At 43.7% G+C, this 144179-nt stretch overlaps 6 protein-coding genes across 8 annotated transcripts; 1 reads left to right on the forward strand and 5 right to left on the reverse strand.

The window, feature by feature from the left end:
• Positions 1-1759: 1759 nt before the first annotated feature.
• On the reverse strand, positions 1760-14646 carry LOC139407067 (serine/threonine-protein kinase LATS1-like). Its single transcript, XM_071150405.1, has 8 exons — positions 14468-14646; positions 13471-13956; positions 10957-11107; positions 9158-10653; positions 4712-5294; positions 4387-4572; positions 4105-4211; positions 1760-4015 (listed from the first exon to the last, which is right to left on the reverse strand). Exons 2-8 carry the CDS (start codon positions 13822-13824, stop codon positions 3479-3481), a joined length of 3414 nt encoding a protein of 1137 aa, XP_071006506.1. The 5' UTR covers positions 13825-13956; positions 14468-14646; the 3' UTR covers positions 1760-3478.
• Positions 14647-14895: 249 nt separating this feature from the next.
• Positions 14896-21255, reverse strand: LOC139407068 (nucleoporin Nup43-like). Of its 2 annotated transcripts, XR_011634058.1 has the most exons (9): positions 21021-21255; positions 18419-18541; positions 17703-17780; positions 17408-17570; positions 17059-17194; positions 16419-16570; positions 16209-16325; positions 15678-16025; positions 14896-15274 (listed from the first exon to the last, which is right to left on the reverse strand). XR_011634058.1 is itself a non-coding variant. In XM_071150406.1 (8 exons), the coding sequence occupies exons 1-8, from the start codon at positions 21138-21140 to the stop codon at positions 15796-15798; spliced, it is 1119 nt and encodes a 372-aa protein (XP_071006507.1). In that variant the 5' UTR covers positions 21141-21255; the 3' UTR covers positions 14896-15795. The 2 variants fall into 2 exon arrangements, 1 of the variants encoding a protein (XP_071006507.1); XM_071150406.1 differs by having other exon boundaries at positions 14896-16025.
• Positions 21256-21293: 38 nt separating this feature from the next.
• LOC139407071 (protein-L-isoaspartate(D-aspartate) O-methyltransferase) lies at positions 21294-29539 on the forward strand. Of its 2 annotated transcripts, none has more exons than XM_071150409.1 (8): positions 21294-21668; positions 26291-26395; positions 26500-26531; positions 26714-26818; positions 26973-27093; positions 27430-27515; positions 27914-28130; positions 28624-29539. In XM_071150409.1, exons 1-7 carry the CDS (start codon positions 21494-21496, stop codon positions 28091-28093), a joined length of 804 nt encoding a protein of 267 aa, XP_071006510.1. In that variant the 5' UTR covers positions 21294-21493; the 3' UTR covers positions 28094-28130; positions 28624-29539. The 2 variants fall into 2 exon arrangements, with proteins under 2 accessions (XP_071006510.1, XP_071006509.1); XM_071150408.1 differs by having other exon boundaries at positions 21297-21668; positions 27914-28083.
• Positions 29527-37156, reverse strand: LOC139407070 (low density lipoprotein receptor-related protein 11). Its single transcript, XM_071150407.1, has 9 exons — positions 36329-37156; positions 35729-35886; positions 35119-35260; positions 34201-34326; positions 32465-32716; positions 31536-31706; positions 31333-31392; positions 31111-31227; positions 29527-30996 (listed from the first exon to the last, which is right to left on the reverse strand). Exons 1-9 carry the CDS (start codon positions 36924-36926, stop codon positions 30842-30844), a joined length of 1779 nt encoding a protein of 592 aa, XP_071006508.1. The 5' UTR covers positions 36927-37156; the 3' UTR covers positions 29527-30841.
• A 371-nt stretch (positions 37157-37527) lies between these two features.
• Positions 37528-100742, reverse strand: LOC139407072 (mitogen-activated protein kinase kinase kinase 5-like). Its single transcript, XM_071150410.1, has 30 exons — positions 99658-100742; positions 80907-81046; positions 78318-78341; positions 74653-74846; positions 73616-73784; positions 72962-73068; positions 68323-68493; positions 67557-67669; positions 66448-66607; positions 63922-64075; positions 63615-63722; positions 63353-63405; positions 62551-62646; positions 62166-62247; positions 61527-61660; positions 60330-60457; positions 59223-59359; positions 58562-58667; positions 55985-56142; positions 52371-52548; positions 52172-52192; positions 51772-51949; positions 51231-51399; positions 50817-51008; positions 49931-50036; positions 46573-46816; positions 46147-46259; positions 40218-40330; positions 39854-39930; positions 37528-39725 (listed from the first exon to the last, which is right to left on the reverse strand). Exons 1-30 carry the CDS (start codon positions 100070-100072, stop codon positions 39665-39667), a joined length of 4101 nt encoding a protein of 1366 aa, XP_071006511.1. The 5' UTR covers positions 100073-100742; the 3' UTR covers positions 37528-39664.
• A 7003-nt stretch (positions 100743-107745) lies between these two features.
• On the reverse strand, positions 107746-110449 carry LOC139407073 (CCN family member 2-like). Its single transcript, XM_071150412.1, has 5 exons — positions 110124-110449; positions 109645-109861; positions 109272-109526; positions 108949-109160; positions 107746-108825 (listed from the first exon to the last, which is right to left on the reverse strand). Exons 1-5 carry the CDS (start codon positions 110181-110183, stop codon positions 108529-108531), a joined length of 1041 nt encoding a protein of 346 aa, XP_071006513.1. The 5' UTR covers positions 110184-110449; the 3' UTR covers positions 107746-108528.
• Between the last annotated feature and the right edge of the window lie 33730 nt (positions 110450-144179).

Below are 144179 nucleotides of genomic sequence, written 5' to 3' on the forward strand. Positions count from 1 at the left end.
AAGCAACACTGATTGACAATAAATTTCACATGCTGTTGTGCAAATGGAATAGACAACAGGTGGAAATTATAGGAAATTAGCAAGACACCCCCAATAAAGGAGTGGTTCTGCAGGTGGTGACCACAGAACACTACTCAGTTCCTATGCTTCCTGGCTGATGTTTTGGTCACTTTTGAATGCTGGCGGTGCTTTCACTCTAGTGGTAGCATGAGACGGAGTCTACAACCCACACAAGTGGCACAGGTAGTGCAGCTCATCCAGGATGGCACATCAATGCGAGCTGTGGCAAGAAGGTTTGCTGTGTCTGTCAGCGTAGTATCCAGAGCATGGAGTCGCTACCAGGAGACAGGCCAGTACATCAGGAGACGTGGAGGAGGCCGTAGGAGGGCAACAACCCAGCAACAGGACCGCTACCTCTGCTTTTGTGCAAGGAGGAGCAGGAGGAGCACTGCCAGAGCCCTGCAAAATGACCTCCAGCAGGCCACAAAGGTGCATGTGTCTGCTCAAACGGTCAGAAACAGACTCCATGAGGGTGGTATGAGGGCCCGACGTCCACAGGTGGGGGTTGTGCTTACAGCCCAACACCGTGCAGGACGTTTGGCATTTGCCAGAGAACACCAAGATTGGCAAATTCGCCACTGGCGCCCTGTGCTCTTCACAGATGAAAGCAGGTTCACACTGAGCACATGTGACAGACGTGACATAGTCTGGAGACGCCGTGGAAAACGTTCTGCTGCCTGCAACATCCTCCAGCATGACCGGTTTGGCGGTGGGTCAGTCATGGTGTGGGGTGGCATTTCTTTGGGGGCCGCACAGCCCTCCATGTGCTCGCCAGAGGTAGCCCCTTGTGAGACCATATGCTGGTGCGGTTGGCCCTGGGTTCCTCCTAATGCAAGACAATGCTAGACCTCATGTGGCTGGAGTGTGTCAGCAGTTCCTGCAAGAGGAAGGCATTGATGCTATGGACTGGCCCGCCCGTTCCCCAGACCTGAATCCAATTGAGCACATCTGGGACATCATGTCTCGCTCCATCCACCAACGCCACGTTGCACCACAGACTGTCCAGGAGTTGGCGGATGCTTTAGTCTAGGTCTGGGAGGAGATCCCTCAGGAGACCATCCGCCACCTCATCAGGAGCATGCCCAGGCGTTGTAGGGAGGTCATACAGGCACGTGGAGGCCACACACACTACTGAGCCTCATTTTGACTCAAAGTTGGATCAGCCTGTGGTGTGTGACTTTCCATTGATCATTTTTGTGTGATTTTGTTGTCAGCACATTCAACTATGTAAAGAAAAAAGTATTTAATAAGAATATTTCATTCATTCAGATCTAGGATGTGTTATTTTATTGTTTCCTTTATTTTTTTGAGCAGTGTATTTTCCCTGACATCCAAAAATACTCATTACATTTTGAATGTTTAGCAGGACAGGAAAATATTCTAATGTACACGCTTATCAAGAGAACGTCCCTGGTCATCTCTACTGCCTCTGATCTGGCAGACTCACTGAACACATGCTTCCTTTTAGATTATGTCTGAGTGTCAGAGCGTGCTCCTGGCTGTCCGTAAATTTAAAAAACAATAAAATGGTGCCATCTGGTATGCTTAAAATCAGACATTTGAAATGATTTATACTTTTACTTTTAATACCTAAGTATATTTGAGCAATTACATTTAGTTTTGATCCTTAATATTTAAAACCAAATACTTTTGATTTTTACTCAAGTAGGATTGTACCGAGTGACTTTCACTTGACTCATTTTCTATTAAGTTATCTTTACTTTTACTCAAGTATGACCATTTGGTACTTTTCCCAACACTGTTCAGTGACTGATTTAGACCCGGGATACCAGGTGTGGCCAATTATCACATCGAGCACAAAACCAGCAGGCTCCAGACCTCATAGGGTAAGAGTTGAATACCCCTGGAGAGTACTATAGAGCAGCCTGTATTGGATAGTTCCAGATGTGAAAGGCCAAGAAAATGGAATTTGTGGAAGTGCTTTACATTCTTTATTCATTAGCCCTTCTCCCAATCCCCCTCCCAAAACATTTACACCATAAATCTAATTATGTAATCTTTACATGATTTCAACAAAAACAGTGCATATTACAACTACATACAAATCTTTCCAAGTCACTAATAAAGGCAAAATATGGGATAGGGGAGGTGACCCATCTATCCACTATGAGCTACTAAAGACTGCCAATTTATAATTCCTTTTTCAGTATGGTATCAGTCCTTCATGAACAGGTTCGACGTGTCAGTGAGCTCATACATACACAGCATAGTGCTTGGTTGAGACACTATGTCAGAAGTGATGAAGGCAGATGCTACTGTGGACGTGAATGAGAGAGAAGAAAATGCCCTGTACATAGCATAACAGAGCCTGTCGGCCCCAGTCATGCCATCTCTTCATTTACTTTAGTTTCATTATATAAAAAGGTACCTTTCAGATTGGCCTTTTTCAGAAACAAGGAAACAAAATAGACAGTGGAATGATCACTACCAATTATTACAGGAAAGAGATTTGAATAATGCGGGAATAATGCGGAGGGCCTGCCCTAATGAATATCAACTAACCAATCAAATAGATAGAGAAAATATTTACATCAAATGTGTACAACAATTTATAAATAAATGTTATGTATAAATTAGAAAAATACACAAATCCCTAGTTCAATCAACTAAGTCTGGTTTAAAATGCCCCTCTATACAGTATTTGGTGAAAGAGCAGAAGATCAAAGGCACAGCAATGAAAAATTCAAGATGTACGTATCCCTGCAAATTCTACCAGAGTGATATCACTAATATATCCCCATTGCAATAGACCTATTAAAATATAAATTAAGACAATTGTCAAAAAATAAAGTTAAAAAAATAAATCCCATACTTATAAGTATCAACTAGCATCACCAGTTTGTAGTATCCTTAATAAAGGAAGGCTTAAAACAGGGTTTGTAAGTCTTCGAAGAGCACCCTGATATTTTTGCTTTCAATTCCTTGGTCTGTTCAATGTCAGACAGCATATAAAGCTTACCCTGTACAACTCCATGAATACACCTGTAGTGTGAAAGACTAAACCCTCCTCCTACAGACTGTAGTGTAGAGAGACTATTCTGTAGTGTAGTTATGTGTACCATGTATCTGTTCTGTATGGTACAATTATATCTGGTCCTAATTGTTCCGCAGAAGAAGGGGCTGAGAACACAGTCTTGTACAGCTAACCATTCAAAATTAGATTTTCCCTAACCTTAACCCTAGCACCTAACCCTTAATGTAGTTCTAACCCTAATTCTAACCTTAACCCTAAACCCCATAGAAATAGCATTTGACTTCTGGTCCCCACAAGAACAGTTAAACACGTACACACACATCATATACCAAACTCCTGACCCGCTCTCTGACAAACCAGCAACCTGTTTCAAAGACATTATGTACCAATAAACTAGCAGAACAAAGATGTTCATAGAAGATACTACACATAGACCAAATCACGGCCCTGTGCCCCCCTGCGGCTCTCTTCCTGTTCTCCCTCCTCCTGTGCCGGGGCCTCAGTGTCTGCCTCGTCCCCATCAGATCCCTCCTCATACTCTATGCCAATGGGCTTGGGACAGCTGTAGGGGTGGCCGTTGTCGTCAAAGAAGCGGCGGAAGGTGAACTCGTAGAAGGCGTGCTCGGGGTGCTTGCCGTTCTTGAACCACCCATTAAGGGTGTCATTGTGTTTGCCCTCGGCTTCGTTATCTCTGCTCCACAGCTTGTCTGGGTCCACCGGGTCAAAGTTGGAGGTGTCTGTGCAGTGAGCGATGGTGGGTACGTAGGGGGCCGGCTGCATCTGCCGCAGGTCACTAGAGAAGTCGATGGTCTTGAAGAAGGGCTGCACCTTGATCTCGTCGGCGCCGTTCTTGCCGAGGCGATCCTCGGGGCCGCGGCATAGTTTAATGATGAGGTCCGATGCCTCGGGGCTCAGCTTGGCTTGAGGGGGGATGTGCAGGGTGGTCTGCCAGTTTATCACCTGCGTACGAGACAGAACCAGAGCATTTAATAGAGCGCAGAGGACAACACCTGACAAGCCAGGCCAACATTTTTAACTGTTTGATTTACCTTGAGCTGGGTTTCCAGGGGTGTAGTTGTTAAGAAAGGAGGCTGCCCAACCACCATTTCATACAGAATGACACCAACACTCCACCAATCACACAGTTGGGTGTATCCTTGAACAGAGAGTTAACACAGTCACATGTTAGAGACAATAACATGGCGTACAAGAGAAAAATAACCTTTCACACATTACGCTTAAAATGTCACTTCTACACTAGTAATTCAAACATCACCAATTATATTTCCAACTCCCCACAGCAGATTCAACTCTCTCTTACACAGGCTTACCTGTTCTGAGCAGCACCTCTGGAGCAATGTAGTTGGGTGTCCCCACCAGGGAGTGGGCCAGGCAGCGCTGGTGTTGCCTCGCCTTCCTCCTCTCCAGGGGCTTGAGCCGGTCTGCGCAGCGACAGTTAGCTGGGTCCTGCTCCCATTCCTTACTGAAGTCCATGCTGTCCTGCCGAACATGGTCTCCTACGGAGAGACACACGACACAAAGATTAGCTTGGCTTTACTGACAATGAAGAGAGGGAGAACAGTGTTACCCCAAAGGCCAAAACATCCTCTTGGATTGAAGCAGCAACAAGCATCTTAAGGGATGGATCATACTAACCACTCTGGTAGTACTTTGAGTCGTGCGTCCAACGGAAGCCGGTGCAAAGCCCAAAGTCGGTGAGCTTGATGTGTCCGTCACGGTCTATGAGGATGTTGTCTGGCTTGATGTCGCGGTGGATGAAGCCCATCTTGTGCACGCTCTCCACGGCGCAGGTGAGCTCAGCGATGTAGAACTGAGCCAAGTCCTCTTTGAAAAGGCCCAGCCTGATCAGCAGACTCATCATGTCACCCCCGGGGATGTAGTCCATCACAAAGTACAGGTTGTCCTTGTCCTGGAAGGAGTAGTAGAGCCGCACCACCCACTCATTATCAGCCTCAGCCAGGATGTCTCGCTCTGCCTTGACGTGGGCCACCTGGTTCCTGAGGAGAACGTCCTTCTTGCGCAGCGTCTTCATGGCGTACAGGGCTCCCGTGTCCTCCTTCCGGGCTAGACACACCTCTCCAAAGGCTCCGATGCCCAGGGTCTTGATCCTCTTGAACATGGACTTGTCCATCTTGGCCCGCTTCAGTCGGATGTAGTTGGACTCTTTCTGAGACAGCATCATGCGCATCTGCTCCTGGGCATCCCCTGACAACCCAACCTAAATAGCAAAAGATGACAATTTATATTCAGGCCCGTCATGGAGATGGTTTATTTAAGAGAGCACCACAGAATATTCACTAGGCACATAAAATAAAACAACCAAGATGCATTAGCAAAGCAATTAATTCAAACTGGTAGGATGCAGGCCAAGGTAAGGTAACACAAAATAGTAACCATTAAAACATTGGAGAACACAGGTTAAAAAAAACAAAAAGATACACCATATGACCAAAGGTATGTGGACACCTGCTTGTTGAACATCTCATTCCAAAATCATGGGCAATGATATAGAGTCGGTCCCCCCTTTGCTTCTATACCAGCCTCCGCTCTTCTGGTAAGGCTTTCCACTAGATGTTGGAACATTGCTGCTTCCATTCAGCCACAAGAGCCTTAGTGAGGTCAGGCACTGATATTGGGCGATTAGGCCTGGCTCGCAGTCGGCGTTCCAATTTATCCCAAAGGTGTCAAGGCTCTGTGCAGGCCAGTCAAGTTCTTCCACACCGATCTCAACAAACTATTTCTGTATGGACCTCGCTTTGTGCACAGGGGCATTATCATGTTGAAACAGGAAAGGACCTTCCCCAAACTGTTGCCACTAAGTTGGAAGCACAGAATTGTCTAAATGTCATTGTATGCTGTAGTGTTAAGATGTCCCTTCACTGGAACTAAGAGGCCTAGCTCGAACCACAAAAAACAGCCCCAGACCAATATTCCTCCTCCACCAAACTTTACAGTTGGCACTATGCATTCGGGCAAGTAGCGTTCTCTTGGCATCTGCCAAACCCAGATTAGTCCGTTGGACTGCCAGATGGTGAAGCATGATTCATGACCCCAGAGAACGCGTTTCCACTGCTCCAGAGTCCAATGGCGGTGAGCTGTACACTACTCCAGCCGACGCTTGGGAATGCACATGGTGCACATCTTAGGCTTTTGTACGGCTGCTCGGCCATGAAAACCCATTTCATGGACAGATGATTTGTATGCGCTTCAGCACTCGGCGGTCCTGTTCTGTAAGCTTGTGTGGCCTACCACTTTGCGGCTGAGCTGTTGTTGCTCCTAGATGTTTCACTTACAGTTGACCAGGGCATCTCTAGCAGGGCAGAAATTTGACAAACTGACTTGTTGGAAAGGTGGCATCCTATGACAGTATCATGTTGAAAGTCACTGAGCTCTTCAGTAAGGCTATTCTACAGCCAGTGTTTGTCTATAGAGATTGCCTGGCTGTGTGCTCGATTTTATACACCTGTCAGTAACGGATGTGGCTGAAATAACCGAATCCACTCATTTGAAGTGGTGTCCACATACTTTTGTGTATATAGCAGACGTTCTCAATAAGGCTGGTATTCTTGGCAAGCAAGGTGTTAATATATGCTGCAGTGGAGCACTATCATGGAAGTGGATGGACAGGCATGCCTCTCCCTACGGAGTTGGTGTGTCGCTGTCAGTCAGCAGAGGGCTTCATGCTGTTCAATTAAAAAAAGGTAAATCTTTCAACAGCGGCTTACTTGGTCACTGATCTGTGTGGACTATTCAGGTCACGGCATTGATAGATGATACTTTAACCTTCTACACCAGCTGTTAGTGACAGCAAGTAGAGAACAGGAGAGAAAGAGAGAGCGAAGCAGACAGAAAGAATAGAACATTAAAAAACTATTAACATACAGCTTGAACAGGAAAGAAATAGTAAGAAAGAGAGAAATATTGAAAACTAGGACTGCGTGAGGACATTCGAAATCCATGTGTGTATATTTTGGCTTTTCAGTTGATAATGTATTACCCTGTATTCCTGTGAATTGGACCAAATTCCCTCCCAGCTGCAGTCAGAGCAGGAGCACCCCTCCGCGTCCAGACTGCAAATGAATCGCACATGCGGGAATCCGCCGCTGGCTGATCCCGCCCTGGCTTACATTCAGGGCGGGATGTAAATGTAAAATGTTCTTTGTCTAAAATAAATCACTGCACCAAAATAAATCACTGCATTTGACTCACACAGCCTCAGTCACTTACTCACCTTGTCCACTGCATCTCTGTGACATAAGCTAAACATCTAGCTGGCTAGCTCATAATGTCTCAGTCTAAACTGTACACTAAAAAATACAGAAAGGAGTGGGAATCAAACCCTGAATTCAAAGGCTGGCTGAACACGTTTATTGGAGATGATACACGGGCATACTGCCTGTATTGTAAGGCTGATTTCTACACCATTTCTACACCATTTCTACAACTTAGTGATGTAAAAAGGCATGACAACTCAAAAACATACTCAAAAGGCAAAGCCTTATAACAACAGTTCCACCCAAAACAATGATGAGTCCACGGATGTAAGTGTTTCTAAGTACCTGGGGGTTGTGATAAGGTACTTTAGTGACACCAAGCAGACAATTGTTTCAACTTTTCTGGGGCTTGTTGAGTTGGAGGGAGGAGATGCCAAATCTATAGCCCGTGCTGTTGTGGCTTTCCTCGAGAAGCGTTGTCTTAAAAAAGAGAAACTCCTGGGGATAGGGACTGACAATGCCTCTGTTATGACGGGGATTAACAATGGGGTCCATAAAGTGATGGAGGAGGAGTAAAGCCTCAAATATCTGGTTCTTATTCACTGTGTGTGCCACTCTCTGCAGCTTGCTCATTTGTAGTTCTAAACATATTTAGGGTGTTTTTTACTCACTTTTTGTCTCTTCCACAACTTTTTCTTCTCTGAACTTCTCTGAAGAAGTAGCGCTTTCCTTTCTGGGTGTCGAGACTAGCGTACTGTTTTGTTTGGTGCGTGCGACCTGGCGCTCGCTCCACTTTCATTTTTATCCGCTATTGAACACAGTTTATTCTGTCTTAAATTTGATCGATTATTCGATCGTTTCGTTTCAAAATTATTGATCGTTTCAAAATACCTAAAGTTGGATTAGGAAAGTTGTTTGAAATGTTTGGACCAAGTTTACAGGTAACCTTTTAGATCATTTGTAGTCATGTTGGGCGAGTTGGAACCGGTGTTTTTCCTGAATCAAACGCGCCAAATAAATGGACATTTTGGGGATATAACGACAGAGTTTATCGAACAAAAGGACCATTTGTGATGTTTATGGGACATTTTGTAGTGCCAACAGAAGATCTTCAAAGGTAAGTCATGAATTATATCGTTATTTCTGAGTTTTGTGTCGCGCCTGGCGGGTTGAAATATGATTGTCATGTGTTTGTATGGTGGGATGCTGTCGTCAGATAATAGCATGGTTTGCTGTAAAGCCTTTTTGAAATCTGACACGGTGGCTGGATTAACAAGAAATTAAGCTGTATTTTGGTGTATTGCACTAGTGATTTTATGAAAGTTAAATATTTCTAATAATTTATTTTGAATTTCGTGCTCTGCAATTTCACAGGATGTTGTCAATGTTCCGCTAGCGGAGTGGTTGAAAAACAAGTTTTATTGACTCCAACCTAAGTGTAAGTAAACTTCCGACTTCAACTGTAAATGGTAACAAAATAACTTTTGTCAGTGTGGTGTGTGTGTAACCTTTATTTAACTTTGTCAATTCAGTTAAGAACAAACACTTATTTACAATGACGACCGCACCCGGACAATGCTGTACCAATTGTGCGCTGCCCTATGGGACTCCCAATCATGGCCAGATGTGATACAGCCTGGATTCGAACCAGGGACTGTAGTGACGCCTCTTGCACTGAGATGCAGTGCCTTAGACCGCTGCGTCCGTGTGTGTGTGTGTTAACTGTACTAGAATGCTTAAAAGGCCGCAATTTTTTTGTATTATATAGGTATAGTTTTTTTTGGTCAAAGAAAATATTGGATATTGGTATTGGTCAAAAATGTAATAACAGTGCATCACTAATTATAAGTAGTGCCTGTGGACTCACCCTCTGCATCTCACTCTCCAGCTGCTTCTTCCTATGGATCCTCATTTGGTGGTTCTTCAGGACGTTCTCAACGTGCTGCTCCATGAAGAACTTGAAGGCCTGGGGAGAGTAGAGTGACACTCTGGGGTCTCCTCGCCGCTCCTCGTCTTTGTTGTTCCGGCGCATAGGCACCGGAGATGTGGTGATCTGTTTATTCTCCTTCTCTGTTCCCATGGCAGCAGAGTATGGGCCCTCTGGCTTGTCATTAGAGCTGCTGCTACACTCCTCTTCCTCTGCAGCCTCCTCTCTCCCAGTACTGGGCTTGGGCCCTGGGTCATAGGCAGGGCAGGGTGCAGCAGGCTGTTGGAGAAGGTGTTTGGGGTACGGGGGTGGAGGACCCTGGTAACTGGGCACCTCTGCTACTGTAATGGGTACATGGGGCATGGGCGCTGCTGGTAGAGGCTCCTGGTAGGTAGTGGGAGATGGAGAGGGTGGGGGATGGTGCATCCAGGGTGGGTGTGTGGGGGCCACAGCAGTGTGTAGTTCAGGCTTCTGCACACGCATACTCTTAACGGGCCTCAGGATGGGGGCCTGGGTGATGGCTGTCACTGTGGTGGCAGAGGGTTGGGAGCTGGCTGGGTGGCCCTGCCTGTTGCTCATCTGGTGGCTGTTGAAGGAGTTGGATCGAACAGGGATGCTGTGCTGCTGCCATGAAGGGGACATGTCCTGGTTGCTGCTACCTGGGGAGGACTGGGGCTGGCCGAGGGGGGCTTGGGTCCAGGACTGAGGCCCACCTATGTTGTACATGTCAAGATTGTACATGTCAAGATTGTGACTGTTCCGGTTAGGCACCATCATGGACTGGGGGAGGTTACCATCGTTGATGTAGGATGGGGACGAGGCAGGACCTCCGGCCTGCATCTGCTGAGCGGTGGGGCTTTGTCTGCTGCTCTGGTTCACTGGGTAAGGGGGAGGGGGTTGTCTGCTACTACCACTCTGGTGTCCCATGTAGTCTGGTTGAGGGGAGCCGTTCTGAGACCAGCCGGATGGGAAGCTGAACTTGTTCCCCCCAGAGCTCTGCATGATGATGGGCTGACGGCCCATGGGCACTGGGCTGATACCCCTCTGGTTCTGGGGGGCTGAGTAGCCATCGGGCCAGGCTCCTTGGGGAACGGGAGAGATCCGGGGCACCAGGTAATCCATGTTGCCAGAGAAGCGCTTGGTGGAGGGGTTACTGTCCCAGGAGGGTGGAGGCGGGGTTCCACCCCTATTTGGGGGAGGGGTGACACTGCGCACCTGAGGGGGTAGGGGAGGGTTGACCCGTTGGTTGTTGCCAGGGTGGCCCTGTGGGAAGGCTGGGGGAGGGCCTCGTCCTGCCAGGTCACCCTGGGGTCCAGGGCTGTCTGAACGGTACACCATCCCCTCCACCCTCATGTGGCCATGTCTCTGAACCAGGGACTCCTTGGAATCCTTCCAGCTCTGCCTCCTCAGCACAGGCTGCTGGATATGAGAGGAACCTGCAACGATGGAAAGAAAAACTACAGTTAAAAAGCAGCATATAGAGAAGAATCGTTGTGTTTGCAGTAGATGTTACAGCTATATCAAAAGAGAGCAAACCCTTGCCTTGTACAGCATTCTCAATTCAAACACACTCCCTTCTCCCAAAGCAGTTGTTCAACAGAATCTTGTTCCCTCAACAACAATCTATTGCATCTCCAGCGACAAATAGTCTAGCCCTAGATTCTGCAACAACAGTAGCCAAGTTCCTGTGAACAACCCTGGAAAAAGGAGAGGTTCGGTCACAAAGGACAGACACCTACCGGGGGCTTTCATGCCTGCATTGACGGGGCGTGCGGCGATATCCACCATCTGCTCCCTCACAGGGTCCTGGTAGCTCATCTTACTAATGTACTCTATGGCTGCCTCCACGCTGCGACTGTTGGTCTGCATCAGAGCACGGATCACCATTTCCTGCACACAATACATTTACTAGCTATTAATACCTGAAACAAAAGGGTTGCTCAAGGTACTGTTAGACAAACATCAGATCAAGTTAACAGGAACTACACAACAACTGTCAAATACAATGTAAATCATACATGCATTTTTTGTGCACATTTTTTTTTAAAGAACCAGACATCCCAGTAGCTTTTTAAATGACATACTGTTTCATTGAAAATATTTTATACTCCGCTTCAGTGCTGAATACAGGAGTCCTCTGACTGACGAGTTGAAAACATCTTTAGCATTAGGGCAATTCCACAGTAACAGAATCACTCAGATGTCACTTTTATGCCAATTACCAAACAAAAAAATATTGATTGCAAAGTTAAACCATACAACTCTATGAACTATACAGAAATGCATAACTATGAATGTCATTCTCTTCATGGTGATGTATGCCGAATAGGTAAAAAGGTAGAAACATTTAATTTCCTCCTTATTCTACACTGGCAATTATTAGAATGAGCGCCGCACAGCACAGTACAGTACAGTAAATTACTCGTGTGCACTACTATACAGTACTGTATTGTACTGACCTATACTCTACTGTACTAACGTTATGCTGTCCAAACTTGTGAAACAGACGTCTAGGATTGGCTCTGATTTGGACTGACTTTTCATCATCTATGGACGTCCGGTGATGGTTGATGCTCAGTGGGCTGGTTACTAGGTATTTAATGATTCACAGATACACATAGGTCCCGATTTAAATGTTTATAAGTGCATAGGTCCGCGGACCCCAAACTGATCCAAATGTAGCATACGTCGGTCAGAAAATCTATTCAGACTTTACAAATCGGCGGTTAACTATTTTTTGGGCCTCATACTAAATTCTTTCTACCTTCCGAAAATACCAAACTTTTTTGACAACTGATGCTTCCTCTCCTTCAGTGTCGAACTGCATGTAACGGTGTTGACAGCCATTGATCAACTACAAGATATTTTGCAAACCTCCACAGTCAATATCAGTAGCCTAGTCAAACTGCGTGCTGACCAACGCGAGGTAGGCTGCCTGTTCCTGAACTTGCACATCTGTGCGGCACAAATGGCTTGCGTGACATTAGGCTTTATTAGTTGAGTGACAACCTATGTAATTTGCAAAATTATTGTTGTTATCTATGCGCTGTTGAAAAATGGTGCTTTACCGGACGGAAAGTAAGCTACCGGGGACAACTCATCTAACTATACCTGCGGAACAGGGCTTGCAATATTTTATTTTGATTGTTCAGGTTCCCCATCAGCAATCGTTTTGGTAGTTTTGCTTTAAACAATCAGTTTATATATATCGCCTTCAGAAAGTATTTTGTTACGTTTCAGCCTTATTCTAAAATTGATTTACATTTTTTTATAATCTTCAGCAATATACACACACAATACCCCATTATGACAGAGAAAACAGGTTTTTAGAAATGGTTGCAAATGTATTAAAAATTAAAAAACAGAAATACCTTATTTACATAAGTATTCAGAGAATTTGCTTTGAGACTCAAAATTGAGCTCAGGTGGATCCGGTTTCCACTGACTGGGGCAAAGGTTCACCTTCCAACCTTGACAACGACCCTAAGCAAACAGCCAAGACAACGCAGGAGTGGCTTCGAGACAAGTCTCTGGATGTCCTTCAGTGGCCCAGCCAGAGCCATGAACCCGATTGAACATCTCTGGAGAGACCTGAAAATGGCTGTGCAGCAACGCTCCCCATCCAACCTGACAGAGCTTGAGAGGATCTGCAGAGAAGAATGGGAGAAACTCCCCAAATACAGGTGTGCCAAGCTTGTAGCGTCATACCCCAAAAGACTCAAGGCTGTAATCGCTGCATATGGTGCTTCAACAAAGTACTGTCTGAAAACTTGTGTAAATGTTATTTCAGTTTTTATTTATCTGCAAAAATGTATTTAAAAAAAGTTTTCCCTTTGTCATTATGGGGTTTTGCGTGTTGATTTGATGAGGGACAAAACGATTGAATCAAATTTTAGAATAAGGCTGTATAATGTAACAAAATATGGAAAAAGTCAAGGGGTCTGAATACTTCCAGAATGCACTGTACATGAATGCAGGGTAAAGAGACTAGGCATCAGAACATATCATAATAATAAGAGTAAAATAAAGAACAGAGTAGCAGCAGCAAATGATAAGTGTAAAAGTGTGTGTGTGTCGGTATGAGTGTGTGGGCGAATGTAGTGTATGCGAATGTGTTTTGTGTGGGAGTGTCAATCATGTGCGTGTAGTGTGTCAATCTAAATCTAGTGTCGAAATCATGTGACTCATGTCCACACCTTCGCTAGATACCTAGCTGAAGCACTGTTTCCACTTTCACATTATTTTCTCCATACCTCATCAAAGCCAGCAGACAGCAGCTCCAGCAACATCTGTTTGTTAACCTCTGCAGTCCGTCCAGAAGAGTTGGGCTCATTGGCATAAGGCATCAGGGACTTGCGAATCTCCTGCAAGGCTTTGTGGTAGGGGTTTCTGGGGTTGCTGCAGCGCCCTTGTTGCCTGGGGTCTTCAGGCGCCACTATAACAGCACCCCCCATGTCCACCTTAGGGGGGTCAGAAGGCCGGGACATGTTCCGGAGACTCTCCCGAATTTCCTGCAGCATCTGGTGGCTGTTAACACTGTAGTTGCTAGCAGGGAAAGTCTTTGGTCGCATCTGTCGATATCCTTCGGGTTTCTCCCCTCTCTTCATGGAAGAACATGTAGGTTGACAGCCAAAGGGGGACAACAGGGTAGCACACAGCAGTGAGTCACTGTGAGGGTATCAGGGGCCAGGAAGAGCTTCAAGACTCGATTCACTTCACATCTGCATCCTGCTGAATACCTGGGGATGATAAAACACAGCAAATGGGAATTAATTAAATCTCCCAGATATGAGCAGTGAAATGATCCAACAGATTCTGTCAATTAATATATTCAGACAATTTATTATGGAAGATAGCTACAAAACTAAACTATTAATTATAAGCTATAACTTAAGTTACAACCCATCAACTAAACTAACGTTAGTTAGCAAACGTGACCATGAAAACAAATGGTGCTGGTAGCTAAGTTAGCCGTTACCAAATATTGTAGTTAAAAGTACCGACTGTAGGATGTTATGTAATAAACACATGTAATCCAGCCAGCAACAAAGCTAAAATGTAATGATGAATCAAATGCTACGTATTTAGTTAGCATACAGTTACTGACTCAACTTCAGTTAAATAGCTAATCAGCTAGCCATCTACCAAAGCCAACTGCTGCTGGTTGTCCACGGCCTGTTCGCGTCGCAAAGCAACCACTAGCCAAGTTTGCTAGCATGCTAGCTAACAGGTTGTTGTCAATTAACTTACCTTCAGAAGCATTCTTATTTTAATCAAATCTCCAGACTTCAAATCAAAAAGAAAGTGCGATGAAATGAGTTAATCTAGTGATTTAGACGAAGTTTGAAAGTGAATAGTTTTACAGCTACTCCGTGTCCCAACTGTGGCTTGAATATTCCTGTCTTGACAGACAACTTTCCCGGATGTGTAGGTTGTTTTTCCCATCGTCCCCTGCGATAGCACCTTTCACCCCCCCCACTTTTACTGTTGATACTTAAGTACTCATAAACATAAAACAAATACAATATATACATACAAAATGAAAACAAATGGATGTCAAAAGTTTATATTCTATAAAATGTTATAATTAGACCTAAATGCGGTCCATATTATGGTTGTGTCATACTGTGTATATATCGTCTTATGATGTGATGCATAATTGGATAAGTGATAACATATTTATGCAAAGGCATTTTATTTCAAAACACAGGAGTTAAATTGCATGAATACAACCAGTATGACTTCCCCAAAAATCAAGTGCTTTATCTGTGATTGGTTTTGAGCATAATTTAGAGTGTAAACTACATTTCTGTGGTAATCCAAGATCTCTCTGTATGCTTTTAATTTCTTAAACCTCCCTCAGGAATATCAAAAACAATCATACAATTTACTAAATACTTTCACCTGATGAAGGTGATCTAATCCTCAAGAGCAAGACCTTTTACTGGGAAAATATTTCAACAATCAGATTAGGTAAATAATTGCCTGAAGATAACGACCCTACGCACTGAGGTCTGAACACAATCATGGTTACATTAAGACAGTGAGAAAACGTACCTCAATGCAGGGATGGGACATGCCACTGTACTCCAAATGTTACATTTATCCACACTGCTCCATCGAGAAGATTGAAATTCTGCTCATGCCCTTTTTGTCCTCATGCTAGGTAACAGTAGCCACCGCAGCCAATTTTGGAATGTTGTGTCAGCCAATCAGCTCCTTTGTTGTTCAACGCAATGTGCTATTCCATAATGGCTGATATGGCTGCTAGCTAACATGAAGACGAAAAATGAATTTTTCCGCAAAAACTAGCAGTATATAAATCTTCTTGGAGTAGTGTGGATAAAGGTACAATTTGGAGTGCAGTGGCATGTCCCATCCCTGCATTGAGGTATGTTTTCCGAACCCATATCTCGCGCCGGCTCCAAGTGTCTTAATGTAACTATGATTGCGTTACGACCTCAGTGCATCTCAGGGTAAATAAGCGGAATGGTAGGGTCAGCATTTTCTGGCAAGATAAAGTCCAGCCAGCCCGTCAAATAATGTGAACAGCTGAACTGCATTTTTTAAATTTATTTTTAAATTGGGACATGTCTGTTGACATAAATAGCCTCTCCGTCCGTTCCACACACCAAGCATTGTCCCAGTACATCCAGACTGTTCACAGACAGCATTTGGCTAGGCAGCATGTGAGTGGTCTCAAGGTGTCCCTTACTAGAGTCCCCAGTGAGCCAGGCATTGATGAGGGACTGGTTCCCACCTGCTGGGGCTATTGCGCTGCGAGAAATTATGCTTGTGTTCCCTCCACCTGGTGAATAAATAAATAAATAAATAAATAAATCACAATTCTGATTGTGAACTACTGGTGTTACAGTAATGTAATCCTGCTAAATAAAAAAAAAACAGGTGGATATATCAAATACTTCCCATTTGGTAGTAATCACAACAGTCCTGCTCTGTGAGCCTTGAAAACATATTTCTGATGACTTGCCTTGTAAGAAGGATGGTGTGTCTGTATTTGAAGAAGTCTCCCAATGCAACAGTGATCCATCCTCTGAGCATGAGAATAGGTGGCCTGGGTTTGATGGATGAAAATGGACCTCCCACACTGTGAGCACAACAAAAACATAAGTTAAAACCCTTAAACTGAAGATCGACTTGCTGTTTTAGTGAATTAACTACTTCCATAAATATGTCTTACTTTCAGAAGTGTGTGCCTCCATAAGTGAAATGGGCATGTTGCCTTGTCTCACGTCCCAGATACAGAGCATGCCATCCCGCCCCCCTGTGGCCACAATGTGTTGTTGGTTGGGGTGCCTGTCCACACAATGCAGTGGGACTCTGTCTCCAGTTCTAGAAGCCCCCCCCCCCAAAAAAAGACAAAAACAACACTTAAAGATGCACTATGCAGAAAGCACTCTGTCATCTCTTGGTTGCTAAATGCCTGATTGTTATTTTAATTTCAGTTTACGTAACAAAATAAGCAAGTATAGTGTAGAGAATCATTGTACCTTCTAAACCACTGATACATTTTCCATAAACAAAAATATTGTATTTTCAGCTGTTTGAAGCTGGTGTACAAAACCGAAAGTAAAAGCAAAACTGAAACTCAAGAACATGGAAGCATAGAAATTGCACACATAGAACAGATCTACCGCTTCTTAGACTTGCTTTTAATTAATAACTGGTCTAAAACACATTTTATGTGAATATTTGGTTGGGTAGCCCAAAAAGATACATATGGCAGCTTTTTAAAAAAACAACAAAGGACATTACACAATTAAGTTGTTGCACCAGAAAAACTGATTTACTTCAGCTCCTCAAATATGTAATCATCTTACAATGAAAGAATCTGCGATGGTTCATTGCCTGGTTGCCTGAAGTCCCATAGTTTGAGCTGGCCAATAGAATTGACGGTAAGGATCTCTGTAGTCCTCAGGAAAGTCACAGCATGGATTGCGCTACTGTCAGCCTTTTCTGACAGGAATGAAAAATACTATGTCAGTATCATCTTGGCTAAAGGGTGAGATTTCACTTGAAGTTACAGCTGACTTTTGGAAATGGATATGAAGGCTATGTCATTGCAAATTCAAAATGCAACCTTTAAGAAAATAATGTCCATTGCCAGGAGAGCATACAATTATATACACTCTTATTAGCACATAAGGACCTATTGTTTCCTCCTCAGACCTATGGTGCGCAGCACTCCTTCCTGGTCCGCTCTGAAGAGCATGATCCTTCCATCTTCCCCAACTGTGACAATCTCAGGGCTGTTACACACAACTCCAGTACATGGGGCGTTGTTGCAGGGATAATGATGTGCTCTTTCCCACAGTTGAGAAACAGACAATGTCTGTAGAGAAGAGAAAATAGATGCTATTGAAAACAAGGTCCTACACAAGCTAACTTGACATTTGTAATTGATGTATCCATGATTGTTGGTATATCTTCATTATGACTATGTCTTGTGAAGTAACATCCATACCTGGCTGTTGTGGTGATGCCGAAAGATAGTCACCGCTCCAGTTGATGACGCTGTTACTATTCTGTCTTGATCCAGAAACTAAAAGGAGTGTAAGATTGACATTGAATTATGCAGTGGTGTAAATTACTTAAGTAAAAATACTTTAAAGTACTACTTAAGTAGTTTTTTGGGTATCTGTACTTTACTATTTATGTTTTTGCCAACTTTTACTTCACCACATTCCTAAATAAAATGATGTACCTTTTATTCAATACCTTTTCCCTGACACCCAAAAGTACTCGTTACATTTTGACAGGGAAATGGTCCAATTCACACACTTATTAAAAGAACATCCATGGTCATCATTACTGCCTCTGATCTGGCAGACTCATTAAATACAAATGCTTTGTTTGGAGTGGGGACAATAATTTGCCATCTAGTTTGCATAATAAGCCATTTGAAATGGTTTATACTTTTACTGTTGATACTTAAGTACATTTTAGCAATTCCATTTACTTTTGATACTTAAGTATACTTAAAACCAAATACTTTTACTCAAGTAGTATTTCACTGGGTGACTTTCACTTGGGTCATTTTTTATTAAGGCATCTTTACTTTTACTCAAGTATGACAATTGAGTAATTTTCCACCACTGCAATTATGACATAATTATATTGAAAATCAGGACCAGTACAATAATATCTAATATTTTTACACCTAATAGTATATTAACTTACTTGAAGGTCCAGAACATCCCCATTATGTTTGTATTCACATAATAATTGAGGGTCCCCCTCAAATTCATCGTCCATACTGGAGACCCCATTCTCTCCGATGGACCAAATTGAAATGCTGTTGTCCTGAAAAAAATAGATTTTGCTAGAGGTATGCAATCAGACAGAAATGTTCAAGAGCTGAGTGATGGTAAGTTACACTAGCTATTAGTGCTTAATTTGAGCTGAATAGGATCCACACCTCTCAGATTTGACTTTGTTTGTTCCGGCACCTATTTGCCCAGATCCGGTATCTCTCGCTGCATGATTTTTTAATTATTTCACTGTTTGCACTTTAAACATTCAAATAAAAGCGATCAGCATTAAATCAAGTTGCCCCCTCGTTATTTCTCCCGCTCCTCAGAAAGACCATCATGAAAAAGTGCGGTGATCCTTCTATTCTGCCACACTGATTCCAGACCTGCTCTCTTACTTGTACATAGAGGTTATGGGGAGGGCCAGTGGGGTAAGTAACTGATCTTGACACAGGTCTTGGTAGTGGTGGTCAGATAGTGAAGAAGTCCCTACGTAATCACCTCACGTAGCCTAGTCGTCTCCCTACTAAATTTGAATCGTGGGAACACCAAATAAAAAGTTGATAAGAAAAGGCAATCGAGTTTGACATTCTTCAAGTCCAAAAATCCAGAGAAATATGGTGAATCGAAACAAGAACGAGCCAGAGAACTGTCAGTGCCGGAAGAAAGGAGTGAGGGGCAAACTGTTCCTGATGGCAATACTAATCCCGCCAGTTCAGCATTACCACCGGCACCTCCACTAGCTAGTAGGCCTACTAGCGAGTCAGGGAGAAGGAGACGGTGCATCCACTGACGAAGTGCTTGGAGCAGTTGCAATTTGCGGTTCAAGAACAAGCAAACGCATAACCCCTTGCTTGTCATACAAAATTCAAGTTGGACTGTACAACAAACAAAAAGGTAGGGAGCTTGGGTCTAGAAATGACTGGAGGGATTACACTAGCAAAATAGTTGGTGGAATGTACAGTAAATTAACATCCTATGCATCAGACATAAAACAAACAGAGCCCTCCGGAAAAAAAGGTTTTTGAACATGTCTGAACAAAGGCGCATTTGGTGGCAGCCTTGTAAAGAAGACTAAAGAGGACACCCAGGTTAACACTCAAAATGAAATGTTTAAAAAAAAGACACTACAGCCAGTCTTCAGAACAGCCTTAAGAGGCTAAACATCACAGCCACATGCCCCCTCACGGCTTTGAGCAATAAGTTGACTCTCAGGAGTTAAATAGACTTGACATGGGGCTCCCGAGTGCCGCAGCGATCTAAGGCACCACATCTCAGTGCTTGAGGCGTCACTATAGACACCCTGGTTTGATTCCAGGCTGTATCACAACCGACTGTGATTTGGAGTCCTATAGGACGGTGCATAATAGGCCCATTGTCATTTGGGTTTGGCCGGTGTAGGAAGTCACTGTAAATAAGAATTTGTTCTTAACTGACTTGCCTAGTTAAATAAAGTAAAAATAAAAAATAAATGTAAAACATGGGGAGTCATTGTGGGAGGTTTCAAAAACTAAGGCAGTCCATTATTATGTCCTTTACCTTCATAGCACAGAACAAGTTTCATCTGAATATGTGCTTCATATTATCATAGGCAGGAGGCCTATATATTCTCATATGTGTGTTCTGCTGTAGCTTACATTTATGTATTTTATGAAGTTATATTGCAATATTTGTTCTACAGCTACATTGATGTCTTGAAAATGATATGAAATTCGGATCTTGTAAGCCCCACAGCGGAGTATACACTACCGTTCAAAAGTTTGGGGTCACTTAGAAATGTCATTGTTTTTGAAAGAAAAGCACATTTGTTGTCCATTAAAATAACATCAAATTGATCAGAAATACAGTGTAGACATTGTTAATGTTGTAAATTACTATTGTAGCTGGAAACGGCAGATTTTTTTATGGAATATCTACATAGGCGTACAGAGGCCCATTATCAGCAACCATCATTCCTGTGTTCCAATGGCACGTTGTGTTAGCTAATCCTAGTTTATCATTTTAAAAGACGAATTGATCACCAGAAAACCCTTTTGCAATTATGTTAGCACAGATGAACTGTTGTTCTGTTGTGACCCCAAACTTTTGAACGGTAGTGTATGTGCATATGGCAGGTGTACTGCAGTAACGTAAAAATATGTTGCTGAACATTGATGTCTAGAAAATTAGGCTATAAGAAATTCCGACTTGTGTAGCTAAGCCCCGCTGCAATACTCAAGTATGTGGGCACACTGCAGTGACTTCTAAAATGCTTTGAATAAATGAGCACCTTGGAGTGCTGTCCGTTTCACCACCATCGATAGTAGGTTACTACGTTGTGTTTGACACTTTTTCTCAGTGTTCCGGTAACGTTACCTCACTGAGCCACCCGGATAACAACACTCTCGCGCTCACTATGTGTTCCGGGACATCACGATTTACAAATTAAGCACTGTTAGCTAGCAACGTCAGTTAAGTGAAAGGTTTATTATTATTGACAGAATAATAAAGTAACGTTGTGTTGACATTAGCTAGCTAACTAGCAAACCCACCTCGTTGTCCCAAGACCCAGTAGCAAATATGTCTGGTTGCTGTAAAGACGAAGATGAGACCGGTCTCCATCTCGTTTTGCTGATTTTCTTTGACACGTACTTAGCATTGATTCCCTCCATCAGAATAATCTTAAACGTAGCTAATTTATATTTCTGATATACATGTAAACGTATAATTAAGTCCCCTCTACATGCATTTCCCACAATACCACCAAATCTCCTACGGTGGCTCAATGAGGACAAACTAAACGTCAAACGCAATGTGATTACGTCACTAATTCACGAACGTGTTAAGGTCTCGCGCCCCTCCTAGTGGGTGAACGCGGAAGATAGATTCTTGCTCTGGCAATCAAATCTGAGTGGTCAAAAACCCCACATTAAAGATGAAATCTCCGATTAGCTAATTTATATGCAACCATCATTTATTCAGGGACTAGCTACATGGAAAAAGCTGCAAGCTGCAAAGTAAAAGTATGTCGCGTGACGTGTCCCCTCCGTCTGTTTTGGAGGTTGTCAGTTTCATAGGCAAAGGAGTTGGCGCAGGCGCGGCACTGACAGCCGCTGTCTACCTGCTCCGCAGAGTGTGTTTAATAATGGCCTGGAAATCTGGAGGAGCCAACCACGCAGAGCTTGTAAACAACCTACGCAGTAAGTTTAATCATTATGTAATGTGGATAATTAAGGATTTTGGTTTAGATATCTAATGCGTAATAGAGAAATGCTGCTTTCGCCAAAGCATGGTGACCACCGTCAGGCTAGGCTATTAAACATTGCACACTGTTTTCCTCTGTAGTCACGCTAATATCTGGCTGATGTTTGCAAATCTGCACCTGCTACCACAGAGTGCTAGCTTGCAAGTTGACAATTTCATCGACACAGTAGTGGCTTTATTAGGTGCAAAGGCTAAGTATATCCTTAGGTATTTTATGTGCGTCATATTGTGCTTTGCACCAACCTTGTTTAGCTACAGTCGCTAAATAGCTATCAGCCACAGCTGTTGTTAAGAAACATAGCTAGTTAATTTGCTAGCTAGCCAGTTCATATGATTGCCATGCGGCATATCATGCGGAATACCGAAGCCGTTTGTTAGTTAGCAAACCTACTAATTACATGCATTGGAAGTTCGATTGAGTTGATCTCTGTTTTTTACTTCAAAAACAAAAGTGTGGTCCAATAGTGTGTGATTGCGGTCCGCAATTCGGGGCATTACTGTGTGGTGATATATGATTTGTCGCCTCGGATGGTTTGTTTATATAGTAGGTTAGGCCTAGCTACAATGTCTGTGGCATCAGCAGTATCATATCACCTGCATCTGAAGGAACGCCACTACCAAATCATAATATCATTGGTTCCTGCATGAAGGCCTCCTCCCCCCATAGGAGCGCCACAATACTTTTGCGCTAATATTCTATAAGTGGAGCAGGAAGTCAAGCAGTAGAACATTTGAGGTGCCGGTACTCAGTTCTGGTGAGCTCCTGCCCAAGTCAAGGACTGATTACGGCCACAACCTGTACTGGAGTGCTCCCGCCTGCATACCGGAGTCCTAGCTTAAATCTGGACTGATACAAGTATAAAGAGGGGTTCCTGCAGATGCAAGAAAGCCCACAAGCAAGAACGCCCAGAATTGCGGGACACAATTGCACTCTTCTCATCTGGTTAGCTAAAAAGCTGTAACCTGTGGGTGGGGTATCCATGCCTAGCATGTTGATCCACTGTATTGACTGTACCTAAGTTACTGTAGGATAGGGAATGCCATCCTTTGGAGAGGCATGATCCAACCTTGTTGTTGTTATTAAAGCAGGCTACTTACTGGTCACACTCAGCATTCATAGGTAGCTGAGCAATATTTAATCAAATTTGCAGTCACACCTGACACACCACTGTGGTGGTTAGCCCTGCTAAGATTGTGTGTCTCTTATGTGTGTGCGCCATAGAGTAAGAAGTGGCAGGTGACATGAGAAAGATGAAGAAAGAAAGATGTCAGCTTCTTGCTCCATTTTCCTTCCTGAATTTGTAGATTTAGATGGATCTAATAGATCTCTTAAATTCACCAATTTGCTAGGCAGATACATTTGGTCATGTAGTGCATGTGGACACCTGCTTGTTGAAAATCTCATTTCAAAATCATGGGCATTAGTATGGAGTTGGTTCCCCATTTGCTGTTATAAAAGCCTCCACTCTTCTGGGAAGGCTTTCCACTTGATGTTGGAACATTGCTGTGGGGGCTTGCTTCCATTCAGCTACGAGCATTAGTGCGGTCAGGCACTAGGCCTGGCCTAGCTCGCAGGCAGCGCTCCAATTCATCCCAAAGGTGTTCAATGGGGTTAGTCTAGAATGTCATTGTATGCTGTAGCGTTAAGGTTTCCCTTCACTGGAACTAAGGGGCCTAGCCTGAACCATGAAAAACAGCCCCAGACCATTATTCCTCCACAAAACTTTACATTAGGCAATAGGCACTATGCATTGGGGCAGGTCGTGTTCTCCTGGCATCCGCCAAACCCAGATTTGTCAGTTGGACTAACAGATAGTGAAGCGTGATTCATCACTCCAGAGAACTAACTTTCACTGCTCCAGAGTCCAATGGCGGCAAGCTTGACACCACTTCAGCCGATGCATGGTATTGCTTATGGTGATCTTAGGCTTGTGTGAGGCTGCTCGGCCATGGAAACCATTTTCAGGAAGCTCCTGACGAACAGTCCTTGTGCTTGCTGATGTTGCTTCCAGAGGCAGCTTGGAACTCGTAGTGAGTGTTGTAACCAAGGATAGACTATTGCTACACGCTTCAGCTCTCGGCGGTCCCGTTCTGTGAGTTTGTGAGGCCTACCACTTCGCAGCTGAGCCGTTGTTGCTCCTAGACGTTTCCACTTCACAATAACAGCACTTACAGTTGACTGGGGCAGCTCTAGCAGAGCAGAAATTTTACAAACTGACATCCTATGACTGTTTCACATTGAAAGTCACTAAGCTCTTCAGAAAGGCCATTCTACTGCCAATGTGTGTCTATGGGGATTGAATGGCTGTGTTCGATTTTATACACCAGTCAGCAACTGGGGTGGCTGAAATAGCCAAATCCACTAATTTGAGTGGTGTCCACATACTTTTGTACATATAGTGCATTTTTTGTAACGAAACTAAAAATATATCCTGAAGACTTGGTGCAGACTGCAGTGAGGCTTTTTGGCTTGCTTATATCAGTGTCCAACATGATTTGGCCAGCAGGCCAAGTTGGCTATTTTTACACGGTCAGTGTTCAGAAAAGCACTGCAGCAGACACTTTGGTACAAGGGCGGGTCTGAGCGTTTTGCCAAAAGCCCTTTGGCCTTGATTGTGCTTTGCTCACTTTTAAATTGTAAATTGCATAGCTTTATTCATTGTGATACTGTACACTACAAGGACATAGGCCTATTTTATGTTGAGAATGTCTTCTGCATGAGAAGAGATTAAGGCCAGCTTTTAAGATGCGCAAGCAGGTACAACACTGCATCCAGGGAAACAAAAACATTGGGTAAAATGTGATGCTGAAGTGGATTAATAATTCATCCACCAAAGTTGAGTTCTGGGTGAATTTTAGCAACATCCATCCTCCCCCGTTGTCATGTGCTTTCTGATCCATTTAGGCATACTCACCAACTGCATATCAGAAATTAGCCTAAACCAGATTTAAATGGGTCAAACTCAAGATGCATGCTAATTCCTTTATAGTTGTTTTTTGCATGCTCCTTAGGCCAGGCTTTTCTCTGTGAGCTTAAAGCTGATTATCACACACACTGGGTTCAGAACATCAAGTTATTTAAAGCCACTATATGTAACGTTTTGGGCGACGCAACCAAATTCACATAGAAATGTGTGTTATAGACCGGTCATTCTTATTGAAAGCAAGTGTAAGAAGCGGTAGATCTGTTCTATGTGTGCTATTTCTATGTTTTCCGGTCTTAACTTTTGGTTTTGTCTTACTTTTGGTTTTGTACACCAGCTTCAAACAGCTGAAAATACAATAATTTTGCTTATGGAAAATATATATCACTGCTATTTAGATGGTACAATGCTTCTCTACACTATACTTGCTTTTGTCACATAAACTGAAATTAGGAAAACGGCGGAGCAATTTCTGCATAATGCATCTTCAAGAGTTGGTCTCTCAAGTGCAATGTCTTTCAAAAACATTAAATATATCCTTCTAGCCTTCTAGCCTATTGTGTACATATAACTGCATATGAACTGTTCCATCTGAAGCTGTTGGGAATGCAGGTGTAATGTCCTGTGCATTCGGAAAGTATTCAGACCCCTTGACCTTTTCCACATTTTGTCAGGTTACAGCCTTATTCTAAAATGGATTCAATTTTTTTCCCCTTATAAATCTACACACAATAACCCATAATGACAAAGCAAAAACAGGTTTTTATACATTTCAGCAAATGTATTAAAAATTGGAAACTGATATCACATTTACATAAGTATTCAGACACTTTACTCAGTACTTTGTTGAAGCAACTTTGGCAGGGATTACAGCCTCTAGTCTTTTTGGGTATGACGCTACAAGCTTGGGCCACCAGTATTTGGGGAGTTTCTCCCATTCTAATCTGCAGATCCTCTCAAGCTCTGTCAGGTTGGATGGGGTGCGCCGCTGCACAGCTATTTTCTGGTCTCTCCAGAGATCTTCGATCGGGTTCAAGTCCGGGCTCTGGCTGGCCCACTCAAGGACATTCAGAGACTTGTCCCGAAGCCACTCCTGCGTTGTCTTGGCTGTGTGCTTAGGGTTGTTGTCCTGTTGGAAGGTGAACCTTCACCCCAGTCAGTGGAAACAGGATGCACCGGAGCTCAATTTCGAGACTCCTAGCAAAGGGTTTGAATACTTATGTAAATAAGGTATTTCTGTTTTTTTGTTTTTATAAATCTGCAAAAATGTCTAAACCTGTTTTCGCTTTGTCGTTATGGGGTATTGTTTGTAGACTGAGAATGTTTTTTGTTTTAATCCATTTTAGAATAAGGCTGTAATTGAACAAAATCTGGAAAAATTCAAGGGGTCTAAATACTTTCCTTAAGCACTGGAAATTGGTGACCACTCAGCAATATAGTTGTTAGGTTGGGGCCCAGGGTCTCGGGGAGAAATAAGAGCAGTAGCACCGGCTGTCGCTGGCACTTCCTACTGTCAGTGGAGACTCCTGCGGAGGAATTACTTTACTCTGAAGACACTGCAGTGTTTGTGAATATGTTACTCTCCACAAATCCACTGTACCGTTAAACACCGCCTGTCTTCCTTTGTCCCTTAGAAAATGGGATCATCAAGTCGGACAAGGTCTATGAAGTCATGTTGGCCACAGACCGAGGCCATTTCTCCAGATGCAACCCTTACATGGACTCCCCACAGGCAATAGGTGTGCTTATTTATTGTAGTACAATAAAGTATTGTAGTGCAAATTCTATACACCAGCCATTGATGAATGTTAGACGCTAACAATCACTTTCTTTGACCCCAAAGGCTATCAAGCAACCATCAGTGCACCACACATGGTAGGCCTAGCTATGCCTTTTAGTATTTGTTTAAATTGTTGCATATCTTATAAATTTATTATAACTATCAAACATTGATCGCCTTGCTCCTATAATGTATACCAACTGAGCACGTACCAGAGGTTTGCAAGTACAATGCTGACAGGTGGTGATGCAGTTGTATGTTGATCTCTCTCTACCAGCATGCCTATGCCTTGGAGCTTCTGTACGATCAGCTGTATGACGGGGCCAAAGCTCTGGATGTGGGGTCTGGCAGCGGAATCCTCTCCGCGTGCTTTGCACGAATGGTGAGCTATATTATGATGACGGGTTAACACATAACATAGGTTCTGTGTTTTGGTGGTAGGGTTGGGGTACATTTTTCTATTTCAGGTTTTTGGGTTCTGTGTAATGTTCGATGGCATAGACTTGTATACCTCCCTAATGTATTGTCTTTAACAGGTAGGTCCCAAAGGGAAGGTGATAGGAATTGACCATATCAAGGAACTGGTAGATGATTCTATAACCAATGTAAAGAAAGATGACCCCGGCTTGATAACATCAGGTAGAATAAAACTTATCGGTAAGTCTGAAAAGCAGCAAAGCAAGATGGATTTTTTCCTAATTCAATTTGGTGACTTGTATTATTGGGTTATGCAAAGGTATTATACAAAATATACAGTTCAAATATAAGCTTAAAATACAGTTGCTGACGCGATGACTGTTAAGTAAGGAAACATGGGTGCGGCACTGTCTGCTGTACTGCAGTCAACCAACATCAGAGTCAGAGGCCAGAGATGAGGTTGAGGTGGCATCGCACAGCTCTGATGTGTGCCTTCACGCTCTGCGTCTCAGTGCTTGACGGGTATAAGGCTGGCAGCGTGTGAGTGACAGCTGCTGCCTGTTTGTTGCCTTACAGTGGGAGACGGGCGGATGGGCCATCCAGAGGAGGCGCCTTACGATGCCATCCACGTGGGCGCGGCAGCACCCAACGTGCCACAAGCAGTAAGTTTCCAAACCACAGAAAAACGCAAATGAAGGCATCAAAGGGGACCCAGTTAATAGGAGTCCCATCGCCGCAATCCACCATCCTCTGTAGGAATGCTGTGGTCAGAGACGAGATAAAAACCAACACGGACTCTAACTCTGTTAGTAACAGCAGGCTTTGTTCGGTCTCAGGAAATATGTTAGAGCTCTGTGCTGTGTAATTTTGTCAAACAGTACCCTGGTCTATTCGGGTGTAACTACACTGTTGCATATTTTGCTACTCGGCTAGCCATTGCATTGTTAATGTAAACATCTCTTCTTCGAAGACTTCTCTGATGGGGTGGAAAACTGTGAATGTTTGGACCTTGGGGCAGGTTATCTGGTTCTGACCCAGTGAGTGTCCTCTCCTCCCTCAGCTCCTTGATCAGCTGAAGCCAGGCGGCAGGCTGATTCTGCCCGTGGGGCCGGCCGGAGGGAACCAGATGCTGGAGCAGTACGACAAACTGGAGGACGGCAGCACCAAGATGAAGCCCCTGATGGGGGTGATTTACGTGCCTTTAACAGACAAAGAGAAGCAGTGGTCCAGGTGGAAGTGACTTCCTACTCCCTCTCTCCTTCACACAGTGGGCAAAGGTGAAATGGTGTGGCCTGGAGCAGATGATGGATCCCAAGGGGCTGTGTTTGCGGCTTGTCATCATTAGTTGCTTCTTCCATACCATGTCAACTGGCTGCACGTTTTCTTCGTTTTAATCCCGTAAACTAGTATGATATTTTAGATCTGTTCAGCTAAACAAGAGTGCAGTGACACAAACAATCAAGTGTGGATTCTGTTTGGTATTACAAGAATGGATATGTTTAAAATGTTTGATGGTTGGCATTTGGCTGTGGTATTTCTGGCATGAGAGCTTATCAATTTGAATCATCCTTGTTTCTCGAGGGGAAGTCTACAAGAGACGTTTATCCTCATTTGGATTTTGCACGTGGTGTGGGGCTTTCTACAACAGTTTGTGCATGGGAGTGTCTAACTGACCTTCAGGGGCATGACAAGAGGGAGTTCTGATTTTGACACAGTGTATTTCCTCTTTTTATGTCCATCGCTTAACGTGTTGCCTCTTATTTCTCACAGGGATGAACTTTGAGGCGACAAACTGTCCATATACCACATTTTCAATGTGAGCCTGGAGGAGACTACTTTGGGTTCCAACAACAGCCATTGGATTTCTTTCAATACATTTTCTTTATCACGCTGAGGAATAACCCCTGAGGTTGGGAAAAAGACTGTTAGAGAATGAACAGAAGAAAGTGTCGGGGTTAGTCTTTTTTTCAGGCCTGCATTTTTTTTGGGGGGGGGGGGGTTGTGAATTTTTCCTTTTGATTAGCTGTAGGATTTTGAGTTTAAAATTATTATTATTTTTCTACATTTTGGTTACATCCGTGAGTTGCAATCAACCATTTCAACAATAATGCATTTCAGCTCCATCAAAGCTGAGTGTGAAGAGGTTGCCAGACTGTTCTGATAAGGAAAGCCTGAGTTGATGAGATTATTCACCCACTTGCTACTGATTTGCATCTGAAGACCTGACTAGATATCTGTACTGCTCTGCTAACATATCAGTCGCCCCCCCCCCCCCACCACACACACAGTATTTAAACAGGCACACGCAGGTTGCACAAATGGCTAATCTATCCCACATCCAGTTGTTTGACATGCAGCACATGGCACTAAAGGAAGGACTATTACATCTAGATTTACTCGTACTGTTGGATACAGGCAAAAGCCAAACCACAACACTCTACAACAAGAGTGGAGCACATCCACATGGTTTCAATGACAACATTGTGTGCAGGCTTTACTGATGACCGACACTAAATGAAATAGCCGGTGCTTTGCCAAAATAAGCCTAAATGCAAAGAAAATGAATGTCTGTAGTTTTTTTTTAAACATGGAATTAAAAAGCACATTTATTTTGGATGGTCCATGGCTTTCACAATTTCTGGAATGGCAAAAATGAAAATAAAGAGATGCTTATGTTTTTGTCCCACTCTGTGCCGTGGAGTATTTATTGTTTTTGCCGTTGAAGACGGCACCTACTGCCATTTGTCCTTACCACTCTAAAAACCTCTAGTAGAGCAGGAAGAATCCACGTTGTATATTCTGATTGCATTACCACTCAAAATACTCTGAACACTTTATCACAGAATTCCAAAAGACACATTGATCAAGAGTTAACTTTACTATTTCACACACACTATGCATACGGGCGTTTGAGCTACGTCACCATTTTAAAACTACGTAGCTAGACGACACAGAAAAGCAACCTACCACATTGCAATATCAGACGGCCTAGAATGCTTGATATGGGTGTTTCTGGAATTACTTGCTGTTATAACAAAATAATGATTTTCAGTAATGATTGTAGTTTAGGAATTTACAATACGTTACATAGTTTGCTACCCCCATATTTCAAATGAGTCTGGTATAAAATAAAACTCTAGGCCAAGCCTAATAGATATACACAACAGTGCCACTCAGTGGCAGAAGTATTACGTAAGGGATAAAGTACTATATCTCCCAACGAAAATATACATCCACAATTCATGAAATGAAAGCGGGTGAAAGAGCAATAATGAAAGAGCAGACGAGCATCATTTTTCACGCCAAGCGACTACACAAAAGTGGCAAACATTTCTTCCCTGTTAAAAGGTGGGTTTGATTTAGCTCAACCGTGACCCTGGAGTGCTGGGTCGGGCTTGCACCTTTGGGACCATTCCAATGGGACAATTTTAAAGAGTGATCTCTGCCTACCTAGCATGGCGAGTTAGATAAATCAAGTGCACCTAAAGGTGTACACTGTCATGATATAGAACGTTTGATAGGCTGTTAATCATGAAGAGTCCTCCTGGCTAACAAGTTGACTGACAGTTTTGTTGTTTCTGCCTGAGGGGCTTTTAGTACGGAGGGTGCATCCAAAAGAAATAGAAGTGCCATGCACAGACTTTTTGAGAGGTGGGTTTTCAAACTTTAAAAAAAAGGCACCCAAAAAATAAGATTCTGCCACTGCGGTCACAGATTCATTGAGCAATTATGACCTTGATTATTTAGTTACATAGAAGCAATAGATGGTCATATCTTAATGGCTAATTCAATGACACATATTTAATGCGAATTTAAAGACGACTTGCGGGCAGTGGGTTCAGAACAACTGCAACAAAAACCATGTATATCAACAACTAAAGATAAACGTTTGTTTTGTTTACAAAAGGGCACTTCAGAGACTGGAAGGGCAAAGGGGCATGTGCTCTGCACAGGTAGAGCCTTATCTGTGCATGTGCCTGCTATGCTGCTACAGGTACATGCCGTTGATGAGATAATCAGACTCCTCTGTGGTGAGGGGGCGAGCCTTCTTCAGCTTGTGGTGGACCAACCGCAGACGACAGCCAATCATGAGCAGCAACAGAGCCGTGATGATCAGTCCCAGAACCAACGGCAGGATCGCACCTGCAGGGGAAAAGAGAGAGATAAAGGGACTGTCATATACTATCTTGAATTCTCCATGTATAACCTAATATTACAGAGTTATTGTAACTAAGTTGGTAAGGATGTTGAACAGACCTGACTCAGGCCCTGGGTGTCCTCCCACTGCTGAGTGTGGTTTGGATATTGGGAACATGTCACTCTCTGCTTGTAGTTTGGTCTCTGGCCACTTCATGGTCACTTTAGGGGTCTCTACTGTAAATGTTAATACACTGGTTAAGACTGAGACAGGTGAGAGATTGTATTCAGCTGATTAATTATCATGTGCAGGAGTAATAATTATAAAACAATGGAATTTACCTGACTCTGTGTGTTTGGTGGTGGGGGGAGGTGCCACGGTCATTTGCTTGATAGCAGTACCTGAATTATTTGTTTCCATTATTAATTTGCATAATTGTCTTCCTACATTATGTACACCTCATTCAATATGTAATGAGAATGCACATCAGAATCCAGATAATTCTAAAAAACAAAGAAAATGTAGTCTCCTAGAATAATCCTACCTGTTTTTTCTATACATTCATTGACACAGTCTGTCTGCTGCAGGAAGTTGTTATGGTTGCCCTTGCAGCCTCCGTAGATGAAGTGCTTGCACTCTTCAGCTACAGGGTCATAGAACCAGCGTGGGAAGATGCCTTTACATGGCCCCACAGCAGGGGGAGCTGCACAGGGCTCTGCTGGGACAAAGAGAGAACAGAGAAAGTGAGAGATTTGGTCAGGTGGGACAGAGAGAACGTAGAGAGCAAGAGAGAGATGTGTTCAGGTGGGACAGAGAGAGAGAGATTTCGTCAGCTGCGACAGGGGGACAGAGCAAAGAGAGGGAGGGAGTGATTTGGTCAGGTGTGACAGAGAGAAGGAACGAGAGATTTGGTCAGGTGGTCTCAGTCTTTGATAAGTTAACATTGGAAGTACCCCGCCTCATCTGTCTCAGGCTAGCCTAACTCAGGGATCAGGTGGCGGGGGACAGAGGAGTGCTTTGTTCCAACGCTGAGGGGAGACATGGCGATAAATGGCCCCTGTGAGGCTCACTCCCGTCCCAGGACTGCACTCCAATCTCAGCCCTGCTCGTCTCACAGTGTGCCGCTGCGGGCCTTATTCTGCCTCGCTCCACAGTTCCAGATCAGCTCTATGGCTCAATGGCTGCCTTCAGGGGTTCAATCTGTCTCTCTCTGTGCTTACTAGCTAACACACAAAGGCCTTCCGCTCTCTGCTAGCACATACAAAACTCTGGCCAACCAGAAAAATGTTGCAGCTACCAAATGGATTGAATTACTTCACAGCTGACCAAAACCTTTAATCTATAGTTGGTTTTTGTCTACAGGTTTTTGTCCAAAGCTGTTAATATGGTGTTTTGATTCATGTGCATTAAATTGCCTACTGGCTTATAGCTAGGTAGTAACAAAGCTAGGTAATAGTTACACAATGACAGTACCTTGACTGACAGGGCTCTCCTGTTCACTGTGACTTGGCTGTGGCAGGACTGGGGGCACAGCTTTGCTCCTCTCACGAGACTGTGGGGTCTGTGGGTCTTGTGGAGCTTGTGGTGGAGGTGGTCTTGCCTCCTCCATGGTCTTCTTGGGCCCACCCTGGGCCATGGAGTGGTCCTCAGTCTCCTCTGGCTGGGCTACAGGCCTGTGTGGGCTGGCACCTGCAGGGTGGGTCACCGACTTCCTGTTCCCATCAACTGTAGAGAGGAAAGAAATGACAGGGCATGGTTATCCTGGGCTCTCGGACACAATTTACTGCAGCCCTCCTTGCTCTGATATTCCAGACTGAACTGCATGCATACAACTCCATCCTTGTACACTCAAGTATAAAACTACAATTCATCCTAGTACACTCTAGTCTAAAACTACACTCCATCATGGTACAGTAAAGTCTAAAACTACACTCCATCCTAGTACAATAAAGTCTAAAACTACACTCCATCCTAGTACAATAAAGTCTAAAACTACACTCCATCCTGGTACAATAAAGTCTAAAACTACACTCCATCCTGGTACAATAAAGTCTAAAACTGCACTCCATCCTAGTACAATAAAGTCTGAAACTACACTCCACCCTGGTACAATAGTCTGAAACTACACTCCACCCTAGTACAATAAAGTCTAAAACTACACTCCATCCTGGTACAATAAAGTCTAAAACTACACTCCATCCTGGTACAATAAAGTCTAAAACTACACTCCATCCTGGTACAATAGTCTGAAACTACACTCCACCCTAGTACAATAAAGTCTAAAACTACACTCCATCCTAGTACAATAAAGTCTAAAACTACACTCCATCCTGGTACAATAGTCTAAAACTACACTCCATCCTGGTACAGTAAAGTCTAAAACTACACTCCATCCTAGTACAATAAAGTCTAAAACTACACTCCATCCTAGTACAATAAAGTCTAAAACTACACTCCATCCTAGTACAATAAAGTCTAAAACTACACTCCATCCTAGTACAATAAAGTCTAAAACTGCACTCCATCCTGGTACAATAAAGTCTAAAACTACATTCCATCCTAGTACAATAAAGTCTAAAACTACACTCCATCCTGGTACAATAAAGTCTAAAACTACACTCCATCCTGGTATGATAAAGTCTAAAACTACACTCCATCCTAGTACAATAAAGTCTAAAACTACACTCCATCCTGGTACAATAAAGTCTAAAACTACACTCCATCCTGGTACAATAAAGTCTAAAACTACACTCCATCCTGGTACAATAAAGTCTAAAACTACACTCCATCCTGGTACAATAAAGTCTAAAACTACACTCCATCCTAGTATAATAAAGTCTAAAACTACACTCCATCCCGGTACAATAAAGTCTAAAACTACACTCCATCCTGGTACAATAAAGTCTAAAACTACACTCCATCCTGGTACAATAAAGTCTAAAACTACACTCCATCCCGGTACAATAAAGTCTAAAACTACACTCCATCCTGGTACAATAAAGTCTAAAACTACACCCCACCCTGGTACAATAAAGTCCACACAGGAAACCTACAGCCCTCTATGTTGTTATTATTATTCTGTTATTCTATTACAATATGATCATCCTTTTATTTATTTAACCTTTATTTTGACAGGAAAGCCAACAATTACCAGGAGCTACTGCCTCCCTGTGGCTGACAGCATGAGGAGGACAGATTGAGTGACTTACAGCTCTGGCAGAAATCCTCGTCTGAGCGGTCTGGACACTGCTGCTTCCCATCGCAGGCGTAGGTGATGTCAATACAGCAGCCGTCGTCACACATGAACTGGTAGCGGGAGCAGCTACCTGTACACACTGGGGGAGAGGCGACACAAACACCTCTGTTTTACTCTCTAATGACACTGTAGTTCAGTGTAGTTCAGTGTCACAAATGGGTGATGAAGCGCTACTATTGGCCACCACCACCACCACCACGGCACCCAATGACAGTCCCCAGGTATACTTGGCAGCCTTCCTACAGTATGGATGCTGTGTTAAACTGCTGTTCTGTGTAATAGGTCACTCATCTTATGTTTGTTGGAATTCGGGATTGGACAGGAGAAATGTATAATAGTAGTACATTATGTTGCTGTAATATTCATCACTTATAGGTTTAGAAAAGGACCTTCATAGTCCAGGTACATAAACAATCCCCACCCTCTTCCTTCCTTTGTTACTCTAGATGGGGCTAGACTAGGATAATTTAAGGCATACTATATCTCATCCATCTCTATGCAGTGAATAGATTAACATGCCTGATCATCTGAATGGCTATTAGGCAGCCAGCCATTTGACTAGGGCAGTACTGCTTAATTGATTGGAGCACTAAATCCCAGGCTCTGTTTCATTATGCGATGGATTCAATCCTTGGAAGCATGGATTCAATTGCAGCGAAAAGGTCATTGCCTGTAATGCATTGGTCTAGAGTGTAAAATGTCTTATATGAGGAACAGGACCACAGAGAAGCACAAATAAATTTGACCACAACAACACAATATTGTTAATAATGTTAGTCACAGAATAGCGAGAAAATAGGCAAGATCCAGTAATTAATTATCATTCATGAACATGAGGAGGCACATCTGGCTGGTTTGAAGTGTTTTTCACCTTCAGCTTGGCGTTCTGGAGCCAGCACAGTCACAGTGACATTGTCGGTGCTCTTCTGTCCCGCGATGTCGGTGACAGTCATCTGGAAGGTATAGACACCCTCCTGTAGACCACTGATCTTCAGTAACCCTGGATGGGTCACCTGCAGGTGAGCAGAAATAACATTTCAGAGAAAATAACACGGAAGAAAACTGCACTGAGAAATTATGCCATGGACAAAGCCAAAGCCTTCATTGAAAGAGTCAAGAGGGGTTCCTTCTAAATACCCACGACTGGTATATCACATCAACTGCTCAGTGGCGTCACAGGGAGAGAGAGGGTAGCCTACAATAGGGCTCTTGTCCTTTCGGCAGGTTGGGTGACAATAGCCTTTTATTTGTGTCTGTGCAGCAGGGCATTGTGTGGCTCCGGCCGCACCATACAAACCGCCACGTTGACTTCAGCATATACCTCGTTCTATGTATGACATTATAGCAACAAGACAACTGTGAGTCCCAGATCTGCTAAAGCAAATGCCATTCCACAGTGTTTTGACACTCGACAATACTCACAGAGGAACGAACCTAAAAGCAGAAACAAAGTTTAAATGCGGAAGAGTGACACCAGTTACCTTCATGTTGATGTCTTGGTCGCCCTTCACCAGGGCCCATTCGTAACGAGTGACTCCGTGGTCGTCCACACTGTCCCGGCCGTCCACTACGGCCCAGTCAGTGGGCAGCTGGATGACCACATCCTGGCCGGCATCACTCCGGGGCGGCTCGTCCATGTCTGAAAACAACCCAGAGCAGAGCTAACCCACTGGGCTCAGATGTCAGTTCAACGTCTAGTTTTGATTTACATTTACATTTAGTTGAGTTGTCAGCTAACCTGTATTAAATGTGAAATCAACATATTTCACCATGCCATTGGATTTATTTTCAAAGTTGGGTGAAACTTGTCAAGCACACCTGGACTCACGGTTTTACATTAAATCTAAATTTAGAAGCAGGGGGCAAATAGCAAATGATTAACCCAAGCTAAACACCAGACTGATAATTGTTAGAGGCGGTGGAACAGAATTACCAGCAACCATTTACTATGTATGCATGCTTTATCAAAAGCAATAGCAACACATTATATAATTTTGTGATTTAGACAAACACTTGCATGTATGTATATTGTATGTTATAACTGTAATCCCATATAAATCAAAGCAGGTGCAGAACCTCACCTGGCGTGCCATCTTCAAAACTAGGTTTATCCTCAGGTCTCCTGATTTTGTTCCCATCTACATTGCCACTGGAAGAGGTGACGTGCCCTGTTGTATTGTGAGCCCGGCTGTAGGTGCTGAACCCTGTCTGTGCTGCGAACGAACAGACGTTTTTATTTCTATAACTGCAGTTGAGCAAATAGCAGTTGAGGCCGTCGTCCGACTGTCTCATGTCCTCTTGGACCACCGCCACCGTGCAGTGGGGGTCTGCGCAGCAGGCATGGAGACAGTCTTTCCAACTGTACACCTGGTCAGGAGCCGAGAGAAAGGTGGCCCCCTGCTCTATGGAGGCCCTCGCTCGGATGATATGTTCCTCCACGGCGTTGAAGTCACCCAGGCAGACGTCAACCACCTCCTCTTCCTCCCTGCTATACGTCTGGTCCTGTTGGAGCTGCTTGCGGAATTCTCCTAAGAGCTCTTCCACCCCTGATATTTTAGATTTCAAGTCCGATATTTTAGAGGACCGGGTGTGAATGCTAGTCACCATACAAAACAGCAGCATACACGCAATAAGTCGATGCTGAGCCAAAGCCATTATGTTTACGCAGTTAGACGGCATCCTTCCCGGCTATTTTCTGACGCAGGAGGAGGCACTTCTTTATTTTCAACACCAGAAACCTATAACGCAAAATATAAATACTGTCTCATATCCAATAATCTCGAGTCGCCGGTGAACACTTTTGCTTGTTTCTTTTTGCGATGCTAAAGGCCTTTTGTCGGTATCATGATGGCACTGCTTGGAGGTAGCACCCAACATCCACATCCAGCCACAGTGATTGGAGGCGCACTGAAATCATTGACGTCACGGATGATGTTTTATATTGAGACTCTTCGGGATCTATGATATCCGGAATCATTGGGGCGTCCCTACGCAAATTATGTTGAAATGTACTATGGTTAATAAAGGTTTATGGTTACCTTATGGTATAAAGTTAGGGTTGGGGTTCAGGGTATGGACGTTCCAAGTATGCCGGATAGTACAGCCCGTTTCCCGCAGCGCGCCTGTCGGTTTTGGTTTTATGCAACTCCCTGTATGTCTGCAAGTTTAAGAACTGTAGATTTTCTGAATATTATTAGGGTACTAGACCTGCATTTTGAAATCATAGGCCAATGGAAAATGATTTGTGTTCAGTTGTGTGAATATAATGTCCATAATAAACATGATTTCAGTTTACACTTTATTTCACAGTTAAGATTAAGACGATGTTTTGTGTTACACAACAATATGTTATTGCACAAATAATGCAATCAATCTATCATGAATATGAAAACAAAACGGACATATTTGAGCAAAACTTCATTTGTGTATTTCTGACAGAAATATTTTAAATAAAAGAGGTTGATGGGACAACAATATGACCATCTTGTTTTCGTTTCTGATTTGAAATCAAACATATACATTTGATTGAAAGAATTAGCATTTTTTAAAGGGGCAATCTGCAGTTGCTATATACATTTTTGGACTTGTGAATGAATGATATGTACCTATTGATTCTTGAAGAATATAGCTTATAAATGCCAGGGGCAGGGAGGCCACTTTGTTATCCTTTCAACTGTTGATTGCCGCTTTAAAGATCATATAATATACAAATGAAGGCAGGCTAAAACTATAATTCCCCAAATATACAACAAAAATACATCTTCAATATAGTAAAATATTAATTGGGTCATCTGTTTTTTCCGATCAAATATCATACAAAATCTGACATGTGGAAGTATAATGTGTAGGTTAGATCATTTTGTTCCATCGCCAGTATCGATAATATCTATAAATTACCCAACTCAACTTTGTGTTGCACATTAGATAGGACATCTAGGTTTTTGTAAATTGTTTAACTAAAAATAGTAATTTACTGTCATAATATTTGCTATATATTTACATAATTTCCCCTAAAATCACACCCCAAAAAATTCTTAAAATTACATAAATGTTAAATAATTACTTGAACAAATTAAGTCAAGAGTTTTGATGATTCAAAGCCGTCACAGACAGTTAAACAAAAAGGTACACAAGGGCATGCATGCAGTGATGGCCTTGAGAGTAGACAATATGCATAAAAACGCATTTAAATAAAGTAGTGATAAGAAGCCACTGACAATAACAATGTTGTTTATCAACACATAATGTACAGCAGCTCAAACACATCAGTTAACATTGTATTTTATCTCTCAGGCTTGGTTTAGAAAATGGTCAGTCTCATGTGTTGTTAACAAATGATAGTAAGGAGATAATTCTACAACCAAATAACATTTACATTTGAAACACACTCTCAGATATTTATAGGTAATGTTCCACTGTTTGTCCTGTGAATCTTGGAGCACCAGCTTAACATGTCATAACTGTTGAACATTATAAAACCAATGGTGCATATTTACACTGAACAAAAGTATAAACAAATGTTCTCATGAGCTGAAATAAAAGATCACAGAAATGTTCAATACGGACTAAAAGCTAATTTCTCTCAAATCACAATTTGACAGCTGTGGCATATCAAGAAGCTGGTAACCACAGCATGATCATTACATAGGTGTACCTTGTGCCAGGGACAAGAAAAGGCCTCTCTAAAATGTGCAGTTCTGTCACACAACACAATGCCACAGATGTCTCAAGTTTTGAGGGTGCGTGCAATTGGCATGCTGACTGCAGCCATGTCCACCAGAGCTGTTGGTAGAGAATTGAATGTTCATTTCTCTACCATAAGCCACCTCCAATGTTGTTTTAAAAAATGTAGCAGCACGTCCAACCGCAGACCATGTGTGTGGCGTCGTGTGGGCGAGCAGTTTGCTAATGTCAACTTTGCGAACAGAGTGCCCCATGGTGGCGGTGGCATTATGGTATGGGCAGGCATAAACTATGGACAACGAACACAATTGCATTTTATCGATTGGCAATTTGAATGCACAAAAATAGAGCAATAGATTTGGGCCTAATGAATTTATTTCAATTGACTGATTTCCTCATACGAACTATAACTCAGTCAAATCTTTGAAATGGTTGCATGTTGCGTTTATATTTTTACATGAAAAAGTAACTGCGTTTGAAAATAATAATTCCCAAAATACAATTCCATAACCCAACAAGGTCTCTCTAACACACACAATATTCCATAGGTCTCTCTCACACAATAATGGCAATACTCCACACATGATCAACTACACTGGATTCTTGGTCTAATAAATACTGAGATTAAAGTGCAGTGGTAAAAGTTGAGGAGAACACTCAGTTGTTGTTGTTGTTGTTGTTGCTGTGGTAAAGTTCCTGTACTGTAGCAGTGGCTAATGGCACACGAAGGCTCCTCACGCAGGCTTCTCTCTGTAGTCTGTGATGGCCTTCCATAGCTTACACAGGATCCCACCTCTGAGGAGGAAAACATGAGAAAGATAAAGACAGACTATTATCACAACGTACGATATTAGTGTTTCAATCAGGTCGTTGACATGGCTGGCTATTTGACAGTGTAGGAGAGAATACCGTATGTTGTATACCTTAATCTCAAACTCTTCAGGTCGTCTCTCGTCACATAGTGGAGAAGGTCATCTAATGTGTAATCCTCGGTCAGAATCTACAAAATGGGTCAAATCATTGGTACATGAAAGAGATGAAGCTCGTGGCCAATAGATGGTGCTCAACCGTGTATCTGTTATTAAGGCTTTACACATACAGTCTGCATATAGCCTTCGGTGCAATAATCTGTCAAACATCAATCAAGCCATTTGTTTTAACAGCTTTACAGCAATGCACATAGTTTACTGTAGTATAGTGGGAGAGAATTACGTGGGTGTGAGTTTGTTTACATAATGTGCCCATTTAAAACAGACGTGGCTGGGGGAGAGCTGCCTCAGGACCTACCCTGTCCATGGAGTCATCGTCAGCACCTTGGAGTTTCAGCCACTTGATCAGCTTTGGGTCACCATGGCTCATAGTGGACTTGCTCCTTTGGCTCACTGATAATGTAGGCATATCTGTCAACAACAACAGTACATGTCCAACTATTAAAAGGGGCCATCTGCAGTTGCTACATACATTTCAAAATGTATAATGAATGATATGTACCCATTTCATCTTAACTTACAAATGCCTCATAAGCTTAGTTCAACTGTCGCACTCCATCATAACCCAAAATAAAAGGTTGTTTCACTCCAATGTTTGTAAACAAATTGAATGTAAACAAACACTGTATAGCCTCAAAACATGGTTAAACTATAATATTTATATTTCTTGGATGATCAGTCCTTGCATCCATAGCTCTGTCTATGAATTTGAAAGTGGTTACATTTCTCCAGCCTTTAACCACAACAGTTGTGGGGATGTCACTTTTTTATTGTTTCTACTGCAGATTGCCCCTTTAACAACAACCATGCATCATCCATATAACTAATAATATTAGACATAGCAAAGAATATGCATGGTCTATTTCCTGATGCATCTGTTGTACAAATATTTCCATTAGTCCTTTAAAAATATGTATTTTTAATGCTCTTGTGCATAGTGTATGTAGTGTATGTTGGGCAGTGGTGGAAAAAGTACTCAATTGTCATACTTGAGTAAAAGTAAAGATACCTTAATAGAAAATGACTCAAGAGGGTCTCCTGAGTGGCGCAGTGGTCTAAGGGAGACCCATGGGGTGGTGCACAATTGGCCCAGCGTCGTCCTGGTTAGGGAAGGGTTTGGCCAGCAGGAATGTCCTTGTCCCATCGCGCACAAGCCTCTCCTGTGGGCCAGGCGCAGTGCACGCTGGCAAGGTCGCCAGGTGTACAGTGTTTCCTCCGACACATTGGTGCGGCTGGCTTCCGGGTTAAGTGGGCATTGTGTCAAGAAGCAGTGCGGCTTGGTTGGGTTGTGTTTTGGAGGACGCACGGCTCTCGACCTTCCTGAGTCCGTACGGGAGTTGCAGCGATGAGACAAGACTGTAACTACCAATTGTGTACCATGAAAAAAGGGTAAACAGGGGTAAAAAAATTGGAAAATGACTTAAGTGAAAGTCACCCAGTAAAATACTGAAAGTATTTGGTTTTAAATATATTTATGTATCAAAATTAAATGGAATTGCTAATTAAGTATCAAAAGTAAAAGTATACTTTAAGCAAACCAGACAGCACAATTTTCTTTTTTTTATTGATGGATAGCCAGAGGCACACTCCAACACTCAAGACATCATTTACAAACGAAGTGTCACACCCTGACCTTAGAGATCCTTTTTATGTCTCTATTTTGGTTTGGTCAGGGCGTTGGGGTGGGCATTCTATGTTTTGTGTTCTATGTTTTCTATTTCTGTGTGTTTGGCCGGGTGAGGTTCTCAATCAGAGGCAGCTATCTATCGTTGTCTCTGATTGAGAACCATACTTAGGTAGCCTTTTCCCACCTGTGTTTTGTGTGTAGTTGTTTTCTGTTTTTGTGTCTGCACCAGACAAAACTGTTTTGGTCGTTCTCGTTATTCAGTGTTCAGTTCTATTAAAATATCATGAAACAGCCGTTACACGAAGCATTTGTGTTTAATGAGTCTGCCAGATCAGAACTCCTCTTTTACGCTACTGCGACTCTCTGTTCATCATATATGCATAGTCACTTTAGCCATATTTACATGTACATATTACCTCAATGAGCCCGACTAACCGGTGTCTGTATAAAGCCTCGCTACTGTTATTTTTCACTGTCTATTTACTGTTGATTTTATTTCTTTACTTACCTATTGTTCACCTAATAACTTTTTTTGCATTATTGGTTAGAGCCTGTAAGTAAGCATTTCACTGTAAGGTTGTATTCGGCGCACGTGACAAATAAACTTTGATTTGATTTGAGTAGGGATGACCATGGATGTTCTCTTGATAAGTGAGTGAATTGGACCATTTTCCTGTCCTGTTAGTACTTTTGGGTGTCAGGGTAAATGTATGGAGTAAAAATTACATAATTTTCTTTAGGAATGTAGTGAAATAAAGATGTAATTAAGTTGTCAAAAAAATAAATAGTAAAGTTGCAAACCGTAGTCTGCCTTTTTTATGTTGGTTTTGGAGCAGTGGCTTCTTCCTTGCTGAGCGGCCTTTCAGGTTATGTCGATATAGGACTTGTTTTACTGTGAATATAGATACTTTTGTACCGGTTTCCTCCAGCATCTTCACAAGGTCCTTTGCTGTTGTTCTGGGATTGATTTGCACTTTTCGCACCAAAGTACGTCATGTTTAGGAGACAGAACGCATCTCCTTTCTTAACGGTATGGCGGCTGTCTGGTCCCATGGCGTTTATACTTGCGTACTATTGTTTGTACAGATGAACGTGATACCTTCAGGCACTTGGAAATTGCTCCCAAGGATGAACCAGATTTGTGGAGGTCAACAATTTTTTTTCTGAGGTCTGGCCGTTTTCTTTTGATTTTCCCATGATGTCAAACAAAGAGGCACGGAGTTTGAAGGTAGGCCTTGAAATACCACCACAGGTACACCTCCAATTGACTCAAATTATGTCAATTAGCCCATCAGAAGCTTGTAAAGCCATTACATAATTTTCCAAGCTGGCACAGTCAACTATGTGTATGTAAACTTCTGACCCACTGGAATTGTGATACAGTGAATTATAAGTGAAATAATCTGTCTGTAAACAATTGTCGGAAAAATTACTTGTGTCATGCACAAAGTAGATGTCCTAACCAACTTGCCAAAACTGTAGTTTGTTAACAACAAATGTGTGGAGTGGTATGTAAACTTTCGACTTCAACTTTAAGTCCTTTACACCACTGATGTTGGAATGTGTGTAGTGGATGTTGGGAGGTGTGTAGTGGATGTTGGGAGGTGTGTAGTGGATGTTGGGAGGTGTGTAGTGGATGTTGGGAGGTGTGTAGTGGATGTTGGAAGGTGTGTAGTGGATGTTGGAATGTGTGTAGTGGATGTTGGGAGGTGTGTAGTGGATGTTGGGAGGTGTGTAGTGGATGTTGGGAGGTGTGTAGTGGATGTTGGGAGGTGTGTAGTGGATGTTGGGAGGTGTGTAGTGGATGTTGGGAGGTGTGTAGTGGATGTTGGGAGGTGTGTAGTGGATGTTGGGAGGTGTGTAGTGGATGTTGGGAGGTGTGCAGTGTATGTTGGGAGGTGTGTAGTGGATGTTGGGAGGTGTGTAGTGGATGTTGGGAGGTGTGTAGTGGATGTTGGGAGGTGTGTAGTGGATGTTGGGAGGTGTGCAGTGTATGTTGGGAGGTGTGTAGTGGATGTTGGGAGGTGTGTAGTGGATGTTGGGAGGTGTGTAGTGGATGTTGGGAGGTGTGTAGTGGATGTTGGGAGGTGTGTAGTGGATGTTGGGAGGTGTGTAGTGGATGTTGGGAGGTGTGTAGTGGATGTTGGGAGGTGTGTAGTGGATGTTGGGAGGTGTGTAGTGGATGTTGGGAGGTGTGTAGTGGATGTTGGGAGGTGTGTAGTGGATGTTGGGTGCTGTGTAGTGGATGTTGGGTGCTGTGTGGTGTTTGTTGGGTGCTGTGTAGTGGATGTTGGGAGGTGTGTAGTGGATGTTGGGAGGTGTGTGGTGTTTGTTGTGAGGTGTGCGGTGTATGTTGGGAGGTGTGCAGTGTATGTTGGGAGGTGTGCAGTGTATGTTGGGAGGTGTGCAGTGTATGTTGGGAGATGTGCAGTGTATGTTGGGAGGTGTGTAGTGGATGTTGGGTGCTGTGTAGTGGATGTTGGGTGCTGTGTAGTGGATGTTGGGTGCTGTGTGGTGTTTGTTGGGTGCTGTGTAGTGGATGTTGGGAGGTGTGTAGTGGATGTTGGGAGGTGTGTGGTGTTTGTTGTGAGGTGTGCGGTGTATGTTGGGAGGTGTGCAGTGTATGTTGGGAGGTGTGCAGTGTATGTTGGGAGGTGTGCAGTGTATGTTGGGAGGTGTGCAGTGTATGTTGGGAGATGTGCAGTGTATGTTGGGAGGTATGTAGTGGATGTTGGGAGGTGTGCAGTGGATGTTGGGAGGTGTGTAGTGGATGTCGGGAGGTGTGTGGTGTTTGTTGGGTGCTGTGTAGTGTATGTTGGGAGGTATGTAGTGGATGTTGGGATGTGTGTAGTGTTTGTTGGGTGCTGTGTAGTGTATGTTGGGAGCTGTGTAGTGTACAGTGCCTTGCGAAAGTATTCGGCCCCCTTGAACTTTGCAACCTTTTGCCACATTTCAGGCTTTAAACATAAAGATATAAAACTGTATTTTTTTGTGAAGAATCAACAACAAATGGGACACAATCATGAAGTGGAACGACATTTATTGGATATTTCAAACTTTTTTAACAAATCAAAAACTGAAAAATTGGGCATGCAAAATTATTCAGCCCCTTTACTTTCAGTGCAGCAAACTCTCTCCAGAAGTTCAGTGAGGATCTCTGAATGATCCAATGTTGACCTAAATGACTAATGAGGATAAATACAATCCACCTGTGTGTAATCAAGTCTCCGTATAAATGCACCTGCACTGTGATAGTCTCAGAGGTCCGTTAAAAGCGCAGAGAGCATCATGAAGAACAAGGAACACACCAGGCAGGTCCGAGATACTGTTGTGAAGAAGTTTAAAGCCGGATTTGGATACAAAAAGATTTCCCAAGCTTTAAACATCCCAAGGAGCACTGTGCAAGCGATAATATTGAAATGGAAGGAGTATCAGACCACTGCAAATCTACCAAGACCTGGCCGTCCCTCTAAACTTTCAGCTCATACAAGGAGAAGACTGATCAGAGATGCAGCCAAGAGGCCCATGATCACTCTGGATGAACTGCAGAGATCTACAGCTGAGGTGGGAGACTCTGTCCATAGGACAACAATCAGTCGTATATTGCACAAATCTGGCCTTTATGGAAGAGTGGCAAGAAGAAAGCCATTTCTTAAAGATATCCATAAAAAGTGTTGTTTAAAGTTTGCCAGAAGCCACCTGGGAGACACACCAAACATGTGGAAGAAGGTGCTCTGGTCAGATGAAACCAAAATTGAACTTTTTGGCAACAATGCAAAACGTTATGCTTGGCGTAAAAGCAACACAGCTGAACACACCATCCCCACTGTCAAACATGGTGGTGGCAGCATCATGGTTTGGGCCTGCTTTTCTTCAGCAGGGACAGGGAAGATGGTTAAACTTGATGGGAAGATGGATGGAGCCAAATACAGGACCATTCTGGAAGAAAACCTGTTGGAGTCTGCAAAAGACCTGAGACTGGGACGGAGATTTGTCTTCCAACAAGACAATGATCCAAAACATAAAGCAAAATCTACAATGGAATGGTTCAAAAATAAACATATCCAGGTGTTAGAATGGCCAAGTCAAAGTCCAGACCTGAATCCAATCGAGAATCTGTGGAAAGAACTGAAAACTGCTGTTCACAAATGCTCTCCATCCAACCTCACTGAGCTCGAGCTGTTTTGCAAGGAGGAATGGGAAAAAATGTCAGTCTCTCGATGTGCAAAACTGATAGAGACATACCCCAAGCGACTTACAGCTGTAATCGCAGCAAAAGGTGGCGCTACAAAGTATTAACTTAAGGGGGCTGAATAATTTTGCACGCCCAATGTTTCAGTTTTTGATTTGTTAAAAAAGTTTGAAATATCCAATAAATGTCGTTCCACTTCATGATTGTGTCCCACTTGTTGTTGATTCTTCACAAAAAAATACAGTTTTATATCTTTATGTTTGAAGCCTGAAATGTGGCAAAAGGTCGCAAAGTTCAAGGGGGCCGCATACTTTCGCAAGGCACTGTATGTTGGGAGCTGTGTAGTGTATGTTGGGAGCTGTGTAGTGTATGTTGGAAGGTGTGTAGTATATGTTGAGATGTGCTCACAGATAGGCTCTGAGCAGATCCTCAGTAATTTGATCCCCTCTTCCCTCTCGTCCAGGACCTGCTGGAGGATGGCCTGGTACTCTCCCTCCCTCTCTAGCAACTGCTCCATTAGCCTGGACAGACACAGCAGGGAGAGAGGAGGGGAGGGGGAGACATAGGGTCATTCAATGAGTTAACACAATACTACTAGACATGGCTACTGCAGCCACACCGATAGCCATGATGAAAATGAACATATTTTCTCTTCTGTGTTGGGACCTTTCTACATAACAGAATTCACATTGGTGAGGAAACAATGTGAAGCTACAGGCAATATCTGTTACTAATTCATCACAGATGTGGTGGTAATAGAAAAGGTTGTTGGAATAAATCTCTGCTATTGTGTCTGACAGTTGTTGTCATGGTTATGACCGCACGGCGACCCACCTGCTGGTTTCCAGCTTCATCCTGCCTAGTTCTATGCTGACGGAGCGCTGGGCATTATTGGATTCGTGTGAAACGGTGGAACTGAGTGTGCTCACGCCGGAGGTGGCGACCGTGTCATCATGGGCAGTGTTGGGAGGGGCTCTGCTCTGGTGGGCGGCGGAATCCTCAGGCTCAACGTCATCGTCAACATTATCCTGGTCGGCCGGGTCACTCTCCGAGGCCAGGCTGAAGTGGGGCCTCAGCTCTGGGTAAGGACACGTGATGCATCATTACACCGTTACAGCAATAGCATGACAACTAGTACATATACAACAGCTAAACTGCAGTTTGAAAGAGGAAACATGAAACAAAGACAGCAACATCACAAGCCTCAGTAAAGATCAGTCTATGACTACAATAATCTTTCAAATGCAATTGTTATAATGGCATCTGACGAGTATATACAATATTCTTGTTAAATGCAAATCTCTGTTCTCCTTTTGATGTATCACTATTGGGATTCACCAGGAACACCAACTTGGAAGGACCTATCAAAAGCGTCTGTTGGAGACAGACAGGTAGAGTGGCAAATAAGGTGAGCCCCTCACTTCCTTATAACGAGCCACTTTCCCGCCCTATGGTCATTCTCACTTCTCTTCCTCGCGAAGAGCATTGCTTTCTAGCTAATTATTACTAGTTAATTATTACTAGTTATTAGCCGCAAGGCTTCTAACTAGCTAGCTTTAAACGCCATTTACACAAGCTACCTTTTGCTAGCCACCAGCAGCAAGGCTTCTATCTAGCTAGCCCAAGCCTGCTTCTTGTTGTTCATTCAACAGGCGTTGCTAGCAAGCCTTGTTCCTCACAATGGCCACTGCTATCCCATCCCAGGAAGAGCCTAGCACTTGAACTCCCAGGTTTTTGCGCTTGCGGTTCCATGATTGTGAGGAAGGATTACCATCCTCAATGCATCAATTGCTTGGGAAAGGTACATGCCCAAGAGGCGCTCGATAACTGAGTGTTGTGATCACTGCAAACTACTGACTAGGGCTGGTCAGAGGAGGCTTAAATGAGCATCTATTTCGATAGCCTCTCGGAGCCAACAGCGAAAGCTGAGGCACAGCTCCCCGTAAACTAGCCCAGTTGGGGCAAGGTCATGGATAGACTCGACTCCCTCACCTCACTGTCTGACGATGTAGTGTCAGGGGAAAGCGAGCTAGGGGGTGACGAGGATGACAATGGGATTTATCTCACAGTTATCCTCGAGATAGCTCAGGAGATGGGGGCTGACGATCCGGTTCGCCCGTCCTCTATGGCCCACAGGTCGGACGGCCTTGAGAGCAGTGAAGCCACCCCCTACTCCATTGGAGTTTGGTGGCCGTCTCTCGAGTGGTCGTCTCCCGTAGGGGCTCGGGGCCCGTCAAGGGACCTATGCGACTGGAAGAGACGCCCATCTCATACAGCCCCTGTAAAACAACTGCTACCCGCGGTACCAGCTTGCTTCAGGGAAGCTAAGAGCTTGTGGCACAAAACCCTCACTAGCAAGATTTTTGCTAGAAGTACTCCGAGCCTGGATATGCACAACATGTACTATATGGAGGAATCTGGATTTGTTAACCCTCCCAATGTGGAGCCACCACTGGCTTACCACCTCAGCCCCTCGCGCCATGTTGCTAACGACACCGACACCTCACTCCCTAGAAAGACACAGCACTTTACTGCCTCCATTTTTCAGAAAATGTACTAGGCCTCGGCCCAAGCAATCGGAGCTCTCAATGTGACCTCTATTGTTGGTTTATCAGGCTGAGCTACTGAAAGAGATGGGGAAGAAACTGGAGCAGGACACCCATTGCCAGATGCTTTGGAGGACAGCTGTATGATTACAGACCTAAATCTCCGTGCCTCCCGTAGTGCCATTCAAGCTTGTGGTTATTGCATGAGCCTAGCAGTAGTGGGTTTAACAGACAGAAGTAAATGTGGACCTCCTGGATGTCCCAGTGACACCCGATGAGTTGTTCATGCGGCAGAAGTGTGACATGCGCAAGAAAGAAGGCAAAGCCTTCAACTTCTGCCTGCCCCGTAGACCTGGGCCCCGTGGTAGACCTTGGGTTCATACATCTCGTCCCAAAAATATTTTACATACAGCAGATTTTTAAAGGGCTAAAGAGTTTGGTCTGCTTCGTGTTTACATTTTTGCCATTTGAAAAAAATTGTGATACTGGTATCGTCACAGCCCTAGAAAATAGGGTTATGCTGTATGCTTTTCCTCCTATGCTGCCTACCACCCCTTTTCCGTCTACACAGAGCAAGGAAATTGGGCCTCCACCTTGTTGCGTTTTTATTGGAGAAGTGCTATGACTTAACAGATTGTTCCTTCCTACACTCCATTTTCCATGGTCCTATGCTCCTTGCAGGATTTTTTTGGGAAGGAGAGAAGGTTTTGTCATTGTTAAGGTCCTCTAGCCGCTTTGTCGGTGTGCCAAGGCCCCGGCAGTAATCCATAACTGTTATGTTATTTCTAGGGGGGCACGTCACTTTCACCCAGTCTCTAGTCTTTAGCTAGTCCTGGGACGTGTCTATTGCGCTTAAGATACTTTCACAGCAGCTACTAGCCGCTGAGAAGTGTGGAGATGTGACATTGCTCCATCTTTCACTTTACTACTGCCTTTAGCATCCCTAAACAGTGTTGGGAAGCGGTGAACTACATGGAGTTGAACTAGTAATTGAACTACATTTTGCAGTAGCTTGGTGGTAGTTGAACTAAATTCTTTGGAGAAAAAAAAGGTGCTATCGAAGTTTTAAGGGTTCATCGGCTGTTCCCCAATTTCGTGGTATCCAATTGTTAGTAGTTACTGTCTTGTCTCATCGCTACAACTCGTACGGGCTCGGGAGAGACGAAGGTCGAGAGCCATGCATCCTCGGAAACACAACCCAACCAAGTCGCACTGCTTCTTAACACAGCGCGCACCCAACCCGGAAGCCAGCCGCACCAATGTGCCGGAGGAAACACCGTGCACCTAGCGACCTGGTCAGCGTGCCCGCCACAGGAGTTGCTAGTGCGCGATGAGAAAAGGATATCCCTACCGGCCAAACCCTCCCTAACCCGGACGACGCTAGGCCAATTGTGCGTCGCCCCATGGACCTCCCGGTCGTGGCCGGCTGCGATAGAGCCTGGGCTTTTGATTGGTCCTTCCGAGAGTTGTGATACGTCTCACTCATATTTTCAGAGAACCGGAGTTACAAAATTAACCTTAAGTTGTGATTAGATTGGGGCTCTGTTCAAAGTCATGTTTCTATCTTTAGTTAACAAACAGTGTCCTGGGCCCTTAGGTGCATAATTACTGATTTAAAACTCTGCAGCTGGAGTCACTGCTATTACCTGGCACCAGAATGGTGATGGCAGTTTGCACCGCTTTACGGATGATATTGTCCAGAGCGAACATCCAGTGGGGCTTGATGTTGTGGTTTCGTAGTACTTTGTTTACCTGGAGATGCAATGGCCACACACACACACACACACCATTAATAAACAGCTGACCCACACACATACTGCACCTATGCATCCTCTACATGGTCACATTAGTGGAAAGGACAACAGGCTTGACCCCAGAAGGTGTCTGTTTACATTGCGTGTGGTGGCTGCCTAGTAAGCTGAGATATCCCCCTATAATTAGCCTATGGAACAAGCATTTCCCAGAAAAAAGAGAGACTGCTATTTATAAAAAGCCATGCATTCTGGAAAATCCAACTGTGAAAAACAAGTGTGCATCGTGCGTTGATAATAATCTGTTGCAGACAGTGTAACCTATAGACCAGAGCTGGTTTCATAAGTATCCACTAAGGGGCATCAGAGCTCATTTTGACAGAGTTATGTAATAACTCTCACATATCTTACAGCCTGCTACAGTGCTATTTGCATAATTGTATTTGTGATACAGGGCAGAATCAGCCCCTTTACACGATGTGTAATTAAGGGGACATATTTCCCTTTAATTACCCTTAAAGGTCAAAAGTGTTTCACAGTCAATAGTCTGATCTGTTTGTTCAAACAATGGCAGCATGGCGACATAATTCTGCTGTGAACGTTTCACAGAAACCCCCTTAAATCATACTTTAATGCCTCCAGAACCTTTGGTCTATACAAGGACTATTTTAATTCCAAGCCATTCACAGTGGATAAATAGACAATGGGATTTTTGAATCATCATAGGCCATTTATAATGCTTATAGAGAGACCTACTAATAGGTGAAGAAAGAGCACTTACTGCATCCTGGAACCCGAATAGCACCACCTGTAGTTGGCTGATGGCCGTGCTGTCAAAGTCTAGCTCCAGTTTGAGCTGGGAGAGGGTGTTGGCTATGATCTTCCTGTCCGCCATGCGCACAAAGTCCCCCAGACTGACCACCAGGGTGGAGATATGCTGATGTCTCAACTTGGTGTCGGATGTCTCAGAACCCTGCACGCATAGGGGAGAGGAGGGTGAAGGTAGAGAGAGGAGTGCAGATGATGAGAGGTTTGTTTTACTCTGAGACAGCTTCTAACCTGTTCCCAGATCTGTTCGTGCTGTCTTGCCAACTCCTAGGGTCATTGTCATGCCGAGTGACACGCCAGGGGAAAAAACGAACTGGAACCAGGCCAAACCTTTCCCTGTCCACTACCAGACTAGATGCTAACTGACCTGTTTGAGAGCCTCCACGAGGTTGGCCACCACCTTGTCTCTGTCCTCAGTGAGAATGCGGTGCAGAGTGGCCCTTCTCTCGCTGTCCTTCCTCAGCATGAAGAACCCAGTGTCCTTCTCATCAGGAGACGGAGGAGCACTGTGGTCCTCAAAGTTCTCCACTGGGATACTGGTGGGGAACACAGGTTAGATTAGAGACCTCAGTGACATTTGTTTTAGAACATATTTATATAGGAGAATAATAAAGTTCAAGTTGGTATACCAACGAAATGTTTACTTGCAGGAAGGCACAATTTATAGTCCAATATTTAAATGTGTTTTGGGGAAGGGAGGATTGGGGGGCTAGTGTTTAAAATGGTTCAGTATTTAGTAATAATAAGTTTCCTCCAGATTTGGGTTTTTCCGGCACTGCTTATTGTCAGATTGATTAAGAGGTGTGTTTTTGTGATCTCAAATCCGAAATGAGTAAAGAGACAAATTTAAAATGTTAGCTTCACTGTCCAAACACATACGGTATGGTGCTGACTGTGTGTTGTGTTACCTGAGGAACAGGGAGCGGGTTCCCTTGACGTCCCGATCGCTGTAACACTTGGTGCTGGGCTTGAAGATGAAGGGGTTGGTGTTGAGGTCATTCTCAGGGGAGACGGAGCCGTACTCACTGCTGCTGCTGGTGTCCTCCACCACCACAGGCACTGGCAGGGAGATGCTGCGCAGGTACTCTGGAGGGCACAGAGACAGGTGACGGCACAGTTACACAAAGAAAAGCAGAGCGAACAACTTGTTAAGGACACTACACGGAAATTATATTACAGTACTACTTCTGTGAGGGTGTCATTTCAGGGTAGGGTAGTCAACAGGATAATTGGGTTAGCCTCATGTTGTTGGGCTCAGACTCAGTGTACTCTAAAGAGGATGAAGCACAGACGCACAGATAAACTCACCTGAACCTGCTGGTGTAAGAGCTGAGGAGAAAAACATATATATTTTTTAATTCAATGATAAGTATGGATTGTGCAGAAAAATAAACAGACAAAACGTATCTAAAACAAAGTATCTAGAAGCAATTGTCTATCTATTCAGATATATCTATATTCTACTAACTACTGCACTGATTGACCAGTGAAGCGTTGTCCTAGCTACCTGTGAAGCTGCTCTTGCCCCTCTTCTTGCGGCTGGTGACGGTGAGGAACTCATCCGTGAGCAGGTGCAGGGCGGTGGCCCTCTGGTCGGGATCGGGCTCAAAGCAGCGCAGGATGAAGGCCTTGGCCTCCATGGACATGGAATCTGGGATCTCAGGGTGGATCTTAAACATGCCGACCTGTAGCCAAGATAAAACGCAGCACAGTCATGCTTGAGTTAAGGGCCTAAGCTGCAGCCAAGTCACAGTACAGAACTAAGTCAAGTGACCTAGCCAAGTCATGCTAGATTTAAGGGTCTAACTTGCAGCTTTCGCCAAGATAAAACCCAGTCATGTTAGATCTAAGGGGCCTAACCCGCAGCTACAGCCAAGACAAAACCCAGTCATGTTAGATCTAAGGGCCTAACCCGCAGCTACAGCCAAGACAAAACCCAGTCATGTTAGATCTCAGGGCCTAACCCGCAGCTACAGCCAAGACAAAACCCAGTCATGTTAGATCTAAGGGCCTAACCCGCAGCTACAGCCAAGACAAAACCCAGTCATGTTAGATCTAAGGGCCTAACCTGCAGCTACAGCCAAGACAAAACCCAGTCATGTTAGATCTAAGGGCCTAACCCGCAGCTACAGCCAAGACAAAACCCAGTCATGTTAGATCTCAGGGGCTAACCCGCAGCTACAGCCAAGACAAAACCCAGTCATGTTAGATCTAAGGGCCTAACCTGCAGCTACAGCCAAGACAAAACCCAGTCATGTTAGATCTAAGGGCCTAACCTGCAGCTACAGCCAAGACAAAACCCAGTCATGTTAGATCTAAGGGCCTAACCCGCAGCTACAGCCAAGACAAAACCCAGTCATGTTAGATCTCAGGGGCTAACCCGCAGCTACAGCCAAGACAAAACCCAGTCATGTTAGATCTAAGGGCCTAACCTGCAGCTACAGCCAAGACAAAACCCAGTCATGTTAGATCTAAGGGCCTAACCTGCAGCTACAGCCAAGACAAAACCCAGTCATGTTAGATCTCAGGGCCTAACCTGCAGCTACAGCCAAGACAAAACCCAGTCATGTTAGATCTCAGGGCCTAACCTGCAGCTACAGCCAAGACAAAACCCAGTCATGTTAGATCTAAAGGCCTAACCCGCAGCTACAGCCAAGTCAAAACCCAGTCATGTTAGATCTCAGGGGCTAACCCGCAGCTACAGCCAAGACAAAACCCAGTCATGTTAGATCTCAGGGCCTAACCCGCAGCTACAGCCAAGACAAAACCCAGTCATGTTAGATCTAAGGGCCTAACCCGCAGCTACAGCCAAGACAAAACCCAGTCATGTTAGATCTAAGGGCCTAACCTGCAGCTACAGCCAAGACAAAACCCAGTCATGTTAGATCTAAGGGCCTAACCCGCAGCTACAGCCAAGACAAAACCCAGTCATGTTAGATCTCAGGGGCTAACCCGCAGCTACAGCCAAGACAAAACCCAGTCATGTTAGATCTAAGGGCCTAACCTGCAGCTACAGCCAAGACAAAACCCAGTCATGTTAGATCTCAGGGCCTAACCTGCAGCTACAGCCAAGACAAAACCCAGTCATGTTAGATCTCAGGGCCTAACCCGCAGCTACAGCCAAGACAAAACCCAGTCATGTTAGATCTCAGGGCCTAACCTGCAGCTACAGCCAAGACAAAACCCAGTCATGTTAGATCTAAAGGCCTAACCCGCAGCTACAGCCAAGTCAAAACCCAGTCATGTTAGATCTCAGGGGCTAACCCGCAGCTACAGCCAAGACAAAACCCAGTCATGTTAGATCTCAGGGCCTAACCCGCAGCTACAGCCAAGACAAAACCCAGTCATGTTAGATCTAAGGGCCTAACCCGCAGCTACAGCCAAGACAAAACCCAGTCATGTTAGATCTAAGGGCCTAACCTGCAGCTACAGCCAAGACAAAACCCAGTCATGTTAGATCTAAGGGCCTAACCCGCAGCTACAGCCAAGACAAAACCCAGTCATGTTAGATCTCAGGGGCTAACCCGCAGCTACAGCCAAGACAAAACCCAGTCATGTTAGATCTAAGGGCCTAACCTGCAGCTACAGCCAAGACAAAACCCAGTCATGTTAGATCTCAGGGCCTAACCTGCAGCTACAGCCAAGACAAAACCCAGTCATGTTAGATCTCAGGGCCTAACCCGCAGCTACAGCCAAGACAAAACCCAGTCATGTTAGATCTCAGGGCCTAACCTGCAGCTACAGCCAAGACAAAACCCAGTCATGTTAGATCTCAGGGCCTAACCTGCAGCTACAGCCAAGACAAAACCCAGTCATGTTAGATCTAAAGGCCTAACCCGCAGCTACAGCCAAGACAAAACCCAGTCATGTTAGATCTCAGGGGCTAACCTGCAGCTACAGCCAAGACAAAACCCAGTCATGTTAGATCTAAGGGCCTAACCCGCAGCTACAGCCAAGACAAAACCCAGTCATGTTAGATCTAAGGGCCTAACCCGCAGCTACAGCCAAGACAAAACCCAGTCATGTTAGATCTCAGGGGCTAACCCGCAGCTACAGCCAAGACAAAACCCAGTCATGTTAGATCTAAGGGCCTAACCTGCAGCTACAGCCAAGACAAAACCCAGTCATGTTAGATCTCAGGGCCTAACCTGCAGCTACAGCCAAGACAAAACCCAGTCATGTTAGATCTCAGGGCCTAACCTAAGGGCCTGACTTTAGTTAATGGTGGGGAAACAGATCTCTTCTAACCCATAGCTCTGTGGCGCTGTAACACTATGCAGGTGTGCTCATACCATCACAGTATAGGAGGTCAACGCGAAAGTGAAGGACGAATGCCTTAGCTCGTCTGATAAGAAGCACTCTAGAAATTCCCAACATTGATCTGGAATGTAGGCATGAGATTACCAGTGGAGACATTCCAAAATAATATTCATGTGAGGATTGTTGCCAAACGCTTTCTCACCTGAACAACAGTATAGATGAGAAATTACTCTAAATGGTAGTTTCTCATGTAAGCCATTGCGTAGAAAGATGACAGTGTTAGTGAAAGCATTATTAGCATTACAGATCTATACAATCAGGTACAGAAAAGTTTATAAACACTGGAAAATGCAAGTTAAGACATGTGAACGCACAGCAATTTACTACTGTAATTCAATTAAAATGCATGGAAATGTCCATGCTTCTGGCCTGTATTCAACATGATCTCCATCACAGACCACCCTGTTGGATCATTAGCTTCAGTTTTTAATAGACTACATATGCCCAGACTTTGCCTTTGTGATATTGCTGATGAGGGCAACACTTAAAATTTCCACTTTAGATGAATACAAGTGGAAAAAGCTTGAGGGGGGCTCATTAATGGAACGGAAACTTTAAAACAACACACAAAGGATAGACAGTACTGCACACAAATTATATCTGTAGGTACTATGTCTAACCTCACAGTTGAATAAGCATGTAATCCAATCACTTGCACAAATGTGCCTAGAGGCGCGTAAAGACAGCTATCTATTCCCGCATCTGACTTCACTACTGAGAGAAAAAGGTCAGCAAAACCATAAATCCCAATGAACAACAGAGGTCAATAAACTGAACATTAGTTGACCTCTGAACTCTGACCTTGAACATGGCGGCCTGTGGTTCCCCCAGCTCGTAGAAGGGTGGTTTCCCAGTGGCCATCTCAATGATGGTGCACCCAAGAGACCAGATGTCTGCAGGCTTGCCGTAGCCTCGAGGGCCTTTATCTATGATCTCAGGGGCCATGTACTGTAGAGTCCCTGCAAAACAACAACACACCAAACCGACTGTAAATTATACACATCACATCTGCTAGTTACAAGTTGCATATGTAGAATTTGCATATAAGGTCTGATACAAGCAAATCAGATTTTAGGGAGGGTGAACTTGGGCTCTATAGTAACCATGGATGAAATGAGTCTAATTATAGCTTACTGTAAGAGGAGCTTTTATAGAGCTTTTAAAAGGTACGCTAAGTGCTATGGTGAAAATACACATTGGCGTACAATTTAAATAGGAGAAACTGACTGTACGGTAATGGTTTCAAGATGAAAAGGAGGTGTATTTCTATGCTCCAATCAACAGTCCACTGATCTTAACAAAGAGGCCAAGCTGTGCTACCATTGGCTGCCACAATGTCAACACTGCCATAACCCTGGAACCCTGACCTGACCACTCTGAATAGAAACGGCAGGCTATTCTTTTGCCGCGGGCCTATTTATTCTAGAGTGGATGCGTCAGGGGGCTGGAACGTAACTATAAATAATTTGTAGACTGCAAATTGACCCAAAGAAGCCCAAACAGATATACTGGGGGGGGGGGCTCAGAAGAATTTGGGCACACAAAATAACTAGTTACTTTGGGACAAAACTAAGGTTATTATAAATAGTCAGTGAGATCACTACGTGGATTGAGGGTCCAGCTCATTTTCAAACATTCTGTTCCATCAAGGCATGTTTACAATGTAGGGAGGGGAAGCTTGGTGGTTCTAAACCCAATCAGGCAGATCAGAACAGACCCGTGGTTATAAACCCAGTCAGGGAGACCAGAACATTACAGTTGATGCCAGAAGTTTACACACACTTAGGTTGGAGTCATTAAAACACGGTTTTCAACCACTCCACAAATGTCTTGTTAACAAACTATAGTTTTGGCAAGTCGGTTAGGACATCTACTTTGTGCATGACACAAGTAATTTTTCCAACAATTGTTTACATCACAATTCCAGTGGGTCAGAAGTTAACATACACTAAGTTGACTGTGCCTTTAAACAGCTTTGAAAATTCCAGAAAATTATGTAATTATATAATTAGAAGCTTCTGATAGGCTAATTGACATAATTTGAGTCAATTGGCGGTGTACCTGTGGATGTATGTCAAGGCCTACCTTTAAACTAAGTGCCTCTTTGCTTGACATCATGGGAAAATCAAAAGAAATTAGCCAAGACCTCAACAAGTCTGGTTCATCCTTGGGAGCAATTTCCAAACGGCTGAAAGTACCACGTTCATCTTCACAAACAATAGTACGCAAGTATAAACACCATGGGACCACGCAGCCGTCATACCGCTCAGGAAGGAGACGCGTTCTGTCTCCTAGAGATGAACGTACTTTGGTGCGAAAAGTGCAAATCAATCCCAGAACAACAGGAAAGGACCTTGTGAAGAAACCGGTACAAAAGTATCTATATCCACAGTAAAACGAGTCCTATATCGACATAACCTGAAAGGCCGCTCAGCAAGGAAGAAGCCACTGCTCCAAAACCGCTATTAAAAAGCCAGACTACAGTTTGCAACTGCACATGGGGACAAAGATCGTACTTTTTGGAGAAATGTCCTCTGTTCTGATGAAACAAAAATAGAACTGTTTGGCCATAATGACCATCGTTATGTTTGGAGGATAAAGGGGGAGGCTTGCAAGCCGAAGAGCATCATCCCAACCATGAAGCACGGGTGGTGACAGCATCATGTTGTGGGGGTGCTTTGCTGCAGGAGGGACTTGTGCACTTCAAAAAATAAATGGCATCATGAGGTAGGAAAATTATGTGGATATATTGAAGCATCATCACAAGACATCAGTCAGGAAGTTCAAGCTTGGTCGCAAATGGGTCTTCCAAATGGACAATGACCCCAAGCATACTTCTAAAGTTGTGGCAAAATGGCTTAAGGACAACAAAGTCAAGGTATTGGAGTGGCCATCACAAAGCCCTGACCTCAATCCTATAGAAAATTTGTGGGCAGAACTGAAACAGCGTGTGCGAGCAAGGAGGCCTACAAACCTGACTCAGTTACACCAGCTCTGTCAGGAGGAATGGGACAAAATTCACCCAACTTAATGTGGGAAGCTATTGGAAGGCTACCCGATAAGTTTGACCCAAGTTAAACAATTTAAAGCAACGCTACCAAATACTAATTGAGTGTATGTAAACTTCTGACCCACTGGGAATGTGATGAAAGAAATAAAAGTTGAAATAAATAATTCTCTCTACTATTATTCTGGCATTTCATATTCTTAAAATAAAGTGGTGATCCTAATTGACCTAAGACAGGGAATTTTTTACTAGGATTAAATGTCCGGAATTGTGAAAAACTGAGATTAAATGTATTTGGTTAAGGTGTACGTAAACTTCCGACTTCAACTGTACCAGCGGTTATAAACCCAGTCAGGGAGACCAGAACATACCAGTGAAAGTCTCAGTGCAGGGGTTGATCCCAGCAAGCCGTTTAGAGGTGCCAAAGTCAGATATCTTCAGAACTCCACTATATGTGTTTATTAGCACATTGTCTCCCTGTGGATATAAAGAGAACAGATGGGATGAGAAAAGAGCTCCATTTCAAGTAAGATCTATTCCTTAACCTTAACCCAAATGACTATGATATCAGCCTGGTAATCTAAGGTATTTCTTAGAAGGCAATCAGCAACAGTTGTTACAGTGGGCCATATTCACCACCTCCAATCCAAAACAAGTTTATTAGCATTGACGTGAATGGCCGTTGAGGTGATTTTATGAGATACTATTGTTAAATGAGGCAGAATTTAGAGGCCTATCTTGTCCTGGGTGTAGGAGGAAGAGTATGCTAACCTAAATGACTTGCTCTATTATGGGATGGGAGTGGGCTCAGTGGGTTTTTATTATGACTGAGACGGAGTTATGTCACATTAACCTTCCTGTAGGATGATAAGGGGAAGTCTTTATGATAGTGCCAGGCGCCACTTACAAATCAAATAATTTATGTACCCCTGACATGAATGTGGCCTCCCTATTGGCCAGGTGAATACTATACAATGGCCAATCAAAGCATTTGAAATAGAGCAGTGGAAGAGGAAAAAGCCAAGGCTCCACCTTGATGTCTCTGTGAGCGATCTGGTTGTCATGGAGATATTTGAGCCCCTCCAGGATCTGTCTGGTGTAGAAGCCGATGGTGGGTTCGTTATTCTTCAGAGGGCCCCATTTAGACCTCAGCAGGGCAGACAGGCTTCCTGGATACAAACCACAGGCCAAAGTACAATACATATTAATACATTCTGCTTTACTATCAGCAGGACAGGAGTGTATTCAGTCCATTACATAACTCAGATAACATACACTCACAGGATAGGTTTATTAGGTACACCACCCCGTTCACGAAAATGGTTAGCTCCTACAGTCAGGTGGTTGTGGCTTGCTACACAAAGCAGGCAGATGGGCATCAAGGCATTCAGTTACTGTTCGACTGAACGTTACAATGGGCAAAACGAGTGACCGAAGTGACTTTGAGCGTGGTATGGTCGACGGTACCAGGTTTGCCGGATCCAGTATTTCAGAAACGTCCGCCTTCCTGGGATTTTCACGCACGACGGTGTCTAACGATTCCCGAAAATGGTGTGACATACAAAAAACATCCAGTCAGCGACAGTCTTGTGGGCGAAAACAGCTCGTTGATGAGAGAGGTCGAAGGAGAATGGCAAGAATCGTGCAAGCTAACAGGCAGGACCCAACGAGACTAATGATGGCGCAGAACAACAGTGGTGTGCAGAATGGCATCTTGGAATGCACAACTTCTTCTCCTATGAGCTAAAAACAAGAACAAGCGGCTCTAGTAGGCACGCGGTCACCAACACTGGACAATTGAGGAATGGAAAAATATTGCCTGGCCGACTAATCCCGATTCCTGTTGCGTCATGCTGATGGCAGAGTCAGGATTTGGTGTAAGCAGCACGAGTCCATGGACCCATCCTGCCTGGTGTCAACGGTACAGGCTGGTGGCGGGGGTGTACCGTCGTCCAATCTGCAGCAACTGCGGGATGCCATCGCGTCAGCATGGACCAACATCCCTGTGGAACGTTTCCAACTTGTAGAATCCATACCCTGAAGAATTCAGGCTGTTCAGGAAGCAAAGGGGGGTCTGACCCGGTACCAGATGGGTGTACCTAATAAAATGTGTATACGTGTTTGTATTTGCCCTCTTACCTCCGGGAACCTGCTCCATGAAGATCTTGATAAAACCATTCTCGCTGATGGAGCCCAAGTACTGCACAATGTTCTTGTGCTTCAGGTGTTTGTGAAGGGCAATCTCCTCGTGGAGGGGCTGAGAATACCTAGGACAGAATAGATGAAACATCCACTGTTACATCTAATAAGGAAAAAGGACAGGATGTCTTCTCTCTCTCTCGTTCAAAAAAAAAAAAAAAAAAAAAGTCCAGAGCACTTTGAAACAGGAAATTGCACTGTTGCACTTAGTAGCTTGCAGTAACCTATCACGGAGAGAGATGTCAGAGGGACTCAGTCTCAGTCCAGTACACCATGGTCAGAGGACAAGGAACACAACGACACACACCAGCTGGCTACATATGAAAAGTCACTCTCCAGCAATCTTCTTCTAGAGATAAATGTTCAAACTGAACACCATCAATAATAAGACTAAATACATTCTCCCTCAATCACACGGTTGGCTATTCTAGTGAATCAGACACTTATTCAATGTTTCCCCCGCCCCCCGAGAGGATACTTCAGAGTTGCTTCTAAGTGATTCAGAATAATTCTTGACACCTTTGAGTTTTCCCATGATAGCCCTCTAATGACTTGTGATGTGATGAGTGGAACAATGTATGGCAGAGGAATCATCTGGGCTGATTGGGCTCTGAAGGAGTCCCATAATAAAACAGGAATAGGTGGAACAATGAGCAGACCAGTGATGGAAGGCAGCGCAAGTACTTGGTACACTAGTTGCTAGGCGACTCTTTCCCCCCCAATTATTTTCATTGTCCAGTCACTCGATCAGGTGTACGGTATATATATATATAACACTTTGGTGTGCCAGAGAAAGGACACACAACAGGAACACAGAGCTAACACAGTCGACGACTTAAACAAGCGTTTTGGTGTCCCTTCGATCTGCCAATCAAATGATCACTCTCAGGAAACCCCCTTGGTTGTTGTGCTCTGAATAACCAATCACTCCCTTTAAATAACGACACAGGGACCTGTTGCAATTCAGCCTTCCATTAGCAAAGGGCCTCTTAAAAGACTGCAAAAGTGTCATGGATGCTTATTATGTCAACTATAGTAGCCGGTGCAATGACAATACGCGTAAGGGGGAATAGTAGAAGCTGAGGATTTGTGCTAGGGTCTTTTTGTGGAAAATTTCAACTTAACATGTTCACCTACCTGCTGTCTCTCTCCGGTATCTCCTTGATGGCCAGCCGCACCTGGTTGCTAAGGTCCCGGCCTGCGTACACCACTCCAAATGTGCCTTTTCCCAGAACCACCCTCTCCCCGAGCTCATCATACTCATAGTCGTACTAAGGAGGAAATGATTTTAAAGATGACATTTTGTTGCATGTTAACTTCAAGGGCCATAACGATAGAGTTACAACAGGGATATAGGTCCATCTTAGAGCAGGTGAGCCATAAGGTGAGAGTGGCGGATGGGTATCAACTAAGCAAAGGGCAATGTGAGCTTTGCAAGGTGTGGCATAGATCAAACAGGGCTCAAAAACAATTTGTGGCACCATGCTTGTGTTTGACAAGAAGTCTTTGGGTAATTATTCACAGACAATTATTTCCCCCCGCCTCACCAGGAGGAGCAGGTGCTTTTCCTACTCTACACTATTGGTTTCCATTGCAAAACATACAATGAACAGCATGACCCATTTCCACACTGTACATTGCCTCAATCTGGTTTGATATAGAATTTGGAAAACAATCGGAGAGACAATTGCTGCTGCCTACACCCTACACATTCTGGAAATCAGGTTAATCCTGTTGGAGACAACATACAATGAAAATATCCCTCTCCTCCCTCACCTCTAGGGCGTCAGCGTCACACTCCCCCTCTTCGGAGCCTTTCCATGTTTCTTCTGCGATGCTGTTGACCAGATCACAGAACCTGCAACACACAGATCACCCCAGATGACCTTTACCACACTTACAAATACGTCACAGGAGTAGTTGTGAAAGAACACTAAGCCCAGGCACCCTTTCATACACTCTCAGCGTGAAAACTCAATGGGAGAAAGCTCAAATCACACCAGCACTGACTCACTGAATCACACTGTGGAGCTAATAAGACTGGCTGCCTGTGCTTTGGTTCTTCTCCGTGTAAATCTCTACAGTACAGTCACTGCCTTGGACAGCGGCTCACATGCTGGTGAGATGGAGTGGTCACGGCACAGACAGTAGAGTGACAGACCTTTTGCAGTGCATCTCTGTGCAGAAATAGATCTGGAAGTCCTCAGAGTTGTTTAGCACGTACAGGAAGGAACTGCGCTCGTCAAACTTGGAAATGCTGAGGAAGAGGAGTTGACAGTTAGAGACGAGATGGGGGAATTCACCTGACATAGGACACTGGCATAGACTGGATGTCTGAGCATAGCCATCTGAGAAATCACCCCAGTTGTAGGTAACTACAGAAGCTTTTTATTTTCACCAGAGCTGTAAAAGTCTTTAACCACCAAACATTCTTCTTCATTCAAACACATAAAACAAGTTACAGTAACTCGGACGGAATGAGCATAACTCAGAGCGTTCCTTCCCACACACACATACACCCTGTTGAGTCTCCACCAGTGTTCAGCGGAGTGAACAGGGATTCTAAGCCAGCTAACCGAGGCGAGGGCTGAGCAGAGTGGAGCAGAGCACAGAATGAGTGGTTGTATTCAGCCCACCATGGCACACTGTTGCATCAGAGGGAACTGCCATTGTCTCCTAGTCCACTGGAGGGGGAGTGGGCACCGAGTAAGATACGTTCCCTAGCAACATCTCACAGAGGCCCTCTAGAGTGGAAGATCATTCGGCCTGTCAGTCTGCCACTGAATTATTTTGTGGAGAGGGAGTCAGGGAGGGTGGAGGAGGGAGAGTCACGGAGGGACCGCCACAAAATCATTTGTTATGTTGGCGGCATATGGGAAAGAGGAGGAGAGTAGCGAGCAGTGACTTCACTGTCCATATTTTACAATGAGTGTGTAGATCAGGACAGCTGTGAGATCACCAACCTGACACCCCGTACTGACATGGCGCTGAAGTTCCACTCATGGACCCCCCTGTTCTGTTAGAGAGATCAGAAAAACATGAACCTCAGAAAATATGACAAGGACTGACACCTGAAAATGTAACTCTGATGACCTGGCAAAATGTGTCAGTTCAGAGAAAGAGAGAGACATACTTAGTTTATGAGACTCTTTCCAGTGGAAGAAAAACCACAAAGCAAAGGCACGAGGCAGTTGTCACACAGTCTTCCTGTGGTCAGTAACTTACCTTGTCATCAGGAGCAACATGCCAGATGGAGACAGTGTTCTCCTCCACATCGTTGTTTATGGACAAGTACGAAGGCTGATAGACTTTCGTGGGCTCCAGTATCAACACCTGGAAAAGAGGACAACCAATATCACCTCGAGATCAGAGAAGTAAACAGTCTAGGAACACTGCCTCAGTTGGTGCCATTGCATTGGTTTATGTGTGTACAGTATATGTCGAACTGTCAAGTTCAAGTCTAAACAGTGAAGAATGCCAGGAAGGAAGAGCGAGCATGGGGCTCAGTGGCAGTCACATCAGGGAGACATACTGGGAAGCGGACAGATGAGACGTCTTTCTTTGTGGCCTCCACCAGGAAGTCCATCCAGAAGTCCACCAGTTCCTGCTTGGGCGGTGGCTGCTCCACAGAGGGCTTTTTGAAATGCTGGTAAATCAGGATGGTCTCCACGAGAGAGCTCAGATACCTGGGGTGCAGTCAACACAAACGTTAGCTTGAAATATACATTTTAAAGGCCATTGACCGCAGAAAAAGAAAATGCACTTAAAACAGATTAAAATCTGTTTGAATACGTTGTCAAAATCTTGAGCTTGAAAGAATAGGGTCGACACATGACTGAAACCGCATGACTGAAACTGAAGGATCTCAGATCGATTGTCTGCGGGGCAAAGTTAAACTGCCCTTTCATGTCAGACAGTTATGAACATACTTTTATGGGAAAGAGGGTCATTTTGTACATGTATTAAACTTTGAGTTTGACCAATTCCAGTCAATTTCAATATTTGAAATACATTTTAAAATAAATAAAAATGACCACAAAAAAATCATCCATATATCCACCCCTGTGACTACAAAAAAATAAATGACATTTAAATTGTGCAAAGTAGGTTTAAATAAGTTGTCTACACCGAGTGTACAAAACATGAATAACACCTTCCTAATATTGCCCTCAGAACAGCCTCAATTTGTTGGGGCATGGACTCTACAAGGTGTTGAAAGCGTTCCACAGGGATGCTGGCCCATGTTGACTTGAATGTTACCCACAGTTGTGTCAAGTTGGCTGTATGTCCTTTGGGTGTTGGGCCATTCTTGATACACATGGGAAACTGCTGAGCATGAAAAACCCAGCAGCGTTGCCGTTCTAGACACAAACTGGTGAACCTGGCACCTACTACCATACCCCGTTCAAAGGCACTTAAATATTTTGTCTTGCCCATTCACCCTCTGAATGGCACACGTACACAATCCATGTCTCATTGTCTAAAGGCTTAAAAATCTGTCTTTAACCGGTCTCCCCTTTATCTACACGGATTGAAGTGGATTTAACAAGTGACATCAATAAGGGACCATAGCTTTCACCTGGATTCACCAGGTTAGTCTATGTCATGGAAAGAGCAGGTTCTGTACACTCAGTGTATACAGTGCCTTCGGAAAGTTTTCAAGTCCCCTTGACTTTTTCCACATTTTGTTACGTTACAGCCTTATTCAAAAATGTATTAAATAAAAATAATAAGACTCTAAATTGAGCTCAGGTGCATCCTGTTTCCATTGATCATCATTGAGATGTTTCTACAACTTGATTGGAGTCCACCTGTGGTAAATGCAATGATTGGACATGATTTGGAAAGGCACATACCTGTCTATATTAGGTCCCACTGTGTTGAGGCACAGAACCTGGGGAAGGGTACTGAAAAAATTCTGCAGCCTTGAAGGTCCCCAAGAACACAGTGGCCTCTATCATTCTTAAATGGAAGAAGTTTGAAACCACCAAGACTCTTCCTGGAGCTGTCCGTCCGGCCAAACTGAGCAATCTGGGTAGAAGGGTCTTGGTCAGGGAGGTGATCAAGATCCCAATGGTCACTCTGACATAGCTCTAGAGTTCCTCTGTGAAGATGGGAGAAACTTCCAGAAGGACAACCATCTCTGCAGCACACCACCAATCAGGCCTTTATGGTTGAGTGGCCAGACGGAAGCCACTCCTCAGTAAAAGGCACATGACAGCCCGCTTGGAGTTTGCCTAAACTCTCAGACCATGAGAATCAAGATTCTGAAACCAAGATTGAACTCTTTGACCTGAATACCAAGTGTCTGGTGTGGAGGAAACCTGGCACCGTCCCTACGGTGAAGCATGGTGGTGGCAGCATCATGCTGTGGGGGTGTTTTTCAGCGGCAGAGACTGAGAGACAAGTCAGGATCATGGCAAAGATGAACAGAACAAAATGCAGAGAGATACTTGATGAAAACCTGCTTCAGAGCGCTCAGGACCTCAGACTGGTGCAAAGGTTCACTTTCCAACAGGACAACGACCCTAAGCACACAGCCAAGAAAATGCAGGAGTGGCTTCTGGGACAAGTCTCTGAATGTCCTTCAGTGGCCCAGTTAGAGCCCAGACTTGAACCCAATCAAACATCTTTGGAGAGACCTGATAATAGCTGTGCACCAACACTCCCCATACAACCTGACAGAGCTTGAGAGGATCTGCAAAGAGGATTGTGAGAAACTCCCCCAAATACAGGTGTACCAATCCTGCAGCGTCATACCCAAGAAGACTCAAGGCTGTAATCGCTGCCAAAGGTGTTTCAACAAAGTACTGAGTAAAGGGTCTGAATACTTTTGTAAATGTGATATCTTTTTTTTTTTTTCATACATTTGCAAACATTTCTAAAACCTGTTTTTGCTTTGTCTTTTTGGGGGTTTTTGTGTGTAGATTATTGAGGGGAAAAAATAATTTAACACATTTTAGAAAAAGTCAAGGGGTCTGAATACTTTCCCGAATGAACTGTATGTTGATCTTTACATAAAAAATGTTAAAAAAATAAAAACAGCACCCTCCCTCACCAGACGGGGGCCTTGAGTTTGAAGAGCTTCTCTGAGGCCTGTACGACCCTAGTGTTGTCACAGGCCAGGATGCTAGCCCCCAGGAAGAAGCCCACGTCCCAGTAGCTCTGCAGCTTGTCCAGGCTTCCCTTCTTCCCCAGGAGGCTGCTCAGCTTCACTCCTGGAAAGGAGAACAAGGTCGGGTTAGGGAAATATTACAATAGTATTTTAAAAAGATACTGCACACTGTTGAATGCTCCCATAGTTTTATTGTTCAAGGTCTTTCTAAAGGTACATAATTTGCCATATCTTATGTGCTTTATATACTGTGCGTTATTTCAAGGGTTTGGGAATAGGCTGGGGCACTGTATACCCCAGTAGCCTACTCTTATGTTAGGCATTTCACCTGAAATGCAGCTTGGAGGATCTCAATGTCCTCTTTGGATACGTTTTAACATCTAATGTAGTTGGTTGCCATGTTGCTACTTTATTGCAGAGTGATAATGGAACATGGCTGTTTTTGGCCTCGCTGAGGCAAGCTGCCACTACATGTCCTACTCATGTAGCCCAGGGCAGCGCAGAGTAGAGGAGGGCAGGTAAGGGGCTAAGGACTGGGAAGGGGGCCCACGGCTGATTCCCAGGCCTGTCTGTCTTGTTTCTCACATTCCTGAGTTTCTTTCTGAGCCTCAGATCTCACAGCAAACACAGAGGATTGGGAGCCAAACAGCACAAAACACCCTTGCAAAAAAAAACACACAAAACAAAAAAGGAAACGTAATGGAAAGCAAAACAAATGGAAACGTCATTGTTTACGTAAAATCGGATGTTTCATATTAACCCCCGCAGTACAGTAGCAGGCTCTCCGTTCACACCCAGACTACCTTTGATGGGAGTGTCTCATCATAAGCAGTTCGTTTGAATGAGCAGTATCTGTCACATGAGTTGATATTGATCTCACGCTTTATGACACGAGGGTAACCGCAGTGCAGTGGGAATGCAGATCAGTAACTTCATTATTCTTAGTCACCAGCAGCTCTACTGAAAAACAGAGTAGCGAGCTAATTCCAAAGCACCATCAGGCAGCTCAAGGCCAAACAGATATCAAGGAGAATAAAGTGTTAGCTACTTACCGACTTTGCGGAGCTCAAAGGAGGCGTCAAACTGGTGTCCCGCTGCCAGGAGTAGAACGGCGTAGTTGATGCCAGAGTGTAGTGTCGGCTCGGACTCAAACCCCTTTTTAAACCTGAGAGGAAGGACAGAGAGGCCAATATTACACCCAATGCTTCATTTATAAATCTAACTTGATGTTCCTACAGTCATTTCTGATGTGTCCTTGGTGAGAACTTTATAGTCTTTATCACTTCCTCCCTACTTTTGTAAAAAAGCATCCAGAAATAACTACAGCATTATTGAGCAGGGTGCACAGAGGAACCACTTATAGCACAAAGCTTGAGTCTCACAGATAAAAACCTAATTTACTTCGTGAGCAATCTGTTCCACTGAGGGAATGAGTGTGAATAACATGAGAAGGCTCTCCAAAGATGTCGTCTGGGTTGGAACAGAGGACAAGGACAGGCCAAGTTATTCAAACGAGATGCCATGAATCAGCTCGATGAGAGACATAACCATTCCAGGAAGACTGCAGTTATCTTTAGAATATCAGAATGCACCTGCAGGCTCTTTGCTCCGAGTCAGATGACACTGCTGTTCGTTAGCTGTAGTTGAGAGGTAGAAGACCTCTCTATCTCTACTCCTCTAGCTGGTGAGGAGTGGTTGGTAATTACCCTCATCAGTAGCCAGTCTCTCTCTCTCTCTCTCACTCACTCACTCACTCACTCACTCACTCACTCACTCACTCACTCACTCACTCACTCACTCACTCACTCACTCACTCACCAGGCTGTGCCACTGTCCCTGCTCTTGGTATCAGTGAAGTGGGACTCTAGGAACATGTCCTTGTAGATGCGTCCCACCAGGCAGTAGATGTCTGAGGCCACCTGGTTGTCAGACTCCACCAGGGGCAGCATAATGTCCAGGGCCTTCTGACGGTCCCCCGGGAGGTTCCTCCTGAATAACACAGAAGAGGGAATAACCAATAACCAAAGACGGTGAGTCTCAAATGGCACCCTATTTCCTTTCTAGTGCACTGCTTTTGAACAGGGTGTAGTGGACTACAATAATTATTCATACCCCTTGATTGATTCCACATTTTGTGTTACATACAGCCTGATTTCAAAATAAATTAAAAATCTCACCCATTTACACACAATACCCCATAATGACAAAATGAAAGTGAATTTTGCAAATGCATTGAAAATGAAATACAGAAATATCTAATTTACAAAAGTATGTGGACACCCCTTCAAATTTGTGGTGTATAGAATTCAAGGTGTATAAAATTGAGCACACAGACATGCAATCTCCATTGACAAACATTGGCAGTAGAATGGCCTTACTGAAGAGCTCAGTGACATTCAATATGGCACCGTCATAGGATACCACCTTTCCAGCAAGTCCGTTTGTACAATTTCTGCCCTGCTAGAGCTGTCCCGGTCAACTGTAAGTGCTGTTATTGTGAAGTGGAAATGTCTAGGAGGAACAACGGCTCAGCCACAAATTGGTAGGCCACACAAGCTCACAGAACGGGACCGCTGAGTACTGAGGCGCATAAAAATTGTCTGTCCTCGGTTGCAACACTCACTACTGAGTGTTTCAAACTGCCTCTGGAAGCAGTTATGGTCTGGGGCTGTTTTTCATGGTTTGGGCTAGGCCCCTTAGTTCCAGTGCTAGGGAAATCTACAGCATACACTGATATTCTAGACAATTCGGTGCTTCCAACTGTGGCAATGCATGACATTGCCCCCGAGCACAAAGCGAGGTCCATACAGAAATGGTTTGCCGCCTCCCAAGTGGCGTCACTACAGCACAATTGACTCAGCGTCGTCCGGGTTAGCGGCCCACTAACGGCCCACTAACAAGGACTGAGCCCTCTCCTTCACAGTGGCCAACGTGAGTAAAACATTTAAACGTGTTAACCCTCGCAAGGCTGCTGGCCCAGACGGCATCCCTAGCCGTGTCCTCAGAGCATGCTCAGACCAGCTGGCTGGTGTGTTTACGGACATATTAAATCGCTCCCTATCCCAGTCTGTTGTCACCCTAGACCCACTTCCGTTTGCATACCGCCCCAACAGGTCCACAGACAATGCAATCGCTATCACACTGCACACTGCCCTATCCCATTTGGACAAGAGGAATACCTATGTAAAAATGCTGTTCATTGACTACAGCTCAGCATTCAACACCATAGTACCCTCAGAGCTCATCATCAAGCTGGAGGCCCTGGGTCTCAACCCCACCCTGTGCAATTGGGTCCTGGACTTTCTGACGGGCCGCCCCCCAGGTGGTGAAGGTAGGAAACAACATCTCCACTTCCCTGACCTTAAGTACCTCGGTACACATCACAGACAAACTGAAATGGTCCACCCACACAGACAGTGTTGTGAAGAAGGCGCAACAGCACCTAATCAACCTCAGGAGGCTGAAGAAATTTGGCCTATCACCCAAAATCCTGACAAACTTTTACAGATGCACAATCGAGATCATCCTGTCGGGCTGGAATCACAGCCTGGTACGGGAACTGCACCGCCCTCAACCGCAAGGCTCTCCAGAGGGTAGTGCGGTCTGCACAATGCATCACTGGGGGCAAACTACCTGCCCTCCATGACACCTACAGCACCCAATGTCACAGGAAGGCCAAAAAGATCATCAAGGACAACAACCATGTTGACACCTGTATCTTTGTAGTGACTGGGTGTATTGATACACCATCCAAAGTGTAATTAAAAACTTCACCATGCTGAAAAGGAATATCAATGTCTGTTTTCTTTTCTTGACCTCCCTGGTCATTGTAGTTGAATCTATGTTTGAAATGAACTGCTCGACTAAGGGACCTTACAGATCATTTTATGTGTGGGGTACAGAGATGAGGTATTCATAAAAAAATCATGTTAAACACTATTATTGCACACAAAGTGAGTCCATGCAACTTATTATGTGACTTGTTAATTTCTGCAGTCAAATGACCAAATCACCCTCTTGTTGCATCATGGGTGGAATCGTATTAATATTTTTCCTAATTTCCTAATGAATTAAATATACTTATTTTTGAAGCACAGAAAATCCAGTGTTTCTATGTCAAACACTTTTGATATATTTCAGTCTTCTGTGATGTACTGTATATAAAGTGTAATATTGGGATGCAAACTCAAAATTGAATACATTGCAACTCTATATCTGACATGGTACATGCCCATAACCATATGTGTGAGGTGTATAGTTTTGTTTCAAAGTAGATTTGTTTAAGACTACCAAGAAACATTCTGTGTCCCTGATTTAGCCCACTGCAGTAAAAGGTTAAGCACATTTGTACTCCTGAACTTATTTAAGCTTGCCATAACAAAGGGGTTGAAAACTTTATTGACTCAAGACATTTCAGCTTTTCATTTTTAATTAATTTGTAAACATTTCTAAAAACACAATTCCACTTTGACATTATGGGGTATTGTTTGTAGGCTAGTGACACAAAATCTCAATTAATTCCGTTTTAGAATAAAGCTGTAACGTAACAAATTAGAAAAAGTGAAGGGGTGTGAATACTTTCCGAATGCACTGTCCTGGGAGTTTGTCTGGGTGTGTCTCTCTCTCTTATGGTCTACACTGAGAGAGGGGGATGAATAAACATGAGACAAGCCGGTGTGTGTTTGTGTGTTTGTGTGTGTGTGTGTGTAACACCAAAGCGCTATGCCTTGGCAGAGAGGAAGGCATCAAAAGGCTGTAGATTACATTTCATGAGTACCAGTACGGGTTCAATTACCTCCCTTACAGACCTGGCCAACTAACTCCTGTGTTGGACTGTCTGGGTTTAAGGGTATTAGCGAGAACTGGAGTAACGCACGCAGTAATGACCAAGCACTTGATCTGTCGGCGGTCAGTCGCAATCCATACTGTAATGCTGCTTTACCAAGCGAACGGGAGCCACATTCTATCCCTCCCTCGGATCCCATTCTATTTTGTACATACATTGTCTGAATATGAAATGTAATTGCCTGATTAGTCTTTCAGTTTTCTTAAGCCTCCTCTTTATCCCTCTTCTTTGCGCCCCAAAGGGGGACAACAAAGTCTCCACAGGTTCTTTCACAAGGCAGCCGAACAGCATCCCAGTGTGAGCCTCGTGGTCGGAATAACTTAGTTGGCATGGGCACACTAATATGGATCTCAACAGAGCCATAGAAATGAATGCTAAGAACGGGAAGCTATTTCCTCTACCCAGCTTTCACTTCAATACCAAAGTGCCGCTGAAGGGCAACTGGGGGGGGGGGGGGGGGTGTGAAGCTAAGCAGTGAGTCAGCCTAGCCCACTCCAGTCATGCAATAGGCAAACATGGAGGGGGGGGGGGGGATTGTGCAACAGGCAAGGCTTCCAACCCTAGCACTTCCCTGTAACGCAATGACTCAACAGAAAACGCTGCTTTTCAGACATGTTTAGTTCTCATCATTCATGCTTCATTATTGCAGGATAATGGCAAGTTTTTGCAATGGTGTACTAAACTGCTGAGTCATGAACCACCTCCAGTTGGGGAAATTGTGAACAAAGAGGCTGCTGTCTAAACTAGCACACAGACTCATGGCAACCATCTTCATTTTTGAGCTATTCAATTATGCAAAGAATGTGCAACAGGTTTCTTACTGTGCTTCTTTGAGGGTATAAAATGCAATGGTGTAAAGTACTTAAGTAAATATACTTTAAAGTACTACTTAGGTCGTTTTTTGGGGTATTTATATTTTGGACAACTTTTACTTCACTACATTCCTAAAGAAAATAATGTACTTTTAACTCCATACATTTTCCTGACAGCCAAAAGTACAAGTTGCATGTTGAATGCTTATCAAGAGAACATCCCTGGTCATCCCTACTACCTCTTAAATGGCAGACTCACGAAACACAAATGCTTTGTTTCTAAATTATGTCTGAGTGTTGGAGCTCGCCCCTGGCTATCTGTAAAAAAAAAAAAAGATTTAAAAAAACGTGTATATAAGGAATGTGAAATTTCAGCAATTCAATGTACTTTTGATACTTAATTATGTGTACAACCAAATACTTTTAGACTTCTATCAAGTAGTATTTTACTGGGTGACTTTCACTTTGACTTGAGTTATTTTCCATTAAAGTATCTTTACTTTTACTCAAGTATGACAACTGGGTACTTTTTCCACCACTGATAAATGCAGCAAAATGCTATCCTAACTGGCTAGACACCAGTGTTGCGTTGTAGCATGCAGGAGAACCAGTGACAAGAGAGGCAGCATGTTAAAGAGCAAGCAGTAAAATACTTTCCAAGCTGAACATCTGTGACGTCCCGACCCAGAGCACAGACACACGTGTTTAGCACATGCATGCGTCTGTGTGTGCGTCTGTGTGTGTGAGGGTGTGAGTGTGTGCGTGTGCAGACAAAACCAGGTGTGACATACGGTCTTACCGATTCAGTGCAAAGGCATAGTGGAACTTGACATGGGGATTGGCCACAGGGTCGAATGTAGGAAGCTTCTCCAAGGTTTCCACCAGCTTCACTATAGATTCATAATCCTACATTACATACAAACATAGAAAAACAGATTGTTGGACTCAGCCATCTTGGTTGCTATCGTTAACATCAAACCTAAAATGTCTATGTTCGTGTTCCCTTACAAAGTCACTTCACTGCACTTGGGAAGGACACTGTTGGCTTATTCAAGTAGTTCAAAAATTAAAATGTCCTCTCTTCCACCATTTCTTGTCCAGTATATATTTATCCAAAACGTGTTCAATAATTCACTTTCTCATTGTAGCTCTGGTCGTTTGTATCATTTATTAATGTGGCTGGTGGCTGCTAAGGCTGGCGGGATGGGATCCTGTAGGGTGAATGGCATCGCAATGCAAAGAGAACGGACTTGAGTGCAGTAGCCTTACGATTAGCCACAGAAAGATGACAAAAGGCTTAGCCTGCAGCATTCCACAGGCAGGTAGTCCTTCTGAAATGCCTAGTAGCCAAGGGAGGCCCTAACACATTTATGCTGACTGCTGAGGCATTGCAGTCTGCCTAAAGTGACTGTGCCAACAGCATTCGACAAGCGTAAAAGAGGGTAACATGTACCTGGATGTCCCTGTAGGACAGAAGCAGGTTGATGACAATGTCAGCTGAAAGGCACTCTACGTTGTCCAATCGTTGTTGAATACGGCTGAGTTCTGAGGCCAGCTCCGACCCCGTGAACAACTCCCGCGCTTTCCGGAGCTCGTTGAGAATGGTTTCTCTGAAGTATTGGCTACAAAGGGGAAACAGAGAGACTCATAAATATGTTATTTCACACTAGAAATCAACATGAAATCAAAATGTTCTGCAAAGAACCCATTGCTATGTGTTGGTATGATTTTCTGGGGAAATAGGTTTTGGGAAAAGAGCCCCTTCAATGTCTTCTTCACTGCACTGTTGAAGCAGCACATTTCAGGAGACAAAACATTCATCCAAAGAGCAAATTCTCTCAGCTCTCTAAAGCATGACTCATTATTCCTGGAAGAGAGGCAGTGATGCTGAACATTGGCAGAGAGAAAACCCTAAAAGATTAGGACATAACTAAGTAAAGCTAACATTGAAACTGAGATTGCTATGCAGGCCAATATGTTGCAAAGCTATTTAAAAAAAAAAAAAAACGAGTGAGTTGGACAATACAATGTCTTCTGAGGAATACTCAAGAAGTGCAATATCCGACGAAAAGGGCTATCGCACTTCACCAGCTAGCCACCCATATTGCATGATCAACCACAGAAAATGACACAAGACAACACAAAAACCAGTACACGCTAGGTCAATGTAATTACACCTCTGCTGGCAATAACAGCTCTGTAATAATCACCTTGTCATGCATGTTCACAACTAATTCCCAACTATAGTACCACGCCTACCTCCCTAGTGAGATGACACCTGTTTCACTACAGCTTGGTGGGAGAAGAAACAAGTGACTTCGACAAATCAAGTCAGGCTGAATGTGGACCTCTGGGCTGGTCTTAGGCCCAGTGTCTAACTGACCAAACTCTCAAGCCACTATCTACCCCAAACCTATACTATTTGCCAGGTGTTGGACCTATGGGCTAGCTGGCCCAGCACCTAACCCAAAACACTTCTCTGCTACTCACCAGGAGTTGGCTTGTGGCACCTTGAGCAGCTGGACGAAGCGGTCCAGCAGGGGCATGCAGATGGGCCCCAGCAGCATCTCGAAGCTGGGCTGCATCAACTCCGTCAGGCCCTTCATCAGGCTGCTCTCGCAGCAGTACACCTTGTTGTGGGGCGTCACCATGTATGGGATGAAGCTGTAGTTGGCTGAGCATGTCTGGGGAGAAAAAGCAGAAACAACATTATGGGTTGTGGTGCATGTAGAGTTGGTTTGATGTGTTAGTGTCAGACATGGGTCAAATAGCTAAATATCACAAATACTTGGATTAGTTTGCTCGGTAAAGTCTACCCCAATATGAAGACCGGAGAAATTGAGAACAGCAACAGAGCATCCACCTTACATGCCCTATTGACTGCATGCGCAGGTCCAGAATTATTGGCAACATTGATAAAAGATGAGCAACAAAATACCACATAATAAATAATACAACTAGTGAGCTATATTATAAACAAAAAAAGAGGAAATTATATTATTTCATACTAATACAATAACTCCGATAAAGTAACAAGGCATATTTATTTTCCTCCCATTGAGAGGATAACGGCACTGAGTACATTCGTAAAATGTTTTATGAAATTGGAGAACACATTTGGAGAGATCTTAGACCGCTACTCCATAAAGAATATTTCCAATCCAAGTACCAATGCCATTTAGCAAACTCCAGGCGTTTACATTTGTAGGATGATATGAAAATAGAGCTCTTTGGCCCGTACACCCGTAGTGGGTTTGGCATCGAAAGAAGAATTCAGAAGCATAAAAGAACCCCATACCTATTGTAAAATATGGCTGTGCATCATTGATGTTATGGGGCTATTTGGCTTCCACTGGTCCTGGGGCCCTTGTTAAGGTCAATGGCATCATCATCTTTACCCAGTACCAGGACATTTTAGCCTGCTTGCCTCTGCCAGGAGGCTGAAAGTTGGCTGCAAGTGGATCTTCCAGACAATAACCCCAACCACACATCAACATCCACAAAGAAATTGTTTATTTGACACAAAATCTACATTTTGACTTAAAACTTGTGGTTTGAATTGAAGAGGGCAGTCCATAAGTACAGATGAAGGATATCAAGGATCTGGAAAGATTATGTATGAAGGAATGATCTAAATTCCCTCCCAATGCGTTCTCCATCTCATAAAACATTTGAGAAAATGTCTCAGTGCCGTTATCCTCGCAAGTGAAGGTATTGAAAGGTATTGAAAACAGGGGTGCCAATAATTGTTTTATTTTTGAGAAAATACATTTTTACTTGTTAATCAAAATCGCTTTCTCTGAGAAATTGTATTGGTATTAAAACACGTAGCATACAATATAGCTCAGTACTTTTGCTAATCTTTATCAAGGGTGCCAATAATTCTGGACCTGACTGTACAATGGAAGGACAGTGGTATGGGCCTTTTTTTGTATGCTAGTAATTTACCACCCTGATCTGCAGGGACAATGGTGATGTTGTACCCATGGAGAATTGGACATAATGAGTCTGTCTGAAGAGCCGGTGGCCTGGGGGACAGATCCACATCAGTAATTACAGTGACATTAGGATCTGACTGACTGAACTGCTCACACTGCCCTCAGGGCAGAGCTGCCCTTAAAACTCCCATTCATGTTGCTCATGGAAATCCAATTCAAACCAGGTCTGTCTTACTACTCTTGTCCAGCTGTATTTGCATGTGGTGTAGAGAGTACCAATAAATCTATCATTGATGTCTGTCATTGTAGTCTGTTATTCACGGTATACTCAACACTCAGCACTAGAAAAGCTTACGTAGATGGATCCTGACCAAATTATACTAGAACATGTAGGCTACAGAAAAAAAAAAAAAAAAGGGATTTTGCTGATCCACATCTGTTGTGCTGCCCAGATGCATCCTGAGTCTGCACAGTCAGTGGATATTTGAATCTCTCTGTATCACTTTGATCTTCAAGAACACACCCGGGATGCTTTGCTACTCACGCTTGTAACAAAAGGAAGTGAACAGAGGGTTAAGTTCTGCCTGTAGAAATTGGAACGATCCACGGTAAAACGGCTTCCTCTTCTCCAATCATATGTTTTTTTTTTATGACATCACTAGTCATGCCATAACTTTCCAAAATAATCTGTGGCGGCTTGTCACGGCTAGGTGCATCCACAGATTACGACACCCTTTCTGTACTATATTGAGCCACACACTCAGTGTGAGTCATGGCCCGGCGGATCACATGACGACAACACATCATAATAAATGTTTTAGTCGCCAGGGGCCGTCCTTCGCTCCGGCAACCTCAGCAGCACCTGTCTTTGAGTCTCATTAGATTCTTGTTTGTGACTGTATTAGGTAATAGTAGGTGGCACGCAGGTCCACAAAACAACAATCTTAAGGAGCAGAGGAGGGACTGAAAACTGGGGGTGTGTCCCAAAATCGCACCCTATTTTCTACATAGTGCACTACATATGGGCTCTGGACAAAAAGTTGTGCACTATATAGGGAATACATACCGTGCCATTTGGGACTTAGCCGGGGTGTTAGCACGTTATGGTAATTAAGGAGTTAAATATCAGTCAGGCAGTACAGGATTAACCTATTCATAAAGGGGGAGGGGTAGACGGGAATAAGTAGTGTGTGTGAGTAATGACTTAACATTAATCGTTAGCCCTAATACCTGTATGACCGCCCGGCTGGCTGCAGCCATAAAACAATCCAGGAATTTGTTCTGATTAGTGGTGTACCATGTGATATAAGCCCTTGGTCAGAGTGCCACTAATGTGTCATATCCTTCTGGGGCGTGGTGTGTTTGTTCACTCAGAGCAGAGAGAAGGGGCGTGGTGTGTAGATACAACTAGAGAAAGACAGTCAGTCACGGATGGCGGCAGTGGACTCTCACTGTAATGCAGGCTATGTCGCAACACACCGATCAGCCATCAACCTGCTTCCTGGAGCACCAAGCCACCTTATTCCACTCCGTAAAGTCAATTACGCCAGCTAAGCTTGAGGAGGGCAACCCTGTCGCTCCCATTAGCCCTATAGGCAGCACCAGCCCGGCAGGCGGCTCATAGCTGCTGAGGAGGCCCCCTGTCCATGCCCTTTCCTCAACCTCACAGCTTTTTCCCCCCTCATGCCACAGTACATCAATGTTACCATATCGTAGTATTCTATATAAGAAAGCCAGCCAGCCAGACAGACACAGACAAAGAGACAGTGTGGTGCCTCCTTGTCTGACCTGGCTATCACTAGGCAGAAGGAGTGGCAGACACTGTTACAGACGGTAGGAAGGCAGGAAATCGGAAATGAGAGTCAACTCATTCTCTCGTTTTCTCTCTGCTTTCCAAAGCACCCCAGTCACCCTGGTGATAAGGCTTGCCTGTCAACCAAGTACAGCTATTCTGGAAAGCTCTCAGAGTAAGGGGAAATGCTTTAGTTTACTGTACACACAGCAGAATGCACAAAGCCAAACTAGAGGGATAGTGAACTGGGTAATGAAAAGTGTTTGATGGTAGCAGCGACGGCTGCGTTGCTGAATGTTGGCATGAGTAAAAATCAGTTTATTGCGTTTACCTTCACACAGGAAATGTGAAAGAAGGAAGAGACAAGAGAGGTGTGCCATTAACAACTTTGAAATAGAGACACAGTGTTTAGTTTGTGCACTTACAGTGTTCTTCTGGCAAACGATCTCCTGCAAGAGAAAAAGAGAAACGTCAATACTGCACTGTGGATAGATAATCACAAAACATTACATTGGTCACAGTTCACTAGAGCGATCCTTAAGTCAAGCTATAAATGGACTCCTGCACTTGCAAACAAAACCAGTGGAAACGCAGATACATCAGCACTAACATTTCATTTTGCGGTGCCGTATTGTGTAGGCTAAGGGCCAGCAAACCCCCATGGAGATATTAAACATGGCAAAAGGGCACTTTAAAAAGAGGTTGAGCCTTAGCACTTGTACACAATGGAGTCGCTTTATTCTAAACAATCTATAACGGTTAACACAGCAGCCATTGCTACTCTTAACCCTCAATAAGGGAGCTGGTACAGTTTGAAGACTGTACCAGCTATGTTAACACCACCACAGAAATGCTTTTTTTTTTTTTTTACTGCAGGGTGTAGGTGGGATAAGATGGAGGATATAGTTTATCAAGATTACAGGCATAATATCTATGTTCGGGTACACTTTGTAAAATATGACTTATTCTTTGAGGAATTTACGACAATTTCAAAAGATTGCAATGCTTTTTTTTAAATGTCAATGACAGTGGCAGAGCAGAGCAGGTCACAGGAGTGTGTGGGGTATCTTGGTTTCTGCACATATACGCACAAGAAACCATCATCTCCCCTCCCCCTCATTCTCTCACTTGCATACCTTTGTTGTTGTTGGTGGCGGTCATTGATAGGGGATTCCCGTGTGACTGCAAGGCCCTCTCACTTTTCAAACCAATTTAGGCTAATGTTAACTCGACTGTGCATTCATCGCCTGACAGACTCAGGGCCAAAAGGTTAAAGGTCCATTGCAGCCATTAAAAAAAAAAAGATCAATATCAAATCATCTCTGGGTAACTACTATGCACCTTACTGTGATTGTTTTCAATTCAAATGGTCAAAAGTAACAAATTGCTTCTTTGCAAAGAGCAATTTTTTAAGCAAGCATTTTGCTATGACTGTGTGCGAGGTGTCTGAGTGGGGAGGGGAAAAACGGAAAACTTGTTTTTATTGGCAGAGAGGTTTTAGCAAAAATTAACAGCTTTTACACTTAAAGGGCATTATCATAATTTTCACAATTTCACAGTATTATTCCAACCTTGTGTGGAAATGTATCCACTGAACAAAAATTATAAACGCAACATACAACAATTTCAAAAGATTTTACTGAGTTACAGTTCATATTAGGAAATCAGTCAATTGAAATCAATACATTAGGCCCTAATCTATGGATTTCACAAGACTGGGAATACAGTTGGTCACAGATGGTCACAGATACCTTTACGAAAAGGTAGGGGCGTGGATAAAAAAAGAACAGTCCGTATCTGGTGTGGTCACCATTTGCCTCATGCAGCGCAACACATCTCCTTCGCATAGAGTTGATAATGCTGTTGATTGTGGCCTGTGGAATGTTGTCCCACTCCTCTTCAATGTTTGTGCGAAGTTGTTGGATATTGGCGGTAACTGGAACATGCTGTCGTGCATGTCGTTCCAGAGCATCCCAAACATGCTCCATGGGTCTGGTGGGTATGTGGGCCATGGAAGAACTGGTACATTTTCAGCTTCCAGGAATTGTGTACATATCCTTGCGACATGGGGCCGTGCATTATCATGCTGAAACATGTGTCGATGGCTCCAGATGAACGGCAAGTCAATGGGCCTCAGGATCTCGATGTACTGCCAAATTCTCTAAAACGATGTTGGAGGCGGCTTACGGTAGAGAAATTAACATTAAATTCTCTCGCAACTGCTCTGGTGGACGTTTCTGCAGTCAGCATGCCAATTGCACACTCCCTCAACACATGATAAATCTGTGCCATTGTGTTGTGTGACAACTGCACATTTTGGAGTGTTTTTTTAGTGTCCCCAGCACAAAGTGCACTTGTGTAATGATCATGCTGTTTAGTCAGCATCTTAATATGCCACACCTGTCAAATGGATGGATTATCTTGGAGAAATACTCACCAACAGGGATGTAAATCAATTTGTGCACAAAATTTGAGAGAAATATGCTTTTTGTGCGTATGGAACATTTCTGGGATCTTTTATGTCAGCTCAAGAAACATGGGACCAACACTTTACATGTTGCATTTATATTTTTGTTCAGTATAGATATAACACAGGAAAATCACATTTTTGACTACACTGGGCCTTTAAATGCCAGGATATGAGTCCGTCTGTCATAAACACATTTCAATGTCGACAACATTCTCTTTTACAAGACTAAAGGGTGAAACAGAGGTAAAGAGGTGCAATGCTAAACCAAATTCTGTGTGTTGATTTTTTTTTCTTCAGTCAAATGCTATTTTTACATAGCCCTAATATCTTATGAAACACACCATATCCTGCCTAGGTGTTAATGCATCTCCCACCAACAAATCACGGATGTGTTTATCTGTCACAACAACACAACAGCAATGACAGCTATTACATGTTCCCTGCACACTCATATTTTAAATATAGACTGTGACCTTGTGCACTTAAAGGCTTAAAAAGTACACAGAGAAGAAAAAAGAAAATGAGTGCAAAATGTGCAGTTTACCTGTAGGGACTGTAGTGAGTCGGAGTTGGTGTCACAGTACAGGATGATATTGTTGGCCATGCTGAAGCTCTCCCTCACACCTAGGTGGTAGAACAGGGAGGGCTGGCGGAAAGCGTCCGTCATCTCCACTACAGCTATGTCTGGGAGGGACAGAGTAGGCCTGTTAGTAGTCTTAAAGGCCCAATGTTGTAGTTTTTTTTTTATCTCCATATCAAATCATTTCTGGGGTAACAATTAAGTACCTTACTGTGATTGTTTTCAATTAAATGGTCAAACAAAAATGGCTTCTTAGCAAAGAGCAATTTCTCAAGCAAGATTTTTGCTAGGACTGTCTAGGAGTGGTCTGAGTGGGGAGGGGGAAACTGAAAACTAGCTATTATTGGCAGAGAGGTTTGGAACTCTTTCTCATTGGTGTATTAACTAATTTACCACCTGGTGATGTCACCAGGCAGGCCAAAAAATCCATCCCACCAAAGCAGGCTGAAATTTCAGGCGGTCTTTCCAAACAGCTCTTACACTAAAAAGGGATTATCATAATTTTCACAATTTCACAGTATAATTCCAACCTCATAGTTTGAAAATATATATAAAAACAGAGGAAAATCACATTTGACTGCACTGGGCCTTTAACACTGAACAACTGCCTGTAGTATAACATATTTTAAGCCTACAACATCTTGTACTAGTTTCATCACATTTACCACAGTTTGTTTAGATTTCATATGAAATCAGATTGATGGGACAATAATGGCCTGTACAATTGTTTTGGACTGAAGTAGAATATTTAATTTGCCCAAATGGTCTTTTTTAGACCAGACTGTGAGACATCACTAAATCTTCCAAAATAAAAGGCCAAAATAACATTGTCTGGTAGGAGGCCTGGGGTGGGGTTCTTCCAGAAGCCCCTCTGGTAGCTCCCACTGACTGATAACTGCACAAACAAAACTGCGCTAGAACTGTGATGCAGTGTTTTGTAATGACAGAGCTCTCCAGAGTGATAACATTTAACAGACCCACCCCACCTTTTCATGTGCTTCCAAGTTTCCCCTTCCATGTCAACATACACATTACATATAGCTTAGTATAGAGCTTTCCTTCCCTTCCAATGGAGCGCCCTTTCACTGTAATACCTGGGTTCCAGTCCACTACAAACCCAATGCTATTCTCACTCATTGAGAACCAAACATCCACACAGACAGCCAACACCACAGGGATAATCAAAGCAAACAAGCAATCTATTTTGTACATTCTAGTGTGTGTGTGCTGCTGTGTTGTTATGCAAATACAAGGTCCCAGTGGAGACAGCCTGGCTTGTTTTAGCAAAATGTTCATTTTCATAGGGCCAGTCCCCCCAGGCAAGAGCGCAGTTCCTCCCACTCAGCAAGGACATGTAAATGCCACCAGGAAGTTGTTTCTTCTTACTGGGTCTTAAAGGCTCTGTTCAGGTCACACATGTTCATTACAACCCGAGAAGAAGTGATGTACAGTGGGGAGAACAAGTATTTGACACACTGCCGATTTTGCAGGTTTTCCCACTTACAAAGCATGTCTGTAATTTTTATCATAGGTACACTTCAACTGTGAGAGACGGAAAATCACATTGTATGATTTTTAAGTAATTAATTTGCATTTTATTGCATGACATAAGTATTTCATCACCTACCAACCAGTAAGAATTCCGTCTCTCACAGACCTGTTAGTTTTTCTTTAAGAAGCCCTCCTGTTCTCCACTCATTACCTGTATTAACTGCATGACAACGACCCGAAACACACAGCCAGGGCAACTAAGGAGTGGCTGGTGTAAAGCACTGCATCGCAGTGCTAGCGGTGCCACTACATATCCGGGTTTCGATCCCGGGCTGTGTCTCAGCAGGCCGCGACCGGGAGACCCATGAGGCGGCCTACAATTTGCCCAGCATCGTCCGGGTTAGGGGAGGGTTTGGCCGGCCGGGATGTCCCTGTCCCATCGTGTTCTAGCGACTCCTGTCGCGGGCCCGGGCGCATGCACACTCACATGGTCGCCAGTTGTACGGTGTTTCCTCCAACACATTAGTGTGGCTGGCTTCCGGGTTAAGCGAGCACTGTGTCAAGAAGCAGTGCGGCTTGGCAGGGTCGTGTTTCGGAGGATGCATGGCTCTCGATCTTTGCCTCTCCCGAGTCCGTCCGGGAGTTGCAGCGATAGGACAAGACTGTAACTACCAATTAGATATCACGAAAATGGGGTAAAAAAATTAATAATATATATAAACAATGATATGTGCCTTCACAGAGGTTGACCTTTCAAGTGAGCACTTAAATCCCCTTAATTAGCCATCACTGAGACAACAGTTCCCTCTAAACTGCGTGCGTGCATGAGCGGGCACGCAGTGGCCCAGAGACTGCCACGCAGCTCCCCCAGGACTGCAGCACAGGCACAGAAGAAAAATCAGAGCCCACGGAGAGAAGCATGAGATTTTCCCTGTTAGTTAACACTATCAAGGTTTCCCTTTACTGTGGCAATTGTGATCAAATCAACGCAATATTAGGCACTTTCAGTGCAACATACCAAAACAAAACGAACTATGCAAGACATTTTGTTGTAGGCAGAAAGCATCTGAGTAGGATTCTACTGTGCACGACTCAGCCTGCACTCTACACAGACCGTGCGGCATAGCCAATCAGAGCTGCAGTAGGCCTAAATGCAAATAGACCATTGCCAAATATGGATCTGTGCCATTTACTTGAATTGGAGTGCTGTGATCATGAGTAGACAAGCTTGTTTTGAGATCAAAGCAAGAGCTGCATGTGCATATTTTGCTCATATCCTTTGCTAGTTAGTGAGTTACGAGCCCAGTTATAGATCATTTGAAGTCAGCAATAGGGGAGTGATTGCTTCCTACAAGAGCACAAAATGTGTGCATTTCCTGACATCTTTCAAAAGCTAGTCAGGTGAAGAGCTTTTTATTTTGTCTTAAAGGGGCAGTGTGTAGGCAGAGGGTAGCTTAATTGGTCTGATTCTCTGCAATAATGTTAAGTGGACAAGTGGATTAACAGGTTCATGTCGAGCCCTGCATGTTTTTTTTTTCAAAAGTCTCATGGAATGTAGGCCTACACTGAACACCACACATTATCTGCTACTGTAGGCTGAATGATATAACAGCTATTTCCATGTTCAAATGTTATGGGATGCATTTTCTCCATTGTTGTTGATGGTAGGCCACTCTGGTAGGCCCTACATTATGATCAAATAGCCACAGTAGCCAACTTGGCCACTGTTAAAACTGCAACTTAAAGTCGGTACAGCCTCAGTGTTCACAGTAAACGTAAAATTAAAGGGATCATTGCTTGAGACTGAGTCCCTGTTACAGACATACGCAATAGGAAATAAAACGATAATTGTTATGTTGAAGACAATACAGATCATGCAAAAGATCAGAGACTGCTGATGTACAGTGAGTATGAATACTGGATGAGGTCAAATGCCAGCATCTCCTCATTCCAGATAGTACAGGTTTGCTGTTGAATAATATATTACGGGACTCATTTATCCGCTAGCAGAGGAGCCCCCATCAATATTACATTTGAGAGATGTGTTAATGTGAAAAGACCAGAGAACTGCTGTCACGTCCTGACCTTAGTTCCTTTGTTAGGTCTCTATTTTGGTTTGGTCAGGGCGTGAGTTGGGGTGGGCATTCTATGTTTTGTGTTCTATGTTTTCTATTTCTATGTGTTTGGCCTGGTATGGTTCCCAATCAGAGGCAGCTGGCAATCGTTGTCTCTGATTGAGAACCATACTTAGGCAGCCTGTTTTCCCACTATGGGTTGTGGGTAGTTATTTTCTGTTTAGTGTGTGTTGCACCTGACGGAGCTGTTGCGGTTGTGCCTTTTGTTACTTTGTCATCTAGTGTTCAGTTATATTTAATAAAATCATGAACACGTGCCACGCTGCACCTTGGTCCTCACCTTTTTACACCAACGACGGCCGTTACAACTGCAAATGTTTGATACCAGTAGTGGAGGCATCCATCTGTGTAGAAGTTAGAACGTCACAGACACTTCTATGAGGAAACGGGTGGGGTACATACCGCGCTATCCTTGGAAGCCTCTGCCTTGTATAGGATTAGGTATGAGCCAGGGGAAAATATTAGCTTACATAGGGCAGGGCTTATATGAATGATGCTTTAGGGGGAAAATGTAGACATTTGGAAAATGTGGTAGACGCAGAGAATGAGAGTCTTGTGCTAGAGAGTAAGAGGAGACATGAGTGGCCTCTTTGACTTAAGAGCTCCTCAGCTCTCAGCTGACAACACTGAGGTGTCTGGCGAGGCATGATGCAGTACTGTACACTTGACTGCTTTATGCACATTTGTACTGGCACTTTGTTTTAAAAGTATGGTTTAAAGAGTGCTGGGATATGAGAGACTTGATAGAAAATATTGATTTTGAGTTTAGGGAATAGATGCAGCATCAATGGGTTATAAGTGTTAGTGGTGATACACTAGCCAATTATCAACAGCCAACTCTCGAAAAATGAATAGCTGGTGACAAACAACTCTGCACACAAAAGTGATGTAGGCCATGTACGCAAGTCCTTGTTTTTCTGTTGTATTTGAATCCTCAAAACAAGGTTGGAAGTAGAACACCTGAGTCTCTCAACTGTGACACACGAGCGGTCATAATCTGCCACCCCCTTTGTTGGCACTGCCCATTTCGCAGTGCCAACAAAGGGGGTGGCACATCTCCCCCACTGCTGATCTTTTCCAAAGAACAGAACAGTGAACAACAAAACAGAAGGAGGAAATGGGGCTCTGGGAATAGCGGAGGAACATTGTGTGAGTTCTTGGTGCCCTTGCTTTTTACTGAGTACTATTCTCTGACGTCTATCCATTTACTGACAGGGAAAAAAAAATGTTTCATTTCCCTTCTCAGAACAACGCACAGACACAACAATGGGTGAGGACAGACTGCAGCTCTTATTCATACTCTGTGTCCTCAACTATTCCTTGAACTTGACAGCCACCGCTGCAGTCGTGACTCCCAGTAATACGGCGTTGAATATATCTAAGACCGATGCTCTTCTTTTCACTAAGCACATTTACTGATACTTATTCTGACGAACAACACTAAATCATTCAGAGAACCCCCCCCCCCAAAATAAAATCTCCAATAAATCACAACAAACATTGCTGCTGCTTTGTCAATTACGTAGACCCATTTTAAACCCCTTGCCTGTTGTTCGGAAACACACAGAGAGTGTGGTCAGTCACCGCTGGCTTGACTAGGCTGTGCCTATACAACTCTCCTTTAACCCAAAATGAGGTGGGGAAAAACCTAAACAAGATAGAAGTAGGCTAATATACGTTCTGATTGCTTTCGAAACCAGTTTATACCTCCTACTGATGGAATCGCTATTTTACCTCTGTAGGAGTGTTACTGGTCAATCAGAAAAAGGGCAGAGGGATTCGATTCCCTCTTTTACTCCATGCCAAAGAGTGTGCCCACCTAGCAGGTGTCTGGGAGACAAAGAATCATGTACTATAAATCCATGGACTTATGCAAACACTTGCATGAATACTTAAGTCTTGAATTCTCATGATATGCTCACGTTCACAGAGCTTTCATTAAAAATTAAAAATATAAAAAACAGGCCAGACAATGTGTTTAATTTCCTCTTCAAAGCCTCAGAAAAACACATACAGTTCAAGCCGGAGGTTTACATTCACTTTAGCCAAATACATTTAAACAGTTCCTGACATTTAATCCTAGTAAAAATGCCCTGTTTTTAGGTCAGTTAGGATCACCACTTTATTTTAGAATGTGAAATTAATAGTTGTCACGATCGTCGTTGGAATGAGGCGAGGACCAAAGCGCAGCGTGGTAAGTGTTCATCATATATTTATTAAACCGAGAACACTGAACAAAATAACAAAGGAGAAACGAAACAGTTCTGAAAGGTGACATACACATAACAGAAAGTAACTACCCACAAAACCCATGTGGGCAAGAGCTACCTAAGTATGGTTCTCAATCAGAGACAACGACAGACAGCTGTCCCTGATTGAGAACCATAGAACGTCCACCCCTAGTCACACCTTGGCCTAACCAAAATAGAGAATAAAAAGCCTCTCTATGGCCAGGGCGTGACAATAGTAGAGAGAACGATTTATTTCAGCTTTTATTTCTTTCATCAAATTCCCAGTGGGTCAGAAATGTACATACACTTTATTAGTTTTGGTAGCATTGCCTTTAAAATTGTTGCGGGTAGCCTTCCACAAGATTCCCACAATAAGTTGCGTGAATTTTGGCTCATTCCTCCTGACAGAGCTGGTGTAACTGAGTTGGCTTTGTAGGCCTCCTTGCTCGCACATACTTTTTCAGTTCTGCCCACAAATTTTCTATAGGATTGAGGTCAGGGTTTTGTGATGGCCACTCCAATATCTTGACTTTGTTGTCCTTAAGCCATTTTGCCACAACTTTGGGAGTAAACTTGGGGTCAATGTCCATTTGGAAGACCATTTGGGACCAAGCTTGAACTTCCTGACTGATGTCTTGAGATGTTGCTTCAATATATCCACATAAATTTCCTACCTCATGATGCCATCTATTTTGTGAAGTGGACCAGTCCCTCCTGCAGCAAAGCACACCCACAACATGATGCTGCCACCCCCGTGCTTCACAGTTGGGATGGTTTTCTTCGGCTTGCAAGCCTCCCCGTTTTCCTCCAAACAAAACAATGGTCATTATGGCCAAACAGTTCTATTTTTGTTTCATCAGAACAGAGGATATTTCTACAAAAAGTACGATATTTGTCCCCACGTGCAGTTGCAAACTGTAGTCTGGCTTTTTAATGGCGGTTTTGGAGCAGTGGTTCCTTCCTTGCTTTTACTTTTGTACCTGTTTCCTCCAGCATCTTCACAAGGTCCTTTCCTGTTGTTCTGGGATTGATTTGCACTTTTCACACCAAAGTACATGTAATGGTTTTCTTTAGGTGAAGGAGAGTCGGACCAAAATGCAGCGTTGTGATGATTCATGTTTGTTTAATAAAGGAAAAACTATACATGAATAAACTACAAAATAATGAAATGTGAAAACCTAAACAGTCCTATCTGGTGCAAACACAGAGACAGGAACAATCACCCACAAAACCCAACACCAAACAGGCTACCTAAATATGGTTCCCAATCAGAGACAATGACTAACACCTGCCTCTGATTGAGAACCATATCAGGCCAAACATAGAAATAGACAAACCCGACACACAACATAGAATGCCCACCCAGCTCACGTCCTGACCAACACTAAAACAAGGAAAACACACACGAACGATGGTCAGAACATGACAGTACCCCCCCTCCAGGGTGCGGACTCCGAACGCACAACCTAAACCTATAGGGGAGGGTGTGGGTGGGCATCTGTCCGCGGTGGCGGCTCTGGCGCTGGACGTGGACCCCATTCCATAATTGTCTTAGTCCACCTCCTTAGCGTCCCTAGATAGGCGACCCTCGCCGCCGACCTTGGCCTAGTAGTCCTCACCAAGGGCCCCACTGGACTGAGGGGCAGCTCGGGACTGAGGTAGCTCGGGACTGAGGGGTAGCTCGGGACTGAGGGGAAGCTCGGGACTGAGAGGAAGCTCGGGACTGAGAGGAAGCTCAGCACTGAGAGGAAGCTCAGCACTGAGATGAAGCTCAGCACTGAGAGGAAGCTCAGGCAGGTAGTTGGCTCTGGCAGATCCTGGCTGGCTGGCAGTTCTGGCAGATCCTGGCTGACTGGCAGTTCTGGCAGATCCTGGCTGACTGGCGGATCCTGGCTGAATGGCGGATCCTGGCTGACTGGCGGATCTGGAAGATCCTGGCTGAATGGCGGATCCTGGCTGAATAGCGGATCCTGGCTGACTGGCGGATCTGGAAGATCCTGGCTGACTGGCAGTTCTGGCTGCTCCATGCAGACTGGCAGCTCTGGCTGATCCATGCTGACTGGCTGCTCCATGCTGACTGGCTGCTCCATGCTGACTGGCGACTCTGGCTGCTCCATGCTGACTGGCGGCTCTGGCTGCTCCATGCTGACTGGCGGCTCTGGCTGCTCCATGCTGACTGGCGGCTCTGGCTGCTCCATGCTGACTGGCGGCTCTGGCGGCTCCTTGCAGACTGGCAGCTCTGGCGGCTCCTTGCAGACTGGCAGCTCTGGCGACTCCTTGCAGACTGGCTGCTCCATGCTGACTGGCTGCTCCATGCTGACTGGCGACTCTGGCTGCTCCATGCTGACTGGCGACTCTGGCTGCTCCATGCTGACTGGCGGCTCTGGCTGCTCCATGCTGACTGGCGGCTCTGGCTGCTCCATGCTGACTGGCGGCTCTGGCTGCTCCATGCTGACTGGCGGCTCTGGCGGCTCCATGCTGACTGGCGGCTCTGGCGGCTCCTTGCAGACTGGCAGCTCTGGCGGCTCCTTGCAGACTGGCAGCTCTGGCGACTCCTTGCAGACTGGCAGCTCCTTGCAGACTGGCAGCTCCTTGCAGACTGGCAGCTCCTTGCAGACTGGCAGCGCTGGACAAGCGGCAGACTCCGGCAGCGCTGTAGAGGCGGAAGGCTCTGGCAGCGCTAAACAGGCGGGAGACTCCGGCAGCGCTGGAGAGGAGGAAGCCTCCGACTGCGCTGAACAGGCGGGAGACTCCGGCAACGCTGGAGAGGCGAGGCGCACTGTAGGCCTGATGCGTGGTGCTGGCACTGGTGGTACTGGGCCGAGAACACGCACAGGAAGCCTGATGCGGGGAGCTGCCACCGGAGGGCTGATGCGTGGAGGTGGTACTGGATAGACCGGACCGTGCAGGCGCACTGGAGCTCTTGAGCACCGAGCCTGCCCAACCTTACCTGGTTGAATGCTCCCGGTCGCCCTGCCAGTGCGGCGAGGTGGAATAGCCCGCACTGGGCTATGCAGGCGAACCGGAGACACCGAGCGCAAGGCTGGTGCCATGTAAGCCGGCCCAAGGAGACGCACTGGGGACCAGATGCGTAGAGCCGGCTTCATGGCACTTGGCTCGATGCTCACTCTAGCCCGGCCGATACGCGGAGCTGGAATGTACCGCACCGGGCTATGCACCCGCACTGGAGACACCGTGCGCACCACAGCATAACACGGTGCCTGCCCGGTCTCTCTAGCCCCCCGTTAAGCACAGGAAGTTGGCGTAGGTCTCCTACCTGGCGTCGCCATACTCCCTGTGAGCCCCCCCAATACATTTTTGGGGCTGACTCTCGGGCTTCCATCCGCGTCGCCGTGCTGCCTCCTCATACCAGCGCCTCTCCCCTTTCGCCGCCTCCAGTTCTTCTTAGGGCGGCAATATTCTCCAGGCTGTGCCCAGGGTCCTTTACCGTCCAATTCGTCCTCCCATGTCCATTCCTCCTCGCGCTGCTCCTGCTGCCGCTTCTCCTGCCGCACCTTGGGACGGCGACACTCCCCTGGCTTTGCCCAGGGTCCTCTCCCATCGAGGATTTCCTCCCAAGTCCAGAAGTTTTTATCGCGCTGCTCCTGCTGCTGCCCGTTACCACGCCGCTTGGTCCTGTTGTGGTGGGTGATTCTGTAACGGTTTTCTTTATGTGAAGGAGAGTCGGACCAAAATGCAGCGTTGTGATGATTCATGTTTGTTTAATACAGGAAAAACTATACATGAATAAACTACAAAATAATGAAATGTGAAAACCTAAACAGTCCTATCTGGTGCAAACACAGAGACAGGAACAATCACCCACAAAACCCAACACCAAACAGGCTACCTAAATATGGTTCCCAATCAAATCAAATCAAATCAAATTGTATTTGTCACATACACATGGTTAGCAGATGTTAATGCGAGTGTAGCGAAATGCTTGTGCTTCTAGTTCCGACAATGCAGTAATAACCAACAAGTAATCTAACTAACAATTCCAAAACTACTGTCTTGTACACAGTGTAAGGGGATAAAGAATATGTACATAAGGATATATGAATGAGTGATGGTACAGAGCAGCATAGGCAAGATACAGTAGATGGTATCGAGTACAGTATATACATATGAGATGAGTATGTAAACAAAGTGGCATAGTTAAAGTGGCTAGTGATACATGTATTACATAAGGATACAGTCGATGATATAGAGTACAGTATATACGTATGCATATGAGATGAATAATGTAGGGTAAGTAACATTATATAAGGTAGCATTGTTTAAAGTGGCTAGTGATATATATCAGAGACAATGACTAACACCTGCCTCTGATTGAGAACCATATCAGGCCAAACATAGAAATAGACAAACCAGACACACAACATAGAATGCCCACCCAGCTCACGTCCTGACCAACACTAAAACAAGGAAAACACACACAAACAATGGTCAGAACGTGACAGTACGTTCATCTCTAGGAGACAACACGTCTCCTTCCTGAGCGGTATGACGTCTGCGTGGTCCCATGGTGTTTATACTTGTGTACTATTGTTTGTACAGATGAACGTGGTACCTTCAAGTGTTTGGAAATTGCTCCCAAGGATGAACCAGACTTGTGGATGTCTACAATTTTTTTCCTGAGGTCTTGGCTGATTCCTTTTGATTTTAGCCTATCAGGAGCTTCTAAAGCCATGACATAATTTTCTGGAATTTTCCAAACTGTTTAAAGGCAGAGTCAACTTAGTGTACGTAAACTTCTGACCCACTGGAATTGTGATACAGTGAATTATAAGTCAAATAATCTGTCTGTAAACAATTGTAGGAAAAATGACTTGTGTCATCCACAAAGTAGATGTCCTAACCGACTTGCCAAAACTAAAAACGAGTTTCAATGACTCCAACCTAAGTGTATGTAAACTTCTGACTTCAACTGCATATACTCTCAGTGACCAGTTTATTAGGTACACCACCCCGTTCACGAAAATGTTTATCTCCTACAGACAGTCACGTGGCTGTGGCTTGCTACATAAAGCAGGCAGATAGGCATTGAGGTATTGAGGCATTCAGTTACTGTTTGATTGAACGCTAGAATGGGCAAAACGAGTGACCTAAGTGACTTTGAGCGTGGTATGATCGACGGTGCCAGGGGTGCCGGTTCCTGTATCTCAGAAACGCCCGGCCTCCTGGGCTTTTTCACGCACAACAGTCTTTAGGATTTACCGAGAATGGTGCGACAAACAAAAAATATCCAGTCAGCAGCAGTCCTGTGGGCGAAAACAGCTCGTAGATGAGAGAGGTCAAAGGAGAATGGCAAGAATCATGCAAGCGAACAGGCGGGCCACAAACAAACGGCACAATACAACAGTGGTGTGCAGAATGGCATCTCGGAACGCACAACTCGTCGGTCCTTGTCGACCACACTGGTTTCTACTTCTATCAGCTAAAAACAAGAAGAAGCGGCTTTTAGTGGACACGTGATCGCCAACACTGGACAATTGAGGAGTGGAAAAACATTGCCTGGTCCAAAGAATCCCGGTTCCGGTACGTCATGCTGGTGGCATGAGTCCAAGGCCCCATCGTTCCTGGTGTCAATGGTACAGGCTGGTGGCGGTAGTTTAATGATGTTTGGAATGTTTTCCTGGCACACGTTAGCTCCCTTGATACCAATTGAGCAATGTTTCTCGTCCCCAAAGAATTCAGGCTGTTCTAGAGGCAAAGGGCGGTCTGACCTGGTACTAAATGGGTGTACCTAATAAATGCCAGCGAGACATACACAAGATGAGAACACTTGAGAATGTAATTATTTCAGATTGTAGTAAGAAAATTCTCAGGCCTTTGTTGAGAATTTCAGCAGTTGGCGTCGCGCCATTGTGGATGGACGATTGAATGCCTGAAGCTTAATCATTCATTTCTCAGCATATTCTGCTCAGTGATAATCCATCTATCCATTATCAAACTATGACGGTGTTGAGTGTAGACATCATTGTCTAGCCATCCATGATGTGTACTTTCCCCTTATCACTCAGGAGGAAAGAGGGGAGTGTACTAGCGCGCCAGTGTCATGGATTTCCCTGGAGCTCAGCCGCACTGAGGAGGACGCAGGACGGAACAACCCCAAAGTGGAAGAATGACGGTCCCTAGTCTCCACTGGAAGTGAATGTTTCCCAAGACTGCAGTTTTCTTTTCCCCAAAGATGCAATAGGACCTTGTGTCTGATAATGACCGTACTCGAAGGGGCCAGTGGTGACTTAAGCGCAGAGAAATGTGAACGTCCGCTGCCAAAATTCCAAAAACAGCAGTTCTTGGAGACCTCTATCTGCAGAGTGTGCTCCGTTCACATTCCATTATGTTTCCCTGCAGTCAAATTGAAGCGGAATTGAAGAGGGAACTACCAGTGCATCATGATGTCCTACAATCAGTCAAGAAAAATCTATGGGACTAATAATCAATTCACACAAGCATCCAGTGTTGCTAGCTGCTTCCAGGAAGCAATTTAAGCACTCAGACGTGTATTGTTATTTTCAGATCAGGTTTGTTGGCCCATGAAACCAAACCGGTAAATCTATTTAAAACAGTTTTATAATTTTTGGGTTACCAGATGCACGTTTTCAATCACCAGTTGCACGGAGGAAAATCACAATCTGCATCCATTGTAATATTTTAAACCGTCCATAATGCACTCAGGGATGGCCCCGACCGAGAGAGAAAAAGAGGGGAAAAAAATAAAAATCATACCTTCCATAAATAATTCAGGCCGGCCCCCATTGAAAAAGGTCCGTAGTAGGGTGCATCATTATCGGACATGTATATCTGTAACACCGGCAAGGACGTGTATTGTTATTTTCAGATCAGGTTTGTTGGCCCATGAAACCAAACCAGTTAAAAGAGGCTTAAGTGCCCAAATTAGGTTCAGTGTTGTTATGCAAAAACAATGGGAGGAATAAGACACCGTGTTGGTGTTTAAATTGAGCATGTCGTGCCTGATTCTATAAATAAACCCAGCCATAAGAAAGAATGCAGGGTACTTTTACAATGGTTAATAAGCTGGTGGGAAGCCTTGCCCAAAAAGAAGAAATACTACTTTATTTTTTAGAAATGAGTGCAATATGCAGGAAAGAGACAAACCCCAGCTCCGACTGGAAAGGAGAGAAACTTGTCAGTAGCACCAGGGCCTTCGGTAGAAAGAATCCTCGGCATCTGGTAGTTTAGTTTCTGTTCACACTAGCATATTTCAGAGAGTGAGTAGTGAGTGCCATGGCCCAAGGGGAAAGTGTAAGAACAGAATGTGAATTGATCTCATCCAATCTCACAAACAAAAGGAGCTTCCTGGTCCCTACAGTGTCAGTTGCCAAGATTGGCCTTATACTTCCTGATTGGCCTCTTGTTAAAGAAACAAACTAAACAGAACTTGTTTTTAACAAGGGCACTTTATGTCTCAACGTAATTCCATTTAACATGAAGGATACTAATATACAAAGTGATCACCTGGCAATAAAGAAATACAGCACCAAGATACCTTTGTGAGGTCACGCAATAGTCTCACCCTGCCAACATCAACAGGTCATAACTACTCCCTTGCCCTACTGCCAACTGCTGCTGGCAAATGTGATACCACATACCCAAACTGCAGATAAAACCTGACAGAGTGCTTTGGTCAACCAACACTCTACACCACTCTATGTTTCTGAGGAACACATTAATTTTTTCTCTTCCTTTCCAGTAAAGACTATATTTCCTGGAAAGTAATGTGGTTGGTGATCCAATTTCTCCTGACCTAATGCTTTCTGACCCACATGGGCAGCCAGCGTACACATGAACATGGATAAACAACTTAGTAGACAACCAATAGGAGCAGAGAGTGACAGCTGCCAGCCAGCCTTCAGGTCAGAGTGCATGTGGGATCTTGTGGTGGAATCCTTTGACAGGGAAAACAATGCTGAATGTGGTGTGTGTAGGCCTATCCTGTAATGTTGAGTGACTGATAACCTTTGAATCCAGTATATACTCTATAGATATTTCTCCAGAATATAATTCTCTATCAAAGGACACACTCTTGACTATACATTCAATCTTTTGTCTCGTGATACCACATCGTTTGGGGAGAGTTGTTCCCTCCAGGTGACCTCTACTGTACATCACAACAGTTTGACTGTTTCCTTTATGACAGCCTCCAGTGATATGGTGCTGAAGTTCAGTGCTTCATTTCGGGACCAACTGAAATGAGGAGAGACTCTGGGTTAAACATCCAGGCTTTCTTCTCCAGAGATTTACATGGTAGGATTTGGGATGTCATGGATACAGACTCTCAAAATGACAAACATTCGAGCAACTGAATGGAGCACACACTGGGTCCCTGGTGTGAGAAGACACTGTGTACAGGCTTGTCGTCTAGTTCGCACAGTCAGACAGCCAATGGTTCAGTTCAGCCCACAGCGGAGCCACTTTAGCTGAGGGGTAAACAAACACTTATACCAAGGTAATACTGTTCTCGGAATCACCATGGACTCTTAAACACTATTGTCCTCCATCCAAATTACACAGACATGTGGTATAATGATCAACCATGACCGTACTTTCCTGCATGCCATAGCTATGGCTTATACTGCTTCCCGGGCACATTTACAGGTGGCAGTCAGCGCAAGAGTGTTGTCCTTTGGGGACCAACATACAGTAAAGGCAAAGCATTATCCATTTATTTGGATCAATATTTATCCATTATCCATTTAAAACCATTACCCCTTTTTTAACAGTAGCCTACACCACTGGCTCACTTCATTAGGATGGCTGTGTGCTTTGACCTTTATCTATTGAGCTGATGGGGTTAGGTCAATAGCCACTGCTGTGTTTACTCAGCGAGGTCACATGTGAACATTTTATATGGATCTGAACAGCTATTTGATGTACTGTGAAAATGTGCTTCCACCTGCACATTGCTGATGCACTTATTTACATGTTCTGTGACTGCTCCCTTCTTATGAGGTAAGCACTGACATTCAGAATGTGGTAGTTCAACTCTTCCAAATAAGAAGTAAAGCGGACAAGCCTCTAGTTCATTGTATACGAAAGCTAGAGTTTTGTTCTCGTTTCTTGTGTTCCATGATTCCATCCCTAACATGTCCTGTTGTAGGAACACGATAAAGAAGTTGGCAATCTTTAAGAAGCTTCTGTCAGTCATCTCAATAAAGCTTGTGTTCATTTAACAGATACAAAAGGGGTTTCTGGGAACTGCTTTCCACCTCCCATTTGAATTATACTGAAAATCCACAGAGGCCCTGTGGAAAATAGCCAAAGCAAAAAAAAGGGGGAAAATTGAGTTCCGTTTACACAACCAACAATGTTTTGACAACCGACAATCCTTTAAGCTATGATGTCAGCTAAGTCTATACAACACGGGTGTTTTAACATTTACTTCACTGAGAAAATGCCCTATTGTATTATGGATAATTACCATGGAGAATATGTCATTAGTGTTATTACTGTGTATTTTATGTGTGTCAGGGATACAACTGCATTAGCTATATACAGTTGCGGCCAAAAATATTGGCACCCTTGCACCTTTCTTAAATAATTCCCTCTTTCTTCTAAATTAAGTTGACATTTAAAAAAGAAAGTAAACTTAAGTATACGATTTGAATTTACAAAATAAAGAACAATGGCATGAACAAAAATAATTGGCTCCACAGAACTAGTACTTGGTTGCACAGCATTTGGCCAAGATAATTGTAGCCATCAATGAGCCTGCTGCACCTTTCTTTTTTTCCCCTCTTAAATTTTTTTTACCCGGTTTTTCTCCCCAATTTCGTGGTATCCAATTGTTAGTAGTTACTATCTTGTCTCATCGCTACAACTCGTACGGGCTCGGGAGAGACGAAGGTCGAAAGCCATGCGTCCTTCGAAACACAACCCAATCAAGCCGCACTGCTTCTTAACACAGCGCGCATCCAACCCGGAAGCCAGCCGCACCAATGTGTCGGAGGAAACACTGTGCACCTGGCGAGCATGCACTGCGCCCAGCCCGCACACGAGTCGCTAGTGCGCGATGAGACAAGGATATCCCTACCGGGCAAACCCTCCCTAACCCGGACGACGCTGGGCCAATTGTACGTCGCCCCATGGTCCTCCCGGTCGCGGCCGGCTGCGACAGAGCCTGGGCTCGAACCCAGAGTCTCTGGTGGCACAGCTAGCACTGCGATGCAGCGCCTTAGACCACTGCGCCACTCGGGAGGCCCCTGCTGCACCTTTCTACTGGTAATTTGGACCACTCTTAAGCAGCAAACTGCTGTGCTTAAGGGGCGCCCTCCACCAACTGCTGTTTTCAGCTCTCGCCATAAGTTTTGGATATGTTTCAGATCTGGACTCTTTGCTGGCCTCTCCAGAACATTCCAGCATCTCTTCTGGGGCAGCAGATAGCCTAGCAGGTAAGAGTATTGGGCCAGTAATTGAAATGTTCGAATCCCAGAGCTGACTAGGTGAAGAATCTGTCGATGTGCCTTTGAGCAAGGCACTTAACCCTAATTGCTCCTGTAATTCGGATAAGAACATCTGCTAAGTGATTCAAATAAAATAAATATATTCTTGAACCATTTCTGGGTGCTTTTTGATATGTGTTTTGGGTTGTTGTCCCGCTGGAAGACCAACAACCTTTAATGGTTCCCCATTTTTTGGACACTAGGTTTAACATTGGACTCCAAAAAACCTAATAATCTGCTGTTTCATGATGCCTTGCGCAAGTTCAATGCCCTCAGTACCAGAGCAGCAAAGCAACCCCACAGCATTATCAAACCTTCCAAATATTTGATTGTAGGGAGGGTGTTCTTTTCATTGAATGCTTCATTTAGTCATCAGTAAACACAGTGCTGATCTGTATTGCCAAAGAGCTATAATTTTGTTTCATTGGTCCACAGAACATTTCCCCCAGGATTTAGGTTTGTTTAGGTGGGTTTCTGAGAAGTTCAATCAGGATTTATTGTGTCTCTTTCAGCAGTGGGGTCTCCTATATTTACCGATGACCAAATTAAGCATTCAACGAAAAGAACACCCACCGTAAAATCAAACATGGGGAAGGTTTGATAATGCTGTGAGGTTGCTTTTCTGCCTCTTGTACTGGGGGGCATCATGTGTGCAAGACATCATGAAATCAGGAGATTATCAAGGTGTTTTAGAGTGCAATGTTCAACCCGCTGTCCAAAATCATTGTATCTGTTGATGGTCGGGGGTTTTCCAGCAAGTCAACAACCCCAAACGCAGATCGAAAGCACCCTGGAATGGTTCAAGAGGGGGAAAAAGACTGTTGGTCAGCAAAGAGCACAGATCTGAATCACACCCATAACCTATGGTGAAAACAGCAGTCGGCAGAGGGAAAAAATAGTGCAGTTTTCTGCTGAAGAGTGGGTCAAATAGCCAGTAGAAACGTGCAGCAAGTTCATTGATGGCTACAATAAGTATTTGTTGGCCAAAGGCTTTGCAACCAAGTACTAGCTCCGGGGTGCCAATAATCTTATCCATGCCATGTCTTTACAAAAATAAAAATGGTTCTGCGATGTCGAAAATTCAATAACAAGTGTTAGAGACAAAAAAAGAAGTGTGGAGACAAAAAAAGATCAATTATTTCAATTTATTTGAGAATAAATCAATTATTTCAATTTATTTGAGAAGAAATCGGAAATTATCCCCCAAAAAAGTGCAAGGGCGCCAATATATCTGGCCGCAACTATACAACTTCAATTTCTCTGCAACATGGTTTGAATACTTTATAGTATGTCCCTCATCATCTCCCATCCTGTATTTCAAACCTTGAGGGTTGGAAAATAGTGTTATAGTTGACCGTACAGTGGACCCTAAAATCGACCATGGTACAACATCCAGGTCATCAGCTGCTATTCATATGAAGGAGTGATCCTTGCAAACACACAGTAATACTCATTTTGAAAATCTGACTTTTAAGAAACCCCACTAGGCAACAACACATTTCCATTTGGGTTGAAGGGAACAGTTTTAGATATATGGGCAAAGGAGGAAAAGTGCTTTAGTCAAAAGGTTCAGTTCACTTCTGGAGTCTAATGGAAACTCAAACCCCTGCTCATACTTAGCAGAACAATCCATGACGCTCAGGAGGCTCACTTCGGGAGGCACATTTGTGGAGCAAATTAGGCATTCCTCCATTGAGTCTATTCAGTGCTCTATGTGTTCCAGATGAACACAAATGGGTAGGCTATAGGCTATGTAGTGGAAAGAAATATGGAAACTGGGGGGGTTAATGTAAGGCTTCTAAGCCATGACATGTAAGAATGTTATCTGCAGTTTTCTGTGTGCTGCTCACGACAACCACCATGGAAGCCCCATTAGAGCAAGTGGTGTGGCATGTGGATTAATGTGCACCGTAGCCCAATTCCCACCCACAGGAATGTTTATTGAACAATAGTGAACCTGTTATACCTTTGGTAAATACACTACCGGTCAAAAGTTTTAGAACACCTACTCATTCAAAAGTGTCAGAGCAAAGAGTGGCTATTTGAAGAATCTCAAATATAGACTATATTTTGATTTGTTTAACTCTTTTTTTGGTTACTACATGATTCCATATGTGTTATTTCACAGTTTTGATGTCTTCAATATCATTCTACAATGTAGAAAATAGTACAAATAAAGAAAAACCCTTGAATGAGTAGGTGTTCTAAAACGTTTGACCTTATATGAATATCCCCTATGTCATGTGTTGAAGGCTGGGATTTGATGTCTGGGGGTTGATTTAGATGAAAAGACAGTGACAAAAGTAAATATGGTTTAGTTCTGATAGTTTGAGTGCAACATATTCAATAACCCACCTCATGCACTCTGCATGTCATCATCACCTCTTACCTGCGTTATAGAACTGGTCAAGCACACACGTCTCCCCAAAGTCGATCTTTCCAAAATGTATGATTTCTAGTTGACTTCCCACGGACTCGCACGCGTCTTTCAGGCAATGCAGGGCCATGTTCTCTGCGGTGTGCAGTTGAGTGAGCTCGCTGTTGACGACATATGCCACGGTGACGGCCCTGCTTTTACATTTCCCCGTAGATAACAAGCAGCCACTGTCCATCGGACAGCTCAGGATACTCGGACTGATGCTTCCGCTGACCACAGAGTCGTGCCAGAATGTCCCAGCGGCGGGGATGGGGTCACCACAGCCTCTCTCTTCCCGGGAGCCAGCAGATCCCCCGCGGGCACCCTCTGTGTTCGAGCCAGGACTAGAAGAGGGGACCGACAAGGATATCCCTTCATCTTGACTCATTGTTTTTCAAAGTCTGTTTTGGTTGACAATCCCTCTGTGTTGTTATGGATGCTCCGTTGCCCAACATCTCCATACACCCAAAGTCAACATTACGCACGTTTCCTCACAGACATTCTACACAAAAGGCACGCAAGGAAAATGTCCTTACTGTTTGAAGGTATTTCAACACAGGTAAACAACAGTCTGGTGATATGGGTCAACCTCCTGTAAATTCATTCCTGGTTTCGCAAGATATTGTGCGATCTGCAATGATCATGAACCAAGATAGTGCGTACTACCACCATTGAAAGACACCGTTACTGTGAAGTCACGACACATAAGCTACTCATATACAGCTAACGATCCTATGGAAAGTACCAGTTACCACTCAATTGCGACATTCTTGCGCGTCGCCAGATCGACTCCACTTAGTTTCCGAAGTTGCGCACTAACACAGGTTTCAATCGTTACAAATCCCACATGAGCTTGTTTTCGGTTGATCCATCGCCCTAGAAAGCAGATCTGGGTTGCTGTCCAAATCTGTGCAGCCGCGCAATGAATAGCTTATCATCTAGAAACCATCCCCATAGAATAATGAATACCAATGCGAATATTATGTCCAGTCCCTGGACCCTGCCCTATTTCCACTACTATCTTTCCTGCACAGGCTCATGCACACTAGCCTGCAGTTGAGCCTTGTTTACGGGGCGGTGACATGACCATATTTGGAACAGTTGGAGCGTATTTCCCCTTAAAGCGACAGTCTGCTATTTTCCAGTAAGAAAATATTTCCAGTAATTTTAACTGATGAATCATATTCCTTGATGTTGAGTAGAAGAGGCTGGTGAGAGGAGCTATTTGAGGACGGGCTCATTGTAATGGAATGAATGGAATCAATGGAATGGTGCAAAACACAAAAAACATAATGGAAACAACTTGTTTGACTCCATTCCATTGATTCCATTAAAACCATTACAATGAGCCCGTCCTCCTATTGCTACTCCCACCAGCCTTCTCTGAATTGGAGGTACATGACTTAAAAATAGACCTACCCTAACTATATTCAGTTGCCATCCATCAAATGTTCATGTTTTTGTTGTCATATGGGTACTGTAAACAAATTGTAGTTTCAAATCATAAAACAAGCACAACGCTGTTCTAATGGGATGTCATTACTGTTTAATTTGGATTTATTTCACCTTTATTTAACCAGGGAGGCCAGTTGAGAACAAGTTCTAATTTACAACTGCGACCTGGCCAAGATAAAGGAAAGCAGTGCGACACATACAACAACAGAGTTACACATGGAATAAACAAGCGTACAGTGAATAACATAATAGAAAAAAGTCTATACATTGTGTGCAAATGGCATGAGGAGGTAAGGCAATAAATAGGCCATAGTAGCGAAGTAATTATAATTTAGCAAATTAACACTGGAGTGACAGATGTGCAGATGATGATGTGCAAGTAGAAATACTGGTGTGCAAAAGAGCAGAAAAGTAAATAAAAACAATATGGATGAGGTAGGTAGATTGGATGGGCTATTTACAGATGGGCTGTGTACAGCTGCAGCGATCGGTTGACTGCTCAGATAGCTGATGTTTAAAGTTAATGACAGTGATATAAGTCTCAAACTCCAGCGATTTTTGCAATTCGTTCCAGTCATTGGCAGCAGAGGACTGGAAGGAAAGAAGGCCAAATTAGGTGTTGGCTTTTGGGATGACCAGTGAGATATACCTGCTGGAGCGCGTGCTACGGGTGGGTGTTGTTATCGTGACCAGTGAGCTGAGATAAGGCAGAGCTTTAGTCAAGTGCTACAGTATTTGCATTGTATGTGAACATTACGCTTGCTCCATTGTTTATGTTTTGTTGGTGGCCCACTCTTTGATGGTATGTACATCTTACAGTGTGGCTTTAAAGAGACAACAACATGGTCATACAGTACCAGTCAAAAGTTTGGACACACCTACTCTTTCCAGGGTTTTTCTTTATTTTTTAAAACTATTTTCTATATTGTAGAATAATAGTGAAGACATCAAAACTATGAAATAACACATATGGAATGATGTAGTAACCAAAAAAGTGTTAAACAAATCCAAATATGTTATATTTGAGATTCTTCAAAGTAACCACCCTTTGCCTTGATGACAGCTTTACACACTCTTGGCATTCTCTCAACCAGCTTCACCTGGAATATTTTTCCAACAGTCTTGAAGGATTTCCCACATATGCTGAGCACTTGTTGACTGCTTTTCCTTCACTCTGCGGTCCGACTCATCTCAAACCATCTCAATTGGGTTGAGGTCGGGTGATTGTGGAGGCCAGGTCATCTGATGCAGCACTCCATCACTCTCCTTCTTGGTCAAATAGCCCTTACACAGCCTGGAGGTGTGTTGGGTCATTGTCCTGTTGAAAAACAAATGATAGTCCCACTAAATGCAAAATAGTTGGGATGGCGTTTAGCTGCAGAATGCTGTGGCAGCCATGCTGGTTAAGTGTGCCTTGAATTCTAAATAAATCACTGACAGTATCACCAGCAAAGCACCCCAACACCATCACACCTCCTCCTCCATGCTTCACGGTGGGAACCACACATGCAGAGATCATCGGTTCACCTACTCTGTTCCTCACAAAGACACTGTAGATGGAACCAAAAATCTCAAATTTGGACTCATCAGACCAAAGGACAGATTTCCTCCAGTCTAATGCCCATTGCTCGTGTTTCTTGGAAGAAGTCTCTTCTTCTTATTGGTATCCTTTAGTAGTGTTTCGTTTTCAGCAATTCGACCATGAAGGCCTGATTCACGCACTGTCCTCTGAACAGTTGATGTTGAGATGTGTCTGTTACTTGAACTCTGTGAAGCATTTATTTGGGCTGCAATATGGACTATATGCAATATAATATGGACTTGGTCTTTTACCAAATAGGGCTTATGTATCTTCTGTATACCACCCATACCTTGTCACAACACAACTGATTGGCTCAAATGCATTAAGAGGTAAACAAATTCCACAAATTTACATTTAACAAGGCACACCTGTTAATTGAAATGCATTCCAGGTGACTACCTCATGAAGCTGGTTGAGAGAATGCCAAGAGTGTGCAAAGCTGTAATCAAGGTAAAGGGTGGCTCCTTTGAGGAATCTAAAATATCATATTTATTTAGATTTGTTTAACACTTTTTTATTTACTACATGATTCCATTATTCTACAATGTAGAAAATAGTAAAATAAAGAAATACCCTGGAATGAGTTGGTGTGTCCAAACTTTTGACTGGTACTGTACATGTTGCCCTTACCCCTTGGTCCCGACCTTTGGAGAATAGGCCCTCTTCATAATTTTGGGAAATTCCTTACTTACATCACCTGAAACCTACATGTTACGTTATGCAATAATAGTACTAAACGCTACGAGAGCTGTTTACAGCATGCAGGGGTTCAATGATTTGCAACTTATCTCAGAATGGACATAGGCCTATAACTCAGATGAAAGTTTTTGATGTTTAGGCTAATACATAAATCACAAACAGGTCCCAGAGGCTTCATAACACTGGGATCCATAGAGCAACCACTTGGCTCCCAAGGACTCATATCATGATATAGACTATCTATATATTGTATAGATGACCTATTCAATAATCTCAACTATATACATTGAAAAAAAATTCCAAGCATGTGACCCTTTTGTATTGTGACCCCTTTTGTTCATTTTGCATAGGTTGGCCAGTTTCTGTGGGTAACCTAATGTAACTCTTCAATAAGGCCTCCCAATGTTTTGGTTCCTAAATGCTGCCTCCATCTATTGGCTCATTTTGGACTGAAAAGGTTTGGTTTGGTTATAGCTGTTTGTAGTTCTGTGGCGGAGGCACAGTGGCTGTGAAATTATACTTTGTTATAGCCTGCCTGCCCTACGCTAGATTTCAGATGTCTCTATGTGTAGGCATATATGCTTTTATGTGTTAATAGACCTACCTAGATTTGATATAAATTCCAATAGCTCATGGAATAAAACTGGTAATGTATAATAATACTTCATTTCAACCTGCAATTCCCTCGAAATATACATATTGAGAGCAACAAATAAACAAACTTGGTTTTGTATTATATATCATTAATTACTTTATTTCCCTGCAACTCAGTTTCCCCCGAGACTAGTTTCTTCCTCATACCACACCCTCATGTAGGCAGAGGGGGACCCCTTGTGGTCAGAGTAGCCTACCGGTTTGGTAGTATTATATGATTTTAAAATAGCTCCCCTGTCAAATGGTGCTACCTTAGTTACATTTAGCTTGAAAGAGACCCTTGAGACAAAACAGTTCGGTGGTAGCATTTTATTACAATGGTTGACTCTGTCGCCAACACAACCGAGACAATAACTCAAGAACTTTGCATGTGTTTATGTGCAAACACCAGGTCATTGAATAGACACTGGGGGGCAGTACAGGTTCATTCTAAACGCAGCATGCAGGACAATACAGGAAGTGTAGAAGGCATGCGCGTTTAGAGCGCTACAAGGAATATCGTTCTAGAGGGGCAACGTTTACTACAGGTGAAGCACTTGATTCAAATGATGAGGTACAATTAAAGTACAATTGTACTCTACCAGTTGTAGAGTATACATCTGGCCGGATGTGTGATATCTGATCATCTAAGTAGCCTATGGCCTATGTTCTCAAAGTTATTTATTTAACACTTATTTCACCAGGTATGTTGACTGAGAACACATTCTCATTTACAGAAACGACCTGGACAATAGTTACAGGGGAGAGGATGTGGCGATGAATGAGCCAATTGGAGGCTGGGGATGATTAGGTGGCATGAGGGCCAGATTGGGAATTTAGCCAGGCCACTGGGGTTAAAACCCCTACTCCTAGTATAAGTGACCACAGAGAGTCACTACAGCCATTTAATGTTCCATCCGAAGGACGGTTCCCTACACAGGGAAATGTCCCCTGTCACCACCCTGGGGCTTTGGGGTATATATATACACTGCTCAAAAAAATAAAGGGAACACTAAAATAACACATCCTAGATCTGAATGAATGAAATATTCTTATTATATACTTTTTTCTTTACATAGTTGAATGTGCTGACAACAAAATCACACAAAAATGATCAATGGAAATCAAATTTAGCAACCCATGGAGGTCTGGATTTGGAGTCACACTCAAAATTAAAGTGGAAAACCACACTACAGGCTGATCCAACTTTGATGTAATGTCCTTAAAACAAGTCAAAATGAGGCTCAGTAGTGTGTGTGGCCTCCACGTGTCTGTATGACCTCCCTACAACGCCTGGGCATGCTCCTGATGAGGTGGCCTGGACTAAAGCATCCGCCAACTCCTGGACAGTGATTGGTTGGTGGATGGAGCGAGACATGATGTCCCAGATGTGCTCAATTGGATTCAGGTCTGGGGAATGGGCGGGCCAGTCCATAGCATCAATGCCTTCCTCTTGCAGGAACTGCTGACACACTCCAGCCACATGAGGTCTAGCATTGTCTTGCATTTGGAGGAACCCAGGGCCAACTGCACCAGCATATGGTCTCACAAGGGGTCTGAGGATCTCATCTCGGTACCTAATGGCAGTCAGGCTATCTCTGGCGAGCACATGGAGGGCTGTGTGGCCCCACAAAGAAATGCCACCCCACACCATGACTGACCCAATGCCAAACCGGTCATGCTGGAGGATGTTGCAGGCAGCAGAACGTTCTCCACGGCGTCTCCAGACTCTGTCACGTCTGTCACGTGCTCAGTGTGAACCTGCTTTCATCTGTGAAGAGCACAGGGCGCCAGTGGCGAATTTGCCAATCTTGGTGTTCTCTGACAAATGCCAAACGTCCTGCACGGTGTTGGGCTGTAAGCACAACCCCCACCTGTGGACGTCAGGCCCTCATATCATCCTCATGGAGTCTGTTTCTGACCGTTTGAGCAGACACATGCACCTTTGTGGCCTGCTGGAGGTCATTTTGCAGGGCTCTGGCAGTGCTCCTCCTGCTCCTCCTTGCACAAAGGCGGAGGTAGCGGTCCTGCTGCTGGGTTGTTGCCCTCCTACGGCCTCCTCCACATCTCCTGATGTACTGGCCTGTCTCCTGGTAGCGCCTCCATGCTCTGGACACTACGCTGACAGACACAGCAAACCTTCTTGCCAAAGCTCGAATTGATGTGCCATCCTGGATGAGCTGCACTTCCTGAGCCACTTGTGTGGGTTGTAGACTCCGTCTCATGCTACCACTAGAGTGAAAGCACCGCCAGCATTCAAACGTGATCAAAACATCAGCCAGGAAGCATAGGAACTGAGTAGTGGTCTGGTCACCACTTGCAGAACCACTCCTTTATTGGGGGTGTCTTGCTAAATGCCTATAATTTCCACATGTTGTCTATTCCATTTGCACAACAGCATGTGAAATTTATTGTCAATCAGTGTTGCTTCCTAAGTGGACAGTTTGATTTCACAGAAGTGTGATTGACTTGGAGTTACATTGTGTTGTTTAAGTGTTCCCTTTATTTTTTTGAGCAGTGTATATTTAGATCAGAGGAAAGAGTGTCATCTACTGGCCCTCCAATGCCACTTCCTGCAGCATCGGGTCTCCCATCCAGGGACAGGCCAGGACCAACCCTGCTTAGCTTCAGAGGCACATTCAACTAGGTAAAGCCTCCTCAACATCATTAATTAGACATATCACACTATATTGTTGATATGAATGTCTCACACTGTAGTCACCCCCCAACAACAACACGAGCCAGACGTCTAAATTCAGTCAAGACTTTTGAGAAAAGAGCCCTTTGTGGAGAGTTACAGGTTTTTAGATCCAACGGCTCTTTCATTTTGTCTGGAAAGCAACCAACGACCCTGCTACTCAGTGACAGGAAAAGGATTTACACCGTGTTGATCAGCCAATTACTGTATACATTTTTGTGGCTTATCCTTTGGTATGAGGTAAGTCCCGTTTCCCGATCCCCATCATATATTTGTCTGTGTGGTCTTTGATGTTGAACCAGGCCTAGTTCCGTGTGGTGTGAGTTTTCCCAGTGGCGGGACACTGATAGTGAGTGTTAAAGCACAAGGCTGCCAGTTAGACTGCTCTTTTCCTCAGATGCTGCCAGAGTATGTTTCCTTAGTCTGCAGTCAGGTTAGTGTGTAAATGGACAGGCAGCACACCGCTCCATCCACGCATCACAGGGAAGAGAATAGAGGACTTTAGAAAAGCGTTTTGTTGGATGGGCTGGCAGTCTTCCGCTGGTGTTGGTGGCTAAAAAAGTGACACAGACTACACCTTACTAGAGACTGGGTGGTCTGACAGAGCATGGACCTGGACCGCACACAATCCAATGAGCGGAATTTCAGTGGCCTGACTGCTGTTGTTGAACTGAAAGTGGGAACACCTAACTGCTTTGTGAACATGTGCTAACTTATTAGTGGCTGATTTCATGTGGTGAAGTTTGGGATATCATTTGGGTGTGAGTAGATTAAGTTCTGTAGGGTAGGCTACTTTTAAAGCCGAAAGAGTAAAACAAAGAAAGGAAGACATGTTTATATAAAAAATATATTTTATTCCAAACTACAAAAGTGAAAACATGTAACTTTTTTGTCACACTTCTCAATAAAATAGTACACAAAACTGTCACAGGAACAGTCAAACCCAGCAAATAAGCTATCGATAAACATGTTGAAGGAAGAGAAAAACAAAACAAACTTTTTAAAACTTTAAATTAACTTAAACAACTGTACAATAATATGTACAATATTTACAGCATCAATAATACATATAAAAAGGAATGAAGCTACAAATCATCCAGTCTCTTTTTTTTTTTACTGATTCCTTCCTTGCAACCTGAATCAGTCAGTCAAAGTCAAATACCTCTTTTCTCAGTGCTGTGGCATGCCCTCAAAGCATGCACACTACGCTCCTTGTCTGGAAGGACGGCTGTTTTTCAGCATGGGCTAAACCATGACCTGTCGTTAGCACTGCCACAGTTAGGATCTGCAAAACAGTGAGCTATACACAAGGGTACGTTCAACTAGTACTCTGGTGGGTTAAGGATTTAAGTTTCTGTACTGGGGTTGAAAGTCTTCACCCTTCGTTACTGCAAGTGCTCAGAGGTTGGACACAGCCCAGTTAATTAGGTGCCCGCCACAGTTTCGGGGGAGGGGAACATGGCATCAGCCAATTAGTGACAACAACATAGGTTGTCACATAGTAGAACTATAGTGCAGTAAGTATTCTATTTCGGGCAGCAGAGCAGCCCCCTGTCTTTCGCCCCCTCTTTAGGGCAAGTGGCCCTAAACATCCATCAATACACTCATACATATACATTGAATATACGCATATATGTTTCTGTCCTTGTACAAAATACACATCTAGAAAATTACAAACCAAAAGACAAACAAATGCTGTGCTGCGAGATGAGATGGATATCTGTTCGGTTCAAGTTAAGAGTCATTGGTTGTTTTTGCTGTTAGGTGACGTAATTGTTTACGCCATGTCTCCCAGCATCTTCTTGTAGTACATGGACTCAAATATGTCATTCTCGCCGGGGCAGTTGTAGTGGCACGCGCAGGTCTTGATGAACATCATCTGCTTCTTCATGACCTGGCCGTCGGGGCACTTGAACTCCATGGGCAGGGTGGTGGTTCTGTGGGGGGTGCAGCAGCGACCGTCGGTGCACACGCCGCAGAACTTGGGGCGGTAGGACTTGGTGGTGGTGCAGCCAGAGATCTCAAACTTCATGGACTTGGACACTCTTGGCGTGCGGATGCATTTCTTTCCCTTCTGGAAGAGCAAAGTGTAAAGAAAAAAGTCATAATTAGTGACCATTGCTTTCCTCTTGATTTGACAAAGTGTTTGTATTATGATGAAAGGGTCGGTTGGGAAGTGGTTGAAGAATGTGCTTACCCTAATGCTCTGCTCCATGTGGGACTCGCAGGGTCTGACCATGCACAGACGGGACTGTTTCTCCAGGCGGCACTCGCGGTTGTCGTTGGTTACTTTGGTAGAGATGCCCAGGCCGCAGGTCTTCGAGCAGGCGCTCCACTCAGTGGTCTGGACCAGGCAGTTCTCCCTCATCATGGAGGGGTCAGGCCCGTAGGTCTCCTCCTCTCTGTAAGCTGCGGGCAAAGAAGGGGAAGTGACATAAGACTCTTTATCTCTACACTCACACTGACCAGATTACATCATTCGAATGCAGGCTACTGTGTGTGTCTAAGACTGAGACTCACCAGCAAGAGCAGAGCCCACAAAGATGTTTGTGTTTTGGGGGGCATCGCACACCCACTCCTCGCAGCACTTCCCGGGCACTTTGACGCGGCGGGGCATGGGGCAGTCAGGGCTGGGCAGGCGGATGTCCATGCTGCACAGGGGAATACAGCCCACGGCACCGTCCAGGCACGTGCACTGGTATTTACAGCTGCTCTGGAAGGACTCTCCACTCCTGTACACCATCCCACCCATCACACAGGTGGCGCCACCCTTAGCTGTAGGAGGAGGAGAAGAGAATGTCACATCTCCAGTCACACAAACGCCAGCAGAGGAAAATAATCAAAGAGTCAGCGTATTAGAACGACAAAAGAAGCCTGTTGAGAGTCACATTACCTGTGCAGACTCCTATGCGGCGGTTGACGGGGGAGCCGAAGTCACAGAAGAGCCCTTTGTGGGGGTCGCACATGTCCCTGTCTGTGCAAAGCTCGCCCATCTGCTTGGCACACACCCTGCAGCAGCCGCAGGCATCGGGCACCAGGCTCACACCAGGGGGACACTGGGGGTGCACATCAGGACAACTACACTGCCCACTGCACTCCTGAGCCACAGCCTAAGGGACAAAGAGACAGGAGTATGGTTAGACCCTGATCACATGGGCACAACTACTACTAACGTTACAGTTCATCAGCCCCAAGAGCTAGGGCATCATACAGCCTTTTGTAACTGTTGTTAACAAAATATATCGATTTACAATTCAACTGCTGTTGTAATAGGCTAGACATGCCGATAGCTCGTGCCTGTCTGGTACATGGCGCATAGACACAGGAATACAGTTCCCATATAACTTGACATTCTCAGTAAAAGGGTCTTACCAGGTAGGAGAGAGTGAGACAGAAGAAAGAAATCAGCCTCATGTTCATTCCAGCAGACATTTTGCTTTTCTTCTGGGGTTTTCTCGGAGTATGTTAGACAAAAATAAGTCTTCAGGCTCTTCAAAAGTCTTCCTTAGTCTCTTGCGAGTAGTCAGGGAGCTTGTCGTCTGATCGAGTCGATCTCGTTGTTAAGAAGTTTCTGTGTTTTTGGTTCTCTCTCAGTTAAGTTCTCGTAGTTCTCTTGGTTAAAGCTAGAGTTTAGCTTCAGTAGTAGAGCTGCTGCTGCTCTTGTAGCTCTCTCTTGGATGAGGAGTTGTTCTGTGTCTGAAGCTAGGAGCTCTCCCTGCCTTTATACACCCAGGGCTGCAGTGACGTGCCAGTGGCTGAATGGAGTCCTGGACAAACATGGACATTCTTGGCATTCTTTCCTAATTTCCTGCCCCCCCTCCTAGACTCGCTCTCCCTGACATATCGCATTCCTCCTGTCTGAAGCCAAAGTGCTGTCACATATCAAAATAAAAGTGCATTCTTGGCACTATCCCTCAACTTTTCCTTTTATGTGTAATCGGCGGTTGTGTTGTATCCCGGAGAGACCGTAAACCTCCCCTGGTATTAGGAATAGCTGCCTCTCTGTTCTCTTAGCACATCACACATAGATTTGTACACGAGTGGCTTCAAAGGCTTTAAATATCTATTATTGCATGTGCATTTTATAATGAAAGGAAAGGCTGTAGTGTAGTTCACCATTACAAACAGTACTGCTATAAAACCCCTGTACACCTTCAGGACTGCTTTTCTATTCGGAAAATAACATACTGCACAGGGAAACAGATGTATGATATGTAATTGTATGAGTAATTGTATTATACAATAGCCTTCCTAAGTCTAATAAGTCATGGGTATTGGGATTTAATCAACAAGTCCTTAATAAAGGGGATTTGTACAGTATAAAACCACATCACCGTCTAGTTAACAGACTCTCATCAGTTCTATTCATTGGTTTTAATCGCATACTTTTTTTTATAGCCATGTGCTTCTACCTCACTAATAAGGTTTAGTCTATGGACTTTAAAGCATAGTTGTACTACATTCCTGGTGTGGGATTCTATTTTGCTCCGTCAGTAGCTAAACACTGAGCAGACTTGAGGATTGCAGGAAAGCGGCTAGACTCTGGGGTTTGTATATTTTTGAAGAAACGATCACACAAGCCCCAGACTCTCCACCTCAGTCTTATGAAAGGCAGCCCTGCTCCTCACCAGCCACCGAATCGGAAATGAAAAACTCCCAGAGAAAACTCAGAGCTGGAGGAATGTGCGGCTGCGCCAGCAGACATACTATTACTGCATGGACACACCGACTGGGAGGAAGCGGGGCCTTATATGGGAATCTTCACTAGCAGCATCTGTCTTTCCCTTTTTTTCAGTGTGGTTTGTACAGAAAGTACAGTAGGAGCTCCTCAGGGTCTGTACTGTCTGAGACGTTCTCGCCGGGATGGTAATGTACCCTGTCTGTCAACACAAATTCATTTGTGGCCAAACAGAGGCTGCCAGTTCCTTAACCCCGTCATGTCAAATAGTAGCAGCTTATCGCAATGCCCTATTTGAAAATGCGCTCGATTTCCTGAACCAATAACAGTGCGGTGTGGCTTTCCATTGAGGGGTTGGATGAACTGAACTACCCTCCACAGGGCAGTGTTTAATCAACCATTTTGTGTGGTAAGACGTAGCTGTGTGTTAGCATCAGATTCCCTGTCTTAGGCTGTTGTCCTGGAGCTCTCATTAGTGCTCTCTCTCTCTCTCTCTCTCTCTCTCTCTCTAAGCCCCCTGTTGGTGTGCTCCTTTCTCCCCAAGACGTTCCTCACTCAATGGAGCATAGGTAAATCCTGTAAGGTCTGTTAACCTTTAATGTCATGCTCTCTGGTTTTCAATGGTGGCTAAAAGGGGTCTGAAACTCGAGCTTAGGCATGGCAAGGATTCCAAATTCAACATTCCACATGCGGTGCAATTGGGGTCCAATTTGGGATAAGTGATGAGGTGCTAATGTTGGAGTGACGGGCAGAAGTTAGCTAGGGTCAAAGGTCAAGAGCTGGTGACGCAATGGAAAGGATTCCACATTCAGTGTAAATAAAGTACCCATTAGAAACGTGCTTCACTGTGGGATGTAGCAGACCTGACCATGTGACTCACTTTCCCATTCCCTCAACGGAGGAGGGTGTTGTGTTTAAAAATATTGCCGTGGTTCATTGTTCCCATTACAAAAAAAAACAAAAAAACACACATAGCTACATCAGTGTATTAAACATTCTGCCAAGGAGTAATTGTCTGTGCAGTGTGATTCCAGTTCTCTCCATTTCCATTTCCACTTCTAGTCTTCGTCCCAAATGGCACCCTATTCTCTACATAGTGCACTACTCTTGCCCATCAGAGCCCTGTGGGCCTTAAATGTAGTGCAGAATAAAAGGAATAGGCTGCTATTTGGTACACAACCCCGTTCTGTCTGCAACTTACGTGACTGTGTTCAAATGACAAATGTTCTGTCTGAGGTATTCCATCTATGTGATGATTGTATTTTTAACCAAACCAGAGATCTGATCTATGATTAAAATGGAATCGGACGTGCTGTGTATAATGTTTATTATTGCAATTTTAGTGCTCTTCCAGAAAAGAAACAACATGTAAAATTGGATAGAAGGAATTCATATTGCCTTCAGACAATTGGTGTGTGTAATACACAGTTAAAACCATGTATTAGAAACACTATGTTTACAGCAGCTTTAGTTGTTGAGCCTATGTTGTTTTGCAGTGCATCAAACACTTGTGGATGTCGATTAAGGCAGCCCCCTGCACCTCTTCGATTCAGAGGGGTTGGGTTCAATGCGGAAGACACATTTCAGTTGAATACATTCAGTTTGACAACTGACTAGGTATCCCCCTTTTCCTTTCCCCTTTCCCTTGTTACTTTCATGTGTAAACTTCAAGAAACGACATGTCAATCAAGAATCAAAGTTGGTTGAATTCTTTAATGGGCCATCCTATTAATTATTTTGACCTTTGCGTTGCTCTGAACTTAATTAAAGTGGTTTGGTTTAGCCAAAAAGAAGCCTTTGCTGTTGCATGGGACTTTTGAGTCACTCAAATGGGTGATTCTGCTCGAGCTATGAGAGGAGAAGAGAGACGGACACTATGTTGATGAGCTTTAACTTTTACATCTGAAGAACTATCTATCTGAAGAACTCGATCTATCTAGCTACCTGAATTTGCCTTCTGTGGAAAGTGTATGGCATCGTTGTTTCAACGGGAGCTAGCCTAGCTTGTCAGATTTGGAGCTGTAGAGGAAGGTTTCCCAAGGTTTCCATTAAGTTATAAGAGTACACTCTAATACCCGGGAGCTTTCTATATTATAATTATATATATTTTTACCCCATTTTCAATGGTGTCTCATCGCTGCCAACTGGCAGTGAGGCGAAAGTCGAGTCATGCATCCTCCGAAACATGACCCGCCTAACCACGCTTCTTAACACCCGCCCACTTAATCCAGCCACACCAATGTGTCGGATGAAACACCGTTCAACTGACTACAGAGTTCAGCCTGCAGGCGCCCGGCCCTCCACAAGGAGTCGCTAGAGCGCGATGAGCCAAGTAAAGCCCCAATGGCCAACCCCTCCCCTAACTCGGACAGCGCTGGGCCAATTGTGCACCGCCCTATGGGACTCCCGATCACGGCCGATTGTGCTGTCTAGTCAATGATATGAGGAAAGGTATGACTATTGCCTTCTAATAATGGAATGTCTTTGACAAGCCGTGCCAGCTCTCCACATTATACAGAAATATGTGATTTTTAATCAACTGAAAAATTATCTTGATAAAATAATAGACAAACTTGTGAGAAAACTTGTAGCGTACTAGTCAAAGCTTCTTACCATTTTACCATCTAGTATTTCCACCATGAATGGATGATTAGGACTAAAAATAGGTAGGCCCAATATAGTAGAAGACACAGGTACAGAAATTGGATTTCTGACTCACAAATACCTAAGAATCTGTTTTAAGCTTAAAAGCAACAGTTTGATCATCTACAATAACCCAGTGGCGAACCATCACTATAGGACCTAGGCCTTCAGAGGTACCAAACATATTCCAATAGCCTACTTTGTATCTTCTATCGTCAGACCATTCTAGTTGTAATGAAGGAGGAGCAATACTTTTAGATGACGTTAAGAACGAATCAAACAGGCCACGCTTCGGGCTGCAGCTCACACATAGACAGAAACCGGCATGGATGCAAATGTGATACACAGCATACAATAATGCAACCAGCAAAACAAAAAACACTGTTTACACAACCTATGGTAGCCTAACACCACTATCACGTGACCAATAGCGACCACAACAGTGACACATCAAAGGTGATAGACTTGTGGTGCTGAAAGGACAGCGACTGTAATACCTGTGCACTCCATGGCACTGAAGGAGAGCACGGTTTTGGTCAAACATATAGACACGGCTGATAGACAGAAGTCACACACACCATCAAATAAATGTATAGAATAAGCATCCCATCCAACCCAGTAGGCCTTAAAGACCTGAGACTGGGACGGAGATTTGTCTTCCAACAAGACAATGATCCAAAACATAAAGCAAAATCTACAATGGAATGGTTCAAAAATAAACATATCCAGGTGTTAGAATGGCCAAGTCAAAGTCCAGACCTGAATCCAATCGAGAATCTGTGGAAAGAACTGAAAACTGCTGTTCACAAATGCTCTCCATCCAACCTCACTGAGCTCGAGCTGTTTTGCAAGGAGGAATGGGAAAAAATGTCAGTCTCTCGATGTGCAAAACTGATAGAGACATACCCCAAGCGACTTACAGCTGTAATCGCAGCAAAAGGTGGCGCTACAAAGTATTAACTTAAGGGGGCTGAATAATTTTGCACGCCCAATTTTTCAGGTTTTGATTTGTTAAAAAAGTTTGAAATATCCAATAAATGTCGTTCCACTTCATGATTGTGTCCCACTTGTTGTTGATTCTTCACAAAAAAATACAGTTTTATATCTTTATGTTTGAAGCCTGAAATGTGGCAAAAGGTCGCAAAGTTCAAGGGGGCCGAATACTTTCGCAAGGCACTGTATATATATATATATATATTTCCAAAATGAAATGAGCAAACCAGCTATTACTTCCCATTGCAAATATTTTATCCCGTTCATCACACTACCCAGTGACATAAAGAAAATGCAACATTGTTTCACACTCATTATTTTCAGAGATACAGTGCCTTTGGAAAGTATTCAGACCCCTTGACTTTTTCCACATTTTTGTTACGTTACAGCCTTATTTTAAAACGTATTATATCAAATCTACACACTATACCCCATAATGACAAAGCGTAAACAAGTTTTTAGACATTTTTACATAAGTATTCAGACTCTTTGTTGTGAGACTCGTGCATCCTGTTTCCATTGATCATCCTTGAGATGTTTCTACAACTTGATTGGAGTCCATCGGTGGTAAATTCAAATGATTGGACATGATTTAGAAAAGGCACACACCTGAATAAATAAAGGTCCCACAGTTGACAGTGCATGTCAGAGCAAAAACCAAGCCATGAGGTCGAAGGAATTGTCCGTAGAGCTGGATTGTGTCGAAGCACAGATCTGGGGAAGGGCACCAAAACATTTCTGCATTGAAGATCCCCAAGAACACAGTGGCCTCTCTCATTCTTAAATGGAAGAAGTTTGGAACCACCAAGACTCTTCCTAGAGTTGGCCGCCCTGCCAAACTGAGCAATCGGGGGAGAAGGGCCCTGTTCAGGGAGGTGACCAAGAACCCAAAGGTCACTCTGACAGAGCTCCAGAATTCCTCTGTGGAGATGGGAGAACCTTCCAGAAGGACAACCATCTCTGCAGCTCTCCACCAATCAGGCCTTTATGGTAGAGTGGCCAGACGGAAGCCACTCCTCAGTAAAAGGCACATGACAGCCCGCTTGGAGTTTGCCAAAAGGCACCTAAAGAGTCTCAGACCATGGAGAAACAAGATTCTTTGGTCTGATGAAACCAAGATTGAACTCTTTGGCCTGAATGTCAAGCGTAACGTCTGGAGGAAACCTGGCACTATCCCTACGGTGAAGCATGGTGGTGGCAGCAAACCGGAAACACAAACTGACATATCTGTGGATATTTTTTTGTCTCAGATTATTTCCTACATAAGGACAAAATCAGAGGAAAACAGGTAAAGTATATTCAAATGAAATTTATTCAACAGTCTGACTTTAATGGGACTGTTCATAAAAAGTGAGCCTACACGTTAGAGAAGAGAGAAGAGTCTTCCGCTCTCAGATTCGTAGAGGCTACAGGTGATGATAATTTTAAAACGTTTGAAAGTTCATCTTGAAAAGTATCCACCTTGATGTTGATAATACCTGTTGCAGCCGCCATCACCATTGTCACACTGCAACAACACAAGCTGGCGTGGGAAAACTGCCACTGATTCTTTGCTCTTGGGCTTGACCAACAACTCACTTTTTTTTTTAAAACAGTCCCACCCATTGCAAGTCAAAATGTGATTGGTTCATTCCACTGTCACTCCAAAAATCTGCTCTAATACAGTTGAATGGCAGAGGCCTTCTGTCCAGTTTCTGAAGGCCTAGCCAATGGCTGCCTGAGCTATCTAGATTTTTCTACCCAGAGACCACCACAGAAAAATCCCGATGGAATAATTTCTCTCTTCAGTATTAACCCTTCTCTTTCCAACACAAACTGAAAAAATGAAATCAGATGATCATTAAAATGATTGAAAAGATTAAATATAATTTTTAAAACAACATTTTATTAAACAAAATATACATGTTTTATATATCCTTCTCTGAAAGCCTAGAAGGCCCTCACGGTTCCCCACTGCGGTAACCCTACCCAGATGTACTTTGGATTCATTTTATAAGACGCACCTCCTAATCTGCTTTCACTTCCTTTAGGGTAAAACATATTGTTCATGATTCATATAACAACTGAGCTTCTGTTTCTGCTGCTGAGAAACAAAAACCTAGTCCAAGCTTAGTGTATTCATAGTAAGTCTCCTAGAGAATGGGGGAACTCATGGATTACTGTCACACGTTATAGCCCCCAATTGCTTTCTCTCCTATTATTATTTTTTTTTCAGTGTTTGTGGGTAATAATACTGCAATAATAACATAACCACATTAGCAAATGGGCACCCTCGTGTTGCTATACTGGCATGGAGAGCCTTCAGTTGGACTAGGTCTCCCTCTGACTGGAGGGCGGAGTGAGGGCGGAGCGCCCCATGACGGATTCCCTTCTGTTTGGATTCCCTTTTGTTCTTCAGAGAGGGCATATTTTCAGCCACAGCAGCATAGCATTCCTGTGAGATTGTTGCAGTGCATTCCTCATGGGATTTGCCTTAAGCGGCCGTCGTCCTCTCCAATCATCTCCCAGTAAAGAATAGGATGACCTCATCAGAACGGGCCCTGTGACGATGGAATTCCCCAAAGAAGCTCCACAGAAGCTCCTCATTGGGGAGAGACTGGGGAGTTTTCCACTGGTAGCTCTCTGGCCATGGTGTAAGCTGAGGTGATGTGACAGAACGCCCTGTACAGGGCCTCTGTCCTCTGAACACACGGGTTAACTCAGCATTTCCTCTTCATTGCCGTCATTCATCATTCATTACAGTTACTTCTACATTTGGAATAGCTAGGCAATGTTTTTCAAAATTCATTTTCCAGTTTCCCCATTTAGGCAAGGTGGGGCCTCGCTCAGCACAGTTGTGCTCATGTAGCCAGAAGCCCGTTGTGCTTTACCAACACCCACATGTACAGATGGAAAGGCTACAGGCTGTTTTTCTAACATTACAACACCCAGTGTACTTTACACACATCTCTTTTGGGGTGATTAAGTCGCCAGCAGCATAGTACTGACTAAGGGCAATGAGTGAGTTATAAACAAGAGTTAAATATTACAAGTTAAGGTGTACAGTGGGCCGACATGAGTGAGAATATGAAGAAGAAAAAAAAGAAAAGTATTCATCTTAACCACATTTTTCAGGGATTGTCCTAGTGTAAGTAGCCTATGCATGTTCAGACCTGCATAGCGTTACTGTTCATTGAAACATCTGATGAAGATGAAAAGATGAAAAGAGTCAGACATGCTATTTTAGTTGAAAGGTTGATCATCCAAAAGTGTCTGGGAACAACTATACGCTAAACTTACTGAACACTAAAACAAACAAGAACAAAGATTATTTGCCTTCATATCCATATCCACCTCACCATCTCCACCTAAAATTCTATAATTGGCAGTTGGCAGTGAGCTCCTGGAATGTTCCCTGCTTTGAAACTTCAAACTGACCATCCCTCCACCACTATTTAAACTGAACATGTGGCAGAGATGTCAAAATGTGCTAATTATGAGGGCTACAGCTTCTGGCTCTTTGAAATACCAAGGCTGACTGAGGTAATTCATAGCCCAGACTCTCGCCGACCGTTGGACCTTACTACATCATTCGTGTCATGGAGCAAAATCACAGACTAGAAATGGCTAAATCTAATTTCCTTTGAAAGCGTGAAACAAATTAATATAATCGGTGGGCTAAAGGATACAGCTGAGAGAGAGTGGCTGGAAAGTGGAAATGGATTTGATAGATGCGATTGTCTATAAAAAGCCTTGGCTGTGGAAAATTACAGGCTATTTAGACTAGAAAGGACAACCCAGGGAAGTGCCAGGGTGCTGAACGTTTTTCAACAAAGAGCAGAAAATAATTTCATCCACAGAGATTTACTGCTACACGCATGCCTTCTGAGGGGGCTACCATGGTAATGACAGTGAATGAGGGGCCTACGTCTGCTGCATCCCTCTGTCTGACCTCTGACCCATGTCTGTAAAACCTGCCATCATTCTGAACAGAATCCCATATGGGGGCCTGAGAGTCCACGATTTATTGAATCTAAAGAGAGAATGGTTTGTACAGTGTCATGAACAAAGTGTAGAGTTCCAAATATAGGCATAGACACCCCACACTCTGTCCCCCCTTATCCCAAACTCACACCCCTACACTCCCAATGTTAGCATTTCTCCAGACTACTCTGCCGTATGTTTTTTGTCTTCAGAGGAGCTATTGGAACATTCCACAGATGAGCCCCTTTATGCAAGTTGCTGTTTGTTGTCTCCTGGCCAGGACTCAGGTCATTAGGAGGGCTTTGTCCATCTCTGCCCATCTTTACACAGCAGACTTCATAGCAGAACTAAGAAGGTCATTAACAGCCACTACCTCACAACAGCATGTAAACATACACTATTTATACAAAAGTATGTGGACACCCCTTTAAATGAGTGGATTTGGCTATTTCAGCCACAACCGTTGCTTCCAGCAGTTTGTCAAATTTCTGCCCTGCTAGAGCTGCCCCGGTCAACTGTAAGTGCTATTATTGTGAAGTGGAAACATCTAGGAGGAACAAGGTCTCAGTCGCAAAGTGGTAGGCCACAAGTTCACAGAACTGTCCTCGGTTGCAACACTCACTACAGAGAACAATAACTGTTCGTCGGGAGCTTCATGAAATGGGTGTCCATGGCTGAGCAACTGCTCACCAGCCTAAGATCCCCATGTCCAATGCCAAGCATTGGCTGAAGTGGTGTAAAGCTTACCGCCATTGGACTCTGGAGCAGTGGAAACGCGTTCTCTGGAGTGATGAATCACGCTACCGGATGCATAGTGCCAACAGTAGAGTTTGGTGGAGGAGGAATAATGGTCTGGGGCTGTTTTTCATGGTTCGGGTTAGGCCTTCCAGTGAAGGGAAATCTTAGCGCTCCAGCATACAATGACATTCTAGATGATTCTGTACTTCCAACTTTGTGGCAAAGGTTTGGGGAAGGCCCTTTCCTGTTTCTGCATGTCAATGCCCCTGTGCACAAATGAGCTCCATACATAAATGGTTTGTAGAGATCAGTGTGGAAGAACTTGACAGGCCTGCACAGAGCCCTCATCTCAACCCCATCGAACACCTTTGAGAATTGGAAAGTCGACTGCGAGCCAGGCCTAATCGCCCAACATCAGTGGCCTACCTCACTAATGCTCTTGTGGCTGAATGGAAGCATGTCCCTGCAGCAATGTTCCAACATGTAGTGGAAAGCCTTCCCAGAAGGCTGTTATAGCAGCAAAGGAGGACCAACTCCATATTAATGCCCATGATTTTGGAATGAGATGTTCGACAATCAGGTTTCCCCATACTTTTGGAAATGTAGTGTATTAACAGTGCTTGGCCTAGTTAAGGGCGAAGCGTGACCTGTCTGAAATCAGCAATAACCTTTTTCTAATACATTACAGTACTTGGTTTTACAGTTGATTATGACCCCCATAGTACATGAGTTGTTCTACAATGCAATGTGATCAAATGAAAAAGTTAGTCACCCAACGTTTCATAAGTTTGAGTGAGAAAGCTAGTGAAAGCTAGTGAAAGCTAGTGAAATAACTGCAGTGGGGATAAATACCACCTGCAGTAGGATGAGGAATCTGAAGCCAGCCAACTGAGGATTCAATTTCTACCTCTCCATCAACAGCTGCTGTCTTTATTAGTTGACTTATGTTTTGATCACTGCTGCACGCATTCCCGGAGATACCTGTGGCTGGTGGGTATAGTCTAACGGCCGAGGGCCGTGAAAAGCACTCATTCATGGGATTGCAGTTGGCCAGCGCCCCAGCGCCAAGACAAGCACCCCAGGAATGCCCTCATTACACTCGCCATGGCAACCGAGCTGAGCCGCAGGAGACAACACAGCTCAGTAACAGTCTTCAACAAAAACAATCAGAATAGACGGGTTGGTTGTTTAGCAACAAAACCAACGCGTGCGCAACTATGGGGCAAAACAGACAGGATCGGCCTGGATTTTTGACAACATGCAAACTATGTTTTGTCTCCAATGTTTATTGAAAACATAAATACATTTGCACAATGAGCGCTCGTTCTCTGTCAAATACATCGTTACAGTTATTGGTTAGCTAGCTAGCGAATTTTAGCCATATAAGCAATGAAATGAAATCAGTCAAAACACCTTAAAACAAGACATGGTATTAAGAACAAGATGAAACTAGCTGAAACGAGCCACTTACGATTCCCCACATGGCAGTTTCTTGTCATTGTTGCTAGCTATCTGACCATCCAGACTTGTGTATCGTTTTCGTGACCTTGTCAGCTAACCCATCTATTCCCGGCCGGTACACCCCCTACTGGAAAACGGTTAGAGAGGAGGACAAGGACCCAGACGATAACAATACCATGACCTTGTCATCACAGAATGGTTTGATAAACATGGGACCATATTTCATTTGAGATGTGGCCCAAGCTTTTGGTCTAAGGACCTTCACTAGACCATTAACTGACAGCTTAACTCAATGCATCTGACATTTACGGTACAACTAACCTAGATTTCTTCAAATAGAACAGACGAAATATGACAAAATACCAGATATTAATAGGGCAACCTTTGACATCGCAAACATATATAAAATATTCTGAAAAAATTAACAGGAGGTGGTGAACAACAGAAAAATAATTATGAATTTGAGGTATACAATAGCAAACATACCATTAACAAGAGAGTACAGTAACCAGTGTCCTGTCTGTGTGTACTATCTAGTCTGGTGGTGAAGTGGGCTGAGTCTCTATCCTCAGTGAGGAATATAACATTAATGACTCATGTCTCTCCTGCAGACTGACCCAATCAGATTAGGCCATTACCTAAGAGGCAGAATAAACGCGACACTACTCTAGCTGCTCACAACTGGTGCACAGTTCACCGAATGTATAACATGGAAAGATTTAGTCAATTGCTTTCATTGAACAACCAATGTTAAAGAAGATGCCAAAACAACAGTAACTACACTTTTTGAGAATAAACTTGAGAATAATCATTATCAGTACATGTACTTGTATGACTAGGTTTCCAATAACCCAAGGTAAAAAACTAAGTAGGTATGCAGATCTACAGCAAAAGTTCCTGTTTACCTCAGATGTTCTTTTTCGTGTCTTGTTTACACTGTTCCACTAGGCTCGCTCTGTGGTTGGTCTGGCTGAAACCAGCCCAGAGTCTGGCCTTGTCCCATCAGTTGGAGCACTGCTAGAGACGTTGGGAGGCAGGGAAACCAAACCTCAAAAATTATATTACATTTTAGTATCTGTTCCACACGGGCTATTAAATCACATTCAAAAGTTCTGCAACATCCAACAAGCTTGTCACATTCCCTTAAAAGGAAGTTTGAGTGGAATCCAGCTGTCTTTTGTAACATAAAGAAATTGGTGGAATCCCTCCAGTCCTCACCAGACCACTAATGAGGACATTATAATGGCTGAAGTACACACCACAGCAGACTTCTATGTGTAAGAGTCCTTGTCACACACAGATCATCATGCTATCACTCAAATGGTGCTGCTGCTGTTTGTACTCTGCTAATTGTGTTATGGAAGACAGTGTCCGGGTTTCATTAGGCCCTTTCAGTGACTTAACCTTCTGTGACAACAAAGGAGATGTTTGCCAGACGGCTGCCTGGCCGTGCAGCACACTGACCCACTAACAAGTCGTCCAAGTTGGCCCCTGTCCGACTCCCCTGGCCTCAGGAATCAAACAGCATTCTGTTTTGCTTCGCTTTGCTCTGCCTGATTGCACTCATACCCGTCAGTCTCAGCTACTGGATTAGAACCCAGGGCACAATCCCACAATCTCTCCCAGGTTAGAGACAGACAGCTAGGCAGCGGTAAATCAAGGCTCTCACTTTCATGTCAGACCAGGTGTAAACTTCAGTCTGGGGGTGAGACTACGTAAACAGAGGTGGCTAAGGACGGAACCTTCATTTCCTCTTATTTATTCAGCTAATTTTCCCCCGATTCTGAAAAGAAGAGGAAGCCATGAAACCAAACAGCAATTAGACATCTTTCATGGGCCAACAGTGACAAGCAGCATTGAGCAGGTTCAAGAGGAATGCCAGTTCCTCCTCATGCCTTGGCAAGTGGTTACATTTCTTCACTAATTGGTTTCCTGCTAAACTCTTCGAATACAAAGACTGGTGTTAGTGAAATGGGTTTCGTTTGTCTCATATAGTGCCAAGGTAAATTGTACCTAAACTCATAGAGAAACCGCTAAAACTTTGCTTTACGGTTTTCCTTTTTTCGTAAACAGGTGTTGCATGCTAGCGTGATAGGTTGCCATCCTGTCCAATTTGACCCCACTTTCTCCTCAACCTTCAAATAAACCTGGTGTTTTTCTTTCATTAGACTTTTAACTTTGCATACACCTAGTAAATACATGTGGCTTTTCCCTTCCTGTATCAGCCTGCAGGTCTCAGGCTGGACCTAAGGACATTCATATGTATTTGCCAAATGGTCACCAACAGGCCATGACTGATGTTTTTTTAATAATAATATTTGTAATAATATTTGAACATCCGTGTGATGTATTATTCAACAGACGTTTGATGTAATATTTTGCATACTGATATGCTGTGGTAGAACAATATATCAATGACCAACAGCTTTCTCGTCTAAACTACAGTATTTAGAAGGAAAGAGAGTAGCCCGTAGCTTGTGAAGTAGCCAGTTTGTCTGTCGGTCATTGACATTTCAGTGTCTCACCAACCAGCCCATATTTCCCTCCATCCACATCTACTCTCCAAAACACCAGTACAAGGCATTCAACTGGGAGCAGTAAACAGTGGTCGCCCTCTGCCTGGCAGGCCTGCTCCGGGAGTGTCTAACTGGCCACCTTAGGAGCACCCCGTGACGTCATAGCCCCACAATTCCTGGCACTGGAGGGATGACCTCATGTTGCTGGCTGTGGGCTAGCAGGGGAAAATGGCACCTCTGCTACAGAGGGGATTCTGTCTGGAGACTGGACATCGAGTTCCACCTACGTGAGCTGGTCTCAGTGTGACCTGACAGATGTATTAACAGTGTTGTTTCAAATTGTTTGTCAAGTTCCACCCGCCTGGGGACGTTCTCATAAACGCTTACTCAGGGAGCCAAAGTCTGGCGTAGTGTTTTTGTGAGGTAAATTATTAGGGCCAACAACTACTAGGAACTTTCACTCTTACACTTAGGACATACTGTACTTTGGAAGAGGTATTCTCGTTGGAATGTACACCCTCAGCAGAGATGAGACGTGTATTTATTTTGAAGAAATGTTTAATGAAGTGTGGGGGAATACATTTTTATTTTCTATCCCTCCCAATGAAAGTCATTACAACTGAACTGAATGGAAGTCTGTCAGTTCCGTTGTCACGGGTGTCTCTTCGTCTGAAGAGGAGAGGCGAGAAGGATCGGAGGACCAAAATGCGGCGTTGTATTTGTTCATGATGAATATTTAATTAAAGAAAGTACTGAACACTGAATACAAACGCAAATAACGACCGTGAAGCTATCATAAGGACTGTGCTGACACAAGCAACTAACATAGACAATCACCCACAAACAAACAGTGAAACCCAGGCTACCTACTGTAAGTATGATTCTCAATCAGAGACAACTAATGACACCTGCCTCTGATTGAGAACCATACTAGGCCGAAACATAGAAATCCCAAAATCATAGAAAAACAAACATAGACTGCCCACCCCAACTCACGGCCTGACCGTACTAAATAATGACAAAAACAACAGGAATAAAGGTCAGAACGTGACATCCGTTGTAATATCTCTGATTGGGAGGGGTAGGCTTTGTGTTGTTTTAGTGAGAGGGAGAATGTGGCATGTGCAGTGGTCCTTGGAGTCTACTGAGAAGTAATACACTTATCAGGCTGTAACATGCCCTCTCTGAGGTGGCACTTATAAAAAGAGGAAGATATTTTTGCTAGTGGATACAGACAATGGATCAGATAAGGATTCTTGGTCAAGCTTCACACTGTTTATGTGGCAGACATATTTTCTAAGATGGGAAGCATTACAGTGCATATCATGCAATGGCATTGGCTACTCACCCTCCTGTTTATCTTCAACTGTCTGTGGTCAAAACATGTCCTGCTAATCAGCTGCTTGCAGTATTAATGGGCTGTAAGTATGTCCAATAAACACAGGCAGAATTAGCTATACAGTGCCTTGCGAAAGTATTCGGCCCCCTTGAACTTTGCGACATTTTGCCACATTTCAGGCTTCAAACATAAAGATATAAAACTGTATTTTTTTGTGAAGAATCAACAACAAGTGGGACACAATCATGAAGTGGAATGACATTTATTGGATATTTCAAACTTTTTTAACAAATCAAAAACTGAAAAATTGGGCGTGCAAAATTATTCAGCCCCCTTAAGTTAATACTTTGTAGCGCCACCTTTTTCTGCGATTACAGCTGTAAGTCGCTTGGGGTATGTCTCTATCAGTTTTGCACATCGAGAGACTGAAATTTTTTCCCATTCCTCCTTGCAAAACAGCTCAAGCTCAGTGAGGTTGGATGGAGAGCATTTGTGAACAGCAGTTTTCAGTTCTTTCCACAGATTCTCGATTGGATTCAGGTCTGGACTTTGACTTGGCCATTCTAACACCTGGATATGTTTATTTTTGAACCATTCCATTGTAGATTTTGCTTTATGTTTTGGATCATTGTCTTGTTGGAAGACAAATCTCCGTCCCAGTCTCAGGTCTTTTGCAGACTCCATCAGGTTTTCTTCCAGAATGGTCCTGTATTTGGCTCCATCCATCTTCCCATCAATTTTAACCATCTTCCCTGTCCCTGCTGAAGAAAAGCAGGCCCAAACCATGATGCTGCCACCACCATGTTTGACAGTGGGGATGGTGTGTTCAGCTGTGTTGCTTTTACGCCAAACATAACGTTTTGCATTGTTGCCAAAAAGTTACATTTTGGTTTCATCTGACCAGAGCACCTTCTTCCACATGTTTGGTGTGTCTCCCAGGTGGCTTGTGGCAAACTTTAAACAACACTTTTTATGGATATCTTTAAGAAATGGCTTTCTTCTTGCCACTCTTCCATAAAGGCCAGATTTGTGCAATATACGACTGATTGTTGTCCTATGGACAGAGTCTCCCACCTCAGCTGTAGATCTCTGCAGTTCATCCAGAGTGATCATGGGTCTCTTGGCTGCATCTCTGATCAGTCTTCTCCTTGTATGAGCTGAAAGTTTAGAGGGACGGCCAGGTCTTGGTAGATTTGCAGTGGTCTGATACTCCTTCCATTTCAATATTATCGCTTGCACAGTGCTCCTTGGGATGTTTAAAGCTTGGGAAATCTTTTTGTATCCAAATCCAGCTTTAAACTTCTTCACAACAGTATCTCGGACCTGCCTGGTGTGTTCCTTGTTCTTCATGATGCTCTCTGCGCTTTTGACGGACCTCTGAGACTATCACAGTGCAGGTGCATTGATACGGAGACTTGATTACACACAGGTGGATTGTATTTATCATCATTAGTCATTTAGGTCAACATTGGATCATTCAGAGATCCTCACTGAACTTCTGGAGAGAGTTTGCTGCATTGAAAGTAAAGGGGCTGAATAATTTTGCACGCCCAATTTTTCAGTTTTTGATTTGTTAAAAAAGTTTGAAATATCCAATAAATGTCGTTCCACTTCATGATTGTGTCCCACTTGTTGTTGATTCTTCACAAAAAAATACAGTTTTATATCTCTATGTTTGAAGCCTGAAATGTGGCAAAAGGTCGTAAAGTTCAAGGGGGCCGAATACTTTCGCAAGGCACTGTATTTGTCTAAATTAGTTATTACACAAGTGTCTATCTGTTAAAGGGCTTTAATCCTCTAAATGTTATTATTATGCTATTATGACCTTTGACAGGTCAGTGTAAAAAAAAATCTGTAAAAATGTTGACAGTTTTGGAGTTTTCAATTAGGTACGGTTAATGAGATAATGTGAATATTCACAATAAGGCCCATATTTTAAAGTCCTTATAACCCTGGAGGTCTGCGATTGAAACGGCCTGATAGCCAGGTTGAGGTCTACTATTCAGGGCCCTACAGGATATATACAGTGTCCTGGTGTGGATCCAGGGAACCACACATCTGAGGCTCCCCAGCCTTCTGCCATTAATCACAGCTGCCGTCACGACAACGCCATTACATCATGCGTCACAGAGAAAACCAGTTCTGCTTATTTTACCCAAGAGAAGAAATGTCCAACGTAAGATTTTCAGGAGCAGATGGAAAAACAGTCCTCCATCCAACTTTTCAGCAGAGCCTCAAGACCTAAATGTAGGGCAAAACAAGTTTGGATTTACCTACTTCAGTTACACCAACCCATCTGGACTTCTTTGATTAGCTGACCACTAATCCAGGTCCCAGCTCACGGGGAGCTGAGTCAGTAGGCGTTGGTGTGAGCGAGACATGGGAGACCTGATGGCCTCATACAGCTCAACAGGGCCTTGGAGTCTGAAGAAAAATAACTCAGACAGGCTGATTGTATGTCTTGAGGGTGGTACTAGGAAGGTGCTAACGCAATCCTTCAATGCGGTCACACTAGTCTTGGTTAATCAAGAGACTTGTGAAGAACAGTTCAGCAAGACACCATTTTCAGCAAAGATCAAACATCAGGAGAAGAAACAGCTGATCCTTAATACTGTCTGGGATCATTATTTTTTCTTCTAGGCTTGAACAACAGCATTTAGACTACTGTAGCTTGTGGTTTAAGCAAATGCATGTCATTATTGGGTGTTACAATGCAAATCTTTTCCAGTTTAGTAATCCAATGTCTCATTTTGGTACAGTAATATTTACGTGTGCAGTTTTGATAGCCTGTAAGCATTTTGTATTTTTTTTTACATGTTTGGTATAAAAAAAAACGAGTCAGTAGGCTTACCGTATAATGGTTGTATAAAGGTAACCAACTTCATAGGCAGTATTCTGATAATGAAACATAATATGGTTATGTGGGTTTATCACTGTTTTATTGCAATAACCTGCCATGACCAAAGGAGGTGCCAGCAGGAGACTGGACTTGCTACCAGGCCACCCACAGAAAGTGACTGGGATTGATCATCTGTCACACCAGTGACAGTACCAAAGTGCTATTATTGCTATAATGAATAGTATTTAAGAAAGTAAAGTTACTGAACCTAACAGTGGTCAGTGAAAGAAATGGAAAACAAATCCCCATACAATCTCCATAATATGGGTTAGTCATGCTATCTCACTATTGGAATATGTTAACTTATATGTCTGTCCGAAGCAGACTTGAAGCAGACTTGAAGCAGACTTGAAGCAGACTTGAAGCAGACTTGAAGCAGACTTGAAGCCAAAAAGTGTATTTTTGTGAAGTGTGCTGTGTTCTTTTCTTATTAAATTCATACCTTTGGCTCCTACAGTGTAACTCAGGCTCCTTGAGGTTTTTGAATCCATGGAACTTTCCCAGTGGTTCACATAAGCTTTCATTTCCTGGTATTGATGATTTCTGAGTTCCAACATGCCAATGTATTTCAATGAGAATAACCCCCTTTTCAGGGGCACAAATAAATGAAGCACCAGGAACTTAACTCCATCTCACTGAAGTTACGAAGCTAAACTCTATTGTTCATAATGCAGTTAGTCAGTGCCGTATAGGACGAGGTCTGAGACGTATGGGTTGTGGTATAGGTGGGTTTTTGCTTTAATTATTGCCAGACCCACATACCACTGTAGATGTGAAATGTCCAGCTCTCCCTTTTATGTAGCATGGGGAGGAATACACCTCATTTGATTGGTATTGGGTGTTGTTTAAAAAGAGACAGGTATGTTTCCATCACTGAATAGCAGTTAGATTTCCGGGGGGAATTAACTAAACATCACCCGAAAGGTTTTTCAAGCCAAAGGCCCAATAACACGTAGACCCACTTAGACCAGTAATGAGTAGACATTGAGCAAACACTTTATTTGTGCATTCAGCTAAAATCCATTTTCAAAATGTAGATTGCTTTCCACAGTTCACTTACTGTACTACTCAATGATGTTATCTATGGGATAGCTTTACTGACTCAATGTGATTTATGACATTCAGTAAACGGAGATGACCTAATGGTGTTTTCAAGTATTTTTCCTCTATACTTTTGGAGAACCTTAGACCAATATGTCAAAAAATCCAGACCTTGTAAAATGGATGCATACGCAAACTAAAGACATTAACACACCACTATTTCCCCCCCAATTCTCCATCAGATGTGATTTCTAACAGCTGTTGGGGCCTACTGTGAAGTGACAGACGGTGTGATATACTCTGCAGTGAAGTGGTTCTTACATTTAAATCAACAGTCTGCCCAAATTCAAGATGTAGTCCTATTTTAGGGTATTTTAGGATTGCCAAACTGGTTTCCGTCAACAAAATCAAAAGGACACAACTACGATAGAGATAACCAAAGCCCTATCTCTTCACCATTTGCTACATGGTAAATGGCACAGTAGATCCTAAAAGCACTGCCACAGACAGTGGAAAACATACCTTCTCGCAATTCCAGCATGCAAAAACATGGAAAAGTTCACAATGAAAATATTTCTGAACTCCATGCTCAAAGGAAAACACAACATATTTGTACACTGGAACCTTGCAGTGGGACGAGAAGGAAGTCATGACGAGGGAAAAAAGCAATTGTTCCATTATCTGTCAAACACAGGGCATCTGGCCCAGTTTTCAAAGGATGTTTAGAAAGTCACATACTACGCCAAGGTCAAACATTTTGGGACTTTGCTCAAATTCCTCAGAACTATGATCAGGATCGCAACTGCAGACCAAAACATTTCATCTGAAACTTCTGCATGTTAAATGAAATACATTGTTTCATTCTTTCTCAAGCAATATTATTTTTTGCCAGCCACAACATAGCAATGAAAGCTTAGTTCATCTGATGGCCATATTCAAATACTGTTTAGCCAACATCATAGTCAAATGCCTGCAAACAGAAAAATGAATACAGACTTGCTGTCTGTGTAAAATAGCTGTCTGTGTGTGGCGGTTCCTACTGTAATTGTCATTATTTCCATATTTCAGACTAAATTACCCAGAAAATTGAATGGGATTCTGCATTTCATACAAAAATTATCCCCATCCATCTTCCTTTTCATACCCAAATGAATTTGACATTTAATCAAATGTATTCTGAGGTGAAAAGGATGTATGAACTCTGGAGCAGGCATACACTAACCTCTCCCTGCATAATTACACCTAGCACATTCCTCCACTACACCTGAAAGATGGACTGTGAATTAGAAATACTGTGTTCCTTCTTGGAGCGGCCTGGAATAACATGAGCTGCTCTCAGATGTTGACGTGTATCACACAATTGAAGGCTCATCATACAATTGGGTCATAGGTAAATGAAAGGAAATCATTTCGGAGAGGAAAACACATTGCCCGACACCTTAAAATTAGGGGGGGGGTCATGTTTTCTGTTAGGTTTGTCCGCCAGCAGCTGTGGTATGTTGGTGAAACGGGCACAGAACATTGCGATTCAAGAGGAGAAGATTAAACAGATCAGTTGTCAGGTAGAATAGACTACAGTGTGATATCTGAAACATATCAGTGGAATATCCAGACTAATACTTGAACTAGGTCATCTGAGGCTGCCCTGCTGCTCTGGCACAATAGAGTGGTACAGATCATATTACACAGATGATCTGATACAGTCCCTATAGCTCCGGTGGGGACGTCAACCAGGGTTGTGTCCCAAATGGCACCCTATTCCCTATAGAGTCCACTACTTTTGACCAGGGCCCATTTGGCACTATATAGGGAACAGGGTGTCATTTTGGATACAACCTGGCTCTATCCCAGAGGATCTGGGCAGTCTTCAGTCAGTGTTATAAACAGATCTGACCAGATTTAAGATAATCGTTCCGATCCCTCTCTACTTCCCCCTGAGCCTGGAGGAGTCATGTGATGGAGGATTCTGTAAAGGACCCATGAGACCACACCAGTAGACAGGCAGTAACACAGAGACAATACATAGTACTGCTATTATCTGCCCTCTCAGTCTCCAATCCCACAGGAACTGTATAAATACTGTAACTCTCTCCCTCAACTCTCACCGGACAGGAAGCTCATGCACCAGTTGAGCTCTAAAATTAGCCTGTCATTTGAAGGGCCTTTGTCATTCTTAGACATGGTTGGAGACACAGGTATAAATAAACTTGCATCACCTGAGACAGGAACAATACCTCTACTTCAACTGTAACGTTCACCCTATGCAGTGGGTACAATCAAATCATCCCCACTAAACTACATGTGGCACTTCTATTAAGGATAAGAGCACGAATTAACTTAAAAATAAGGATGGTTTTGAATTACATGGTTTGCTTATTTGTGACAAGAAAATAGCTGTTATATAACAGCACATAATGACATGTCCTATTTGGAATCTGGACATCCTTGGCAGACAAGGGAGACCCACGGAGGTAGAAGACTGATGAGTCTAGCGGATACTGACCTGGATCCAATGTCTCATTGTCTGGCTGTTGGGGTAATGAATGAACCACTGAAACGCATCTGTCTGGAAGTGATTCACTTGGGGCTCGGAGCTTAAAACTGCCCAACACATGGTGAGTGTCTGTCACCTGTCTGTCATACTCCTACTCCAGCCAGTCTGCCTCATGTCTTCAACAATAGCCCCACTGTTCAGCCTTTGGGACCCAGACTATCAGAGCGGAGGGCCTCCTTTATTTCATGGAGTGTATTTACTATAAACCATGTGGTTTTGGTTAGGAGAAGTCATGCTGTACAGACACTGGGCCCATCCACTGGTCGTTTTTTAAAACAATGTTTCAACCATACTGTTTTTGTAATGTGACAGGCCTGAACGGAGGCTTTCTGCATGCAGTACATTTCATCAATGGACCTCGTGTGACAGGCTTATGTAACTTGTGCGTGGCGTGTGATAGATTACGTGTTAGACGAGAGTGTGTCCTACGTGGCAGACCTACTTTCTGACCACAACACATTTTCACAGGTATTTTCTTGCAAGGCCCAGCAAAACTATACAATTTATGCCTTTTAATAACACTTAGTGTGTCCACAGGATTGAATTAAATGCTTTGGTTTCAGGGAGCAGTTCATCACTCAAGGTATATGACATCACCTGTTAGTCAAAGGGCATGCAGCGGGCCCCAACAAATCTAGTCCTGAAAGTTGAGGAGGCCCTCGATAGCCCGGCTGCACCCACAGTATAAACACAGCTTTCAGCACTTGCACACGATCTGGATCAAAGCAAACCATGTCAAAGGCAGACCCAATATCTAATTAGACAGCTAATTTATCCTGATAGCTATTTATCCCCATTAAATAATGACTTACTGATTATCACAAATAACAACAAATATGATAGAAGCATATTCCAGGGCTTTTTTCTGGCCTTTATCTTTTCCTGATTCTCCATGTGTCTTGCATTTGATATGTACACCTACAGACTGTTCATGATTGGAGATGTGACTAGCCTTCCTGCAACGACTCCTTAATCACAGCGGTTAGGACTGTGGTGGAGGACGTTCAACCACAGAAACAGAAACAAACAGAAACAAAGAACACAACGCTTTTGAATGTTTACAGTTATAGAAAAGTTTTATTCCAAAACAATTATTTTTTTTGCACACAAACAGCCACACATGGATGAGATTCATGTCATTTTCCCAGCTTGCCCACTCAACATAGGCTTAAATCCTTAAAATAGGTTAAAAATCAACACAAAGGAGAAATTTAACACAAAGGAGAAATCAACACAAAGGAGAAATCAACACAAAGGAGTTACGGTATATCGTAAGTTAGATGAGAGGAAGGATAAAGTGACCCTCCAGTAGAGGACATACGATTGAATGCCAGGGGACCTCCAGGGCAGGAGTAAGCAGAATGCGGGATTGACCCAGGCCCAGGGTTGGGTAGCAGACAATAGAGGCCCTGTGCTGGCCTGCTGGCCTGTGGCACTCATCTTGCCCCTGAGACACGCTGGCACTAGGCCCAGATGTGCAGACAGCCAAGTGGAGAGGTGATGGTGGAGGAATGGGTTACCAGTCCAGAAATAACCAGACAGCTAGCTCAGTCCCAGTGAAGAGACAAACCAAAAAAGAACAAGGAGATATACAGACAGATAGCATCACCAGCAATAAGCCTGGTCAAGAGAAAACGGAAGGCAACAGCCTTGAGTCCATTTGGCTGCTCATTATTAGGATGCACATTTAACTTACATAACATATCACTTTTGCTAGCCTCGTCAAGAACCAGGCTTCCCTAATCCAAAGGAGGCGTGACACTGATGTGATTTTGGAAGTGCGGCTGTGCGAGACTACACTTTTGCCAACAGCAGATATGTAGAAACACCTCCACAGACAGAATGATTACAGTTGGGTTTTACAATGTGTGAAATTATGCATTCTTCTGGAGTAATTGAAGAGTTTAATTCCAAAATGCTAAATATACACTTTCAGAAATGTTGGTAAATTAGCTTTTATTGCTTAAAGAAATGATGTAAGAGATTGGTGTGTTTCTTTCACCATCTAATCATGGCCGGGTGTTGTTCAATGACAGACATGTATTTGTTTCAAATCTATCACTTGATGGTTTCATTTCAGAGAGATTCATAATCATGTTTCTTTGCAAAATGCTATATATCTGCCTCACTCTCAGAGAAATAAGAGGTACTGCTAGGTTTTACACAGTTTAATGTAACAAATTGCAAAACATTTTTAATAAAGAAATGTACAAATTATACATTTGTGGCATCACTATTTAAAAAATGTTTAAAATGATAATTAAATACAGTAATATGACATCCTTATGTAAAACATTTACATTTGACATTTATCTAGAGAGACTTACAGTAATTGCATTTATCTTAAGATAGCTAGGTGAGACAACCACATATCACAGGGAAATATACAGGACAATAGATATATAGTATTTTGCAAAAAAATGTAATACATTTCTATACACCTCAAATCTATCAGTAAAAATCTGAGAACAGTAACACTGTTCAATAGCAATCATTTCTGATGGAAAAAAGACAAATGCTACAAATATCTGGATATAGCGTTTTGAAAATAAACTCTTAAATTCTTCTAGGGGCCCCGATTCAATCAGATCTACTTTGACTGACATCCACATAGCTGATGTTTTGACAGTGTCAGAGGAGAAACGGCGTTAGAGCTATCAAATCCACAAGCAGCTCCCTTGTATTATACCTAAAGCTAACATTGCCATTTGCTTCACGGAGTTGTGTGTAGACAAATCGCTTGTAGCCTTGTTTATAAGTTCGAACACTGGAATGTGAGCCGTAATCTACACCTCGGTTAGGCTGATTTTCAATTTGAGCATCATTCTTTCTAATATAGCGTACCCTTTCTCGCTCTGAATTTCTAACAAGAGTGGGATGGGTGTGGCTTTGTCACAATAATCCCAAGGGCAGCTGCTCACCAATTTGACAGCTCCAATGCAGTTCCACCTCTGACACTGCCAAAACATTAGCTATGCGCCTGCCGCCTATCACTGGTTAATACTTGATCTGATTGAATCTAGGCCTAGGCCACACTAGTCTTATGAAGTCCTTAGACCAGTCCAGGTTACTAACGATCAAAACCACAAACCGTTTTCTTATACGTCAAATAGTGTGATAAGTAAACTGTTTCAGCTTCAGCGTTCCTGTGCTGGCTCGTGCCTGTGCTGACTCGGTATGTGGACATACAGACCTGATTGTGGGGATTGCACAGTGAGGGACTGTTTGTGCGACCGATGCCATGAGAGGTGTCCTGTTTGGCGTGTGAATGCAGCTATAGTGACAGGCATTCCAACACCTCTCTCACTTGAACTTGAACTCCGTTTAGGGGACCTTGGGAACTCTTAATCGAGGGAGGAATTTCCAGGAGGCAGAAAGCAGGAGGCACATAGCTGTCCATCAGGGGCAGTTCAGGTCTGAAGCCTCCAGCCTGCACCACTCCACTCTGTCAAGGGTCATGATGTCAAAGGAGAGAGGGAAACACTGGGGATGCCCAGGAAGGAATGCTTTGGAACTGGAGGAGCTGAGATTAGAAACAGCTCTTGGTATAATGCTTTATCTGACCATGTTGGACTCTTGAGTGGAGGAATGGACATAAGAGCTTTTGGGTAATGAGCTTAATAGAGGCTTGAAAGAGGGTCTTTGTATCCTCAAAATGCAACTGGAAACTATCCTCATATTCAGTTTCAATTGATAAATTATCCTACTTCCTTTGGAGTGACAAAAGGATAATGACATGCTGCAGTGATTAATTTTCATTGTCCATTTTCAGGTCTATTGTAGTCACTATAGACAAAGGCAAATGTGCATTGTCACCTTAGCAACTGCAGCCATTTTGGCATTTGGTTTTCCCTTCACCAAACATAGCACCTTTTTTTCTAAGAGTGCACTATCAAGAACCTAAGTGGTTCTTCGGCTGTCCCCATAGGAGAACCCTTTGAAGAACCCTTTTTGATTCCAGGTGGAACTCTTTTGGTTCCAGGTGGAACTCTTTTGGTTCCAGGTAGAACCCTATTGGGTTCCATGTACCCAGAGGGTGCTACTCCTCTTAGGGGTTCAGCCTCTCTTGAACTTCTCCTCAGTGACGTGCGGTATGACGATAGTCATGGCGCAAACACATAAGTCTCTTTGAACCCTTTTCTCAACTCACCATGCCGTGTTGACTTATCTCAACATAAACCTACCAGCTGCCACAAAGGGAGGACTAGCTATCTACCCTTCCCTGCCCTGTGAGGTGTTGCTGAAGGGGAAATGTTGAGGAGTGAAAGAGGTCCCAGAGAAAGTATCACAGACACAGTCAGCCAGGGGTTGATCATTTGGACAAAGGTGGTTCGGGAGGTCTTGGTACATGCACTGGTTTCCTCTGGGTGGGTGAGAACGTCCCATAGCAGCACTGGCTGCATGGCGTTTAGTGGGGGAACGCCTTTCCCCAGAATCCCACCTCAATCTGTATGCTTCTCCATCCCTGCTGACCGGCCCCTTTCAGAGCACAGCCCCCTCCAGTCTTCCCACTAAAATAAAGAAGTTACTTGGCAACGTCGCGAGCAGCAGGGAGTTTTCCAATCGCAGCTGTAACAGAAAAAGGAGACTTTGGAAATAAAACCAGACAGACCCAAGGACTTTAAGTGGTCACAGTGGGCCTTGAGGAGAAATACATAAGAAAAAAACAAAAGCGAAGCAAAATCAATGAGGAACAGTAATGAGCTTTTAATTTTATGTCGAGGTTCCAGACATTATAAGTGCAGGTCTGCCAAGGAATGGTAATTGCAAGCTTATGTATTTTGTAGCTCTTTGTGCTCCATTTCACATTCTTAAGAACAAATTTGGCTATACTGTAACCCTCTCCTCCATAAAGGAAGCATGAACAAATATAGACAGCTTATGTATATCTTTACACCTGGTTTCACCTTATAAAACATATATTAAAAAAAACATACGCACACTATAAAAATTAAAACATCTAAGTAAAACAAGGAGTCAGGACTCTTTGGGATAGGGGGCAGAATTTTCACTTTTGGATAAATAGCGTGCCCAATTTCAACTTCCTGCTACTCATGCCAAGAATATAAGCTATGCATATTATGAGTAGATTTGGATAGAAAACACTCTGACGTTTCTAAAACTGTTTGAATCATGTCTGTGAGTAAAACAGAACTTATGTAGCAGGCAAAACCCCGAGGACTAACCATTCAGATTTTTTTTCTTTTTCAGGTCACTGTTTGTTCAATGAGATCTCATTGGGAAACGATATTTCTTAGGCACTTGTTTTCAGTTCCTACCGCTTCCACTGGATGTCACCAGTCAAGAAGTACGGCCATCTTGGAACAATGTGTACTGTTTGTGTACTGTTTGAGAGTTGCGCAAGACTTGAAAAGTAGCGTTAGTTTGTGATCATCCTGTATTGAAAACAGATAGACCCGTCTTCAATTTGATCGATTATTAACGTTTAAAAATACCTAAAGTTGTATTACAAAAGTAGTTTGAATAGTTTTGGCAAAGTTTACAGGTAACTTTTGAGATATTTTGTAGTGACGTTGCGCAAATTGGAAGCAGTTTTTTTCTGGATCAAACGCGCCAAATAAAAGGACATTGTGGATATATATCAACGGAATTAATCAAACAAAAGGACCATTTGTGATGTTTATGGGACATATTGGAGTGCCAACAAAAGAAGCTCGTCAAAGGTAAGGCATGATTTATATTTTATTTATTCGTTTTGTGTGGTGCCCTGCAGGGTTGAAATATGCTATTGTCTCTTTGTTTACTGTTGTGCTTTCATCAGATAACAGCTTCTTATGCTTTCGCCGAAAAGCCTTTTTGAAATCTGACATGTTGGCTGGATTCACAATGACTGTAGCTTTAATTTGGTATCGTACATGTGTGATTTAATGAAAGTTAGAATTGTATAGAATTTTTTACAAATTTGGCGCCCTGCATTTTTCTTGCCAATTGGCCAGGTGAGACATTTGCGTTCTGCCTATCTCAGAGAGGTTTTAACAAACTACATATAATTATTTTCAGTTATATTCAGCCATGGTTTGATCAAGCATCTCAGTATTAAAAGGTGTGAATGAAAACCAACAAAACACCTGTTCCCAAGGACCGTGTTGAGTTGTTGGGCATTAATGGGTCCACACGTTTTTATTTCATGCCACATGCTTCAGCTACAGTATGTTGTTCCAAATATTACCTCTTTCATTCATCCTAGTATTCTGTGCATCCTTCTTAATGGATGTTTTCTTCTGTCTATGATGTGACTGTAGGCAGTATACAGTGGGGCAAAAAAGTATTTAGTCAGCCACCAATTGTGCAAGTTCTCCCACTTAAAAAGATGAGAGAGGCCTGTCATTTTCATCATAGGTACACTTCAACTATGACAGACAAAATGAGAAAGAAAAATCCAGAAAATCACATTGTAGGATTTTTTATGAATTAATTTGCAAATTATGGTGGAAAATAAGTATTTGGTCACCTACAAACAAGCAAGATTTCTGTCTCTCACAGACCTGTAACGTCTTCTTTAAGAGGCTCCTCTGTCCTCCACTCGTTACCTGTATTAATGGCACAGGTTTGAACTTGTTATCAGTATAAAATACACCTGTCCACAACCTCAAACAGTCACACTCCAAACTCCACTATGGCCAAGACCAAAGAGCTGTCAAAGGACACCAGAAACAAAATTGTAGACTTGCACCAGGCTGGGAAGAATGAATCTGCAATAGGTAAGCAGCTTGGTTTGAAGAAATCAACTGTGGGAGCAATTATTAGTAAACAAGACCACTTATAATCTCCCTCGATCTGGGGCTCCACGCAAGATCTCACCCCGTGGGGTCAAAATGATCACAAGAACGGTGAGCAAAAATCCCAGAACCACACGGGGGGACCTAGTGAATGACCTGCAGAGAGCTGGGACCAAAGTAACAAAGCCTACCATCAGTAACACACTACGCCGCCAGGGACTCAAATCCTGCAGTGCCAGACGTGTCCCCCTGCTTAAGCCAGTACATGTCCAGGCCCGTCTGAAGTTTGCTAGAGAGCATTTGGATGATCCAGAAGAAGATTGGGAGAATGTCATATGGTCAGATGAAACCAAAATATAAGTTTTTGGTAAAAACTCAACTCATCGTATTTGGAGGACAAAGAATGCTAAGTTGCATCCAAAGAGCACCATACCTACTGTGAAGCATGGGGGTGGAAACATCATGCTTTGGGGCTGTTTTTCTGCAAAGGGACCAGGACCACTGATCCGTGTAAAGGAAAGAATGAATGGGGCCATGTATCGTGAGATTTTGAGTGAAAACCTCCTTCCATCAGCAAGGGCATTGAAGATGAAACGTGGCTGGGTCTTTCAGCATGACAATGATCCCAAACACACCGCCCGGGCAACGAAGGAGTGGAGTAAGAAGCATTTCAAGGTCCTGGAGTGGCCTAGCCAGTCTCCAGATCTCAACCCCATAGAAAATCTTTGGAGGGAGTTGAAAGTCCGTGTTGCCGAGCAACAGCCCCAAAACATCACTACCCTAGAGGAGATCTCCATGGAGGAATGGGCCAAAATACCAGCAACAGTGTGTGAAAACCTTGTGAAGACTTACAGAAAACATTTGACCTCTGTCATTGCCAACAAAGGGTATACAATAAAGTATTGAGATAAACTTTTGTTATTGACCAAATACCCTTTTTCCACCATAATTTGCAAATAAATAAAAAAATAAAAAAATCCTACAATGTGATTTTCTGGATTTATTTTTCTCATTTTGTCTGTCATAGGTGAAGTGTACCTATGATGAAAATTACAGGCCTCTCTCATCTTTTTAAGTTGGAGAACTTGCACAATTGGTGGCTGACTAAATACTTTTTTGCCCCACTGTACATGAGACACAGCCTCTGACTAAACAAAACCCTGCTGGGCAGTCCAGAAGGCCAGGCAGCAGTTGGCAGACTGGGCCTGAGAAACATGTGTGGTCAGGTGCTGATATGTTGGCATTTACAACAATACAAGGCAGTCCAGAGGCCACCACCAGAGATGTTTGCCTATGAAGCAAATTTAGCTTATTAGCCTAGCCCTCTGCCTTGCCTATAGAGTCTGGGACAGGGGGAGAAGAGACATGGTGGTTTTGCTTTTTGATTTCAGGCAAAGAAAACAAGATGTGTGAATGTGTGAAAGAATAAAACGTTTTGCTCTTTGTGGTTGTGTGTGCGTCCAAGTGTGCTTTTCCCCTAAAAAAAAGTATATTATGCACAAGTGATTTGCCGGTATTCACAGGGCGTCTGCACTCAACGGAATGAACAGTATGTTTTTGCAGGTGCGGGGCATTTTGAGTGGGACTGCCCATAGGTGGTATTTCCTCCTTTTACGGGAACTGCACAGTTCAAGGTCCACCCAAGAGCTCACTAGACTGCAATTATGACAGACAGGCAGGATCAGAGCTTTGCTCAAGGTGGGAGGTTTACAATGGGGTCAGCACTGAGATATGAGATTACAAAGCATTACCCTGACAGAGACCCTTAAAAACATCTAGCTAAGCTCTCCACACCCTTTAACACATCATATACATCAAAGACTAGCTAGTGTGAGCTAATTCGTTCAATACAGTGTAATGTATGCAAATCATGCTGTGTGGAAAAACTTAAAGAGACCACTCCTCGAATTATCGCAAAAGATGGCAAGTGAGAGAGAGAAGAAAAATGTACGGCTAGTTCAAATGTATGTGAGGGGGTGAATCTAAACTTAGCTATGTTAAAAATATATTAACTCTGGCGCTTGGGAGCCAGCCAGGATATGGCTCTCCTTATAACAGTATGTTTTGAATAAAAAAGTCCACACAGTACACATCTCCTGTCTGCTGCCCTGGCTCTGGCTCCTTGTTCTAGGAGAAAACAAGAGGGAGAATGACACTCACAAGGGATAGCCTGTTTAGCAGGGAACCATGTTACTGCAGACTTTTGTTTGCCCACTGCAGAGTACCTTGGGGTGTTTGTTATCTTTAGTCTTGTGCACAGACATAACTATCCTAGCTAGCACATTTGGTTCAATGGAAGATGTGAGAACGTATGTTTTTGGTTTCTCATTGATTCTGGGAACAAGGTACAAATGAACATTTTTGAAACGTTCTGAAAACGGAAGGGAAAAATATAGCCTTTACTGGGAACGTTCATTTTTTTAGTAGCAGAGAGGTTCTTAGAATGTTTTACTATGGTTCCCTGAAAGTTTTTCTGAGAGGTTATCATTGTTGTTCTGTTTTCTATAGGTCACCAGAAGATGCAGGACCAGAACAGCCTGTTTGCATGGTGGACCATCCTTGCCTGCCGTCTATTCATTGCAGAATGGGATGATTATCTACAGTACAGGGCAGACTGTAGACCTCTGCAACTTAGGCCAAACACAGTAAGCAATACTAAGTATACACGGTATAATCTTCAGTATCATCACAAAGTACATTTCATCATTTTGCAAAATAGACTTTGTGATGATACTGGAGATTTTAACGTATTTACATGTTTCTAATTAGTAATCACTTGAATTCTGTTTTTGAAAGTAAAAAGAAAAACAGACTGCCGTGAAAGGTTGTTGTCATTCTTCATAAATTCTCATGTCAGTTATTCGCATAACATAATAAACAGATGCACTGCATTTCAGTTTCCTTTATTGTTAACTGGCAAACTGCACATGCATTTGCGTAAATCAAACTTATCTTTCAAAGAAGGTAAACAAGGTTATAATGAAAGTCAAAATCATGGCACCTTTTCAAGTGATGAAACTCAAGCACTGGAAGGTGTTAAACTTGTTCACAGTAAAAGGTATTTCTATTTCAAGTCACTTGTTTTAGTGACTGATGCTACTTTTTTCTTGATCAGACACTTTCTTACCTGTATAGTTAATTAAACACTAAAACAATTTACAGCAAGCATCCGGGATTCTTCCAATGGCGTTGAGGAGTAAAACACCTCAGTCACCGGCTTCATCAATACGTGCATCGACAATGCCACCATAGTCCCTGTGCCCAAGAATACAAAGGTAACCTGCCTAAATGACTACCGTCCCGTAGCACTCACGTCAGTAGCCATGAAGTGCTTTGAAAGGCTGGTCTTGGCTCACATCAACACCATCATCCTGGAAACCCTAGACCCACTCGAATTTGCATACCGCCCCAACAGATCCACAGATGATGCAATCGCACTCCACACTGCCCTTTCCCACCTGGACAAAAATAACACCTATGTGAGAATGCTATTCATTGACTACAGCTCAGCATTCAATACCATAGTGCCCACAAACTCATCACTAAGCTAATGACCCTGGGACTAAACACCTCCCACTGCAACTGGATCCTGGACTTCCTGACGGGCTGTCCCCAGGTGGTAAGGGTAGGCAACAACACATCTGCCATGCTGATCCTCAACACGGGGGCCCCTCAGGGGTGCGTGCTTAGTCCCTTCCTGTACACCCTGTTTACCCACGACTGCATGGCCAAGCATGACTCCAACACCATCATTAAGTTTGCTGACGACACTATGGTGGTAGGCCTGATCACCGACAATGATGAGACAGCCTATAGGAAGGTCAGAGACCTGGCAATGTGAGCAAGACAAAGGAGATGATCGTGGACTACAGGAAATGGAGGGCCGAACAGGGCCCCATTTATATTGACATGGCTGTAGCGGAGCGAGTCCAGAGTTTCAAGTTCCTTGGCGTCCACATCAATAACAAACTATCATGGTCCAACCACACCAAGACAGTCATGGAGAGGGCACGACAACGCCTTTTCCCCCTCAGGAGACTGAAAAGATTTGGAATGGGTCCCCAGATCCTCAAAAAGTTCTACAGCTGCACCATCGAGAGCCTGGTATGGCAACCATAAGGCGCTACAGAGGGTAATGCGAACGGCCCAGTACATCACTGGGGCCAAACTTCCTGTCATCTCTTCACCAGGCCCAAAATATTGTCAAAGACACTGCAACCACACTGCAAGCGATACTGGAGCACCAAGCCTTGCTGAACTATTAATAAAATGCCCCCCCTCCCTTTGTTTTTACACTGTTGCTACTCGCTGTTTATTAGCTTTGTACAAATTACCTCGACTAACCTGTAGCCTCATTATTGTAAAAACATTTTTTTGAATTTTACTCCTTTTTTCTCCCCAATTTCGTGGTATCCAATTGTTGTAGTAGCTACTATCTTGTCTCATTGCTACAACTCCCGTACGGGCTCGGGAGAGACGAAGGCTGAATGTCATGCGTCCTCCGATACACAACCCAACCAGTCGCACTGCTTCTTAACACAGTGCGCATCCAACCCGGAAGCCAGCCGCACCAATGTGTCGGAGGCTACACCGTGCACCTGGCAACCTTGGCTAGCGCGCACTGCGCCCGGCCCGCCACAGGAGTCGCTGGTGCGCAATGAGACAAGGAGATCCCTACCGACCAATCCCTCCCTAACCCGGACGACGCTAGGCCAATTGTGCGTCGCCCCACGGACCTCCCGGTCGCGGCCGGTTACGACAGAGCCTGGGCACGAACCCAGGGACTCTGATGGCACAGCTGGCGCTGCAGTACAGCGCCCTTAACCACTGCGCCACCCAGGAGGCCTCATTATTGTGTTTTATTCATCATTATGTTTTTACATTAGTTTATTGAGTCAAACTTTTCTTAAAACAGCATTGTTGGTTAAGGGCTTGTAAAGTAACATTTCGCCGTAGGGTCACATTTGGCGCAGGTGACATATACAATGTTATTTGTTTTGATTTGATTGACTCTTACATATGTTAAGGAAAGACATACTGTACACAAGTAATATAATATTAATAAAACAAATACAATTATGAATAAAACAATACAATTATTGAAAGAATAAGGTTAGGAGAATACATTGTCTCATTCAAACCTGAAAACACATTGCAAGTTACATCACTATCATTACCGTGACAATGTTGTGTCTGATATTCTGATAACATCATACACAACTACTGCATTCAGGTGCCACACAAGCAAACAAAGTCATATTCTCCTTTCTATCTTTCAAAGCATTTTTTTTTTAGTAGTCCTCAATTAAATTGAAGTTTCACTGTTTCGGTTCTGACAATCAGCCAAATGTTAGCTTGGTCTCGGATCTGTTTTTGCTATATAGCCAACTCCTATTTATAGCCAAGCCAACTGGTACAGTGGGGTAACTATGACAACTATAGTGCATTCGGAAAGTATTCAGGTCCTTTGACTGTTTCCACATTTTGCAATGTTACAGCCTTATTCTAAAATGGATTCAATAGTTTTTCCCCATCATATGTTTACACACAATACCCCATAATGACAAAGCAAAAACAAAGCCAATTTTTGCAAATTCAAAACTAAAATATTACATTTACATAAGTATTCAGACCCTTTGCTCAGTACTTTGTTGAAGCACCTTTGGCAGCGATTACAGCCTTCGAGTCTTCCTGTATTTGGGGAGTTTCTCCCATTCTTCTCTGCAGATCCTCTCAAGTCCGGTCTGAGGTCCTGAGCGCTCTGGAGTAGGTTTTCATCAAGGATCTCTCTGTACTTTGCTCTGTTCATCTTTCCCTCGATCCTGACTGGTGTCCCATTCCCTGCCGCTGGAAAACATCCCCA

Source organism: Oncorhynchus clarkii, chromosome 4, assembly GCF_045791955.1.
Source record: "Oncorhynchus clarkii lewisi isolate Uvic-CL-2024 chromosome 4, UVic_Ocla_1.0, whole genome shotgun sequence".
Lineage (NCBI taxonomy): Eukaryota > Metazoa > Chordata > Actinopteri > Salmoniformes > Salmonidae > Oncorhynchus > Oncorhynchus clarkii.

What these genes read in the sequence shown, in the direction of transcription:
- LOC139407067 (XM_071150405.1), bottom strand. Translation starts at nt 13,824, where the DNA reads ATGAAGAGAGGGGAGAAACCCGAAGGATATCGACAGATGCGACCAAAG. An exon ending in CTCAAAGTACTACCAGAGTG is followed by an intron (nt 4,573 to 4,711) that starts GTTAGTATGATC and finishes GTCTCTCCGTAG; the next exon opens with GAGACCATGTTCGGCAGGAC. An exon ending in CCCTGGAAACCCAGCTCAAG is followed by an intron (nt 4,016 to 4,104) that starts GTAAATCAAACA and finishes TCTCGTACGCAG; the next exon opens with GTGATAAACTGGCAGACCAC.
- LOC139407068 (XM_071150406.1), bottom strand. Translation starts at nt 21,140, where the DNA reads ATGGAGGGAATCAATGCTAAGTACGTGTCAAAGAAAATCAGCAAAACG. An exon ending in CCATCGCAGATTCTTTCATT is followed by an intron (nt 16,571 to 17,058) that starts GTAAGATGATTA and finishes GGGGGCTTCTAG; the next exon opens with AACTGGAGACAGAGTCCCAC. An exon ending in CACACCATCCTTCTTACAAG is followed by an intron (nt 16,026 to 16,208) that starts GCAAGTCATCAG and finishes TTTATTCACCAG; the next exon opens with GTGGAGGGAACACAAGCATA.
- LOC139407071 (XM_071150408.1), top strand. Translation starts at nt 21,494, where the DNA reads ATGTCGCGTGACGTGTCCCCTCCGTCTGTTTTGGAGGTTGTCAGTTTC. An exon ending in GCTTGTAAACAACCTACGCA is followed by an intron (nt 21,669 to 26,290) that starts GTAAGTTTAATC and finishes TTTGTCCCTTAG; the next exon opens with AAAATGGGATCATCAAGTCG. An exon ending in AGGTAGAATAAAACTTATCG is followed by an intron (nt 27,094 to 27,429) that starts GTAAGTCTGAAA and finishes GTTGCCTTACAG; the next exon opens with TGGGAGACGGGCGGATGGGC.
- LOC139407070 (XM_071150407.1), bottom strand. Translation starts at nt 36,926, where the DNA reads ATGCCGTCTAACTGCGTAAACATAATGGCTTTGGCTCAGCATCGACTT. An exon ending in ACCAAGACATCAACATGAAG is followed by an intron (nt 35,261 to 35,728) that starts GTAACTGGTGTC and finishes GCTCACCTGCAG; the next exon opens with GTGACCCATCCAGGGTTACT. An exon ending in TGAATGTATAGAAAAAACAG is followed by an intron (nt 31,393 to 31,535) that starts GTAGGATTATTC and finishes CAAATAATTCAG; the next exon opens with GTACTGCTATCAAGCAAATG.
- LOC139407072 (XM_071150410.1), bottom strand. Translation starts at nt 100,072, where the DNA reads ATGAGTCAAGATGAAGGGATATCCTTGTCGGTCCCCTCTTCTAGTCCT. An exon ending in TGACCAGTTCTATAACGCAG is followed by an intron (nt 81,047 to 99,657) that starts GTAAGAGGTGAT and finishes TGTCCCTCCCAG; the next exon opens with ACATAGCTGTAGTGGAGATG. An exon ending in TATGCCTTTGCACTGAATCG is followed by an intron (nt 68,494 to 72,961) that starts GTAAGACCGTAT and finishes TGTGTTATTCAG; the next exon opens with GAGGAACCTCCCGGGGGACC.
- LOC139407073 (XM_071150412.1), bottom strand. Translation starts at nt 110,183, where the DNA reads ATGTCTGCTGGAATGAACATGAGGCTGATTTCTTTCTTCTGTCTCACT. An exon ending in CCGCATAGGAGTCTGCACAG is followed by an intron (nt 109,527 to 109,644) that starts GTAATGTGACTC and finishes CTCCTCCTACAG; the next exon opens with CTAAGGGTGGCGCCACCTGT. An exon ending in TGTGGGCTCTGCTCTTGCTG is followed by an intron (nt 109,161 to 109,271) that starts GTGAGTCTCAGT and finishes CTTTGCCCGCAG; the next exon opens with CTTACAGAGAGGAGGAGACC.